At 50.5% G+C, this 139,574-nt stretch overlaps 5 protein-coding genes across 24 annotated transcripts; 4 read left to right on the top strand and 1 right to left on the bottom strand.

Annotated features, from left to right (window-relative positions):
• Nucleotides 1-12,063: 12,063 nt before the first annotated feature.
• On the bottom strand, nucleotides 12,064-25,813 carry MRPL14 (mitochondrial ribosomal protein L14). 4 transcript variants are annotated; one of them, XM_007972419.3, is made up of 3 exons: nucleotides 25,706-25,813; nucleotides 14,603-14,691; nucleotides 12,064-12,588 (listed from the first exon to the last, which is right to left on the bottom strand). In XM_007972419.3, exons 2-3 carry the CDS (start codon nucleotides 14,671-14,673, stop codon nucleotides 12,222-12,224), a joined length of 438 nt encoding a protein of 145 aa, XP_007970610.1. In that variant the 5' UTR covers nucleotides 14,674-14,691; nucleotides 25,706-25,813; the 3' UTR covers nucleotides 12,064-12,221. The 4 variants fall into 4 exon arrangements, with proteins under 4 accessions (XP_007970610.1, XP_007970609.1, XP_007970611.1 ...); XM_007972418.3 differs by having other exon boundaries at nucleotides 25,667-25,775; XM_007972420.3 differs by lacking the exon at nucleotides 25,706-25,813 and adding an exon at nucleotides 25,657-25,681.
• TMEM63B (transmembrane protein 63B) lies at nucleotides 25,277-54,094 on the top strand. Of its 5 annotated transcripts, none has more exons than XM_007972424.3 (24): nucleotides 25,277-25,435; nucleotides 32,849-33,031; nucleotides 33,302-33,381; nucleotides 33,609-33,647; nucleotides 34,687-34,777; nucleotides 37,148-37,185; nucleotides 38,163-38,305; nucleotides 38,404-38,455; nucleotides 38,947-39,055; nucleotides 39,711-39,781; nucleotides 45,395-45,475; nucleotides 45,930-46,053; nucleotides 46,807-46,940; nucleotides 47,068-47,205; nucleotides 47,346-47,499; nucleotides 48,413-48,519; nucleotides 48,771-48,857; nucleotides 49,112-49,177; nucleotides 50,381-50,543; nucleotides 51,128-51,233; nucleotides 52,209-52,376; nucleotides 52,626-52,741; nucleotides 52,914-52,994; nucleotides 53,241-54,094. In XM_007972424.3, the coding sequence occupies exons 2-24, from the start codon at nucleotides 32,873-32,875 to the stop codon at nucleotides 53,430-53,432; spliced, it is 2,499 nt and encodes an 832-aa protein (XP_007970615.1). In that variant the 5' UTR covers nucleotides 25,277-25,435; nucleotides 32,849-32,872; the 3' UTR covers nucleotides 53,433-54,094. The 5 variants fall into 5 exon arrangements, with proteins under 5 accessions (XP_007970615.1, XP_007970613.1, XP_037862055.1 ...); XM_007972422.3 differs by lacking the exon at nucleotides 25,277-25,435 and adding an exon at nucleotides 25,876-26,001; XM_007972423.3 differs by lacking the exon at nucleotides 25,277-25,435 and adding an exon at nucleotides 25,928-26,189.
• Nucleotides 54,095-57,594: 3,500 nt separating this feature from the next.
• CAPN11 (calpain 11) lies at nucleotides 57,595-82,807 on the top strand. The gene is made up of 23 exons (XM_007972415.3): nucleotides 57,595-57,610; nucleotides 66,228-66,296; nucleotides 68,382-68,632; nucleotides 69,000-69,069; nucleotides 71,781-71,899; nucleotides 72,410-72,543; nucleotides 72,678-72,846; nucleotides 75,501-75,584; nucleotides 75,686-75,771; nucleotides 76,014-76,088; nucleotides 76,274-76,434; nucleotides 76,679-76,857; nucleotides 79,223-79,234; nucleotides 79,556-79,767; nucleotides 80,065-80,104; nucleotides 80,202-80,267; nucleotides 80,353-80,410; nucleotides 80,539-80,603; nucleotides 80,859-80,927; nucleotides 81,719-81,797; nucleotides 81,893-82,009; nucleotides 82,475-82,533; nucleotides 82,676-82,807. Exons 1-23 carry the CDS (start codon nucleotides 57,595-57,597, stop codon nucleotides 82,700-82,702), a joined length of 2,217 nt encoding a protein of 738 aa, XP_007970606.2. The 3' UTR covers nucleotides 82,703-82,807.
• Nucleotides 82,808-111,658: 28,851 nt separating this feature from the next.
• Nucleotides 111,659-112,966, top strand: MYMX (myomixer, myoblast fusion factor). Its single transcript, XM_038005686.2, has 2 exons — nucleotides 111,659-111,701; nucleotides 112,182-112,966. The coding sequence occupies exon 2, from the start codon at nucleotides 112,204-112,206 to the stop codon at nucleotides 112,456-112,458; it is 255 nt and encodes an 84-aa protein (XP_037861614.2). The 5' UTR covers nucleotides 111,659-111,701; nucleotides 112,182-112,203; the 3' UTR covers nucleotides 112,459-112,966.
• A 1,316-nt stretch (nucleotides 112,967-114,282) lies between these two features.
• Nucleotides 114,283-128,825, top strand: SLC29A1 (solute carrier family 29 member 1 (Augustine blood group)). Of its 13 annotated transcripts, XM_038006131.2 has the most exons (15): nucleotides 114,304-114,511; nucleotides 116,058-116,151; nucleotides 120,731-120,837; nucleotides 121,940-122,022; nucleotides 124,055-124,136; nucleotides 124,254-124,456; nucleotides 124,572-124,711; nucleotides 125,012-125,146; nucleotides 125,233-125,330; nucleotides 125,462-125,540; nucleotides 126,025-126,122; nucleotides 126,668-126,776; nucleotides 127,013-127,098; nucleotides 127,479-127,678; nucleotides 128,090-128,825. In XM_038006131.2, exons 4-15 carry the CDS (start codon nucleotides 121,994-121,996, stop codon nucleotides 128,199-128,201), a joined length of 1,371 nt encoding a protein of 456 aa, XP_037862059.1. In that variant the 5' UTR covers nucleotides 114,304-114,511; nucleotides 116,058-116,151; nucleotides 120,731-120,837; nucleotides 121,940-121,993; the 3' UTR covers nucleotides 128,202-128,825. The 13 variants fall into 13 exon arrangements, with proteins under 13 accessions (XP_007970594.2, XP_007970591.2, XP_007970592.2 ...); XM_007972400.3 differs by lacking the exon at nucleotides 116,058-116,151 and having other exon boundaries at nucleotides 114,296-114,511; XM_007972401.3 differs by lacking the exon at nucleotides 116,058-116,151 and having other exon boundaries at nucleotides 114,296-114,511; nucleotides 121,943-122,022.
• Nucleotides 128,826-139,574: the final 10,749 nt, after the last annotated feature.

Here is a 139,574-nt window from a genome sequence, read left to right on the forward strand (position 1 = left end):
GCACTGCAGCCAGGTGAGGCAGTCCAGTGCCACCATTTCCCAGGCCTGGGACCTCAGACAAGTTATCCCACTTCTCTGAGCTTTGGTTCCCGTGCCTGTAGCACAGGACGAAACCCAGTGATGCCGACAGAACCTCCCTCACGAGGCCACTGGGAAGGTAAGATTACACTGGGCACATAAAATGCTTGGGACTGGGCTAGGGAGTGTTTAGTGAATGTGATCACTGCTGCTGTAAGCCCCTGAGAGCACCTGCAGTATCTGAAGGGTACAAAGCCTCTAGCAGATGGTCAGAAATAGAGTCCAGGGATGGCATCAAATAGTTGTTTACTTTCCCCATCAAATCATCCTTTGTCCAAGTTAGAAAAGCCCCAGACTTGGTCTCCCCAGGGGTCCCCATGCAGAGCCTAGGCTCTCCATCAGGCAGCCTGGTCCCAATTCCCTGGGTCTGGGCATCACCGGACAACTTCAGGGTAAAATGCAGACCATACTAGTGGGCCTTTTCTTGCTGATGATATGGGTCTCTTAGTAACTTACTATGCCAACATCTTCTTACCAAAGACCTCCTCGAAACAAGGGGAGAACCACCTGTCTACAAGAAGAGTTGCTCAGGTGTCTCCCATCCTAAAATCCTTATGTCAACCTCCAGCTACAGCCCATCTCTCTCCTTCCCTTCTCAGCCAAGCTTCTTGCAGAAGTCACCTGCACTTCCCCCTTCTCACCCCACCACAGGCTGCCTGACCCCACTACTCCACCAGTGACGGCCTGTGGCCACTCCACCTTTCCCTCCAAAGGCCTCACTTCATCTGCTGAGGCTGACCACTTCCTCTTGGAACATCACCTCCCTGGCTTCCAGGACTCCACTTCCCCAGTCCTCCTCCCATCTCCTTGACTGTCTTCTTGACTCCCTAACCAGCTTCATCCTGCCCACCAGCCTCCTAAACACTGGCTTCTCCAGCGCTCCACCCTGGCTTACTGCGCCTCTCTCCCCAGCCCCTTGTTGGGTGACCTCATGATTAGAAGCACTGTGCATTTCTGAAGCCTCTCGTCTCTCTCCCTCTGTTCTCACCCCTGACCTTGTCTGGTGCATCCCACTGTCAACAAAACACTTGCAACTAAACAAGCAGAAAAGAATTCCCTCCCTTCTCCTCTCTCCCCTCCTAAGAACTCCATAAAGAGCCCCATCCACTCCACCAAGTCAGAGCCCTAGAAGGTACCCTCACCTCCATCCACCTCCAAACTTTCACCAGATCCTGCCTATTCCACCTCAGGGGAAGTTGACCAATTAATTAGCCCAATAGGCTTAAGACTGCAGGTGCAGGGAGGTATGGATGTGCTTTATTTCTTGGACATGGCTCAGAGGAGGGGCAGCTCCTGAGCACAAGGGCAGGGCGAGGGGCAGCACAGGCCAGCAGGAGAGAAAGCCCTGTAGCCCAGATCACACACAGTCTCACCAGATCCCCAGCTGTGCCATGGCTGCTGCAGGCATCTCCCTTCCCTGCCTCAGCCCAGGCCTCCACTAGTCAGCAGCTGAGCTGCCCCAGCTCCCCTCCACAGGCACAGCCTGCAGCTTGCCCTGTGCTCACTCCCAACCCCCCACCCCATTCTCCTTCACTATGAAGCTCCTCTGAATACAAAGCCCACCTCTCAATAACCTATCCCAAGATAATTTGGTTGTGCTAACTTGAATTTCTGAACTCCCTGCCCTGTTTCCCAGCATGGTCCTTTCTCCATGCCAAGTTACCTCAACCTACTAAATACCTATTTTCCCTCAAATCTTTCCAAACTCCTGTCCTCCATCCCTGCCTTGCCCTACGAGTATTATGTTGTTTTGTTTTTTTCCTTTTTTTTTTTTTGAGACAAAGTCTTGCTCTGTCACCCAGGCTGCAGTGCAGTGGCACGATCTCAGCTTACTGCAACCTCCACCACCTCCCCAGTTTAAGCAATTCTCCTGCCTCAGCCTCCCAAGTAGGTGGGATTACAGGCACACACTACCATGCCCAGCTAATTTTTGCATTTTTGGTAGAGACAGGGTTTCGCCATGCTGGCCAGACTGGTCTCAAACTCCTGACCTCAGATGATCCACCTGCCTTGGCCTCCCAAACTGCTGGAATTATAGGCATAAGCCACAGTGCCCGGCCATCTCTTGAACTTACTGCTCCCTTCCTGGCCCCTTACACCATCCCTTTTAGAGGGGTTCTTTGCACAGCAGCTGGGCGATCTTAATAAATGTCCATCTGGGATGGGGAGTCACTGGCCAGTTAAAGCAGGACAGTGACGGGGTTAAAGTCCCAGCACCTAGTGCAACCCACATAGCCTTCCCTGGCCTGGCCTGTCAGCCGCCTCAGCCCCACTGCAACCCTCTGGGTACCTCAAGTGGCTGGCAGTTCCCGGCACATCCCACCCGGCATCACACCTCTGGTTCTGGCTGGAATGAAAGGGTATTCCCACTTCAGCCTGTCACTTGACTAACTCTGGCTGTCCAGTTTCCAGGCTCTGGGCATCTTCTCAGGAAGCCTTTCTGACCCATCCCGGGTCAGTGTTGCCACAGCACATGGGCTCCTGTCACCTGCTGCAGGAGGCAGAAACTATTCATGGATCTGTCTTCCTTCTGAGAGCTTCTCCAGGACAAGATCCCTATTTTGCCCATCTGGGTAAACACAGTAAATGTTTGCATCAGTCAGCGTCCAAGCAGGCAACAGGGAAACACTTGAATTGGGATAATTTGAGGACAGTTTAACACAGGGACTGTTAACAAAGGTGTGGACCAGTACAGTGGGTGCTGCAGTGCCCTGACGCCAAGGCCCCAAGAGTGTGGAGCACTGTCTGAGGGGCTGTGACATGTGACTGAGGAGTGTGGTCAGCCCTGCAGGAATGGGAGCCCACTGATGCAGTCCGTACAGGTCAACCTCCTGGGGCACAGGGCAGGGTGGAAAAGGGTGAGAGGGACCCTGAGGGACAGATTAAGATGTCCAACCCGGGGCTCAGTCAATGTCAATTGAACAGAACTTCACTGATGAGACATCTGAGCACGGTTCCACAGGATGACCGACCACTTCTCCAGGGAGAAAATGACATTCCAGGCCAAAAATGTGCCAAGGCTCACCTGTGGGGTCAGCATGGCTTATGCCTGTGTAAAGGCAGCAACAGTACTGACAGGGTTGGAGAAGCAATGAGCAAAGTCAAGGTCTCCAAGTGGGACAAACCCCCACCTCCAGGTTGAGAGCACCGAGTGGGCAGAGCTCCTCCGCCAGGCTGCAAGGGACTTCTTTGGCTTGGGTTTTCCAGATGAGAAATTGGCTTTGGAGAAGGTGAGTGGTGGCCCTTTGTGGGGATGGGGAAGAACCCACACTCTTCTTCCACTTGATAACTCACTGAGCAAACATTAGGAACCCACTTGGAAACGGGTGTTAAGAGCTCCAGGGTGAGCCAAGACCCAGGAAGCCCCCAGTCGGTCAAGTGCAGAGAATGAAGACTGGCCCATGTCCTTGGCCAGTGTAGATGACCAAGCTGTGGAGTGACAGGAAACAGTGGTGTTAAATAAGGCCAGGAGCCAACCTCCAGCAGGAAGCACTGACCTCAGCTTGGGCCGGAAGGTGCTGACCTAAGAGGCAACTGGAAGTAACTACAAGTATCCACAGTGGTCATCCAACGGATGCTTCCGGAAAGCTATTTTAATAGCTGAGGGAGGGCACATTACCAAGAAATATTTCCACCACAGGTCAGTGCAGCAGAAAGCAGAAATGAGGCCAGGCGGTCCTGACTTCAAATCTCAGCCTGTCACTTGACTACAAGTCCCTTAACTATTCTCAGCCTGGGTTTTCTCACTCATAAATCAGATACAATAATCACATGGCATCGTGAAGACTTGGAAGAGAATATGTAAAGTGTCCAGCACAAAACTGGCACAAAGCAAGCCCTCAATAAATTAGTTTCCTGTCTGTTCCTACTACCATGTGCTATAGACCAAGGCTGGAGAGATGTGGCTTCTACCTCCAAGAGCTGCCTCCAGTGGGCAGCTAGATTGTCACAACAAGTTGGCAGCATGCCAAGACCAGGTCAGAGCCCTGGGATGAAATGTGAAGTTCCAGAAGGAAAAGGAATGCTGCTGTAGGAGAATGGAGAGCACTTCATAAAAAACGAAAATGAGGCCAGGCGTGGTGGCTCACGCCTATAATCCCAGCACTTTGGGAGGCTGAGGTGGGTGGATCACCTGAGGTCCTGAGTTTGACACCAGCCTGACCAACATGGAGAAACCCCATCTCTACTAAAAATACAAAATTAGCCGGGTGTGGTGGCACATGCCTGTAATCCCAGCTACTCGGGAGGCTGAGGCAGGGGAATCACTTGAACCCGGGAGGCGGAGGTTGTGGTGAGCCGAGATTGCACCACTGCACTCAGCCTGGGCAACAAGAGCGAAACTCCATCTCCAAAAAAAAAAAAGAAAACGGAAAAGTAGGACAAACCCAAAAGTGACTCCAAAGTTGTAAGATTTGTAAGGCAGGACAGTTGCTGGTGCCACTGCTAAGAAAGTCCTGAGAGGTAAGGGCAGAGGCAGAAACCAAAGCTCTGAGAAATGTGACCAGCCAAAGTGACCTGACATGCGAGCCAGCGCTGAGCCCAAGCTAAAGCTTTGGCCTCAACCCCCAACCCAGAGCACTGCACATGCAATCATGATCCTCCGATGGCCTTGACTGCTGGCCTCAACCCTTCAGTAAGCTGCGGTCTTTCTAAATTTTCCAACACCTGCTCCGGCTGTAGGGCCCAAATCATGGCAATGGGCAGATAAACAGTGAGCAAGTGCATATCTCCATGGATGGCAATGTGGTTTCATTCCTGCAATTCCACACCACTATTTATGAACCATCGGCTCACTATGACTCCCAGATGCTCTCTATCCTCCTTACACACAACAGGTCCCACCTAGTCTCACCCTTAAGACTGTCAGCACTTGGGGCCAGGGAATTCTTTGTTGTGGGGGCAGTCCTGCACAATGTAGCATGGCCAGCAGCATCCCTGGACTCTGCCCACTAGATGCTGCCCCCAGTTGTGACAACTAACAGTCTCTCCAGGCACTGCCAAACGTCCTCAGCTGAGAACCACTGCCTTCTCTCTTGTACAGCTTTTCCCCCCCAAACATGAAGAGTAAAAACACACTCCAGCTTAAGGGGTTACAGACATCATAGGATACCTTAAACTGGAGTCATAAACTGGAGTTTAATGGGGAAACAGGAAACACTGGGCATCTGGCCAGCGTGGGTGAGGCCCTTGAGATAAGGATCTGTGTGGAGATAGGCAACTCTGGCCACCACGGGTCCTTGTAGACACTCCATAATGTCTTAATTTTTACCAACCCCTATACTAGATGTCTAGATATGACTCCTAAATTGAGAATACAGATTTTAACTTTTCAGCTCTCATATTTCTGTGCATCTACTACGCATCAGTGACGGAACTATGAACAAGACAGAGACTGCTCCTGAGCCACGGGCTTGCCCAATCTCAAAGTGCTGTAAGAAGTGCTATGCTGAGAAGCAACAGGGCTCAGCCGGGGCCCCACAGAGGAAAGAGAACACTGGCTCAACTCTACCACTTACTTCCTGTTTCCTATCTTTAAAACAGGGACACCAGTCCTACCTACTATTCAGAGTTGTCACCAGGCCTGGAGTCACAGAAGTTCTACGCTGGAAGAAACTTTCTAGGACTAAAAGGTGAAGGCACTCTGCAAACTGGGAAGTGCTACACAGAGGTACAGGTCTGCCAGGGGGGTTCAGAAATCACGTGGATCCCAGTGAGGAAGCGCCTACTCAGAAGAAAGAAAAAGCAGCAAGGTGGGCTCTGAAGCTCTCAGACCCAGTGAGGAATGAGGGGTCGGAGAGGTCTTAGACCACAGCTCACAAGCATCCTGCCTCCCTCCGACCCACCAGCACCACATACTCCAACCACCTGGTCTACATGCCTTGGGAAGTCCTGCTCCTCAGTGCAGCTGAGGTTCTCTCAACTCCTCACAAGCAATGATGCTTCCTGCCCCTGCAGGCTGGACAGGTATGGCCCCATTCAAAAGTATTTTTCAGGCCAGGTGTGGTGACTCACGCCTGTAATCCCAGCATTTTGGGAGGTCAAGGTGGGCAGATCACTTGAGGTCAGGAGTTCAAGACCATCCTGACCAACATGTTGAAATCCTATCTCTACTAATAATACAAAAATTAGCTGGGTGTGGTGGCAGGCGCCTGTAATCCCAGCTACTCGGGAGGCTGAGACAGGAGAATCGTTTGAACCCGGGAGGTGGAAGCTGCAGTGAGCCGAGATCACGCCATTGCACTCCAGCCTGGGCAACAGAGTGAAACTGTGTATTATATCACAGTCAGATGCAGTGAAAAGAGCTGGACTGGGCATGAGAAAACTCGAGTTCTGTTACTCTCACATGTGAAATGTGGGTGGCTCCTCAGTCCCCCAAGTCGACATGGTCATCATGAATGGTCCAAACCACAATGGTGGGAATCCACTTCAGCTTTGTTTTGAAATAAACTGTTCTGAGGCCATAGGTGAGTTAACTCCAACAAAGCCTTGCCCTCAATTATGGGGACCCAGCCCGGAGAAACAAAATCCAGAGATAACCTTGAAACCTAATTTCAGACAAGGATTTCATCCTTCTTTACCTGCAAACCTTTCACCAGACCTGGCAGCAAACTGGTAAGTTAATGCAGTTGGTTGACAGGACGCCAGTGAGACACATGGACAAATGAAAGCTCTGGCTCCCTGACCCATGTGTGCCTGCCTCTTTGCAGACATTAGCCATGGCCAGCCAAGAAGGGCACTGGGTTAGCCTGTGGGCATGGGGCAGCACAGCCCACTCCCTGCCTGGGAAACCCACTGGAGGCCAGGTGTAGTATCCCTTGAGAAGGCCAGCACCCAAAGGTCTCTCTTTCTCTCCTCTTCCTGTGCTGGGCAGCCCCCTGAGAACTGGTGCCAATCAACAGGGAGCTCAGCGGGGAGCAGGGAGAGCAGCTGTGATCACACACTGGATCATCAGTCCAGATTGGCCAAGAACTGTCTCTATTGAGTGTGTAAACACTTGGCCTCAAATCAGTTGCCAATCAAGGTTTCATAATATCCAAAGGTATCACAATTATTCAGGAGTTCTTATGAAACTCCCAAAATAAAATAAGTTTAATTTTCATTTTAAAAATGCCTGTGGTGTGTCTTATGAAACAGCCTGCCATAATACCAAGCAAATGACAACAAATTATTACTGTTCCCAAATCTAGCTGGGAATCACCATCTTTATATTGAAAGTTAAGAACAAACTCATCACCACTTTCAGCCCAGGAAGCCCAAATAATGCAGAAAATTACTAGTATTTGGCAAAATAATTCAGGAAGAAGGTGTTCAAAATGCTGGGAAGAACTGAATTGTGATCCGTTACCATCCTCCCGGTGGGAAAGAATAAAACAAAAGTCCCACCAATTTTAAGTCTGAATTACAAAATTAGAGGAAGAAAAGAAATGCAGCTGCTGGTACAGATTCGAATTTCAGTTAAGCATTTTAGTACAGTATTATACAATTTTTGTCAAAAACAAGTTTTCTCAGTCACCGAGAAAGAAAATCAGAGACTATGAGAAGAGGCCAAGAAAGGCAATGAGAGGCCTGAGCAAGGACACTGAGGCGGCTGCGCACAGGGAGGTTGGTGCGTAACGGCCTTGGGCTCCCACCTGCACAGTAGGATCTCACCCCCGGAGAGACCCCAGCCCTGGCCCTCCTCCTCACTCTGACACAGGAGGAGGCACACCTCCAGTGAATTCTGCCTCACAGTGGCCACTGCCCTCCTAAGTGCAAGGCTGGGCTTCAGAATTTCAGGAGAGAAACTCAGTGGAGAGTGCTTCTCCCCAACTGCAGCAGCTGGTACGTAGTGGCTCTTAATTTCCCAGCTTTCTGTGCTACTTCCCAAAGGCACACAGGAAGTGGACTGGACATCTGTGCCAGAGGTGACTAGCTTCAGGAGTGCTGATGGTGGCAAGGCCTCTCTGCACATGCTTTGGCCAGGTCCCCCCTCACCTCATCAGCAGCCAAGGGCATATCCCTCAATGTGGCTGGTCCTTAGGAGTCACACCCATTGGCCAGAGGTCCTGAGCACCAAGCCCTCCAGCAATAAGCTCCCAACTCGAGAGGCTGTGGCTAGTAAGCAGCAGGGTTCCATCTGGAACCCAGGTCTCTGACTACAATAACTAACCTAGAGCTCTTTTCTCACATTTCTTCAGCAGTGGTCTAGCAGAGGGAGCCAGCCACTTCAGCAAAGAAAGTGTGATGAAGTCCATGAACCCAGAGAATAAAGCCCTTTGGCCTGTCAGGGGCAGATTCTTAAGGGCACAGAAGGGGAAAAACAACAAAAGCAAGTTTATACTCATAGGGAAACATAATCTGTGATTATAAATATTTTATGGGCAAAGAAAGCAGCACTGGCTGAGACTGGGGTGGAGAGGATGGACGGCAAATTAGATCCCAGCCTGCAAAGTGATAGGGCAGCTGGAAAAGCAGCAAAGCCGAGGCTATTCTGGGCTGTGCTGCAAGGGCCTGCGTCACAGGCCCTGGCCACATACTTTGTTGAAACCACAGCCTTCCAGTGGTCAGCAGAGAACACCTTGGGAAGAGGGTTTAAGTCCATGAAGACCAGAGGAGGGGACAGTGAGGACAGAGGAGAGTCATCTGAATGACTCTGGCAAACCTCAACAGCAGGGAGGCGGGTGAGGGGAGGCAGCACCCTGCAAGCATGTGAAAGGAAGATACTTCCTGCTGACTAAGGGCAGAGGAAGAAGTGAGGCTGACCCCAGAAAGCAAGCAACCTGAGAAGCCAGAGGGCAGCTTGGGTCAAGCTGCCCCAGTGAGAGCAAAGGTCCAGCCCTTGAGCAAGTGGTGCCAGACTGAGAACAATTCCACCTTCCCTTTGCCTCAGGCCAGGGCTCTCTACCTCCCACAGCCTTTAGGAAGTAGCACAGAAAGCAGGGACATTAAGAACCTGCTGAGCACCAGCTGCTGCCACTGGAGAGAAACACTTACCACTGGCAAAGCAGGCCCTGGATTCAATGATTCCTCCTCCTTGACCACATCCAACCACTGCAGCAGAGCATGTCAGCCCTTCTAGAGGGCCAGAAGGAGAGGATATTAGCTCCTAAAATACCCAGAGTACCTTGAATCAGGCTTAGTCAGAGGAGCCCTGGGGAGCGATGTGCTCCTCCAATGGAAGATGTTAAATTAAGAGCCTCTGCCTCATTGCAGTCAAGGCTCAGTGGGCAACGGGCTCCAAGGTGTGCCCACAAAACTCAGGAAAATCAGAACATCAGCCTCTAGGTTCACAGCTAGTAAGAATCGGGTCAAGATGAAGTAGACTCATCAACTACGAAAGGAAGACCCAATGATGTTGTGGGAGGACCCTCGGTTAGAAGTCATAGGATCCAGCTCTGAGACCAGCTTTACCACTTACTAGCTGTAGAACCTTGAGAAATCACCTCTTACCTCTGAAACTCAGTGTCCTCAGTGTTATTCCAATTTAAGAGATTTATATCCAGCTACCTACTCGACATCTCTTCGATGTCTCAAAGGCACCTCCATTCAGCTTGCCCACAACTGCTCTTCCTCCCTAATCCTCCAGCCTAGCTCCATGTTCAACACAACCAACCATCCAGGTACAGAAGCCAGAAACCTCAGACCCATCCCTGGCCTTTCCCCATTACTATTCCCCATTACTAACCCATTACCAAGTCAACTCCACCTCCTAAAGATGCCCACTGCCCTCCACCACCACCCCGGTCCATATGATCACCTTGCGTATAGTCTATTGCAAAGCACACACTCATCCCTTCTGGCCTCCCGGAGGCTCTCTCTGCAGAGCAAATCTAACCATGTCTCCCTTCCCACCAGCCTTATTCCACTTGCTAAATTACTCTCCAACAGCATCCCAATGCCCTCAGCATGAGGAAAATCTTCCGAGGGCTCATAAGGCCCCACTCCTCTTTTGGCTTCAACCCACATCATGATCCCTCTTGTGGCTCCAGCCACAATGGCTTTTTCTTCTAGACCTGGCATTTATCCCATTCCCTCCTGTCACAGGGTTTGTGCACATGCCCTTCCCTCTAGCAACGTTTCCTCCTCTTCTCTCACCTAGCTAATGCCTATTCATTTATTTCACTATGAGTGAAGTGCACTAAAGTATACAGCTCAATAATTATTTACAGATGTCTATCCTCATGGAACTCCCACACAGATCTAGATTTAGAACATTCCTGAGACCCAGAAGATTCCCTCTTTCCCCTTTCCAGTCTACACCTTCCCTACCCCCCAGGTAACCACTACTGACTTCTATCACTGTACATATTCAGACTGCAGCTGATGCAATCCTTCCTCAGGGAAGCTGCCTCTGATCCCACTGAAAAACTCTAGCTCCTTTATCACTGACCCTTGCTACTCTTGGGACTTTGCACTTGTTTGAGGAATTGATTCATGTTGATTTCCCCTGGGACTCTATAAGCTCCAGGAAAGCAGGGGCCACACCTGCTTTTACTCACCTTTGTTTTCTCAGTGCTGACCCATGCAGTTGTGACAATAGGAAATAGCTAATTCCTATTTCTAAAAGTACCTATTGAGTGTTTTTGGGTTTTTTTCATGTTTTTTTAGCAACATGGTCTTGCCATGTTGCTAAGGCTGGATTCAACTCTTGAGCTCAAGTGCTCCTCCTACCTCAGCTTCCTGAGGAGCTGAGACTACAAGCATGGGCCACCATGCCCAGCCTGAGTTCTTATTATTGCCAGGATATTGTTCTAAGCACTTACAGGTACAAACTCATTTAATCTTCACAACAATTCTATCAAGTAGGTACCATTATTACATCCCCTTTTACAGATAAGGAAACTGAGCCACAGAAAAGTAAAATAATTTGCCCATAGTCATTAAGTGGTAGAGTCAGGCTTCAAACCCATACAGTCTGGTACAAGAGCCTGCGTTCCAAATTATTATCCTACTCTGACTCTCAGAAGCCACTGAGATTAGTTACTCATTTAATGAGTTAACTACCTAAGGTATTCTAAATGAATAAAACAAAAAAAAAAAAAAAAAAAAAAGGCTGGGCGCAGTGGCTCACATCTGTAATCCCAGCACTTTGGGAAGCCCAGGTGGGCAGATCACAAGGTCAGGAGTTCGAGAACAGCCTGACCAACATGGTGAAACCCCGTCTCCACTAAAAATACAAAAATCAGCTGGGTGTGGTGGCGCATGCCTGTAATCCCAGCTATTCATGAGGCTGAGGCAGGAGAATCGCTTAAATCCGGGAGGTGGAGGTTGCAGTGAGCCAAGATCGTGCCACTGCACTCCAGCCTGGGTGACAGAGAGAGACTCCGTCTCAAAAAAGAAAAAAAAAAAAAAAAAAAAGAATTTATAAATAAGTTGATGAGGTTCCACTAAAGAAACTAAGGGAGCCTCTAAATCTCCCCAAGCAGACCAACAGATGAAGGAAAGATAACTCACTGAATCACCTGCACAGGCCCAAGATTATGTCATCTGCAAAATGTAAGAATGTATCCATTTCTCCAGCAGTCCAGGAAGGAAGCTCTGCTATTGGGCACAGAGGAGTGTTCTGGCAGAATATCCAGAACAAAGAAAGAATTACTGTCTGGGCTTTACTACAGCCTAAAGGGAATGTTCACTAGATTAAATCAGCCTCTCTGCTCTTATTCCATGCTAACCTGGTCATCTTTATAACCATTTAAAGCCTCAAGCCCACTAATACAGGAAGAGGATATTTGGGATGAGAAAAACAAAAACAAATATCTTTTGGTTGGAAAGTGGCAGACTCCACGGTACATTTATAAATTGGCATTTGGTGTGTACCTCAGTTTTCCAGGGCCTGACAGTCCTGCGTGAACTCACAGGGTCCAAACCAGAAAAGCAAGGGCTCAGACCCTGGCACCAAGGCTGCTCCATGTAAAGAATGCTACCCCGTGTGGCCAGACTTGGGTAAGCCACCGTTCAACTGCTTCAGTGTCATTTATTTTCCCACCACATCCCAGAAGGCTCCGGAACACATAAATGAATATATTTATTCTCTCACAGGACATTACACTGTTACCCAGTGTGAAGGGAGCAGCCATGTGGCTCCCAAGCTCCCTTAGCAAAAGTGTGGTTCTCAGAACTGCTCCATTCACGAGCCCTCCTGCAACCAGAGGCCTGGGCTCAACTCACACAAAGTTCTGAGCAATGGCCAGCACCTTGGAATACTCGCCTTCCCGCTTGCGCAGGCTGCTGGGGATGGGTGTCTTAATTCGTGTCCCCACAGGGTTCCCATTGTCCTCAATGAGGACCACGTTGTTGGAGTCGAATCTGGGGGTCATTCGGGGGCCAGGCATGCAATGTCCCACAATAAGCGCCTTTTTCTTCTGTCCCTTGATGGCCAGTAGTATCTGGTCGCCCACCTTGCCCACTCCATTCTTGTTATAGACATGAATGCAGCGAGGAGCCCGATGGTATGCGCTGTTCCCCAGGGCACTGTTGTCCACCACTCGTACCCGCGTCATCTTCTGAATCGCACTCAGGCTCCCAGTGGTGCTGGTGGGAGAAAAAAAAGTCTGCAGTCTGTATCTCTCATGGTGAGGGTGCACAGGCCTCTGAAAGGTCAAGGCTAGGGAGAAAGTGCATGTCAGCAACACACACACAGCAGAGTGCTGTCCAGGAGCAGCAACAGAAAGTCAGGACTTTGTGAAGACTTATCTGTACCCACAACAGTTTCCTCACAATTGAGAGCTTCTGCTGTTGTGTCAAGATCTCAGTTTGGATGAGTTTTAAAGAGAACCCAATGTGACAATGAACTTCACAGCAGCCTAACTTAAAGCCTTTGCTTTCCAAAAGGACTCTGAGGACTTAAAGGAATCCCTTATGGGCTAGGCCTCATCCACTGCCTATCCTGAAAAACCTGCTTCCCCAGAATACACCATTCCCTAATTTTCTTATTTACACGTTGCTGGGAACTAGAAGATATGGGTAAGTTTGCAAAGGGAAGTCTTTGACACAACATAGCAGAAACTGGAAATAAGTCAAGGTAATAATCTTTTAATACATTTTTCCTCATTAGAAAAAAAAATTTTTAGAGAGTACTTATTAAAGACAGACAAGGTATTATTAAACAAGACGATTACAGTGGGATTCCTGTTTTCCTGATGCTAGCACCTGATGCTGGTGTTTCCACAGGGTAATCCTAGGACCTCTTCTCTTGTTTTTTATGCCTACTCTAGGCAGTCTTGCCCATTAGCATTGCTGCCAACCAGTAAATTCCATCTCCAGCCCCGCCTCTCTTCTATATTCTAGTTCCATACACTGCCACTCTCCTCAACTCCCTACTCTATAGATACTGCAAACTCAGTAGGTCCCAAACTGACCTCACTGCCTCCCCTTGCAAACCTCCTCCTGCTGCTACACTTCTTATCTAGATAATGGCTTCTCCAGCAGCACCAGAACCCAAGCCATAAACCTCTCTCCACCAACATCAACTGGCCACCAAGTCCTGTTAATATCACCCGCTAAGTACCTATGTCCTTTCTCTCCAATCCTGCCAACAACTTCCTTCATTGAGCAGCTCACTCTCCTGCACCAAGACCGTGACATTACTGTCCTAGTTGGTTCCCACCGCACTTCACTTTACAGACAAAGAGCTCTCTTTAGAATATAAAAGTGATGCTACTCCCCACCATCTACACTGTCAACAACTTTGTCCCAATTTACCTACCTTCTAAGGCCACACATCCTACCACTCTGGGCAGGAGCAACCAGGAACTACTGGAGTTCCCCAAGCACACCCTTCCTCCCAATTCTTCCTGAAGGCCTAGACAGGATCTGCCCCCACCTCCCTTTTGAGAAGACTGCCTCCACTCTTTCTCCTTCTCTTCCTCCACTAGCAGCTCCTATGAGAGACCATCCAAAGTACAATCCTCTATTAAAATATTCTATCACATTTTCTTAGAGTTACTTATTTTCAAGTTTGCTCCTATGGCTGACAGTGAGAATTCTTTCAGGACAGGAAGCAACTCTCATTCATCTCTGTATGGCCAACCCCAGGCGCGGTGCTCAGGAAACACCTGTGGGATGAGGGCATGACAGGGCCATGAGGCATGTCTGCCAATAGGCGTGCCTCCTGTGCTCTCCTGGCTTAGCATCTACAAGAAGAGGAGGGTGTCACACTTCTATCATGCTCAAGTTCTTGGTAATAAGCATGTATTATTTTTGTAATTTAAAAAATTTCATTTTTAAAAGAGAGGATTTTAATGCTCTAGGGGAATGACAGGGTTGAGAGATGTCAGATTCACTCTAAGAGTCTTGCAAGGACTGAAGAGTAAAAGCTTCCACCATATGCCATTCCCTGTCGCACTTCTAACAGCATCATCACCTCTTTACCTATCCCCCATCCTGTGACCAGACCAACCAAGCCAGCTCGGCCTGATCCCTTTAGCTTTTCCCAACCCCATGCTTACCTCCCTCAGTTTTTACTCCTGTTCTAGTCACCATAACACCCAGCCCTGATAGAAATCTTACACAAAGACAGTTTTAAGAACTTAATGGGAAAAGTTACCTGAAACAGCGATGGCTCAGTGCTCTGCGTACACAGGTGAAGGGGCCCCAGAGCCCAGTAAAGAAAGCCATGGGATCCCAAGATAGATCCTGCAGGAAAAACGAGAGGGGGGAAAAATTGGTTTCTAAGTCACAGCCCTTAGAGCCAGTTTTCTTTGGGGACTTGTGTGGGAGATGGCACTTCCAGCACAAGATCATTAGTCACAAAATATAAATCTTAGTGGTTAAAGGATACACAGATGATGAGACAGAGCTCTAGCTCCGATTTTGCTGATTCACGTTCTAACTCTGGGGTTGGAGAGGTGGCATGGCCCACAACAGCTTCTGCTATAAAAAAAATACAGCAGCACAGAGAATGCCTTCCTTATTACATCACTTCTACAGGCAGGAGGAAAATATGAACCCTTGGTTATAAATCCAGCCAGGGACTTCTCGAGTCCTCCATAGAGGAAAAACTGCACACTATTGCCCTTGTTGATACTCATGCGCCTTCTGAAACCAACACTTTAACTCCCTAAAAGAAAGTAAAGTATCTAAGCAGCCACTCAAGTTGTCTGTCACTACATCACCTTTCCCCCAAATGTAAAGGCCAGAACACCTGTACAGCTCAAGGCCAGCAAAGCAAAGCCAAAGGCTGCTCTTGCCAAGTCAAAGACCAAAGTCTCTATTTGGGTCAGTCTCCCAAACAACACTGTAAAATGGAAAACTGACCTACACCATACTACAGCTGAAAGTGGGCTTTGGGAAACCAAGTTGAAGAGTTAGTTGAAAGAGCAAACACCAACCCAAGACTTGTGGCTCCAGTTTTCAGAATCTCAACCCTGTTGCTCCCTAGCACTAACAAATATGGAGGCTGCCAGTGCCCTGAAACACCAGAACATCACTTCAGAGAGTGCTTCAGAAAGGCCTGTAGCCAGCTGCAAAACACACCTGTTTTTCCACCCAAATGTTTGGCTGCAGAGGTGCCCATTCAAGAGGTCTGCCGAGAAAAGCCTCTACACTGTAGTATTTACACACAGCTTTGCTTTGCACAAGTTCAAACCACCTCAGATAAGACTTTATTTAATAAGAATGTTGGGGTGGGGGGCAGAGGTATCCACTCTTCCCCAGGAATACCTAAATACTCCATAAATACTTTTTTTTTCTTTCCTTGAGACAGAGTCTTGCTCTGTCACCCATGCTGGAATGCAGTGGTACAATCGCAGCTCACTGCAGTCCTGAACTCCCCAAGCTCAGGTGATCCTCCCACCTCAGCCTCCCGAATAGTCAGGACCACAGACACGCAGCAGGATGCCAGGCTAATTTTTTGGTTTTTTTCCTCAGAGATGATGGTCTCACTTTGTTGCCCAGGTTGGCCTTGAACTCCTGAGTACTCCTGAGTTAATGTAATCCTCCCACCTCAGCCCCCCAAAGTGCTGGGATTATGGGTGTGAGTCACCCACCACAACTGGCCTTTAAATGCTTATTAACTACAATTTAGCCTCAAATCTCAAACTTACTCCCAAATGTTTTCCTTAAGACAATCCATGAAGCATTAGCCAAAATGTAATTATGATTAGAAAAATTAAATGCAAAAGAAGGCAGCTAATGTATGCAACTACTAGCATCTGACACACAGAGAATCACAGACTACCAAATAAGACCAGCTTTACTTTTACTGGTGAGGTAACCCTGGACAAGTAACCAAACTGCTGAGCTTTGGTTTCCCATTTGTAACACTAACAGTATCTTCCCCCAAGGGGAATACTGATAATACTAACAGTATCTTCCCCCAAGGTAGTTATAAGGATTCAATTAGATAAGCCATGCAAAGCACTTAGCATAGTGCCTGGCACTCTTTACCAGCTAATAAGCTATCATCATCATCATGTCATATATCATTTTAAAGATTAGAAAATTGATATACAGGCAGATTAAGTGACTTGTGTAGAATCCCACAATTAGTCAAGGGCAGAACCAGAACTGGATCCAGGTTCAGTCCAAGGGCATTCCAACCGCACTCCGCAGCCTTGCTCTGCTATACCAAAACTCATTTCACACGAAAGCCCTGGGTGTCAAGCAGCTTTAAGGGTCATTTGGTCTCTTTCTGTGTTCTTTGTTTATGAACACTTATCAAATGGTTACAATGTGTCAGGCAGCAGGCTAAGTGTCTTACATACCATCTCATTTAAACTTCATGGCCAGGCACAGTGGCTCACACCTGTAATCCCAGCCGAGGTGGGCAGATCACCTGAGGTCAGGAGTCCGAGATCAGCCTGACTAACATGGAGAAACCACATCTCTATTAAAAATACAAAATTAGCCAGCCATGGTGGCACAAGTCTGTAATCCCAGCTACTCAGGAAGTTGAGGCCAGAGAATCGCTGGAACCCTGGAGGTGGAAGTTGTGGCGAGCCGAGATTGCATCATTGCACTCCAGCCTGGGCGACAAGAGCAAAACTCTGTCTCAAAAAAATAAATAAATAAAATAACCCTCAAAAAACTCTATGAAATGGGTACAATTACTATTAGCCTCATTGTTATACACAAAGAAATAAAGCCCAGAGAGGTTAAATAACTTACCCAAGGTCACATGGCTAGGAGTGACCAGGCTGAAATATGAACCCCAGTTGTGGGCTTCCTAAACCCATGTTCTTACTCAACAGAGTAAACATGGCAACTTTAATTTAAATATTAATATTTTACAACTATTAAATCATTCTTGTTCCATCAAGAATACTGACGTCAGCTGGGCGCAGTGGTGCATGCCTATAATCCCAGCACTTTGGGAGGCCAAGGCAGGTGGATTACTTAAGGTCAGGAGTTCGAGACCAGCATGGCCAACATGGTGAAACCCCTTCTCTATTAAAAATACAAAAATAAGCCGGGCGTGGTGGCGGGCACCTGTAGTCCCAGCTTCTCAGGAGACTGAAGCAGGAGAATCGCTTGAACCTGGGAGGCAGAGGTTGCAGTAAGCCAAGGTTGGGCCACTGCACTCCAGCCTGGGCAATATAGTGAGACTCCATCTTAAAAAAAAAAAGAACACTGACGTCACATGCACATTTTACTCACAGCCAATTCAGTGCTAGCTGAATCAACTGAAATGGAGACACATACCAGGTGAAAATTATTCCCTTTAATCTCATTTAAGTTTTGAAGACAATTTGTAGTACAGGAGGCAAGAAGAGATCCATACTCAGAGCAATAGCTAAAAACTGGCAAAAAACCAAACAACAAAACAAAACTTCTGAAAAGTAGAGTCCTTCTGGTCCAGGCTGCATTAGCTCAAATCCCTGCCAAGCTGTTCCCATCTGATGCTGGCAGGCCTTTGGCTCCCTGGGGGAGAAGAGTCTCCTGAGCGACTCCACAGAACCCTCAAGATTCACCCAGCACCACCCACATTCCCTCTCCCGAGAAGTGCAACACCCTGCCTCTCAGCACCACACTGCTTCCTCAAGAACGCTGATATTAGTCCAAGAACTGCAGAAGTACTTAAGGGCTTCCCAGAACTTTCCTGACTCAGGTGTCATCACAAAGCACCTCCCTAAACTCTGTAAGGCTATCAGTGCACAAACACAAACTCAGGCCTCCTCTCTGCACCTTGCTCTCATGCCATCTCCACAACCAACACTCATCTCTGCCCAGTCAAATGTGATCCAGCTCCACAAGAATCTCCTCCACAAAGTCTTGTCTCAAACGGCAGCATCAATTGCTACCCCTCCTGAACACTGGGACATCCTTGTGCCAGTGCAACTCTCAGAGTCAATATTCACTATCCAAACACCGACACTGAGTAAATGTGGATACTTTGAGATAAGGCTGATGTCCTTTAACATTCTATTTCTTCCTACTCGCTATCCAAAATTCAGAAACCAGATATTCTGACAACATGGCATCTGAACATGCTACAGGAATTCAGGAGCCACACAGACTGATGGTAAGGATTACCTGTACTGCCCTCAAACACAAAAGTGATATATTCATGTCTCTAGGGAGCATTTCCCAATTCAGTGACTTTTCACTAGCTCTTTAGTGGATCTGATATTGACCTCTAGACCTAAACCCAAAGGACTCAGACATCAAATGGCCAGCAGTTAGCATTCCTATGAACTTGAAAGCACGAAAGAACCAAATACATTCACTTATTGTATATATGTCCTGTATCCCTCCAAAAAAACAAACTGTTGTACCCTCCTCTTCCACCCTAGCAAAAGACCCCACCCAGTCCTGATAGTAACAGTAGGAGTGCAATAAATACTTGTTGAATAAAATAAATGAGGTAGCCAAGAGAAAGACAGATCCCCCATGGCTCTGACGGAGGGAAATCCAGACACGGTAGAGCTCTTATCTGTATTTTCAGAATCAGGACATGTCAGGCAAACACCCTGCCTGGCTAAAGAGAATGATGGTGCTAATCATGGAGGATTAGCCCATGCTTTTTTTCCAGGCCCCCTGGACTCACCTCCTGGGCCTGGTGCCTATACTGTCCACTATGGAAAATGCCTCATCCCACCACTAAAATAACTGCTTCAGATCAGGGAAGAGCAATGGAGGCAGCAATTTACTTCAAAGCAACTTTGATGGACCCTGATATTATTTCCTAGCATAAATCTATCCTATGGACACAGATTCTGAATCACTTCAGACCTAGTCTATATACAATGGTTGTTTCACAAGGAATGTCACTCTGAGTCTTGTGCACAAGAGACTGGCTTCAACGATAGTTCCTTCTCTACGACACTCTCACTTAGAGGAGGCCAGGTATTTGGAAAACTTTGGTGCCAGAGATGGCTTTTCATGCCACTTCCTGATCAGCACTAAGTATTACCCTCCTGTTTTAGAAAATGAATCAACTTCTCCTTAAAAAGAGCTGGGGTCGGGGGTGGGAAGAGAGGGTGGGTGGAAGGAAAAGAAAAAAGAAATTAATACAATCCAAGCCATGCTCATTTTCCATCTTGCTTTAAGATCTCCCTTCAGTTGTAGAGGCAAGGGAGGACTAAGGATTTCAATGGAATATGGGGGAATTGGCATCGCCCTACAGATTCCATTGGAATGCATGCTCTGTGAGAGCAGGGACCAGCCCTTGCTCTGCTCGTTGCCAGACACTCAGTGCCCAGAACTGTGCCTAGCACACCTACAGCTGAGTAACTCTCTATTAAGTGGACAGAACTGATTTATGGCTGGGCACGGTGGCTCACGCCTGTAATCCAAACACTTTGGGAGGCCAAGGCGGGCGGATCACCTGAGGTCAGGAGTTTGAGACCAGACTGGCCAACAATACCAAATTTTTGGTCTCTACCAAAAATACAAAAATTAGTGGGGCATGGTGGCATGTGCCTGTAGTCCCAGCTACAGTCAGTTCCCGGATGAGGCAGGAGAATCTCTTGAACCTGGGAGGCGAAGGTTGCAGTGAGCCAAGATCACACCACTGCACTCCAGCCTAGGTGACAGAGTAAGACTCTGTCTCAGAAACAAAACAAAAAAAGAACTGATTTATAATTCAACCTCCAGCTCCAGAGAGGCTCCATGTCAGTGGGGTTTGTGGTTTTTCTTGTGCCCTTTACCCAGGCTCCCAGTGACTTGGGAAAGCCTCACAGGCACAGAGTGCTTTTTTCTTTCTTTCTTTTTTTTTGAGAAGGAATCTTGCTCGGTCGCCCAGGCTGGCCGCTCACTGCAAGCTCCACCTCCCGGGTTCACGCCATTCTCCTGCCTCAGCCTCCCGAGTAGCTGTGACTACAGGCGCTAATTTTTTGTATTTTTAGTAGAGACGGGGTTTCACCGTGTTAGCCAGGATGGTCTCGATCTCCCGACTTCGTGATCTGCCCGCCTCGGCCTCCCACAGTGCTAGGATTACAGGCGTGAGCCACCGTCCTCTGCCAGAGAGCTCATTTTTACCTACTCTGAGTTGGAAGGGCAGACACAAAGAGTCTGTACCTCTGATGCTTTGTGGAAAGCTGGAAAGTACCATTACTTTAAGTTTTGAGGATCAGCAAAATATATTTGTATCACAGATCTATATATAATTATACATTGTTTCTACCTAAACAATTTCAATCTTCAGGTACCTGGCAGGTTACATTTTAAAGACCTTTCAAGGGGAATGGCCTCTATAGAAAAAGGAGAAAACAAAAAGTTCAGCACAATCACAAATGAGCCTTTAAAGGAGGTTCTGCTAGTATGTAACGGACAGGAAAACAGACAGTGAAAAATCAAATGGAAAGCCCAGATGCAAAAAAGACAAACTCTGCCAGTGTGAGAGTATAAATGTCCTTCCTAATCAAAATAGGAAAAGCAAAGGCCTGGCAGCTCTGATAAATCAAAAACAAAAAGGAATTTTTGGGACCCTCTGTCCTGTCACACAGACACAACCCCTCGCATCTCAGGTTTCTCCTCAACCATTCTGGACCAATAAGTACTTTCATTTGTTGCTTACAGACTCATTACTGTTTTTGCTGCCCAACTACTTCCTTTTAGGAAGTGTGGTGTGTGCGTGGTTTGGTAACCTCACACAACAACATGTTATAATTCTCAAAGTACTTTCACACAGATCACTTTATTTGAAGATTTCAGTTTGAGCTCCCAATGGAAACAAAGACAAACAGGAAAGACCAACAGTCTGCAAGGGGGCTGAATCTGCTAATGATTCTGAACAGTTCTGCAGGCTCCACAGAGTTGGAGAAATGAAGACAGAAATGCAAAGCTTGTTGGTTGACTCACCCAAGGTTAGAAGGCAATAAGGCCCAGATCAGAGCCCAAGGCTGTTTTTATCAAACACTGCACAATACTTGCACAGTGATGCTGCTTTAGCCACTAATAAGCTTCACGGATACAAATAAATGTTCCACACACAGGGTAAGTACTCCTTCTCCTTTGGCAAGGCTGCCACATAATCTTAAAAAAACTCAGGAAACAAAAAGCCATCTCTTCATTAAATATCTGCACTACACGCAGGACAGCCTTGGACCAAAGCTAAAACTGATTTTGAGTGATCTGCCAAGGTGTGAGTTTTCACAGCAGCACTATCAATGTAAAGTATCCCTCAATAGGATGATCGGCTGTTTCCACCACAGCTACCACTGAGAAAACCCCATTTCTCAATCCCATTTCACAAAGGGAAAACATGTCTAGGGTTATTGTCCTATATTTGTTTATCTAACTTATGCCCCACCTTGTTGCAAAAGTATTTAAAGCAGGGCGTGGTGGTTCACACCTGTAATTACACCACTTTGGGAGGCTGAGGGAGGATCACTGGCGCTCAGGGGTTGGGGGTTGCAGTGAGCCATAATTTTGACACAACACTCCAGCCTGGGTGACAGAGTGAGACCCTGCCTCAAAAAAAAAAAAAGTAAGCAGTAGTACTTAAGACAGATCTGACAATTTTCAATTATTCAAGATGGTTTTTCAATGTGGAGATAATTGTACAGTTTATCTAGTTTTGCTCCCCCTCCCATCCCTACCTCACAAGTATACAAACATCTATAATCCAGACATAAATCTGTAATATTCTTCATCTGGTCAAACTCAGGAAAAACTGCACAAGGTAAAGTAAAATTCTACTGAATCATATGCATAATTCCCTTCCTATTAGTACTTACATTGGGCCAGGTTTAGGTGGGCTCCAGGTTTATGACGATGTCAGACTGGCAGGAGAGTAGTGTGGAAAAGTTAAAAAATGGGGATGGGAGGGTGCTGCTGATGGAAAGCATGTATCTCTTTCACTCCATCCTCCCCTTCTCTCACACCAAGTCTGTGACCCTGGAATCACCTGTCCAGGTCTCAACGACTCTCTGCCAAGCAGAGATTATATTGGGAAAAGCAAAGTGGTCTGGAAATGGAAGTGCTTTAGCTTCACTCATGTAAGGGATCATTTTAATACGGACAATCCTTCTCTGAATTATCCAGTAGGGACTAAATCTGCAGGATAAATTGTTTACCAGATCCTAGCCAGGAAGAGCAAGCTTGTTCCCTGATTCTTAGGGCAGCACCATGGATGTCTCTTTAAGATCACAGCCCTGAAAGTGTTTTCAGTGTAGAGTGGACATGATAAAGTGCTTCCTCTCTTTTCTAAAGCCATAAATGATTTTTTGAGTTTTTAACAGAGGGCTTTCCTACTCTGAGTTGTGTTTCACTGGTGAATGTAAGCTACTTTACTACGACCTTTTTAAATATTCAGCATATTACCTGACCCAGAACATTTCTGAGATCTGAACTGCAGTCTTCTCTTGAATACTAGTTGTCACTGTAAATACACATGTAAAATCATACCAAGGGTAAGCAACAAGCCAGAAAAACCATGAGCCTATAAAACAGAAGGCTAAACCATAACCTGCTTTTCGAGCCCCCACACAGCCCTAAGAACTAGCCAAGTGCTGGGCGCGGTGGCTCACGCCTGTAAATCCCAGCACTTTGAGAGGCCAAGATGGGCGGATCACGAGGTCAGGAGATCGAGACCATCCTGGCCAACATGGTGAAACCCCGTCTCTACTAAAATACAAAAAGAAATTGGCCGGGCGTAGTGGCAGGCGCCTGTAGTCCCAGCTAGCGGGAGGCTGAGGCAGCAGAACGGCGTGAACCCGGAGGGCGGAGCTTGCAGTGAGCCAAGATTGCGCCACTGCACTCCAGCCTGGGCGACAAAGCGAGACTCTGTTTCAAAAAAAAAAAAAAAGAACTAGCCAAGCAACCTGACAGTAGGAAAATCCGTCTTAGGTGGGCCCAGGTATCATAATCCCAAAGACATGAGTGGAGCAAAATAGGTTTTAAAGGATTCTTGCAACTGAAGACTCTAGGAGCTAAGGAGAGTCTAAATAACCATATTCAGTGCCCAATTACCTGAAAAGTGGACTCCGGAGAAATTTTGTTGTTGTTATTTCCTTCCCCCCCCCACCCCAGGAAACATTTTATCTTTAATATTCAGGAGCAATAATAAAATATTTTGGTCACTGTTCCTTCACGGATTCCACAAGGCACTTAATTCTCATGTCAGGCTTTCTGAAATGCTTGCCCTGGAAAGTGTCACTTGATGGCTCACACACTCCTTAAGGATTAGGTGCTGACCCTAATCAGGCACAGGCAGAAATAGCTCAGGAATCCACATGCTCAGACTCATAACTATACTATTTTGTAAAAAATAAAAACATATAAAAAATGCCTTCTGGCTGGACAAGGAGGCTCATGCCTGTAATCCCAGCACTTTGGGAGGCTGAGTTGGGTAGACTGATTGAGGCCAGGGGTTGGAGACCAGCCTGGGCAACATGTTGAAACCCCATCTCTACCAAAAATACAAAAATCAGCCAGGAGTGGTGGCGCGCGCCTGCAGCCCCAGCTACTCGGGAGGCTGAAGCATAAGAATTGCTAGATCCCAGGAGAGGCTGCAGTGAGCTGAGATTTCACTGCTGCACCCAGATCTCCCCAGCCTGGGCAAGACAGACTGAACCAAAAAAAAAAAAAAAAGCCTTCTAGTGATTCTCAGAAGTCCAAAAACGAGATAACTATGGCCTCCACTTCCATTTTTCAGATATCCATTACACAGCTATTTGACCTCAAAGTGAATTTTATTGTTCCACACATGCAACAGATTACACCAATTTCACAACTCCCAGAATCCAAACCTACAAAGACCCTTCCCACCAGGCACCTTACCAAAAACGGGCTTCGTCTCCATCTTCCTTTCTGTCACAGTCGAAAAACTGCCCTTCCTAATTAAGCCAACCAACTTCTTACCTCAATAAAATCCTTGTTTTTCAATAGCACATACAGTATTTCCAGTGATGAATAGTGAACTGTCTTTCATCTCACACAGTAACCTCCGTGAAGAAGATCCACTTTGTTCTTTACTGTATATTCCTGGCATGCTAACTGCATCCTCATGGACAATTTTAAGTGACTGAAAACTCAGGCAAAGAAAGGCAAGAGGGCAAATAGAAGGGCACAGGACACCAATGCTTTTCAAATTTTTCTCACTGCGACCTACAGAAACACACTGTAGAACACCTAATACACTCACACGTGTGTGTACACCTGAAGCAAGTGTCAAGAAACAATACCCTTACTAAGTGCAACACTGTCTGATATTTTGTTTCATGTTTTAAATGGCCGTGATCTACTAAACTGATTTACAACTCACCATAGGATTCAGTTTGAAAAACACTGTAATAAATCAAACCTTACAGTTGCATTCCACAAGCTACTAATGAACTCTTGAAAAGCCAGCGTACAGCAGAGACGCTGACCAACTACAAGATCCAAACCCCCAGGTGGGCAGTGTCGTCCTGTTCAGCAGTGGCAGTTCCCCACCACCACCAGCCCTGGGAGTTAAGTATCTCCCAAACTCCCAGAGTTTCCCAAGTAGCCCAAGGTGTCCGTCATATGCCCTTTTAACCTCTTTATAAATTCAGTCCCATCCATCTCTTATGGTGGCAAAGTTCATTCATCGTCCGCTGTGGAAAGCAAAACTTCCTTTTTGTCCCCTCCAGGAACCAAAAATTAAATGACCAGGTTGGTGCCCGTTGTGCCTTTGTGATCTATTTGTGTGGGTGACATATATATAGAAAAGAGTCTCAGTCTCTCCCTTCATCTTTCCAGTCTTAATCACTGATAGATGCAGTCTCTGGTGAAATGAGAAACCAGGGAACCCCCTTGCCTGGGGGAGGGCGCACTCATCAGCGTGACAGAGTGAAAGCAAAACCTCAATCCTCACACCACAGAGGCGTCTGGATAACTCATCTCCAGACCCAAGTTGGGAAAGGGGAGGGCGGCGCGGAGAGCGGAGAAGCCCGAGGAGACGCACTGGAGTGACCTGTGACAGCTGAACGCAGCCCGCCCTCCCCAAGTCGGCTCCGCAACCCGGGGAAAGCAGGTGAGAGCCTGCTACTGACTTGGAAGTCGCAGAAGCCGCCCACGGAGAGTCGGAGGGAGGAGGGTCCGGGTCAGGGGCCTCCCCTCCCCGTCGGGACCCCTCCCACTGACCCTCTGCCTCCCACTCTGGCCTCTCCTCACTCACCCCGGGGAGTGGGCCTCCCCTAGTGGAGAGAAAGGAAGAGAAGGAGAGAATTAGGGGCCTGACGCCCACCCACGCACCCCACCATACCGCTCTCGCCGCCCGGGAAAATCCCGCCGCGGGCCCTACCGACCAAGCGCCGCCTTCGCCCCACGCGGTCTCTCCCCAGCGCCTGCGCGCCAGGCCCAGCCCGGCGGACGCGATCTGAGAGTGCGCGCGCGCCTTGCGTGCGCCGGCGTAGGGGACGGGACATACGGGGCTCCGCCCCCTCCCTCTCCCTCCTCCCGCTCCCCCTCCCCCATACACTGCCGCGGCCGCCGCAGGAGCCCGGAGCTCGAGCCGCCCAGCGACTCCCCCTCCCCCTCCCCCAGCCCCGCCCCGCCCCAACCCGGGGCTCGGAGCCGGAGCCGAGTCTGCGCCTGGGGGTGAGTACGCGACCCCTCCCCAGCCCTCGCTCTTTTCTTCGAAGATCCCACCACCACCCAAAGAAAAAACCTGGACTCAGCTGCGCGTCCCCTCCCTTCAACCTCCTGCGGGACCCAGAGGTGCCCGGGCCCGCGGGACCCAGCGGTGGCGCGCGCTGCCCCCAACCCCGCACCATCCCGAGCCAAATGTGAGTCCTCCAACCCCTGCCGGAGGTCCACATACGCGCCGCCCGCTCTTCCCAGTCCCGGGGAGATCCCAAGGGGTGGGACCCCCGCCCCCGGCCCCCAAGTGCCACTCTTCTCCCACCTGCCTGGTGCAGGTGCGCGTCCCCTGCGCGCCCCTCGGGAGTGCCAGCTGCGCCCCGCCTGTCCGTCGCCGCTGTGGGGAACTAGCCGCCCCCGCCCCCGAGTTTTGGACCCCGGGGTCGCCAAGTCCGATGCCTTCGGTCCCTTTTATTTTTTCTGCTGCTCCCGGGGGCGAGTACACCAGAAGCTGGCCCAGGGTAACGGCTCGGGCTTGGGCAAGGGCAGGGTTCGCAGGCGCTGGCATGAGGCCGGCGGCTGCCCCCGACCCTTCTGGGGACTGACTGGTCTGCAGGCTGGGGAGGCGGCCGGCCCCGGGAGCGTGTCCTCTCCTTACGCCCCACACAGTGCAGTTCATTCATGAGCCGCCCGGGCCTGCGTTGGAGGGTGCGGTGGGGAAAAGATTCAGACGCGGAACCGAGAGTGGGGCAAAGGCCCTGTTGCGGGGAGGGGGCGCCGCTTTGTCCCTCCTGGCTGTCTTGAACGCCTAAGGCGGACAGTTTCAAAGCTTGGCTTCTTGTTCCCCAGAAAAGGAAAGGACGCTTGGGAAGTGAGGAGGAGAGGTCAGAGGCTGCCCTTGGGGCTCTGTGTTGCCACCTGCCTGGGTCCCCTGGGCAGAGGTCTGGCCGCTCAGGGCAAGCTTGAGCACTCCACTGCCCTGGGGGGCTGGGGCTTGCCTACCCAATACCGGTCTGCAGCAGCCTGGGAGCAATGAGGCTGTGCCCAACACCTGCTGAAGAGGGGTCCATCCTGCCTCCCAGGCCAGGATGAGGAGGGGAGTGGGAGTGTCAGCCAGGCTTCAAGTGGGGGTGTGCTGGCAGGATGATTGTCCTCCAGGGCACCAGAGGGTCCAGGCCCTGGCATGCCCCAGGTGGCACATGCTGGGGCCTGCTGTTGGCTCACTCAGTGCAGTCTTGGCCTGTAGGTGGGTGGGGACATGGTAAGGCAGAAGTCAGGCGGTGGGTAACTAAGAACCCCCTTGGGACATCATACAAGTTCCCTCCAAGTATAGCAGAGTCTTAGAGACCTGGGTTCAAATTCTAGCTCTACCATTCTTCAGCTGTGTGACCTTGACAAGTTACTTAACCTGTCTGAACCTCAGTTTTCATTAAAAAGTGTGTTTATGCCTATAATTCCAGCACTTTGGGAGACTGAGGCAGACAGATCACTTGAGGTCAGGAGTTTGAGACCAGCCTGGCCAACATGGTGAAACCCCATCGCTACTAAACATACAAAAATTAGCCAGGCATGGTGGCACACACCTGTAATCCCAGCTACTCGGGAGGCTGAGGCAGGAGAATGGCTTAAACCTGGGAGGCAGAGGTTGCAGTGAGCCGAGATCGTGGCACTTCACTCCAGCCTGGGTGAGGGAGCGAGACTGTCTCAAAAAAAAAAAAAAAAAAAAAAAGTGTGGTTACTACCACCTCCTTACAAGTTTTATCATGGGGATCAAACAAGGTAACAAGTAAAGAGCTTGACATCCTTCCTGGTAGTTGATCAATAATGGGTTATCATCTCTGAACTTCTGACCCATTACTCTCCCATGCCTCCACCTCCCAGGCTGCCACAGATGCATGGGGTATATTCAAAGAATGAGAATATTCCCTATCACTCACTGGCAGAATCCTTAACACAGTGTAAACCCTTAGGTCTGAATAAGAAGCCCAACCTGACTGAGGGGCTCTGTTATATTTCTATCATGTTAAATTCTGTGTTTTTATCTTATTTTTGTTTTCACCAGTTTTCTTTCTCTAAACCAATCCCTTTTATTCCATACCTTATTAATAACAATAGCTAATTCTTGGAGCCCGATATATGCCTTGAACTGTATTAAGAGCTTTTAATCCCCAGAACACCGACACAACTGGATTATTGTCCCATTTTACAGATGAAGAAACTGAGGCCCAGGGTGACTAAGTTATTTTCCCAGGTTAGAAGCCTGGTCTGTCACATCCTAGAGTCTGTGCTTTTAACCACCAGACTACGGTGCCTGTCCCCTACACCTGCCTCAGAACCTGAAATCACAAACCCAAGGCCTGAGTGGAGGGAAGCTATAAGCAAGAGGAAAGGCAAGCAGGTAGAAATAGAGTATGGCATTTCTCCAGAGTGGTAACTGGCTGCCTCCAGCTCCCTGGTGGAAGTGACTCTTGTTTGCAGATATCTCTGCAAAGTGCGGTGATTAAGAGCATACACTTGAGCCAGGGAGCCTGGGTCCTTATCTAGGTCTACCACAGACTGGCTATGTGACCTTGAGTATCTCATATACTCTCTCTGTACCTCAGTGTCCTCCTGGGGTTGTGATGGGGAGCGAATGAGTTACATTTGTAAAGTGCTTAGAACAGTGCTTGGCACAAAAGAAGAGTTAAATAAACATTTTTAATACATGTGTTATTTTACTACTTTTTTTTTCTGTTTTTTTCTTTCCTTTTTTTTTTTAGACAGGGTCTCTGTCTGTCACCCAGGATGGAGTGCAGTAGCATGATCTCGGCTCACTGCAGCCTGGAACTCCCTGGGCTCAGGTGATCCTCCCACCTCACCTTCCAGAGTAGCTGGGCCTACAGACGTGCACCACCATGCCTGGCTAAATTTTGGGGCGGTATCTTTTATAGAGACAGGGTTTTCCTATGTTTTCCAAGCTGGTCTCGGACTCTTGGTCTCAAGCGATTCTCCCACCACAGCCTCCCAAAGTGCTGGGATTATAGGTGTGAGCCACCATGCCTGGCTTTTTTTTTTTTTTTTTTTTTTTCCCTGAAGACAAGGTCTTGCTCTGTTGCCCAGTTTAGAGTGCAGTGGCATGATCATGGCTGACTACAGCCTCCAACTTCTAGGCTCAAGGGATCTTCCCCACTTGACTTCCAAAAGTGCTGAGATTACAGGGGTGAGCCACCCCACCCTGCCTACTACTACTTTTTTTTTGAGATGGAGTCTCACTCTGTCACCCAGTGGTGTGATCTAGGGTCACTGCAACCTCTGCCTCCTGGTTTCAAGCAATTCTCCTGCCTCAGCCTTCCGAGTAGCTGGGACTACAGGCTCGCGCCACCATACCCAGCTAATTTTTGTATGTTTTTAGTAGAGACGGGGTTTCACCATATTGGCCAGGCTGGTTTCGAACTCCTGACCTTGTGATCTGCACACCTCGGCCTCCCAAAATGCTAGGATTACAGGTGTGAGCCACCGTGCCTGGCACCTACTACTACTTTTATGCTCACTTGTGGATATATTATTTGCCTATCCCTCTGAAGTGGGTAGGGGGTAGAGTATTCATATCTCTTTGTTACAGATTGGAAGACTGAGACTTAGGTTTCATAGTAACAGAGCTAGCTTCCATCTTCACCTCCTCCCCTCAGACCACATGGCCTTGCTTTGATCCCAAGCCCTAACTTAAATCTTGTCCAGTAACTCCATTGAAAAAGTTTGTATCACGCCTGTAATCTCAGCACTTTGGGAGGTTGAGGCGGGCAGATCATGAGGTCAAGAGATTGAGACCATCCTGGCCAACATGGTGAAACCCTGTCTCTACTAAAAATACAAAAATTAGCTGGGCATGGTGGCATGCGCCTGTAGTCCCAGCTACTCGGGAGGCTGAGGCAGGAGAATCCCTTGAACCCAAGAGGCGGAGGTTGCAGTGAGCCAAGATCGCACCACTGCGCTCCAGCCTGGTGATAGAGCGAGACTCTGTCTCAAAAAAATACATAACAACCAAAAAAAAAAGGCGTATAAGTTATAGCTCTCCAACCCCCACCATGCACACACTCCTTAATGGTAAAATAAAAGCTTAAGTTAGCTAGAAATAAACTCCTCCATCACTCTTTGGACATACTTCTAGCTAAAGCCTCAATATCAGACTAGAGAAACTCTGGGATATAGCTGGTGCAGGAGCCTTGTGGAGTGGAAGAACTGCCACCTCCCGTCCTGCCTCAGTGTCTTCCCTCTATTTCTCAGCCCAGTGCTGGCTTTGAAAGCAGCTGCCCTTGATGAAACTCAGCCCAGCAACCCCGCCCCCACAATTAAAAGCTTGGAGCAGGCCTCTCAACCGGCAGAGCCGCCAGCCCAGGCTCCACCCCTTACCTGCCCTGTCATTGCAAGTTGCTTCCCCTACTGGGTTCCTGCTTCCTCCCTGTAAAATGGGGATAGTGATCTAAGTGCACCCTGCCTTCCTCCCATGCAGGTGGGAGAATTAATGCAGTTGTGGAGCTGAGAGTGCTTTGTGACCCTAAGGGGGCCGACAGCAGAGGAGCATGGTGATTTCAGTTACTAAGCATCTGGCTAGACCCTGTCCACCCTGCTGGGGCCAATTCATATAGAAGCTTCCAAAATGCTCTACCTTTCTTTGGTGTGGATAAGACAGGAGGTGATAGGAATGGTACTCTGGGGCTTGTTCTCATTTCATTCTGATCTGGTGGAGCCTTGGAATTCAGAGAAACCGGCAAGTGGTGGGAATGGAGTGTTGAGATTGCTGGAGTACATTGGAGTTGAGAATTGAGAAAGGGGGACTAGTTAGAGCCCCCTCAACCCAAGATACCTATACCTACCTTTAACCTCCCATAGTGCGCCAGGGTTCTGTGCATCTTATGTTTACATACCCGGGCTCCCAGACACACCCATGTTCACACCCCCACTTCGAAGCCAACAACTCCCTTCATTTCCGTGGACTGCCATGCAGTCACCTAGCTCCTCCTGGACACAGGTCCACACATCAACACACATTTACCTGGACACACATACCTGGACACACACATTTCCACAGCACCCTCAAGTTCTCTGGCCTGAGAACTTTTAATGAGCATTTATAAAGCTTCCATGGTCTGCCAAGTCCTGTTCTAGGTACATCAGAAAAGCATTGTGGTGCCCTGAAAGGCAGTCTAGCTTTAAAAAGAAGGTGAGCTAGGTTTGGGTCCTAGGTCCCTCATTTTATTAGCAGTGTGACCTTGGGAAAGTTGCCTAACCTCTGAGTCCCTGTGCCCCCACCCTAAAATGTCAATGACACTCAACTCAGGATCATTGAGGATTGAATGAAATCACGTATATATTATTCTTGAAACTGAGGGCACTGGACAAATGGTACCTGATACAATTACTAAATTGGTGTATTTTTAAAGGCAGCTTGAACTGGAAAAGGGGGAGGCATGACATACCAGCAGTTACTCCTTTAGTCTTCCTAATCCAGGCTTTGCAGAGACTCCCTGGGACCAAGTAAAACACATCAACAACTCCATCCTCCCCTCCATCTGAGGGCTTCTGCCTCTTGCCCTGTGGTTGAAGTGTTAGGAAGAGGCAGGAGAAACCCTCTGATTCCCCCTGGGGGCAAAGGGCCCCTGCTCCCGAAGTTGCGGTCACTGTTTCTAGTTTTGTTGTTCTCTTTGTCTGGTTTTCCTTTTCCTTCCCTGAGGACCTTCCCCCACCCCCCACCCCCAAGGCAGAGCTTCAGTGTTGTCAGCAGAAGGGTCCCCCAGGGACCCCTCAGTAAAATGGGTGGGGCAGTGTTGCACTGCTGAGGCCACACTTCTCCGCCATCCTGGGATTCTCCCCAGGGCCCCACTCTGTTCTGTCCCCAAACACTTTGAGAACCCAGGCACTCAGGCTGGCTGTCCCTTTCCTCCTCCTCCTGCCCACCCCCTCCACTCTGAGCATCAATGCAGCTGGCCAGCAGCAGGGAACCAGACAGCACCCTGGCTGCCCGGGCAGGCTAAGAGGCCCCCACCTACTCTCCCCTCCTTTGCCAGTGGAAAATCTCGCTGGAGGGCATAGCTTTCCCAGCCTTCCCTGCTTTAGAGGCAGGAGCATGGCACTGTGGGAGTTGTAGTACTCATAACACTCAGGTGATCCTGTGCAAATAACTGAAGAGAGGAGAACGGTATAGGGAAGAGAAATGAGAATAAGCAGGAGTGGCTGGAGCCAGGGAGGTAACTCGAACGCAGAAGTCCTGCTATTTACTTGACTTCCTACTCTGACCCATCGTCGAACCTAAGCCAGTTATATAGAGGTGATTAACAGAGTTCAAAACCCTAATCAAATGAAATAGTGCCATTTTTCTAGTAGGCATAGAAAGAAAAGATCAGGACGAGGCAGCTGGCTCCTGACCCATTTTCCCCTGATGTGGAGACCCCTCATCTTACCCTGAGTCCTCAAATCTGAGACCCCTCCCTGTCTTCCTAGGCTCAGCTCTGCCCCCTGCCCTAAGACTGAAAGAATGAGAGTGTGGGGGTGGTGGGGGCAGGGGGCATTTAGATAGATGTTAGAAAATCACAGACCCCTTCCTGAAAATGAAACCAGCCTCTTAATGAAACCAGCCTCCCCAGTCCAGGCCTGACATCTAGACTGAGTTCCCCATACCCAGGGTGGGGTGTCATAGCCAGATTGCCAGTGAAGGCAAATCCATGTGACTCAACTCTCCCCTCCCTAGGCCCTTATCTCCAGAGGCCAGAGCTTCCACCTACCCAGGCAGCCTGGTGATCTGCCCTCACTGCCCTCTCCCCACACCCACCCTACTGGGCCATGAAGGGGATGGGGGCAAACCCATCTGACTGTTCCACCCTCTGCCCAGGAGGACCATGCGGCAGTAGCAGCCATGCTGCCCTTTCTGCTGGCCACACTGGGCACCACGGCCCTCAACAACAGCAACCCCAAGGACTACTGCTACAGCGCCCGCATCCGCAGCACTGTCCTGCAGGGCCTGCCCTTTGGGGGCGTCCCCACCGTTCTGGCTCTCGACTTCATGTGCTTCCTTGTGAGTGCCTGCTGCCACCCCCTACCTTGGCATCCATGCCCTGTACACACCTGGCAAACACCTCCAGCTCTAACCACTCTGCCACTTGCCCCTGACTTCCCAGGCTTAAGCAGGAGGAGTCCCCATCATCCAGTCCAAGCCTCGACTTTGACCATTCACCCAAGCCAGGGTCATCCCCTTCTAAGACAAGATTTTGGACCCTCTGCTTCTGCCCCCTAGTCCAGCAGGTGGACAGCCTCTGCACTTGCCAACTGCCCCCTCTTCCCTCAGGCACTGCTGTTCTTATTCTCTATCCTCCGGAAGGTGGCCTGGGACTATGGGCGGCTGGCCTTGGTGACAGATGCAGACAGGTAAGGGTCTGGGACCCTCCCTCTAGCTCTCCACACACCTTGCTCCACACTCCTTAGGAATAGGAAGGAGCCAGCCCTCTCTCATTCCCCTTTGCTGGGGGGATGAAAAGGCACTAGCCCCAATGTGGGCATGGGGGCATGAGGGCCCTCAGTTGGACCCCTGTTCCTCACCTGTCCCCAGGGACTCTCCCCCACCTCTGCTAACCCTGTCTGTTCTCTGTCCCCAGGCTTCGGCGGCAGGAGAGGGACCGAGTGGAACAGGAATAGTATGTGGGGCACCAGCCCCCTCATTCCCACTAAACCAGCTTTCCCTTTTCTTCTCTCACGCTTCTCTTCTCTTCCTGCCAAGTTGCTGGTTTCTTTTTGCAGTTTTCTCCTCTGCAGGCTCATGTTTCGGATTAACGCAGGCGGTGTGCTTTGCAGAGCAGGGGGCTCCCCAGCTTGTCTCTGCCTCACCTCCCCTTCATCTCTCCCTCTGGCTCCCTGCCTGGGAGAAGTCCCTCCCTGTGAGAAGTCCCTCTCTGTGTGCCCCTGCCTATGCGGCCCTTGTTGGCTGGAGGGGAGGAGTTGTCCTCCAGGAAATCCTCAGCACAATCACGTAGAGACAAGATTGGGTGTCACCAGCAGCTTTTTGTCACCTAACAGCTAGCTCTTTATATTCCAGGGTTCTCTGCTCACCTCTTCTGGAGGCCTGGGAGGGGGACTGCCCAAGGAGCCCCCCAGACTGGGCTTTTTTGTCACTTTGTCATCTCTGTCTATAGGATTGGAGTTGGAGTTGTAACAGCTGTTGGAGTCAGGGAAGCGGGAGGGTAGGGGAAGGGAGGAGAGGGGAGGGGAGGAGAGGGGAGGGGAGGGGAGGGGAGGGCTCCACCCAGGAGACCTTCCAGTCTTCCCAGCCCTTCCAGGTTTTCCTGGTCCATCCTTTCCTCCACCTCCTCATTGCTCTTTGCATAATATTGGCTCTGTTGCCTGTCCCCAGCCCCCGCCAGTCAACTCTGGAACTGCAGGGCCCTCTGGCGTTCTCACTTCAGCCTCCTTAGGGAGATGATGAAGATTACCTCCTCCCTCAAGGCCCTACTGCCCAGCATCAGTGCCCACCTCCACTCCCACCCTGAGTCACCCTGAAAGGAAGAGGCATATTTGAGGGAAGCCGGGTAGAGGGCAGCCATTCCTCTCTGCTTCAGCCTCTGCGCTTCCTGTGCCTTCTGTGCCTTCTATAGCCCTGGAGCTCTGGAGCACTCAGCCCAGCTCCCCGGGGACTCAGACTCAACAGGCTCTCTGATCTCTCATCTCCCTCACCCCCAGTGTGGCTTCAGCTATGCACGGGGACAGTCATGACCGGTATGAGCGTCTCACCTCTGTATCCAGCTCCGTTGACTTTGACCAAAGGGACAATGTGAGTGCCCTTCCCCAAACTTCTTAGTCCCCCACCCCACCCCCAGGGCATATGGGCTGAGAAGTCCCTCACTTTCAGTGATGTGTAGTCAGGGATGCTGGTTTGGCCTCCTCCTCAGCAAGGAAAGTGATTCATCCAGGGAACCACAGGATGACCCCCCCAGGCCCAGAACTCCTGGCTCCTTCCTCTATGTCACAGCCTCCAAACTAGCACAGCCCTAACATTCGTGAATTCCCAACTTTGTTTGCCACAAAGAGTTCTGTGCCCATTTCTGCTGATTAATCCTAAGGCCACCTTTTTTCCGTAGTCATGGCTTTAGAAGTAATAATAAGCCCTTGGCTCACACCTGTAATCCCAGCACTTTGGGAGGCCGAGGTGGGAGGATCACAAGGTCAGGAGATCAAGACCACCCGGGCCAACATGGTGAAATCCCGTCTTTACTAAAAATACAAAAAATTAGCCAGGCATGGTGGCTGGCGCCTATAATCCTAGCTACTTGGAAGGCTGAGGCAAGAGAATGGCATGAACTCAGGAGGCGGAGCTTGCAGTGAGCTGGGACCACCCCACTGCACTCCAGCCTGGGCGACAGAGCAAGACTCCGTCTCAAAACAAACAAAAGAAATAATAAGCCCTCCAGCCCTGCCTAGCAAAGCCAACAGAATCCGTCATGTTGCTCGGAGGTTGCAGGTGGGTGACCCCTGGCCGTGTGGGCCAGTTGACCTGCTTGTGGATTGGAGCTGAGTGGCAGTGGTCCCTTTCAAAAAGGCGTATGAATGGCAGTTCATAACAGACTCCAGACCCCCTTTCATATCAGACCTAACACACAGGTGTTACCTGCCTGGCTCTCCGTCATTAATTCCATGAGGGTGAGGAGCCTAGTCAGAACTCTAATCCTCAGACATGGGCTGGCCCTGGTCAGTCCCTCTTGGGCTGCAAGTCCTAGGGGTGGCAGCTCTTCCAGCAGTCCCAGCAGAAGATGGCCTTCAGCTTCCTGAGTTGGACTCATACTGGTAGGTGGCAAAGTTGTCACACCTGCTAGCCAGAAGTATCCATATGGTCCTCAGACTCAGGTGATGTTGGCAACAGGTAGCATGGTCCTGAATCATGGCTGAAAGGCACCTTTCTACCCCATCCTGTGTTATGTCTGGACCTTCTCCTGGATGGAGTTAGGGGTAGGGTGCCGTCTGCCCAGCCCTCCCCTGAATATCCCCACTCTCTGCCTTTACAGGCCTAGAGGCTAGAGCGGGGAGATCTCTTTTTTTTTTTTTTTTTTTTTTTCAATTTTTCCCTGAGGTGGAGTCTTGCTCTGTCACCCAGGCTGGAGTGCAGTGGTGTGATTTCGGCTCACTGCAACCTCCACCTCCTGGGTTCAAGCAATTCTCCAGCCTCAGCCTCCCAAGTAACTGGGATTACAAGTGCGCATCATCACACCCAGCTAATTTTTGTATTTTTAGTAGAGATGGGGTGTCACCATGTTGGCCAGGCTGATCTTGAACTCCTGACCTCAGGCGATCTGCCCACCTTGGCCTCCCAAAGTGCTGGGATTACAGGTGTGAGCCACCACATCTGGCTGGAGGTGGGGAGAGATCTTGTAGCTCACAGTGACCCTGGGCTTTAGTCCTTCCAGGGTAGACTAGAGGGTTAATAGCTGGAATTCAGGCAACAAGGCCCTCCTCTCTGCTTTTGGCAGCCATGTTGCAAACTCTTATTAGCTGGAGGTCTGGAGGCCCTGCTAACCTTAGAACCCCAAGCCCCACCCGTCCCACCCTGGCCTACATAGCCACAGGGTATTTGCAGAAATCTGTAGATCTGGACATGAGGATTCACAGATAACCCTTTTTAATGTTGGTCTTTTTTCTTTGAGGGCTGAGACCTTCCCTCTCTCCCTTTTTGGGGATAAGCTAGTTCCTAGGATATAAGGATTTTTTTTTTTAGTGAGGGGTGTGGAAGCTGTGCCTGGAGGTAATTATGAGAATGGGTGGGACTTGGCCGGGCGTGGTGGCTCAAGCCTGTAATCCCAGCACTTTGGGAGGCCGAGACGGACGGATCACGAGGTCAGGAGATCGAGACCATCGTGGCGAACACGGTGAAACCCCGTCTCTACTAAAAAATACAAAAAAACTAGCCGGGCGAGGTGGCGGGCGCCTGTAGTCCCAGCTACTCCGGAGGCTGAGGCAGGAGAATGGCGTAAACCCGGGAGGCAGAGCTTGCAGTGAGCTGAGATCCGGCCACTGCACTCTAGCCTGGGCGACAGAGCCAGACTCCATCTCAAAAAAAAAAAAAAAAAAGAGAATGGGTGGGACTTGAGGGAGAAGAGAGGTTCGGGTTGGTGGGCTGGGGACTCCCGCTGACAGCCCTCTGTTCCCCCAGGGTTTCTGTTCCTGGCTGACAGCCATCTTCAGGATAAAGTAAGTGGACCATCTTCAAGCTCTAAAGAAAGAGAGAAACTTCAGAACCTGGCATCTCCCTACAAAATTGAGAAGCCAGCAGCTTTCAGGGCCTTAGCACTCCTTGCCAGCCCAGCACCCTCCTCCCTGCTCTGGAAGGCCAAGCCCTGGGGACCTGAGCCTCTGCTGTTCCCTGGACACTCACTTGACCCCACAATCTCCTCTGTGACCCCCCTGCCTGGGGGGCCCGCTCTGCCCTCTTCTCTCCCTGCCCTGCCCCACGTAGAGAGAAGGGGTGGAGCCCCTGCCTCAGCCTCTGTGCAGCCAGCGGGTGGGGGCAGCAGTAGGCTGGGAGCAGCCAGCCAGCGGCAGGCAGAGTCTGTGTCCAGCAGGCAGAACTCAGGAGATCCAGCCAGAGTCCAGCAGGCAGGCAGTGGGCACTGAAAAAGGCAGGAAGCCGGGACAGGTCAGCACTGCCGCCACCCACTCCCCTAAGCCTCCTGTATGGGTACCTCACTTCACTACACCAGGCTCAGCCACACCCATGAGGTGCTGCTGCCCCTCCTCCCATCCTTCCTTCACTTCTGCCTCTTTTACCACTCCTCCTGCTGGTCCTCCTTCTTTCTCCTCTTCCTCCCTCCACAGATATTTCTCTTTTTTCTTCCCTTTTCTCTGCATTCCCATTTTTCTTCTTCCCCTTCCTCTCTCTGCAGTCTCTTTTTCCTTTTACTTCTTTCTTTCCTTCTAGCCCTCTGCCTTCATCCCTCCCCTTCTCCATGCATTTCTCCTTTTTCTCCCTCCCCCTCTCTTCTGCCTTGCCCCCCTCTCCCCTCACAGGAAATAGGGGACCAAGAAGTCCCGTTTCAGCCCTGTAGTACTGCCAGATCAGCTGGAGCTAGGGTGGGTTTGGGGTGGGGGTGGGTCAGGGCAGGCAAGTTGCAGCCCCTTTCTTGCCCTGGTCCTAACCTAATTCCTCTGTCCACCCCGTACGGCTGCAGGGATGATGAGATCCGGGACAAATGTGGGGGCGACGCCGTGCACTACCTGTCCTTTCAGCGGCACATCATCGGGCTGCTGGTGGTTGTGGGCGTCCTCTCCGTAGGCATCGTGCTGCCTGTCAACTTCTCAGGGGACCTGCTGGGTCAGTGAGGGCCAGGACGGCTAGGGTGGAGAGAGGATGGGGCTGGAGGGGATGTGCCCTGACCCCACCATCATCCTCTCCCTCTTCTCACCCCCTAGAGAACAATGCCTACAGCTTTGGGAGAACCACCATTGCCAACTTGAAATCAGGGTAAGATGTGAAGCTGGTCGGCCAGGCCAAGGTCTGTGACCACAGTCTGGGCCATGATGTGGGACAGAGAGGAAAGGCAGCTGCATTGATGGGAGCAAAGGCTACAGGGATGGCTGAGGGTCCCTGAGGGCTTGAGTTGGAGACACAAGAGGGGGGTGCCTGCTGAGGATCCCCCAAGGATGACCAGATACAGAAGAGGAGGGTGAAATCTCAGGAACCAGGGAGGGCCAGCTGGGGCAGTTGGAGACACTGTAACCAGCGGGTAGGGTGTAGAGAGGTGGCCTATCAGGGACATTTTCATTGGAATGGGAGAATCTTGGGGTCTAGGGGATGTGGGATGTGGGCCTGATTTGTGAGGAGTCAGTGCCAGAAGGCTGGTGGCAGTAGAGGGCCCTGTCTGTATCAAGGGTTTAACACTGACAGGCTGAGGCATCTCATCTGAGTGTGTCCTAGCCCCAGTGGCTCCCATGTATCCTCTCTGCTCCTCCCAGGAACAACCTGCTATGGCTGCACACCTCCTTCGCCTTCCTGTATCTGCTGCTCACCGTCTACAGCATGCGTAGACACACCTCCAAGATGCGCTACAAGGAGGATGATCTGGTGCGTGGAGCAGAGCCCAGGTCCTGCCCCGCCCCCAGCCTCTTCCCTTCCCTTCCCTGCAGGCCTCTCTTGTCTCAGCCCTAAGAGGTGTCAGCTGGGTTTGAATGCTGGCACAGCATCCTGCAAGTTACATAACCTCCCAAGCCACGATTTTCTCATCTGTGAAATGGGATAACAACAGTACCTCCCCCAAGGTTGTGGGGAATACGCGGAAACAGCCATGCTGTGCCCAGCACTTGGGGAAGTAGCTGTGGCTGACATTAGGATAGTAATATTCCTTCCCCTTCTACATGCACTCACCAAGCCAGAACCAGACACTTACTCCATGCCAACCACTGTACTGGGTCCTCGGGGTCTAAGGAGCTGAAAGTAGTACCCCCTTCATCTGCCTCTATAACCCCTCAAGAGCATAGGATGGCGTGGCTCTTTTGTTAGGCTCACTGCCTGATTTCTGTTAGAAACACTCCCCTGCTTTCCCTGGGACCTGGCTTATCCATAACTAAGGCCTCCTGTCACCCCATCTGCTCCCCTCTGCTCACCTACTTCTCTACCCCCTCAAAACAAAACATCCTTCTCTAGTGCCCCCCACCCCCCACATCCTCTGGCTCCGCTGGGGTCAGGCCTCAGAAGGCAAACCCACTACCCTGTCACCCAGGTGAAGCGGACCCTCTTCATCAATGGAATCTCCAAATATGCAGAGTCAGAAAAGATCAAGAAGCATTTTGAGTGAGTAAGCCATACTTCGCCCTAGCCTCAAGCCCTGCTGCTGAGCCTTGTCTGCCTTTGAACTCCAAGAACATCCTTATACCCTAACCTGGAGCTCTGCCATGGGTGGGATAGAGATTAGATCCAGGAAGCAATGTCCGATTCCAGGGTGGTTTAGCACTTGGGCTGGGTGATAGGCCCCTTTAAAACAGGAAAACGAGGACAAAAACTTGAAGAGCGAGTCACTCAAACCCCCTACCCACAAGCCTCCTCCTGGCTCAGACTGGGTCTAGGTCGTTGACCCAGGGTCCACTGGAGTACATACCTTCTTTAAAATTAAAAGCAGTATTCTGGAGTTTGTGTGCAGATATGACAGGGAGAAGCTCCTTGGTTTCCAGTGGATTCCAAGGAGTCCAGGAGAATTTGAACTGTGTATTCTCTGAGACTTTTTCAGCTCTGGAATTATGTCTTGGGGTGGGTAGAGCAGACCTCCAGGACTGTCCGGTGGCCAGAAACTAGAGAAAAGAGAGGTGATGTAATGAGGCAAAGTGGGAACTCACCTGGTCACCCCATGGCTAGGGATGCATCTTGGGGCGCAGCTCATAGGGTGGGGAATGAGAGTGAAGGGCCCCTCCATGGGGGTGTGTAGGGACGGTCTCTATACCACAGGATTAGGGCTCCTCTCACATATGCATCTGTTCACTCAGCAAACTTTCTCAAGTGCTGTTAGTCATAAGTTACCATAGTGGGCTTTGGGACTGTAAAAAATGAATAAGGCCAGGCATGGTAGCTCATGCCTGTAATCCCAGCACTTTGGGAGACCAAGGTGGGCAGATCCCTTGAGCCTAGGAGTTGAAGACCAGCCTGGGCAACATAGCAAGGCCCCATCTCTACCAAAAAAACAAACTTAGCCAGGTGTGGTGGCATGTACCTGTAGTCCCAGCTACTTGGGAGGCTGAGGTGGGAGGATCACTTGAACCCAGGAAGTCGAGGCTGCAGTGAGCCATGTTTGCACCACTGCACTCTAGCCTGGGTGACAGAGCAAGACCCTGTTTCAAATGTTTCAAAAAATAAAAAATAGAAGAGGCCAGGCACAGTGGCTTACGCCTGTAATCCCAACACTTTGGGAGGCCAAGATGGGAGGATTACTTGAGGCCAGGAATTCAAGACCAGCCTGGTCAGCATAGTGATACCCCATGTCTTAAAAACAATAATAAAAGATCATTGAGGGACGGGAGTTTGAGACCAGCCTGGCCAATATGGCAAAACCCTGTCTCTACTGAAAATACAAAAATTAGCCGGGCATGGTGGCGTGCACCAGTAGTCCCAGCTACTCGAGAGGCTGAGGCAGAAGAATCGCTTGAACCTGGGAGGCAGAGGTTGCAGTGAGCCGAGATTGTGCCACTGCATTCCAGCCTGGGTGACAGAGCGAGACTCTGTCTCAAAGAAAGAAAAACGATTGAGTTCTCAGGGGGTTCATCGTATGGTGATCGGCTTTAGGAGCTAATCCAGGGTCTGATCAGAGATTGCTCTGAGGTCAGTCTGTGGTCAGAATCAGGAGCTGACCAGTGGTCATGATAAGGGACGTTGGTCTGGATCATGGCCCAGACTGAGGTTGAGATTTGGGCTCAGTCTACTGTCAAAATCAGGGTTTAGGCCAGGTGTGGTGGCTCACACCTGTAATCCCCTTGAGAAGATTGCTTGAGCCCGGGAGTTCAAGACCAGCCTGGACAACATGTTGAAACCCATCTCTACAAAAAAATATAAAAATTAGCCAGACATGGTAGCATGCACCAATAGTCCCAACTACTCAGGCAACTGAGGTGGGAGGATGTCTTGAGCCCAAGAGGCTGATGCTGTAGAGAACTGTGGTTGCGCCACTGTACTGCAGCCTGGGTAATAGGGCAAGACCCTGTCTCAAAAAAGAAAGTAAAGAATCAAGGTTGAATCCGAGGCCCAGATCTGTCAGTTGGCCAGAATCAGAGTTCACTCACTGTCCTGAGTCAGGCCTGTGTGTGATCCAATCAGAGATCGTGTTTGGGCAGGATTGAGAGTGAACATCTATCTGGTCAGGGTCAGATACCAGAGCCTGTGTTAGAAGATTAAGGACTGATTTGTGATCAGCATTAGTAGATGGATACTCTTTCACACTACATGCAATTATTGACAACCTTCTATGTGCCAGGCACAAATAAATTAGAAACAAGCCCAGTCCTTATACAGGCTATAAAACAGCAGTCAAAATTAGATCATTCTTGTCAGTATGAGAGAACTGTTCGGGGTCCTGTCTGAGGTTCAAGCTGTCATCAGCATTACAGGGCACTCTGGGTCAGGATTAAGGACAGTGTGTACTCAGAATTAAGTGACATCTTTTTTTTTTTTCCTCATACCATCTTTGGTAGCAATGAATTAGGTGACATCTTAATATTACCATCCAGTTGGAATCAGCTATCAGTTTGTATTGAAATCTGGTGTTGGGTTTTTTTCTTGTTGTTTGTTGTTGTTGTTGTTTGGATACAAATATCTAGTGAGCACCTACCATGTGACTGCATGGGGAGGAGCTGGGGTATAGCAGTAAACAACAGAAGGCCTGCCCTCATTTGCTTACATTTTGGTGGGGAGGGGTGGACAGGGAACAGATGAACTAGTAATAGAGACTGTGTCAAGAAGGGGTAGGTGCTAAGAAAACCACAGCAGGGAAGTGGGCAGGGTAAGAGGGGTTGGGAAGGGTTGCTATTTCTGATGGGGTGGACAGGGAGGGACTCTGACAGGGTGGCATTTGAACAGAGACCTGAGTGAACCCTACTAGTCAACCGTCTGTTCATTAAGCCCACATTTATTGTACATCTACTATGTGCTTCATGCCTGGGAGACAGAGTAGAACCAAACCTGATCCGTGCCCTTGGGAAGCTCAAGATCCTAGTTGTGTTTCAGGGGTGGGTCTATAGTTTCGTTTAGGAGAGGTCAGCCTATAAGCAGGGCTAAGGGAGACCATAGTCCTAATTGGAGTTTTTTGGATCACTGGGATGAGCATGATGGAGTAGCCATTTCATTGATCTGCTCATTTGCCACATGTGTATTGAACACCAAGTATTGAATGCATGAGTTACTGTTCTAAAGTATTAACATAGACCTCATAAACCCATGAGAATTTAGAAACTTAAATCTGGGATAGGGTCCTTGAAATGTACTTCCCAGGAGGTTAAAGATCTTTCCTCTGATACTGTCCCTCAAACCATTTTAGGTTTCCCCTTTGGAAGGGTCCACTCTCATTCATTAAAAAAAAAATTTTTTTTGAGACCGAGTCTCACTCTGTCTCCCTGGCTGGAGTGCTGCAATACGGGGGTGTGGTCACAGCTCACTGCAGCCTTGACCTCCTGGGCTGAATCGATCCTCCTGCCTCAGACTCCTGAGTAGCTGGGACTACAGGCACTCACCACCACACCTGGCTCAAAAATTTTTTTCTTTTTTTAGAGATAGGGTCTCACTCTGTTGCCCAGGCTGATCATGAACTCCTGGCCTCAAGCAGTCCTCCTGTCTCGGCCTCTCAAAGTGTTAGGATTACAGGCATGAGCCAGTGTGTTCAATTGTAAAAAAATATATAAATTGTAATAAAATATAAAATTTTATATTTTATATATTGTAATAAAATATAAAAATTGTAATAAAATATAAAATTGTAATTTGTAAAATTGTAAAAAAATATATAAAATTGTAATAAAATATAAAAAGATGGGGACTCAGTCTAGATTAAGGATTAGGATCAAAGAACAGTGCGTGATCAGATTTAAAAACGAATTACTGGCCAGGCATGGTGGCTCACACCTGTAATCCCAACACTTTGGGGGGCCAAGGCGGGTGAATCACAAGGTCAGGAATTCAAGACCAGCCTGGCCAAGATGGTGAAACCCCATCTCTACTAAAAACATAAAAATTAGCCAGGCATGGTGGCACATGCCTATAATCCCAGCTACTGAGGAGGCTGAGACAGGAGAATCGCTGGAACCCAGGAGGTGGAGGTTACAGTGAACTGAGATTGCACACTGCATTCCAGCCTGGGCGACAGAGCAAGACTCCACCTCAAAAAAAAAAAAATCTATTAGGCTGGGTGCGGTGGCTCATGCCTGTAATCCCAGCACTTTGGGAGGCCAAGGCGGGCCAATCACCTGAGGTCAGGAGTTTGAGACCAGCCTGGCCAACATGGTGAAATCCCATCTCTACTAAAAATACAAAAAAAAAAAAAGGTTAGCTGGGTATAACCTGTAGTCCCAGCTAGTCGGAAGGCTGAAGCACGAGAATCACTTGAACCCGGGAAGCAAAGGTTGCAGTGAGCCAAGATCACATCACTGCATCTTAGCCTGGGTGACAGAGTAAGACTCTGTCTCAAAAAAAAAAAGAAAAAGAAAAAGAAAAAAAAAAAAAAGAAACTATTCCCGCCAGCCATGGTGGCTCACTAGTGTAATGCCAGCACTTTGGGAAGCTGAGGCAGGAGGATCACTTGAACCCAGGAGTTCAAGACCAGCCTGGGCAATACAACGAGACCCCATCTCAAAATATTTCAAACAAACAGACAAACAAATGAACTATTCCTTCACTCAGCAAGCATTCTTCAAGTCCTGCCCAGTACCAGGTACCAGTGAGTCAGTGACAGTTTCTCTCTGGTCAGTCTTAAGTCAAGGTAGGGATGAATCTGGGGTCAGGGTTAGGAGGTCAGTCTTGGGTCTGGGTGACAAGTCTAGGGTCAGTCTTTGGCCAGGGTGGGCTTAAGATTCAGTCTTTGGCCACTGTTAGAGGTCACCCTCAGCCTGGTCAGGGGTCAGGATCAATCTCTTGTCTATCTTGGGCCAAAGTTAGAGATCATTTGGTAGACTGGGTTATGGGTTGGTTGAGGTCCATCTGTGGTCAAGGCTAAGTGCTGGGCTGTGACCGGGTCTTCTGGGAACAGAGTTAAGGAAGTATATAGCCTATGACTAGATGCAGTTTCTCTCAACCTAAAGGTCACAGCCCTGGACAGGAATCAGACCATAGCCCAGGCTTTCCCAGCTGCATGCAGTGTGTCCCTACACATCCTGGTTCGTCAGCCCAGCCTGCACTCACACAGTGCTCAGCCTTCTGCTCCCACTTCCCCACTCAGATAAGCATGAGGAGGAACTGCAAAGCTTTATTCTTGGGGAACTCTCAGTTTTGTAGACTAAGAAAAAGGCAGCTTGAATTGGAGCTGTGGGGTTTTTTTGTCTTTTTTTTTTTTTTTTTTTTTTGAGACAGTCTCGCTCTGTCGCCCAGGCTGGAGTGCAGTGGTGTGATCTTGGCTCACTGCAACCTTTGCCTCCCGGGTTCAAGCGATTCTCCTGCCTCAGCCTCCTGAGTAGCTGGGACTACAGGCATGTGCCACCACGCCCGGCTAATTTTTGTATTTTTAGTAGAGACAGGGTTTCACCATGTTGGCCAGGCTGGTTTCAAACTCCTGACCTCAGGTGATCCTCCTGCCTCGGCCCCCCAAAGTGCTGGGATTACAGACGTGAGCCACCACATCCAGCCGGAGATGTGTTTCTTGAAGGTGATGGGGTCTTGGATGAAAGTCAGGGGCAGGTGGGTGGGGTCCCTGCACAAGATGATACATGGACTGTGTTTCAGGGAAGCCTACCCCAACTGCACAGTTCTCGAAGCCCGCCCGTGTTACAACGTGGCTCGCCTCATGTTCCTCGATGCAGAGAGGTAAGGGACTGCGGGCAGGGAAGGGAAACACCAAGGGCCCCCTGCCATTGTGGAGGACATATTGGCTACCACACAGGCTCCCCTGCTAGATTTTTTCCTAGGGCATTTGATTTTAATTCAACTCTTTGGAAGGCCTGTTAATTCAGCTCTGGAAAGAGCAAGGCCTGGAGGTTAGAGTTTGTTGTGAGGGGAAGGGGGCCCATGGTCCTCACTGCATCTGAGGACATGCCCTTCTTTGACTACAGTATGAGAAATTTAGGTCAGCCTGCAGGAAGAACTTCTGGCCCTCTGGGGATGGGTGGGGAGACCTTAGGGTGTGGCCACATCTGAAGCGTGTATCCTAAACAAATTCAAGAACAAGACAGCTCCTGTCCTTGGGGCGTAAGCTAGATGACCCCCAAGCTGAGCCAGCCCCAGCCCCAGATGTAGGTGACCAGACATCTGGGTCCCACAGGAAGAAGGCCGAGCGGGGAAAGCTGTACTTCACAAACCTCCAGAGCAAGGAGAACGTGCCCACCATGATCAACCCCAAGCCCTGCGGCCACCTCTGCTGCTGCGTGGTGCGAGGCTGTGAGCAGGTATGACGCAGGCTGGCTGTTGAGTCTGGGGAGGGGTTGGACTGGTCCTGGGGAGGCAAGGCTAGGGCCCTGCCCTCAGTGAGTCCCCAACTGGCCCTGGAATCCTTGAAGCCTCAGTTCCCACTGTTGGGTTTGTCTGATGTCCCTACAGCGACCAGGTTTTCAAACCTCAAATTAGAAGATGTCAGCCAAAAGGGCGATGTTGTGCTGTACCCACTGACTCTGGGGACTTGAGCAAGTTGCTTACTGCTCAGTGCCTCAGTTTCCTCATGGGGTTAATGTACCCACTTTATGAGAGTGTTGTGAGGGTAAAGTGAGTAATACATGTAAAAAAGCTTAGAGGTGCTGGGTGCAGTGGCACATGCCTGTAATCCCAGCACTGTGTGAGGCTGAGGTGGGTGGATCACTCGAGCCAGGAGTTGAGACCAGCCTAGGCAACATGGCAAAACCTGATCTCTACAAAAAATACAAAAATTAGCCAGGCATGGTGCTGCACACATGTAGTCCCAGCTACTCAGGAGGCTGAGGTGGGAGGGTCACTTTAGCCTGGGAGGTTGAGGCTCCAGTGAGCTGAGATCCTACCACTACACTCACGCCTGGGCATCAGAGCGAGACCCTGTTTCAAAAAAAAACAAAAATGCTTAGTGGAGCAGTGCCTGGCTTGTAGAAAGCCCCGAGTCAGTGTGGGCTGGATGCTGCAGGCCCCGGCCTGGCTTTCCAACTGGAGGCCCTGGCCCTAACCCTCCCACAAAGGTGGAGGCCATTGAGTACTACACAAAGCTGGAGCAGAAGCTGAAGGAAGACTACAAGCGGGAGAAGGAGAAGGTGAATGAGAAGCCTCTTGGCATGGCCTTTGTCACCTTCCACAATGAGACCATCACCGCCATGTGAGTCCCCAGCTTGGCCCTCGGCCCTGAGCAGCCCGCCAGGGCTCCCTGACCCCTGTGCTCAGGGCCTTCTGCCAGCAGTGTGGCCTCCGGGTGGGCCTGTGGTTACCAGTGCCCATCTTTCTAGCATCCTGAAGGACTTCAACGTGTGTAAATGCCAGGGCTGCACCTGCCGCGGGGAGCCACGCCCCTCATCCTGCAGCGAGTCCCTGCACATCTCCAACTGGACCGTGTCCTACGCCCCCGACCCCCAGAACATCTACTGGTGAGCACACAGGTGGCAGGGCAGGCTTTCCAAGGCCTGGGGGGCGCTCAGTAGGTAGGGGGAGAAGAGGGAGTGTCTTGGTGTCACTGGGGGCCAATCCTGCCCTTGGTCCCTGGAGTGACTGCCCCCTACCTTTCCAGGGAGCACCTCTCCATCCGAGGCTTCATCTGGTGGCTGCGCTGCCTGGTCATCAATGTCGTCCTCTTCATCCTCCTCTTCTTCCTCACCACTCCAGCCATCATCATCACCACCATGGACAAGTTCAACGTCACCAAGCCTGTGGAGTACCTCAACGTGAGGCCCCATGCCCCTTTCACTTTCCACGCTGGGTCACAACACACAGATACCAGGCCCTGATCCCTCTTCCCCCAGCCCAGCCCGTTCTGCTTCTTCCAGCCCCCTGCCACCAACCAGCTCCCAAAAACCCCTGTGTGCACTTCCCTTGGGCTCCCTGCCACCTTCCCCCTCAGAGAGGTCACCCTTAGGTTTGCAACACCTGGAGAAACACCCAGGGAAGAGAGAGAGCCTGCGTTTAGTCCTGATCTCAGAGAAGTCCCCTTCCCTCACCCCTCAGTATTTCTAACTGAAAAAATGGAAGGGTTCGACTAGATCAGTGGCTTTTAGACTTAGATTCTGATCTCTTTATCAGCATGAAACCCAATGTGGAAAAGCAGGGCTGCTCCGATGACAGTAGGGTGGCATGCACGTCTGCCTAGCCTCCCCTCACCCCTCCTGCCACGTACAGAGCATACCTCTTTAGAACCTCAGAGTTTGAAGAAGGACAGTTTGCAAATCACAAGCAGTGATAATAGCGTAATAGATAAGACCCAGACTGCATGGATTCAAATCCCTACCTCATGGCTTGCTAGCTAGGGAAGCTATTGAATATTTTTTTTGCCTCAGTTTACTCGTCTGTCAAATGGGGTAACAGCATTATTGTGAGGATGAAAACATGGAAAGTACATCAACAGTGCTTAGCACATAGTAGGTGTTCAGCAAATGCTGACTCTCAGTATTATTCACCCTGGGGTTATACATATGGCCCTGGCCCCCACCCTCACCCCAAACCTGCAGATGTTCTGGACTTCCAACATGGGAGCCTTGAGAGTTGTGAGGCCCAGGGCCCAGCTGGGGAGGAGACACGTAAGCAAAGCCACCTGGGTCCCCTAGACTGCCCTGCCTGACACCCCCCTGTGCCCTGCTGCAGAACCCCATCATCACCCAGTTCTTCCCCACCCTGCTGCTGTGGTGCTTCTCGGCCCTGCTTCCCACCATCGTCTACTACTCAGCCTTCTTTGAAGCCCACTGGACACGGTAAGGTGCCTCTACTCCCACCACACCTCACTGTGGCCTGCCCTCAATGACCCATCCTCACGGGGCAGCACTTTGCCCTTCAGGCTCCTGGCAGTCGCACAGCTGGCAGGGAAGGGGTAGTGCCCAGCACCTCCACCTTGGGAGGCCCACTCTTCCTGGGGGACACTCCTTGGACATTGTCATTGTTGGGGGAGCACGTCTGGGGCCTGGACTCCCTTGACCTGTACCATTCCCTGCTCCCCTCCCTCCAGCTCTGGGGAGAACAGGACCACCATGCACAAGTGCTACACCTTCCTCATCTTCATGGTGCTGCTCCTGCCCTCGCTGGGACTGAGCAGGTGAGTTGAGGAGGATGGGAGAGGAGCCAGGGTAGGGGGATTGCAGGACAGGGAGAGGAGAGCAGTTCAGGCTCCCTACCTCCCTTACAAGGCAAGGGGCCCAAGATGGGAAGCCTGGCCACCCCCAGGCCTCCTGAGCTACCCACCCCATGTCCAGGAGTCTCCCCAGTGGCTCACAGCGGAGGGACTCCCCCTTCCCTGGTGTTTCTGCACCACTCCAGCCCCCACCCCCTCTCTCCTGTGCTTCCCTCCAGCCTGGACCTCTTCTTCCGCTGGCTCTTTGATAAGAAATTCTTGGCGGAGGCAGCTATTCGGTTTGAGTGAGTGACTGGGGCCCCTGGGGAAGGAGACCAGCCGGCAGGGATGGGTATGCTTGAGAGACATTGCCAGTGCCATGGGAGGGTGCAACAAAGCTTCCAACCCCTGGAGGGGGAAGAAGAGAGAGGATCTGGTGGGGTTACCCCAAAGGCACCCACAAGGTGTCTCGGGTGTGTATACATGGTAGAAGTCCCTGGGGTCTGTGTTGGTGTTCACTCTCTGTTAACTGTCTGGATGCTAAGATCACCCTCAAGGTAGATTTGGGGCTTGGGGGTCCACATTCTGGTAGTTTCTGTGGGGGTATCTTGTACCCATATTCTGGGACTAACATTGGGCATCTCTGGAGTTCCACTTTGGAGGTTTGGGGAGCCATCTCTAGTGAGATCTTGGTCATACTTAGGGAGTGACTTGGAGGCTACCAGGGGTATCCCTGAAGGTCTCTAGAGCCCATATTTTTGGGTATCTGTGGAAGGCTGTTGGCCTTATAACTCTGGGGGTGTCTGTGGCAGGGGTGCTAAAGGACTTACACTTCGGGGTGTTTAGCGGTACAAGTTCTGGGAACATCTCTAACATTTCAGGCTTTTATTCAGAGGGGTGCCTATGGAGTTCTGTATGGGCATCTTCTCTGGGAATCATGTGAGGATATGTTGGGGGTCATGCATCATGGCTGTGGGCACAGACTCTAGGGGTTTTGCTCTAGGCCATCTGTGGTGATCTTTGACTCACACTTGGGGCATCTCAGGCACTGACAAAGGTTCCTGGGCTCCCCCAGAGATGTCGGGGGAAGGGTCTCAAAGCTTGTTTGTGGAGGTATCTGAGGTTCACGTCACACTCTGGGAGTAACTGGAGTTATGGTCATAGTGGGGGAATCTTCTGGGTGTTCCTGGGGCTCAGCCTTTGGGTTGAGGGTCTCACTGGGTTGTCTTTGGGGATCCTGGACAGTTCTCTCCTGAACCATCTGGTAGCCTTAGGTGGTCTTGAGCACTCTCTCCATGGCTCTTTATGAGGCACAAGTTCTTGGAGCTGTCTGTTGCCACTCTGTCTCTGGGGGGAACGGGCACAGGTGCTTGGGGGGCTAAGCTGGGGGTGTCCACATGGAAGAAGCATGTTGGTGGTGGAGGTGTGGGGTGCTGTAGTTCTGGCAGTGGGCGGGCCGCCACCGGGTCACCCCAAGGGTGCAGTGCTGGAGCACCTGGTGCCCGCAGGTGTGTGTTCCTGCCCGACAACGGCGCCTTCTTCGTGAACTACGTCATTGCCTCAGCCTTTATCGGCAACGCCATGGACCTGCTGCGCATCCCAGGCCTGCTCATGTACATGATCCGGCTCTGCCTGGCGCGCTCGGCCGCCGAGAGGCGCAACGTGAAGCGGGTACGGCCGCCTGGGGAGCAGCGGCCCGCACAGCGCCCCCTGGTGGCCCAACAAGAAACAGCAGCCATCGCGCTAGGGTTGAGGGGCACAGGAGGGCTGAGACTTGGGGAGTCCAGTTGACTCACAGTGGCTCCGGGCCATCCCCTTCCCATATCTGGGGCCTTCGTATTCCACCATGGGTGGACATAGGTAACCCTGAAGGCCCCTGCCAGTTCTGACAGTAGCATTCTATGATGGGAGTTGGGGAGATCTGGGTCCCTAGCACTAGGGTCCCTCTGTCTTAATAAGAGGGCTCTGGGCATCCCACTCCCAAGTCCACCCAACTCTTACCCCCTACCTGCCAGGCCCCGACCCCTTGAAGGCCCCTCTCCATGCCCCATCACTGCAACCGCCGTGAGCCTCCTCTCAGCCATAGCCCCTCTCTCCATCTGCTCTGCCCTACCCAACCCTAGACATTAGGTCCTGTTCCCCATGGCTTCTTTTCTGGCCCCAGAGGTCCTGGCTCCCTTCCCCCTCCCTCCTTCCCTGCCCCTCTGGTCAGTCCCTGCCTCCCTGAGCCATCCTCCTGCCCATCTCCCCCCCAGCATCAGGCCTACGAGTTCCAGTTTGGCGCAGCCTACGCCTGGATGATGTGCGTCTTCACGGTGGTCATGACCTACAGTATCACCTGCCCCATCATCGTGCCCTTCGGTAGGCACCGCCGCGCCGGGACCTGGGCCCTGCTCGGGGGGACCCAGGACCTCACCCTCTCCACTCTAGGAAGGCAGGCCACCCCGAGTGGACAGGGCCCGGCTGGGAGACCGGCCCCTCGGGGCTCCCGCCCGGTCCCTGGCTCAGTCTGGGGCCTGGCCTGTGGGGAGGAGGGGGAGAGCCATCAGCTCAGGCCAGACCCAGCTGGCATGTGGTCCCCAGGGCAAAGTCACCCCAACATGGCCATACTCACCCACACCTGTGCCTTCCCTCAGTGGGATGTGCTTGGACACAGATCACATATGTGCTGACATGTTCACACACACACTCCCACACAGGCATCCATGTGCACACTTGTACACCATCCTGTAAACTCAGGAAAGACCTGGATTCCAGGGTGGGACGAGTCCTTGCCACTCATGGAGATAGTCTGCTGTATCTGAACTATGTGACTTGGCCAGGTCTCTCCTCCTTTTTGAAGTTTAGCAGTTTCTCTTTAACCATCACCCCCACTGGTAGCCTCTACTTTCCTCCCCAATAACATCCTAACTCCTTAACCAACCCTCCCTGGTTATTGAAGGCTCCAAGTTCCCAAACTAACTTCCTTGTCCTCATTAGAAACTCCCTATCCCTCAACCTGTAGGGAAATAGAACTTGTCCCTTAATTTATACTTACCTGTTTAGGGACAGGGATAGAGAAAAATGATACGGGTTTTAAAAAGATGCTTGTTGATCCAGATAACTAGATTTCCAGTAGTAGAATTCCCAATGAGGAGTGCAGAATGAAGGGGTGGAAGCGGAGGAAGCTGAAGTTCTGTGATCAGGCTGGGGCATGGGGCACTATCCCGTCCTGGGGCCCGGGCAGGAGGAGGGGGCCAACCCTTCGGCCCTCTCAGGACCAGGACAACCTGTGACAGACACACAAAGGTTCGGCGGCACTGGTTCCGAGGTCAGGGCCCATGTGGCTTCCCTTAGGGCTCATGTACATGCTGCTGAAGCACCTGGTAGACAGGTACAATCTCTACTACGCCTACCTGCCGGCCAAGCTGGACAAGAAGATCCACTCGGGGGCTGTGAACCAGGTGGTAGCCGCGCCCATCCTCTGCCTCTTCTGGCTGCTCTTCTTTTCCACCATGCGCACGGGTGAGGGATCCCTACCCAGGGAACGGGGGCGCGAACAGAGGGGATTCCAGCCAGAGTCCAGGCAGAGCAGGCCACAGGAGAAGCCGCATGGCTGGGGGTGGCAGGCAAGGGGCCTGGGAGAGGCTGGGACCAGGCTGTAGCACCTGGGAGAGTGAGGACTGCATTCAGAGGGTATCAGAAGCTGGGGTGGGGAGGCCCTGGGGGTACCCACAGGAGATAGCAACCCCATTCTTTGCCCCCTAACACCAGGGTTCCTAGCTCCCACATCTATGTTCACATTCGTGGTCCTGGTCATCACCATCGTCATCTGTCTCTGCCACGTCTGCTTTGGACACTTCAAATACCTCAGTGCCCACAACTACAAGGTGTGGGGCGAGGGTGGCAGGGGGGTGGCTGCGGGCAGGAGCTCAAGGGGATACAGAGGGTCCCAGGGTTGGCGAGGGCTGAGGGCAGTACCAACAGGGCCAAGTGGGCATGGGGCCATGAGCAGGGATGAGGACACGCCCCCACTTCCTGACTCATTCTGGGCTCCTCAAGATTGAGCACACGGAGACAGATACTGTGGACCCCAGAAGCAATGGACGGCCCTCCACTGCTGCTGCTGTCCCCAAATCTGCGGTGAGTGCCCTCAAGAGTTGGGAGGGGCCTCTGACAGACTCAGCCTCAAAGCCCAGTGTTCCCTTAGTCTTGCAGAAAGGGGAACCTGTTCCAGACCCCATGGGGGCAGGGAGAGAGCTGGTCTCCCTGGAGGGCTGCCCCCGCCTCCCAGGGCTCTGCCCACTCTGCTGTCCTACAGGCCCTGGTGTTCCCCCCATCCATGAGGGGTAGCTGTTCACCTTGCCCCTATTTCTTCTCCCCCTTCAGAAATACATCGCTCAGGTGCTGCAGGACTCAGAGGTGGACGGGGATGGGGATGGGGCTCCTGGGAGCTCAGGGGATGAGCCCCCATCGTCCTCATCCCAAGATGAGGAGTTGCTGATGCCGCCCGACGGCCTCACGGACACAGACTTCCAGTCTTGCGAGGACAGCCTCATAGAGAATGAGATTCACCAGTAAGGGGAGGGAAGGGCCCTGGAGGCCACATCCTGCCCCACCCCACCCCTACTCCCACGGACACTAAAACGCTAATAATTTATTAGATCTAAAGCCCCTTTCTCCCCAGCCCCTGCTTTCATTAAGGTATTTAAACTTGGGGATTTCACCGCTCTCCCCCATGATGGAGGGAGGCAGGGAGCCCCCCAACCTCAGTGAGGAGAGCCCCGAGCCGGCCCCGGGGCAAAGAGGGGTGCAGAGGGAGTTCCCCCAGATCAGTACCCCCCACCCCTCCCCAGCTAGTAGCATGACCAGGAAAGGGTTAATGAGAGCCGAGAGGAGTACCCGGTGCGCCTGGTGCTGGTGGCTGGAGACCTGGGGGACAGGTGGATCTGGGGCTGTCCCCCCCGCCCGCCGCCCTGGTTTTTTCCACCCCACAGTTCCTCCTGGGATCCAGCCCTCCAGGGAAGTGGAGCCTCCAGCCCCTAGGGGATGCATGAGAGGGGAGGGGGTGCTGAGTGGGAGGAAGAGTCAGGCTCAGAGCTGGGGTGGCCTGGGGGTGGGGGTGGGCAAGGCTGACACTGGAAAATGGGTTTTTGCACTGTTTTTTTGTTGTTGTTGTTGTTTTGGGGTTTTTTTTTGTTTGTTTTTTTCCTTTAAAATAAAAACAAAGAGAAAAGCTCTGAGGCAGGTGTCTGACTTGAGCTGCCCTGGGTACCTGGACTGGGTCCCCACCCTCCTATCTGGAGGTATCTGTGTGACCCTAGGCAAGTTGCATCATACCTCTGGACCTCACTTTCCTTATCTATAAAATGGGAATAGCAATGTCATGGCCTCTAGCTGTTTTAAGGATTAAATAAATAGGAAGTTCTTAGCCCAGTGTTTGGCACATAATAACAAACCATAATTAATATTCTCATAGATGAGGAGATTGAGTCCCAGAAAGGAGAGGTCCCTGCATGACGCTGGGCAAGGGACTTGTTCAGTGTCTCATTTCTGTGTCAGGGAGAGGAGAGAGAGGGGCCGGGGAGAGAATTCAGGTGTATCTCAGAGGCAGGAAGGGCCCCTGTGCCCAGGTGGCCACCACACCAGCCCTGCCCACTCTGATCCTTCCCCTGAGTCCCTGAGCAACACACATGGGACAGAGATTCAGGGAGAAAAGGTCATGCAAAGCCACAGGGTCCATGCTGGGCCAGGATGAAGGCCCGTCTGAGCACCTCAAAGTAAGCCTGGTCCCAGCCCATCTCCCTTCCCCAGGAGGGCATGATCTCCTCAGTGAGAAGCCCCCTCCCATCCTCCAGTCAAATCTTAGCCATTCTCCAAGACCCAACTCAAATTCACATTCTCATCAGGCACGGTGGCTCACACCTATAATCCCAGTACTTTGGGAGGCCAAGGTGAGTGGATCACCTGAGTTCAGGAGTTCGAGACCAGCCTGGCCAACATGATGAAACCCCATCTCTACAAAAAATACAGAAATTAGCTGGACATGGTGATACACCCCTGTAATCCCAGCTACTTGGGAGGCTGAGACATGAGAATCACTTGAACCTGGGAGGTGGAGGCTGCAGTGAGCCGAGATCATGCCACTGCACTCCAGCCTGGGTGACAGGGCAAGACCCTGTCTCGAACAAACAAACAAATTCACCTTCTTGAAGAAAGGTCCTGTGACTGCTGTAAGCCACGCTGCAAAGGCCCACAGAGCCATGGTCCATACCCACACACATGCATACACGGCATGTACTGTAGGAGGCCTGCATTCCTGTCCCTATTCTTCACTAAATCGCTTTGCAACCCTGAAGAAAAGGAAGAAAAAGGAACTCCTAGAGTGAAGAAAAGAGACCTCAGAGGAGGAGGAGAACCAGGTTCCACAAAAGTCAACAAGAAACCAACAGCAGGAACAGCAAACACAGCAACCCTGATAAAGATTGCCCAGGCGCCAGCAAGGAGCAGGAGCAAAGAGTGCCCAAGTTCCAGCCCCAGGCTGCAGAGAGCTGCGGCAAACACAGCTTGGAGGGCCAGTGTTTATGACAGCGAGCTGTGGGTGGAGGATGGGCCGGTGACAGTGGAGGTGAAAGTTGAGGCCTTAGTCCTGGCCTCAGCCTCCATATGTATGTCAGATCTGCAGTGTTGTGAAACATGAACTCCCAGATAGAGTCCCCAAAGTCTTGGGGCCAAGGGAGTGCCTGCTGGTGGTTGGGCAAAAACTGGCATGGCTTTTTTTTGGCATGAAGGCTTCCCGGTGTTCCCGAAGCCTGTTTTCTGTATGGATGGGCAGGCACGCCACTGCCATCTGCCTGGCAAGCCCCCTTGTCTGCAAAGCATGACCTGGACAGACCTCTGCCCCCACCTCTGGTTAGCCGAGACCCACTCATTCCCCATCTGCCCAGCATGCCTTCCCTTTCCTGCACGGCCTGAAGTTCAAAACCAGGTTCCAGCATTTCCAGATGTGAAACTCCAGATAATGCCCAAGCAGCACCCACAGCAAGAGTCCTGAGGACAGCCCTTCCCCAGGGTGGGAGGCTGTAATAGAAAGGAACACCCGTGCCTGCCTGCACCGAGCCCCTGGCACCTTGTCACAGAGTTCATGTCCAGGTAGATCACATTAGAGACATCCAGGAGGTGCAATAGTGGAATCAGGAGTGGGCAGGGGAGACCACAGGATCCCTAAAGTCCGCTTCCTCCTTTCACAGCTGGGGACAGCAGAAGACACAGATAAGAGCTGAAGTTACGGCCGGGTGCCGTGGCTCATGCCTGTACAGAATCCTAGCGCTTTGAGAGGCTGAAGCTGGTGGATCACCTGAGGTCAGGAGTTCGAGACCAGCCTGCCAAACATGGCGAAACCCCATCTTTACTAAAAATACAAAAGTTAGCCGGGCGTGGTGGTGGCCACCTGTAATCCCAGCTACTTGGGAGGCTGAGGCAGGAGAATCGCTTGAACCCAGGGGGCAGAGGTTGCAGTGAGCTGAGAGTACGCCACTTCACTCCAGCCTGGGCAAAAGAGCGAGACTCCATCTCAAAAAAAAGAAAAAAAGAAAAAAAAAGCTGAAGTTATTGGTTTAAATCCTGGCTCGACGGCTTAACAGCTGTGTGACCCTGGGCAAGTTGTATCATACCTCTGGACCTCACTTTCCTCATTTATAAAATGGGAATAGCAATGTCATGGCCTCTAGCTGTTTTAAGGATTAAATAAGCAGGAAGTTCTTAGCCCAGTGTTTGGCACATAATAACAAACCATAATTAATATTCTCATAGATGAGGAGATTGAGTCCCAGAAAGGAGAAAGGGGGAGGGTTCGACCGAGGTCGGCTCCTGTATCGGAGCTTGGAACAAGGTTCTCTGATCCCACTGGGTGCTCTCACACCTGTTCTGTGCCTGATTAGTACCAGGCAGGGCTGAGGGGCACTGGGATGACCTGAAAGTCCCTGTCCTCAGCCATCATACACTCCAGAGAAGACTGTACTCCGGAGCAGAGTCTTAGCTCAAAGCATTCCCTGTTTCCGGTGCAGAGGTGGGACATGTGGTCAGACCAGTGGCCTAACCATGCCAGACTGGGGCCAGGCAAGGAGAGTGTTGTAGGTGGAATCATGTCCCCCAAAAAGGCATGTTGAAGTCCTGGTCCCCAGTACTTCAGAATGTGACCTCATGTGGAAACAGGGTGGTTGCAGATATAATTCGTTCAGTTAAGATGAGGTCATACTGAAATGCATGGGACCCTGCCCCCATATGACTGGTGTCCTTAGAAGAAGAAGAGACACAGAGGAGGGTGCCATGTGAAGACAGCAACACAGGAAAAATGCCATGTCAGTGAGAAAGGGGGTTTTGGGAATGAGAAGACTTTCTGGATGTAAAGGTCAGGTTGGTGTGTCAGGGACAACCCCTCCTGGAAACCTGGGGCTGAAAGAAAGGGACTGGGACCCACCCTGATGGGATGACCATGATACAGTGAGGACAGCCAGGCTGGTGGCCTCTGCACGAGGCGGGGGTGCTGGGTCATCTGTCCCTAAAGCGGGTAGCCCTCAGCTGGGTAAGGGGCTAGGTTACTGAGAAGGAGAAAAGGGAAGGCAGCTGTTAAACGGGCTGCTGACCTAGGAATCCCACTGCAGTGAGAGAGTTCTAGGGGGAGGGCCTCTTCTCCCCCTCCCACCAGAACCTTCAACTGTCAAGCACCGAGCTAGCCACCAGCATGCTGTCCTCCCCAGGTAGGCACTCATGGGGCCTTACCCCACTCCTGTACCTCCTGCAGGCTAGTCTCCCCCCAGGGAAGGAGTTGTGTCTCCCATCAGACTGGGTGCCCCTTTAGGGTACAGACAGTGACTCTTCCATCATACTGGATGCTCCCTAAGGACAGGACCTGGGCCTCTTCCTCAGACTGTTTGGGGAAGGATAGGCCACTGGTGGTCAGACTGGGTGGTAGGCCGGGCAGGAGCTCTTTCTCCTCTCCACTTTAGAGTTGGGGAGAGGAGAGGGACTGGCCGTCCCGCTGTCATGGCTGCTGCGGAAAAGGGTTTGTGTGAAAAAGCCCAAGTAGAGAAGAAAACTTTAGGGAACAGAGAAAACCTCTCCTAAGCCTAGAAAAGCAGGTCCCTCAGCCCAGGAAGATGAGATCCTCAGGGTGGCAGGGGCAGGACTACTTGAGGCAAGCCTGGGACCAGACTCCAGGAGATGGGGAAGAGTGAGCTGAGGGGAAGCGGGTGGCTGGGCAGAACTGAGTTGTTCCTATGGGGCTGGGGTGCACAGAGGGCAGCCAGCCTTGGCCAGCAGAAGGTCAGCCCTGTACCTCACCCTCAGCCTAGGGCACCGTGAGACCATAGGCCCCTAGACCCAGCCTCCCAGCTTCTCAGGTCCTCCCTGTTTACCTGACCCTAGGAAGTTTAGGCCTAGCAGGTGACCCCAAACCCAGTCCTTGTTCTTCAGAAGTGCCCTGAGCTTAAGCCCAGGAGTTCAAGACCAGCCTGGTCAGCATAGCAAGACCTCATCTCAAAATATAATTAATTAATTAATTAGTTATTTTTTTAAAAGTTCACTGAGACAACATCTTAGTTTTTTCCCAGCACCGGAAATCAAACTGTCCTTAAATCTACAGTTCTAATAACAATGTATTGCACTTAGAAAATCACTGAGAGAGGCCAGGCACAGTGGTTCACACCTGTAATCCTGGCACTTTGGGAGGCCAAGGCAGGTGGATCATCTGAGGTCAGGAGTTCAAGACCAGCCTGGTCCACATGGTGAAACCCTGTCTCTACTAAAATACAAAAATTAGCCAGGTGTGGTGGTGGGCGCCTATGATCCCAGCTACTCAGGAGGCTGAGGCAGGAAAATCTCTTGAACCCGGTAAGTGGAGATTGCAGTGAGCCAAGATCGTGCCACTGTACCCCAGCCTGGACAACAGAGTGAGACTCCATCTCAAATAAAAAAAAAGAAAATCACTGACAGTAGATTGTAAGTGTTCTCACCACAAACAAATAACAAGTGTGTACAGTAATCCTGATATTAATTAGCTCAACTGAGCCATTCCACAATGAATAAATATTTTAAAACACCATGTCGTACACAACAGATACATACTTTTTTGGTCAGCAAAATAAAATAGATTTAGTTAAAACCGATCTACAGGTTCTCAGTCTGTTGGAGGAGACAGGATGTGCAGCTGCAGCAGAAAGCTTCCTGTCCGTTCGTGCCTTATGCGGCAGCCCCTACATTCCACGCTTCGCAGTTTCAGTTACCCACTGTCAACTGCAATCTGAAAACATTAAGATATTTTGAGAGAGACCACATTCACATTACTGATATTATATTGTTGTATTTGTTCTATTTTATTACTTGTTATGGCTAACTGCTTGTGTTAACTATGCCTAATTTATAAACTAAACTTTATCATAGGTATGTACATAAAGGAAAGACATAGTATTGATATATACAGGGTTTTGGGACCGGGTGCGGTGGCTCATGCCTGTAATCCCAGCACTTTGGGAGGCCGAGGGGGGCGGATCACAAGCTCAGGAGATCAAGACCATCCTGGCTAATACAGTGCAACCCTGTCTCTACTAAAAATACAAAAAAAAAAAATTAGCCAGGCGAGGTGATGGGTGCCTGTAGTCCCAGCTACTTGGGAGGCTGAGGCAGGAGAATGGCGTGAACCCAGGAGGCGGAGCTTGCAGTGAGCCGAGATCGCGCCACTGAACTCCAGCCTGGGCGACAGAGTGAGACTCCGTCTCAAAAAATTAAAAAAATAAAGAAATAAAAAAGATATATACAGGATTTGGTACCACCCACAGTTTCAGGTGTCCACTGGGGGTGTTGGAAGCTACCCCTAGGGATAAGGGGAGCTACTGTGTTGCTCTGGCCATCTGTCTGCTTCCCACAGGCAGTCTTGGTCAGTCTGTCTCAGCCTGCTCATGCTCCTAGCCCATGTGACAGCTTGGATCTTTTGCCCTCTCTAAAAAGATGTTTTCTTTTGTTTTTGTTGTTGTTGTTTTGTTTTGTTTTTAGATAGAGTCTCACTCTATTGCCCAGGCTGGAGTGCAGTGGCCCAACGTTGGCTCATTGCAACCTCCACCTCCCAGGTTCAAGCGATTCTCCAATCTCAGCCTCCTGAGTAACTGGGACTACAGGCACGTGCCACCACACCCAGCTGATTTTTATGTTTTTAGTAGAGACGGCGTTTCACCATGTTGGCCAGGCTGGTCTTGAATGCCTGACTTCAGGTGATCCACCCACCTTGGCCTCCCAAAGTGCTGGGATTACAGGTGTGAGCCACAGTGCCCAGCCTAAAGACATTTTCCATGACAACTGTGGTGGTGTGGATAGGTGTGTCAGTCTTTCCTCCAAGTCAGAGCTGAGTAATGACCTCACACCCTGGGGACTGGGTATGCAGCTTCGAAGCAGGGTTTGGGGGCCAGACAGTGAGAAATGGTTTGTTGGGCTGGGTGGTGACTAGGGGACAGAGGGCTCTGGGGAAATGAGACAAGGGAGGTGAGATGGAACCTGAAGTGCCTTGGCCTGCCCTCTGATGTTCTTTCAGTCTTCTCAAACAACAGCATCTTCCCTGGTCCTTCCAGGCCCCCAGGAGAGCTCAACACCCTCAGTCCTCGGAGCAGCCAGGGTAGCGGCTGCCTGGAGTGACTGCACAGTGGAAGGGCATGGAGTGGTTTGCCTTATCGTGTGAATGGCCTTAGATGATTGGCTCAACCCAGGTTTGTCAACCCCAGCTCTCTTGACATTTTGAACTGGAAAATTCTTTATTGTGGAGGCTTTCCTCTACACTGAGGGGTGCCCAGCAGCATCCCTGGCCTCGACTTACTAGATGCCAGTAGCTCCCCGAGACCTGCCCCAGTTATGACAACCAACACTGCCTCTAGACATTGCCACCTGTTCCCTGGGGGCCATCATCTCCCCGGGTTGAGAACCTCTGACTCAAACTCTCTGGGAGGCCCTGGCTTCCACCCAGGTCAGATGGGAATAGTCATCCTGATCTGCCAGCTTCACAAATATGGATTGGGGCTGAAACAGAAGTGTTCAGCTCTCCCCTCTCAGGACTGCTTTCCACCCTTCCCTCGGAACCCTCTTCATCTGAAGGGGGCTCCACTGTTTATCCCCCTCAGCCCCCCTCACGGTCTCTTTGAATAAAGACATACACACACACACACACACACACACACACACACACACACACCTGTAATCATAGCCTGAGGGGATGAGGGGGCTTCCGTTATCATTTCTAAGATAATCCCCGAGAGCTTGGGTTAGAAGAGACGGTTTGAGGAAAATGGAGGGAGAAAAGAATGGGGAGAACTCCCAGACTCTGGCTCTACTCACCTGCTTCCCTGCTTCCCAGCCCTGATACTTCCAGAACCAGGAAGTCAAAGTGCACCCCACCCTCAGGAGAACGGGATGTGCTTAGAGCAGGGAAAGGGGGATAGTCACTCTCCCGCAGAACCTCCTTGATGATCCTCTCAACCTGGTGGCCTCTTTTCCTGCCCCTTCTTCTGTCTCCGTGGCCCTTGGAGCTGAACCTATGGAGGAATCGCATGGGAGGGTCTTCTCCACGCTCCATGTTGGGGGTGCATTCACCTTGACCCCTCAGTGCCAGCCCAGAATAAATGCTCCATAAAACATGCCTAACATGAGTTAGGGTTTGCTCTCAGGAGCTCAACCCAGTGGCAAAGACAGACAAGCACACACATGACTCCAATATTGGAGTAATCTCACTAGTATCATTAAATCCTATGATGGAGGGACACATATGTGACACAGAGCACAGGCCATGTGATCCTAGAAGGAGCTCAGCAAACACCAGTTGACCAGCCAGGTCAGTGGGGAGAAGGTGACTAATGTTTACTGAGCATCTACTAACCCCCAGTCTTTCTCACACATGTCGCATTCTTCAACCCTGAAACACCCTCCCATGTAGAATGTAGCAGCCTCTATACACAGGTGAGGAAACCAAGGCTCAGGGAGGTCAAACAACTCGCCTAAGGTCACACAGCTGACACTCTGGCTCCAGTGCAGCCCAAGGCATTAGCTCTGCTAAAAAGGGACAAGCCACCCCTTTTCCAACACCTTTATCCATCCTCAACACCCCCTTTCAGCTGCGCCACACAGGGGAGGTGACTTCACAAAGACCACACACAAGTTGCAGTACAGTGGACAAAGGGGACGCACCGAGGCCAGCTGACTCACTCATCCTTCTCCAGCACAGCCGTGGCCCCTCACTGTGGCAACCTCCCAGCAAGGCAGCTGGGAGGTTGAGAGCATAGAGCAGCCTGCCCTGACTGTAATGCCCACCGAGTCTGAGGAAGTTCAGCCTCTCTCTATCTCAGTTTCTCTGTCTACAGCAGGGAAGTTATAATAGTAAGCCTAACCAGTGGGGTTGTTGTGAGGATTCAATCAGCTAATGCATGTAGGGTGTTTAGAATAGTGCCAGGCATGTAGTGAGCCCTCAAGCGCTGTTAACTATTATTTTTAGAAATGCTATATAAGGGCTCACTACTCATAACTGAGGCAGGATTCCTAATATCTTCTCATCACAAGCCAAAGGCTCTATTGTAATGAGCCCTCAAACGCTGCTAGCTATTATTATTTTTAGAAATGCTATATAAGTGCTCACTACTCATAACTGAGGCAGGATTCCTAATATCTTCTCATCACAAGTTACAGGCTCTATGGAGAAGCAAAATTCAGGATCCTGAGTCTCCTCAACCTTATTATTTTTTTGTTTGTTTGTTTTTGAGACAGGGGTCTCACTTTGTCACCCAGGCTGGAGCACAATGGAAGTGAAGGGGTGGCCTGCCCCTCCACACCTGTTGTTGTTTCTCGATAGGTGGAACGAGAGACGAGAAAAGAAATGAGACACAGAGACAAAGTATAGAGAAAGAAAAAGTGGGCCCAGGGGACCGGTGCTCAGCATACAGAGGACCCACGCTGGCACTGGTCTCTGAGTTCCCTTAGTATTTATTGATAATTATTTTTACCATCTTAAAGATAAGGGAGTGGCAGGACAATAGGATCATTGTAGGGAGGAAATCAGCAGTAAGACCTATGAACAAAAACCTCTGTGACATGAATAAGTTTAAAGGAAAACGCTGTGCCTTGAGATGCATATGCAAACATCTCCATAAACCTTTTAGCAGCATTGTTTCAGCCTACCACATGGGGAGAAACCTTGGACAATACCTGGCTTTCCTAGGCAGAGGTCTCTGCAACCTTTGGCCATGTACCTGTCCCTGGGTAGTTGAAATTAAGAGAATGGTGATGACTTTTAACCAGCAAGCTGCCTTCAGGCACTTGTTTAACAAAGACACATCCTGCACAGCCCAAAATCCATTCAACCTTGAGTCACCGCACCACATGTCTCTTGCAAGGACAAGGTTGGGGGTAGGGTCACAGATTAACAGCATCTCAAATAGAGAACAAAATGGAGTCTCTTATGTCTACTTCTTTCTATATAGACACAGTAACAGGCTGATCTCTCTTTTCCCCACAGGAAGAATTAGGGCTCACTGCAGCTTCCAACTCCCAGCCTCAAGCGATCCTCCCACCTCGGCCTCCCGAGGAGCTGGGACCACAGGCACATGCTACCATGCCCAGTTAATTTTTTTTAATTTTTATTTTGTAGGCACAGGAGTCTCACTATGTTCCCCTTGCTGGTCTTGTGAGGCTGAGGAGGGAGGATTGCTTGAGCTCAGGAGTTTGAGGTTGCAGTGAGCCGTAACTGCCACTGCCCTGCAGCCTGGGGAACAGAGTGAGACTCTGTCTCAAAAAAGTATATCTATATTGAACACTTACTATATACTCAATACAGCAGCAGGGATACAGCAGCAAACAAAACAGACAAAAATCCCTGCCCTCACAGGCTTTCACTCATGAGGGAGGTAAACAATAAACAAAATATATTGTATATTGGGGTTGCTGCAGGATAGGGAGTAGGGGAGGGGTGGGAGAGAGAAAACATCTATGAAAAATTAACCACAATACTAAGCAAGGCATCCATTCATTCATTGCAAACATTTTTGAGCCAGCATTTTGAAACTGAGTAGTATACAAGGTGGCCTCACCCTCTCCTCTTGAGAGCTCACAGCCTCACAGAGGAGGCAGACAAGTCAACTCAGGGAAGGCAGGTAGTGATGGGTGTCCTAACAAAAGTGTAGGAAGATAGCGCAGCTCCAAGTTCTGTGCGGACACCACCGGGGAGGCTTCACAGAGGAGGCAGCATCAAGCAGGCACTGGGAGGCTGGACAGGACTTTTTCCCAGTGGACCCATTGTGAGCATGGGATCAGGAATGATTGCAGGCAGAGGCACAAGGACGGCAAGAGGAATGAGGGTAGCCTGTGCAGAAAGGCATGGGGCCAGATGGCAGGTGGCAGCCTGGTTTGGGTTTGTCATGCTAACAAGGGAAACACATCTAAAGTATTGGGCAGGGGGTGCAGTATCTATAATCAGGTTTGCATTTTATTTTATTTTATTTTTATTTTTTGAGACAGTCTCACTCTGCCACCCAGGCTGGACTGCAGTGGCGCTCCCTCAACTCACTGCAACCTCCACCTCCCAGGTTCAAGCCACCTCCTACCTCAGCCACAGGAGTAGCTGGGACCACAGGTGTGCACCACCACACCCAGCTAATAATTTTGTATTTTTAGTAGACATGAGGTTTCACCATGTTGGCCAGGCTGGTCTTGAACTCCTAGCCTTAAGTGATCCATCTGCCTCAGCCTCCCAAAGTGCTGGGATTACAGGGGTGAGCCACCGTGCCGCCCCAGGTTCGCATTTTCAAAATCTTAGCTAACACTGTGGAGAACTAGTTGGGGAGGAGGATGTTAGAAGAAAGGGGCCAGTTAGGGAATCATTCTTCTGGCCTAGATTTTTGCTATTTAAGGTTAACTTCTTGAGTGAGCTTTGTGTCAGAAACAAATGCAAACACTTTAGAATATCATCCATCCCCCAGGTGGAGAAGCCGAGGCATGAGGAGATAAAGTGATGTTTTGGGAGGCCTCCCTGTGAGGGGATGCTTGACTTCCAGTCCTCACTTACTGCACTGGATGTGGCTCTGCACAGGGGCAGCCCCTATCACGGGCTGTGCGGGGGAGGACAGGAGAGATGCTAAGAGGGTGCAGTAGATAAGGGGCATAGTGACAGGGTCTGGGAAGATCCCCAGGTCTCTGGCTAGGTGGAGGGAAGGGGAGGACTAGGTTGAGGAGACTGCTGGAGGGACTGTCTCTCCTGGGATGCAGAGCTCAGGAGAGCTGGTTGGCCAGGCAGGATCTCCCCAAGTCTGGAACACTCAAGAGGGGTCAAAGGGATGGGTCTGTACTGGGAGTGGTGGGCCCAGGGTTGGAGAGGGCTCTGGGGGCTGGCCTTATTCTGCTGGCAAAGCGATATCCTGAAAGTTTCCGGAGGAAGTAAAGGGTTCAAAACCTCATTCAAAGCGAGTTGGTGTGGTGTGTGGTGGGGGCAACATATGTGATGAATTGGAGAAGGTCTTTAGGAGACAAGAGGCCATTTGAGGTCTGGGGGTTGTCTGAAGGCCCTGGCCTCGGCCAGTGATGGTAGCAATGAGAAATTAGGGTCCTAGGAGGGGATTCCTAGTCATTGAAGGACTCAATGACTGTTTTGATGTGGGATGCAGTGTGTTGAGATCTTGGGGAACCAGAACAGGGGGGTCATCATAGGACCTGAGGAAATTTTAAGGAGGTACTCGTGTGGAACAGGAGAAGGGGTTTGCTTGGGGCAGTGGCAAGAGGAAGGGGGATAAGTTCAGCAACAAATCGTCCGTGGATGCCTTTGTAACAGAGATGGGGAGGGTTCTGCCAGCTTTCAACTGAGGAGAAACACTTCCCCTCAGGGGGCTCAGCATAGGGTGAAGGTTGCAAGCTCGGTCCAGGGTCTGCAGTACGGACTTCATCCCACGCCCAACCCTCACTGTGACCTTGGGCAAGCTGCTTAGGCTCTGGGCCTCTGCTCCCTTTTCCAGTAATCAGGGTATTGCATGTACCCCCTTGTAGGGCTGGTGTGCCTGGCACAGAGAAGGTGCTCAGTGCTGTCAGCTCTGCTGTTATAACTAGTCTCCTGGTTCTGTTACTCAGGGGAGGAGGAATAACTGAGACCTCCTGCTCTTGCCTCTGGGGTCTCGCCCTTCTGTGGGTTCAATCAGGGTCTTACCTGTAAACAACCCCAGAACCCTGCTGCCCTCCCTGTAGCTGCACCCCAACCTAGTTCTTTTCCTCATTCTAAAATCTTCCTATACCCCAGCCCCAGCTGGGCTCTGTTTAACTTTAGGCCACAGCCTTCCTCCCCTCCTCCCACTCTCTTTCTTATTCTAGGGCCGGGTCTTCCAGAGTCAGCAGAGAGCCTGGATGGATCACAGGAGAAGCCTCGGAGCTCATATGCGGGTAGGACTGTAGACTCAGTCGTGGCTCTGTGGCCTCCCTTTGTCTTCCTCCTCCTTCACTCTCTTCTCTTCCCTTGGGCCTGCTGATGGGGGAAGTCAGTTGTGTTGTGTGGGGAGGGCGGTGCGGGGAGGGGAGGCTACCCTCAGGAAGGGATGTTGGCGGTTCGCAGTCCCCCTGGGGTAGGAGGTGTGGGCAGGGTGTCCAGAGTCCCAAGCCACCTGGCAGGCCCGGGATCTATCAGCCAGCCTGACTCAACTCTTACCCTGACACTCACCCAGTGCCACCCACTCAGCCATTACCTGACCCAGCCCACCCCCAGCAGCCCCTTCCCTCTGCCCTCTACCCTCTATACTCCATTATTTCCACTCTCCTTAAAAGAGCGGAGTCTAGGCCGGGCGTGGTGGCTCATGACTGTAATCCCAGCACTTTGGGAAGCTGAGGCGGGTGGATCACCTGAGTTCAGGAGTTCGAGGCCAGCCTGGCTAACATGGTGAAATCCTATCTCTACTAAAAATACAAAATTAGCCAGATGTAGTGGTGGGCGCCTGTAATCCCAGCTACTCAGGAGGCTGAGGCAGAAGAATCACTTGAACCTGGGAGGCGGAGGTTGCAGTGAGCCAAGATCGTGCCACTGAACTCCAGCCTGAGCAACAGACTGAGACTCCGTCTCAAAAAAAAATAAAAATAAAAATAAAAGCAGCATCTGTTTAGATGGTCTGGAGGCCATTTTTTTTAAAAAACAGCTTTATTGAGAGACAATTCAAATACCCTACAGTTCACCCATTTAAAGTGTACCATTTGGCTGGGTGCAGTGGCTCATGCCGGTAATCCTAGCACTTTGGGAGGCCAAGACTGGAAGATTGCTTGAGCCCAGGAGTCCAAGACTGGTCTGGGCAACATAGTGAGATCCTGTCTCTACAAAAATTAGAAGTTAAAAAATTAGACAGGCATGGTCCCAGCTACTCAGGAGGCTGAGATGAGAAGATAATTTGAGCCCGGGAGGTCAAGGCTGCAGTGAGCTGTGATCAAGCCCCTGTACTCCAGCCAGGCCTACAGAGTGAGACTCTGTTTAAAAAAAAAAAAACACCAAAGGGTAATTCCAAAGTACAATTCCAGTTGGGTGTGGTGGGAGTACAAGACCAGCCAACATGGCAAGACTCTGCCTCTTAAAAAAAAAAAAATGGAAAAAAAAAAGTGTGTAATTCAGTGCCTTTTAGTATATTCACAGAGTTATGCATCCAGCACCACAACAAATTTTAGATTGTTTTCATTATTCTCCCAAAGAAATCCCATACCCTTTAGCCATCAACTTCTAATCCCCCATCTCCTTAAGCAACAGGCAACCCCTAATCTACGTTCTGTCTCTCTCTATAGACATTTTATATAAATAGAATCACACAATATGGGTTTTTTGTTTGTTTTGTTTTGTTTTGTTTTGTTTTGTTTTTTGAGATGGAGCCTCACTCTGTATCCCATATTGGAATTCAGTGGCACCATCTTGGCTCACTGCAACCTCCACCTCCTGGGTTCAAGCAATTCTCCTGCCTCAGCCTCCCGAGTAGCTGGGATTACAGGCGCCTGCCACCACGCCCAGCTAATTCTTGTATTTTTAGTAGACATGGGGTTTCACTATGTTGGCCAGGCTGGTCTCAAACTCCTGACCTTGTGATCCGCCCACCTTGGCCTCCCAAAGTGCGGGGATTACAGGCGTGAGCCACCGCGCCCAGCCTATTTATTTATTTTTTTTAGAGACAAGGTCTTGCTCTGTCACCCAGACTGGAGCGCCATCACGTCTTGTTGCAGCCTCAAACTCCCGCAGCCTCGAACTTCAGGGCTCAGGTGATCCTCCATCTCAGCTTCTTGAGTAGCTGGGACTACAGGCACACACCACCATGCCCAGCTAATTAAAAAACATTTTTTTGTAGAGATGAGATCTTACCGTGTCGCCCAGGCTGGTCTCAAACTCCTGGGCTCAAGGTATCCTCCCACCTCAGCCTCCCAAAGTGCTGAGATTACAGGCATGAACCACTGTGCCCAGCTTATTACATTTTTTAATTGCGTTATTTGTCATTTTTTCTTACACAGAGCCCACTTATACTGATACAGGAATGGTGGCTCACATAAACTACAGCCGGCTCAAGGCCAGAGGCGTGGGCCAGCATCACAATGCCCACAACTTTGGTAACCAGAGCTTTGAGGAGCTGCGAGCAGCCTGTCTAAGAAAGGGGGAACTCTTTGAGGACCCCTTATTCCCTGCTGAACCCAGCTCACTGGGCTTCAAGGACCTGGGCCCCAACTCCAAAAATGTGCAGAACATCTGCTGGCAGCGGCCCAAGGTGGGCACTGGAAGGGAGGCATGGACTCATGGACGGAGGGGAGTTTGTAGTGATCCCTCTATCACTTTTAGAATCTTCAACCCCCCACCACCCTATTCGGAGCCTGGCACTAGGCCCCACCTTCATCAGAGCTGGGGACAGTTCTAAATATGCTTAAGCCAAACCTCCCAGGTAACCCTAAGGAAATCACCCACCAGCCTCTGTTATCACAGGCTGCAGCTATGCCAAGTTGGTCCTGTACCCTCTCCCCTCCCCTCATATCTGCTCCCCTGGAACTTCAAGGTGGGCATCATTCCCCAGCAAAGGTGGGAGAAAGGTGGGGAGGGGGCGTCCTGGGCCCCCTGAAACCTTTATTCCTTCACTGCAGGATATCATAAGCAACCCTCTGTTCATCATGGATGGGATTTCTCCAACAGACATCTGCCAGGGGATCCTCGGTGAGTGGGGCACAGGGAGCTGGTCTCCACTTGGGGAAGGGGATTGGGGGAGGGGTGCCAGGATGTCTTTTGAAGCTGGAAAACAGGGAGCCCTGAGGTTCAGACAGCCTGCTTCTGTTTCCCTGTCCCTCCCCTTCTGAGGAGATGACAGTGAGAACACCGTGCATTCTGCCCCTCCTGAGTCTGGACGCCACTCCCTGCCTGCTGCAGCCTGGGTCCTGGGGGGATATTAGTTATTTATGGCTACATAATAAATTACCTAGGACTTAGCAACTTAAAAAAACAAACAACCGGGCGCAGTGGTTCACGCCTGTAATCCCAGCACTTTGGGAGGCCTAGGCGGGCGGATCACGAGGTCAGGAGATCGAGACCATCCTGGCTAACACGGTGAAACCCCGTCTCTACTAAAAATACAAAAAATTAGCTGGGCCTGGTGGCAGGCGCCTGTAGTCCCAGCTACTCGGGAGGCGGAGGCAGGAGAATGGCGTGAACCCGGGAGGCGGAGCTTGCAGTGAGCCGAGATCGCACCACTGCACTCCAGCCTGAGCGACAGAGCAAGACTCCGTCTCAAAACAAAAAACAAAAAAACAAATTTTCTTATCTCACGGTTTCTGGGGGTCAGAAATTCAGAAGCAGAATCACTGGATGGGTCTGGTTCAGGGTTTACCAGGAGGCTGCAGTCAAGACATCTGCAACCTGTGATCATCTGAAGGCTTACCTGGGGCTGGAGGGTCTGCTCCTAGGAGGGTGCACTTACATGGCAGGAGCTCTCAGGTCCTTGCTGGCTGTTGGCAGGAGGCCCCAGTTCCTCGCCATATAGGCTTCTCCATAGGGCTGCTTGAGTGTCCACAAAAAGTGGTAGCTTGCTCTTCCAAAGCGAGTTATCTAAGGGAGAGGACAAGGAGGAAGCCATAATGCCTTTTCTGACCTAGTCTTAGGAGTTGCACATCATCACTTCCACCATACTCTATTTGTCAGAAGCAAACACTGAATCTGGTCCACACTCGAGAGGAGAGGTATTAGGCTCTACCTTTGGAAGGGACGATGGTCGAAGAATTTGTGGAAACCACTACAGGTGCTAGAACCTGATCAATCTGGGGTATCAAATAGGATGGCAACGGGGTCCACTCAACCCACTCTCACAGGGCTCCCATAGAGCCTGGCACTAGGCCCCACCTTCATCAGAGCTGGGGACAGTTCTGAATATGCTTAAGCCAAACCTCCCAGGTAACCGTAAGGAAAGGGTAGATCTTCCTCCTTAAGCCTGGTCCTGTTCAAGGATTTCCTCCAGATCCCTCGTTGCGTCTTTAGGGATAAAGCCAGGGTGGGCTTTCTCTGAGACCGAATTCTGTGCCCTTGGGGCAGAAAAAACTGGCAAGGTGTGGGCAGAGCAGAGACCAAGGAGACCTTAGACCCCAGGGCCGCTGCTGTGGCTGCTGTGGCTCAGTAGGCTGGAGGGACAATGTGCTGGAGGAGGGAATTCACTTCTCCCAGGCACTCCAACGGTGAGGGGGATTGGAGCGTCCTTGATATTCCTCTCTCCAGGCAGCCAGGAGGCCATTGGTAGTCATAGAAACTTTCTGGTCCCTCAACCTCAGCCTGGCCTAGGATGCCCAGTACCCTGCCCCTGGACCCCACCCAACAAGGGCTGAGATGCCCAGGAGACAGGTGGCAATGGAGGTCTGTAGTGCTCATCTCCCATAGGATTCCCTTTAGCTGAACTTCAGGCCAGGGACACTGCCCCACACCCACTTCAATGCCTAGCTCCAGGGGTCCTGCTGGGGTACATACTAAGCCCTGGGTCCCCAATATAATGTGGGTGACATGAGGGAGAGGCCTCTTGGGACCTTTGTGGCCACACCAGTGTACTCACAGGGTGCAGGAAGGTGACTGGATCTGTTGGAAGAATGTGGAGAGTATTGGCTCTGTCTCAAATAAAGCAGGTTACTGGTCAGGTGCAGTGGCTCATACCTGTAATCCCAGCACCTTGGGAGGCCAAGGCAGAAGGATTACTTGAGCTCAGGAGTTCAAGACCAGCCTGGGCAGCATAGTGAGACTCTGTCTCTACTTACATATAAAAATTTACTTTAAAAAAATAGGTTCCTAGAGCCTGAGGCCAAAAGTACCTCTTTCCCAAACTCAAGAAAACAAAAGCATGTGGCTCTCACATAATAGAAAAGGTACAGTCAGGCACTGTGGCTCACGCCTGTAATCCCAACACTTTGGGAGGCCAAGGCCAGCAGACTTGCCGGGAGTTCTTGAGGCCAGGAGTTCAAGACCAGCCTGGCCAACATGGTGAAACCCCATCTCTACTAAATATGCAAAAATTAGCCAGGTGTGGTGGCAGGTGCCTGTGGTCCCAGCTACTCAGGAGGCTGAGACAGCAGAGTCGCTCAAACTCGGGAGGCAGAGGTTGCAGTGAGCTGAGATCGTGCTACTGCACTCCAGCCTGGGTGACACAGCAAGACACTGTCTCAGAAAAGAAAATGTACAGAAACTCACCTCGCCAGGGTCTCTCTGATTTCAGTTTCTCCCTGTTTGCCTTCTTCCTGAATGCTCTTTAGTGGGAGGGTTGAGGGAGGGTGCGTCTCTGCCAGGGGGTGAGAATGGGGTACAGGGTCAAGTTCCTGCTCCCCTAGGCCTTGGATTCTGAGGCCCACCCACACATAAGGGGTTGCTCAGGGGTGGCAAAGCCCTGCCTGTCTTTCCAGGGGACTGCTGGCTGCTGGCTGCCATCGGCTCCCTTACCACCTGCCCCAAACTGCTGTACCGTGTGGTGCCCAGGGGGCAGAGCTTCAAGAAAAACTATGCTGGCATCTTCCATTTTCAGGTGAAGGACAGTGTGAGAGCCACCATGGCTTTGTGGGGAGCGGGGGGAAAAAAGTTTACTTTTTTTCCATTTGAAAAATAGCATTTATTAGGGTGGGTTTTGGGCTAATCATCAGAGAAATATCTGCCCACCAAAGAAACCATGTAAGCTGATTTTTTAAGTCCCAAAAGAAAATAGTTGTTAGCAATTTGTGGCTCTCTTTCTCCCTTCTCCTTCTCTTCCTCTCTATTGTGGGTGTGGGTGTGTGTGACACTGGTAGTCTTTGTCACATAATTTTTGTAATCTGCCCCTTTAACTTAGCTACATGTAGACAAATTCCCCTCGTGGCAGAAGCTGGAGAGGAGGCGGAGCCAGGTCCAGGCTTTGGGTTGCCTTTCCCTCACTATCCAGTGATTTATTCAGTGATTCTGGAGAGTGGAGCCTCTGACACTGGCGTGTCATCAGGTCTGGCCACTAGGAGGCGCTTGATGATAGGGTTCCCACGCAAGGGGTGTGTGTTGCTACCCGCAGATTTGGCAGTTTGGGCAGTGGGTGAACGTGGTAGTGGATGACCGGCTGCCCACAAAGAATGACAAGCTGGTGTTCGTGCACTCAACCGAACGCAGTGAGTTCTGGAGCGCCCTGCTGGAGAAGGCGTATGCCAAGTGAGTGCTGGGAGCCGAGGAAGCTGCCTCTGTCTGGGCAGCTGGAATCAGGGGGAGGGGAGGAGGTGGCAGGACATCCCTCCCTTCCCTCACCTCCATCCTAGAGCCCAACAGTGCCTTCTCTGTGCCCACAGGCTGAGTGGGTCCTATGAAGCACTGTCAGGGGGCAGTACCATAGAGGGCTTTGAGGACTTCACGGGAGGCGTGGCCCAGAGCTTCCAACTCCAGAGGCCCCCTCGGAACCTGCTCAGGCTCCTTAGGAAGGCGATGGAGCGATCCTCCCTCATGGGTTGCTCCATTGAAGTAAGCAAAGCATGGTCCCACCTCAGGGCCTTTGCACCTGCTGTTGCTGTCACCCAAAAGGCTCTTCCCCCAGTATCTGCATGGCCAGCACCTTCTCATTCAGTTCAACTGCCTTTTCCCCAGACTAGCCTTCCCTGCCTCCCTGTCTAAAGTCGCTGTCCCCACCCTATTTACTTTCTTTTTCTTTTCTTTTTTTGTTTTTCTTCTTTTTTTTTTTTTTTTGAGACAGGGTCTCATTCTGTCTCCCAGGCTGGAGTGCAGTGGCAAGATCTTGGCTCACTGCAACCTCCACCTCCTGGGTTCAAGTGATTCTCCTGCCTCAGCCTCCCAAGTAGCTGGGATTACAGGCCCATGCCACCAAGCCTGCCTAATTTTTCATATTTTTAGTAGAGAAGGGGTTTCGTCATGTTAGCCAGGCTGGTCCTGAACTCCTGACCTCAAGTGATCCACCCACCTCGGCCTCCCAGAGTGCTGGGATTACAGGCGGGAGCCACGGTGCCCGGCCAGCCCTTTTTACTTTCTATCTGGTTTTTACCTTCTCCCCAACATTTATTGTGACCTGAAATTATCTTGCTTATCTATGTTTTCACTCATAGCCCATCTTCTCTGGATAGTACTCACATTCCATGAGGGCAGTGACCTTCTTTGTCTCATTCACTGCTGGACCCTGGAACTTAGGAAGGAGCCCAGCATGCAATAGGCACCCAACCAACATTTGCTCGACAAAATACATGAACACAGGGTGCAACATATGACCCTGCATTCTTGGCATTTATCCCAGAGAAATGAAGACATGTCTCCAAAAATGTTTGTACACAAATGTTTGCAGCAACCTTATTCATCATAGCCCCCAAACAGGAAACAACCTAGATGTCCTTCAATGAGTAAATGATTAAACAAACTGTGTTGATTACACACCATGGAATACTACTCAGCAATAAAAAGGAACAAACTACTGATACTCAGAGAAACTAGGACAGATCTCAGGGGAATTATGCTGAATGAAAAACGCCAAACCCAGCCAGGTGCAGTGGCTCACGCCTGTAATTCCAACACTTTGGGAGGCTGAGGTGGGAGAATTGCTTGAGCCCAGGAGTTCGAGACCAGTCTAAGGAATATAGTGAGACCTTATCTCTACCAAAAACAATAATAATAATAATTACCTGAGAGAAAAGAAAAAAAAAAAAGACAACCCCCAACGGTTACACACTGCATGATTCCATTTAAATGACATTCTTTTTTTTTTTTTTTTTTTTTTTTTGAGACAGATTCTCACTCTGTTGCCCAGGCTGGAGAGCAGCAGTGTGGTCTCGTCTCACTGCAACATCTACCTCCTGGGTTCAAGCGATTTTCCTCCCTCACCCTCCCATGTAGCTGGGATTATAGGAGCCTGCCACCACACCTGGCTAATTTTTGTATTTTTAGTAGAGCCAGGGTTTCACCATGTTGGCCAGACTGGTCTTGAACTCCCCACCTCAGGTGATCTGCCCGCCTTGGCCTCCCAAAGTGCTGGGATTATAGGCGTGAGCCACTGCACCTGGCCTTAAATGACATTCTTGAAATGACAAAATAATAGAAATTAAGAAGAGACAAGTGGTTGCCAGGGTTTAGGGAAGGGGAATCGTGAGAAGAGATGGGTTTGGTTATAGAAGGGTGACTCAAGGGATGCTTGTGGTGATAGAAATGTTCTATATCTTGACTGTGGTGGTGGCTACACGAAACTACACGTAATGGAATTGCATAGAGCACACAAAAGTGAGCACTTGTAAAACTGGGGAAATCTGTATCAGGTTTATGGATTGCATCCATATCAGCATTCTGGGCTGGGCACAGTGGCTCACACCTGTAAGCCCAGCACTTTGGGAGGCTGAGGTGGGCAGATTGCTTGAGCCCAGAATTTTGAGACAAGCCTGGGCAACATGGCAAGACCCAATCTCTACTAAAAATACAAAAATTAGCTGTAGTCTCAGCTACTCAGGAGGCTGACATGAGAGGCTTGCTTGAGGCTAGGAGGTCAAGGCTTCAGTGAACCGAGATCACACCACTGCACTCCAGCCTGGGTGACACAGTGAGACCCTGTCTCAAAAATAATAATAAAGTTGGGTGCAGTGGCTCACACTTGTAATCCCAGCACTTTGGGAAGCCGAGGTGGGTGGATCACCTGAGGTCAGGAGTTCGAGACCAGCCTGGCCAACATGGTGAAACACCATCCTTACTAAAAACTCAAAAAATTAGCCAGGCATGTTGGCAGGCGCCTGTAATCCCAGCTACTTGGGAGGCTGAGGCAGGAGAATCACTTGAACCTACGAGGCAGACGTTGCAGTGAGTCGAGATCTCGCCACTGCACTCCAAGAGCAACAAGAGCGAAGCTCTGTCTCAAATAATAATAAATAATAATAATAACAATTTTTAAAACATTCTGGTTTGATATTTCACTGTAGTTTTGCCAGATGTTACCACTGGGGGAACCTGAGAATGGGATACATGGGATTTCTCTGTATGATTTCTTACAATTGCATGTGAATCTACAATTACCTCAAAATAATGATAATAATTTAAAAGATTAGTTTAAAAAAATTAACCTGGAGAGCTCTCCCTTCCTTTGGGTGCCCAGTCCAGGTCCTCCGTACCTTCCCTTCCTCTCTGTTCTGTAGGTCACCAGCGACAGTGAACTGGAGTCCATGACCGACAAGATGCTGGTGAGAGGGCACGCTTACTCAGTGACTGGCCTTCAGGATGTGAGTCCTGAGAAATGTGCCCTACCCCAAGGACCCTGAGAAGGAGGAGAACGTCTCCCTGTCCCCATAACTCTGACCTTTAACCACCCCTGCCTACCCAGGTCCACTACAGAGGCAAAATGGAAACACTGATTCGGGTCCGGAATCCCTGGGGCCGGATTGAGTGGAATGGAGCTTGGAGTGACAGGTAGGTGCCCCCAACCCAGGTCAGGGGTGGTCAGAGGATACAGCAGGCAGTGCTAGGTGGACCGACTGGTATCCCATCTGGGAGAAAAACCTGTACAACAGGGCAAAGCCCCTCCCTCTAGATTCTCCATCTAGCTCCGCACCCCAGCAGGCAGGCATTCAGGGAAGAGGGAGTCCCTTGGAGAGGAAGGAGGTGTCACGTGACTTCCGCCCCTCTCCTTCCACCGCCCACCTCTGCTCCAGGTCCAGCGAGTGGGAAGAGGTGGCCCCAGACATCCAGATGCAGCTGCTGCACAAGATGGAGGACGGGGAGTTCTGGTCAGTGTGGCTTGGGGTGGGCTTCCTACCACTGCCCCAGGCCCTGGTCCTTCATCTCCCTGCTCCGCTCCTCTCTGCGCCTTGGATGCAGAGGCTCGGGTGGTTGTTGAGGGGTTGCGGTTCAGGGAGAGGGAACTGAGGATGCAAGTGTGCTGCTGATGGGCTCCACCCCCACCCCACCACAGGATGTCCTACCAAGATTTCCTGAACAACTTCACGCTCCTGGAGATCTGCAACCTCACGCCTGATGCACTCTCTGGGGACTACAAGAGCTACTGGCACACCACCTTCTATGAGGGCAGCTGGCGCAGAGGCAGCTCCGCAGGGGGCTGCAGGAACCACCCTGGTGGGTGAGGGGGTTCAGGGGGAGGGGGTGTGCAGGGAGTGAAGGATGGGCCATGGCTCACCATGAAACCAGACCTGGGGCACAAGTCACCGGAGTCAGGGTCCACGAGGTCAGGGGTTAGTCAGATTTCACAGCCCCTGTGCAGGAGACAACTCCTGTGTGGCTGGGGAAGCTCGGTCCACCCTGGAAAGGGCGTGGCCAAGGGAAGCCCCCATATAACCATGCTGACCTGCTTCCACCACAGGCACGTTCTGGACCAACCCCCAGTTTAAGATCTCTCTCCCTGAGGGAGATGACCCAGAGGATGACGCAGAGAACAATGCTGTGGTCTGCACCTGCCTGGTGGCCCTGATGCAGAAGAACTGGCGGCATGCACGGCAGCAGGGAACCCAGCTGCAGACCATTGGCTTTGTCCTGTATTCGGTGGGTGCCTGGCTGGTCCCCCCGGCCACTCACTCTCTCTCACCTGGCCTCACTCCTTTCTTGCTTGCTTGCTTTCTTGCTTTCTTTCTTTCTTTCTTTCTTTCTTGCTTCCTTTCTTTCCTTTCTTTCTTTCCTTTCTTTTCTTTCTTTCTTTCTCTCTTTCCCTCTCTCCCTCTTTCTCTCTTTCTTTCTTTTTTTTTTTTTTTTTGACAGAGTCTCACTCTGTTGCCCAGGTGAGGGCAGGGAAAGAAAGATTGCAGTGGCACAATCTCCATTCACTGCAAACTCCGCCTCCCCAGTTCAAGTGATTCTCGTGCCTCAGCCTTCCCAGTAGCTGGATTACAGGCATGTACCACCACGCCCAGATAATTTTTGTATTTTTAGTAGAGATGGGGTTTCACCATGTTGGCTAGCCTGGTCTGGAACTCGTGACCTCAGGTACTCTGCCTGTCTCGGCCTCCCAAAGTGTTGGAATTACAAGTGTGAGCCACCACGCCCAGCCGCCTGGCCTCACTCCTTTCTCCCCAGGGCCACTTCCTGCCTGGGAGAGGAACAGGCTCCAACAGGCTTCACAGCCCTGATTTCTTTTTTTTTTTTTTTTTTTAGACAGAGTCTCAATCTGTTGCCCAGGTTGGAATGCAGTGGTGTGATTACAGCTCACAGCAGCCCTGACCTCCCAGGCTTAAGCAATCCTCCTACCTCAGCCTCCTGACTAGCTAGGACTGCAGGCAATTGTCCTGCTAGTTTTTTTTTTTTTTTTAATTTTTTGTAAGATAGGGTCTCACTATGTTGCCCAGGCTGAGCCCTGACTCTTGAATGGTGCTTTGTGCTTTTCAAGCCAGAGCCAGCAGTTTTCTCTTCATGGATTTTATCCTTTGTGCCAGGCATTGTTCCAAAGGTCTCAGGAATACTAACTACTAATACCTTTAAGGAAGCAGAAGGAGCCTGTGGACCAGCGATATGAAGTCACTTGCCCAAGCTCACACATCCAAGGGTCAGAGGCCAAGCCTGTGTCCTGATTCCCAGGCACTCTGAGACTTTTCCACATGCCGCCCCCTGCGGACAATCCATGCCCCCCGCCGACAATCCATCCCCCTTGTCTGCTCCACCAGCCGCACTCATTCCAGGAGCCAAGAGAAAGCCCTGAGAAGCATTTCCCAAGCCAAACCATGCTTTTCAAAATTCTCCAAATCTCCAAAAGAATGTTGTTCGTTCACTTGCTTTCCCTTCTATAAGCAAGTTATATGGAGCATCTACTGTATGCCAGGCCCCAGTTCAGTCTCCAGGGGTTCAATAGTGAGCAAAACAGACACAAGCCTTGCCCTACTCTTAGGGCCATTAGTCCACCAGGTTAACAGACTGGTGCCTCAGGATAACATTTTTGCTGGGGGTGGTGGCTCATGCCTGTTATCCCAGCACTTTGGGAGGCCGAGGTGGGAGGATCACTCGGAGGATGCCCAAGGAATTTAACACCAGCATGGGCAACACAGCAAGAGCCTGTCTCAACAACAACAAAAAATTAGCCGGGCATGGTAGCACACACCTGTGATCCCAGCTACTCGAGAAGCTGGGGTGAGAGGATCATTTGAGCCCAGGAGGTCAAAGCTGCAGTGAGCCATGATCGCACCACTGCACTTCAGCCTGGGCACAGAGCGAGACCCTGTCCCAAAGACATCCTCAAGGTTAGAAAAGCTCAGGAAAGACGACTCCAGCCTGAGCCCTCCGGTGCACACAAGCACACTGAGGTTCGGATAAGCCACCTCTGCAATAGAGCAACCTCTTTAACTTGGTTTAACTCACATTTGTACAAACTTATTTGTCCTCGATCCTCAATTTTAGCAATCTTCTATTCACTTCCTGCAGGATATGAGTGTTCCACGGAAAAGCAAAACACTGTCCTAGATTTTTATCCCAGCTCTTTCACTTTTCAGCCGTCTGAGGTTGGACAAATCACCTCATATCTGTTTCCTTCCCTTAACCTGGAATGATAAAAATCTATCATATATAAACTGTACTTTACGACCCGAAGCTGAAGGATTTTTTTTTTTTTTTTTTTTTTGAGACAGGGTCTCACTCTGTTGCCCAGGCTGGAGGGCAGTTACATGATCATGACTCACTGCAGCCTTGACCTCCAGCTCAAGCAATCCTCCCACCTCTACAGCAGAGGGATTGTTAATGCCAGGACCTTTGAACTGTCAGAGCCCGTGCCCCACTCCACCACCCGTGTCCCAGGGCTCTTAATACCCCTCCAAAAACACACACACACAGACACAGACACACACTATACACATCCCATTTGGCTTCCGAAGGCCTGAGGCCCTTCACCACCCTAGAGATCTGACTCTCCTCTTTCTTCCCTTCCCAGGTCCCAAAGGAGGTACAGAAGATAAAGATGTGGGGCTTGTTCCTGGACACACACCCACCCCACCCCTGGCTGCAAGTGGATTGGCAAAGGGTGGAATTTGGCGAGAGGCTCTGGGGGTCACTGGGTTAGGATTCCAGCCCTCTTGGGGACTGGTAGGGGTCGGGAAAGGAAGAGACCCTATTGGAGTTGCGGGCCACTTAGGTGGTGTCCAGGCCAGGTCAGTTGGTGGTAGCACCTACCTCCAACCCTGCCCGGCCAGGCTGTTCACCTTGGGGGGCCCCCCCTCCCTAACCTCCCATGCCAGTCCTGTACCCACCTCCAGGGTGCATATAGTTTCAGAACATCCAGGATGTCCCCTTGAAGAAGGAATTCTTCGTGAAGTATCAGGACCATGGCTTCTCAGAGATCTTCGCCAACTCACGGGAGGTGAGCAGCCAACTCCGGCTGCCTCCGGGGGAATATATCATTATTCCCTCCACCTTTGAGCCACATAGAGATGCCGACTTCCTACTTCGGGTCTTCACCGAGAAGCACAGCGAGTCATGGTAAGGGACTGCACCTCACTGCTCCAAGGCCTGTCACCCAAGAGCTGCAGGATATCAAGCTCAGGGAGCTGCTGTCGGGTCCTCCCTCACTTTGTCCCTATTTTACAGTCAGGGAAACTGAGGCATGAAAAGGTGAAGTCCCAGTTAGTGGCAGAACCAGACCTAGAACTAGAACCCAGATTTCCATGGAGCTGCCCTATATTGCTTCAAAGACATGACATGACCCCCAGAGCACCCTGCTGAAATCCCCATCTCCCTCCCCCTGGTAACTCTTGAGCTTTCAATGATTTTGCCCAGGGAACTGGATGAAGTCAACTATGCTGAGCAACTCCAAGAGGTGAGGGGAGGCTGTAGGGCTGGGGGTTGGAAGGAAGCTCCCAGGCCTGTGAAGGAAGTTTTCTGACCAGGTCCCTTTCCCGCTCCCTTGTCCCTAGGAAAAGGTCTCTGAGGATGACATGGACCAGGACTTCCTACATTTGTTTAAGATAGTGGCAGGAGAGGTGAGCAGGCCACAGGCGGAGGGCTGACGGGAGGGGCATGAGGGGCTGGAGGGACCCAAGTGGGGTTCACTGTCCCCCTTCCTAGGGCAAGGAGATAGGGGCGCACGAGCTCCAGAGGCTGCTCAACAGGATGGCCATCAAATGTGAGTCTTCTACTCCTGCTGCACGCGACCCCTCCCCCATATTTTGTGCCCCTCTTGATCACTCCCAGTGCCCCCCACGATACCTCATTTACCCTGTCTCTCCTTTCTACCCCCTCCCTTCCTCACAGTCAAAAGCTTCAAGACCAAGGGCTTTGGCCTGGATGCTTGCCACTGCATGATCAACCTCATGGATGTATCCTCCTGTCCAGTGCTCTCTTGGCCCTGTCCCCTGCCTACAAGCCTGGCCCAGAGATGGCCACCCTGGGCCAGCCATGCCCTCCTCCCTGATGGGGATTAGGCTCTGGGGTAGCAGAAGATGCCAGTTCTTCTGGCTGCTACAGTACCGGAACCCCAGGGCTTGTGTGTCCCCTCGGGAAGCCCTGCTGCTTCCCTGTCCCCTGGGATGCCTTCTCCACTCCCTTCTCTGCTGTCCTTGACCACCTTCCAGAAAGATGACTCTGGCAAGCTGGGGCTTCTAGAGTTCAAGATCCTGTGGAAAAAACTCAAGAAATGGACGGTAAAGGGCACTAAAGGGGCAGCCTCCAGGGGTAAGGAAAAGAGGGTCTTAGGAGAGATGGAACTAATGAGGGGAAGCTAGAACCGGAGCCCTAACCACACACACACACCCCCACACCACACTCACACACGCACATACACAGACACAGACACAACACCCCACACACACACACACACACACACACACACTAGAAAAGGGTCTGTTGGAGTGTGGCATATTACCCAGTCAAAATATTTTATAACAAGTATAGCTCAGGTATCAACTAGTCATGAAGGATGCACACAGAGAGCGCCGGGCAGGGCACCAGTGCCTCCGACAACCCATGCTTGGCATTAACCCTTAGGTCACCAGATGATAGGAATATCAGGAGTGGGCCAGGGTTGGAGTGGGGCATGGTGTCTCAGGCCACTGCTATGAGCCGACTGTCCTAAAGTATTTATTTTTCTTTTCTTTTCTTTTCTTTTTTTGAGACGGAATCTCACTCTGTCGCCCAGGCTGGAGTGCAGTGGTGTGATCTCTGCTCACTGTAACCTCCACCTCCTGCCTCCTGACTAGCTGGGATTATAGGCACGCACCACCACACCCAGCTTATTTTTGTATCTTTAGTAGAGACGGGGTTTCGTCATGTTGGCCAGGCTGGTCTCGACCTCCTGACCTCAGATGATCCACCTGCCTCGGCCTCTCAAAGTGCTGGGATTACAGGCGTGAGCCACTGCACCTGGCCTCAGTATTTCATTATTTCAACCACCATGCCATGCAGGTGGCCCTACCACATCTGTCTGTCTATTCAGGACATCTTCAGAGAGTGTGACCAGGACCATTCAGGCACCTTGAACTCCTATGAGATGCGGTTGGCTATTGAGAAAGCAGGTGGCCAAGGGTCAGGTGCGGGCCTTGGGGCAGGGAAGAGGATGGCAGCATCCAGAGGCCTGGACTTTTCCCCTCCCCACTTCTCTCTCTCTCAGGCATCAAGCTGAACAACAAGGTAATGCAGGTCCTGGTGGCCAGGTATGCAGACGATGACTTGATCATAGACTTTGACAGCTTCATCAGCTGTTTCCTGAGGCTAAAGACCATGTTCAGTGAGTTAGGCATCTACCCACACCCCAGCCTAGGCCAGGGGCTGTGGGCCCTCTCCCATACGCCCTGATGGGTGCTGCTCCAGAGCCCCTCCCCCTTACAAGGCACACGTGAAATGGGTTCAAAGCCCAGCTCCGCCACTTGCTGGCAGCTGTGACTTGAGCAAGTCACTTAATCTTTCTGTGCCTCCATTCCCTCCTCTTTAGAATGTGGATAATAATAGTGCTGCCCTCAAAGGACTGAGGTGCAGGTTAAACCAGTTAGTCTATGGAAGGCACTCAGAACTGGGCCTGGTTCCTGGTGAGGCTATGTGAGTTGCTCTCATTCATTCTCCACTGGGCTAGGGGATTTATGTGGGGAACAGCCAGGAACAGCTGGTGTTGCCCCTTCCTACCTAGTTGGGAGTGGTTCTTTCAGAACACTGACTTAGCACTCAGCCCCTCTCCCCCGCTTCCTCTGTAACACAGCATTCTTTCTAACCATGGACCCCAAGAATACTGGCCATATTTGCTTGAACCTGGAACAGGTACTTGGAGAGGGGTGGGAAGGAATCTGCAGGATTGCGCCTGCCTGCCTCGAAACCCCACCCCCGCCCAGCTCTGCTGTCCTCTGGCCAGCATCCTGCCCCCACCTCTTCCCACGCTGGGATCTGCTTCCTGTCTCCACAGTGGCTGCAGATGACCATGTGGGGCTAGAGGTCTGCAGGAGCCTGGCCATCTCTACCAGCAGCAGCGAGATTCTAGCCCAGGAGGGTGCGGTGCTTCTTGTAGCCCTCAGCTCTCCGGTCTCTGCTGATGAAATGGGCTCCAGTTGGCAGGGCCCAGGTCCCAGGTGCCATGTTTACTGCAGCAGTGGGACCTCCGTGCCCACTCCCCGAGCTCAGAGCCTTTCTCTTTTTTCCCAAACCAGGCTTCTGATGGCTGGCTTTCCCCCACCATCGCTCGCTCTCAGAGTATATTTTACTAAAGAGTAGGTGATGCTTCCCCAGGATCCCCCTGGCTGGAGAGGTCAAGAATAGGGAAGGGACTTATAGCTCATTTCTCACGCTCCATGCTTGCTGTCCTGCTCACACCTCCCTGCTGACCACCCATCCTGGCACAGCCTCTCTCTTTTCCTCCCCACCTGTGGACACTATTCTAATAAATAGCACATGCCATTGGCTTCCCTGTCTCTGTGTTTTTATCCCATGAAAAGACTGGCAAGGGTGGAAGTCACTTCCCCAGGACCAAAGGATTGGGTAGCTCTCAGCCAAAGGTGATAGAGAGCATGTAGAAATGTGCAGTTGTCACAATAACTGGAGGCCAAGTTGGTGTTTATGGGCAGTGCCGGATGCTAAGCACACAAGTCTCTCCCTGTAAAGAACTGTGTGGTGTGCCCTATGGTGGAGCGCCTCTAGAGGGGCTGAGCAAGAGCTGGCAGGAGTCCCATCAGCTGCTTCAAACTGGGGTGCCCAAAGGTGGCACTGCAGGGGCCTCAAATGTTAAAAATCTGACACCTGCAGCAACCAACAGGTCACATAAATGAACGAACCTGCCGGGCGCGGTGGCTCACGCCTGTAATCCTAGCACTCTGGGGGGCCAAGGCAGGTAGATCACCTGAGGTCAGGAGTTGGAGACCACCCTGGCCAACATGGCAAAACTCCATCTCTGCTAAAAATACAAAAATTAGCTGGGCTTAGTGGTACGCGCCTATAATCCCAGCTACTTGGGAGGCTGAGGCAGGAGAACTGCTTGAACCTGGGGGATGGAGGTTGCAGTGAGTCAAGATCATACCACTTCACTCCAGTTTAGGCAACAGAGCAAGACTCTGTCTCAGAAACAAATTAAACAAACAAACAAACCAACCCTCCTGGTGTGGGACTGGGAGGGATGAGGACTGTGGCAATAGGTGAACTCATTCCTGCCTTAAAGGTGTTCAGATTCAGATCGTTATTACTATTGTTAGAAATTTGTTGCCTGTTCACTTACTAAAACCTCCCTTAACTATCCTCCACCTTATCCAGATAAGCTGCTTCTTTTAGAAAATCAAGCAAAACTAAGTCAAGACATGTTAAAAAAAAAAAAAAAAAAAAAAAAGTTTGAAAAGGAACCTGTAAGGAAATACAAGGGGAGGGATTGTTAGATATGAGTTCTAAATTTCTTTTCAAAGAATTAATATGACAGTATGTTCAATTCTTTGCCTTCTACTTTTAAACTTCTTCATAAAGCAATCTTTTCAATTACCTACTCCACTCTTATTCCAATTGCCTGCTACCTGTTCTGCCCTGACTCCTACCAAAGTACTCACGCCGTCATTCTCTTTAAATTAGTCAATCAGAATTAGTTTATCCTGTGCAGTCTAACCCTAGCCAATAGGGGAACAACACAGCATCAGGAATAAGAACACCTTCCCCTCCCTTGTCCAAATGTGCGCCCCCCATTGTTCCATCTAGGCTCACCCTTCTATATAGAAGTAACTTGCCTTGCTGAGAATTTAAAAGAAAATTTAAAAAAAGAAAGAAATTTGTTGCCTGTCAAGCTACTGCTCTTGCAGGAGGCATGGAAGAAACACTTATTTCTGGGTCCACCTGTTTTTGACCTTGGGGTCTCTGCCTTAGGTGCCCACACCCCAACCCCAGCCCCAGCCCCCTGCAGTAGTGAGAAGATCCAGGCCACTCACAGCAGTCTCTAAACTGCACTTCTCCCCCTGTCCTTTGAGAGCTCTCCACGGCATCCCTTTCTGGTTTCTGGCAGGGACACTGGAGCCCAAGCACATGCGCTTCTCAGCCTCTCAGGTAGAGACAGCGCCCCCAACTTCCCCTAGATTAGAGATCTGTCATCCCCAACGAAGCTAAACCCTTCCTGTCTCTGTGTACCTGTGCAGCTTCCTGGGATCGCTAACTTCCTGCCACGCGCTCTAAACCCAGCCCGTGTGTGCTTAGTGGAGCAGGTGGGATTCTGATCTTCCTTAATCTGGTGACTGATTCTCTGCACGAGCGCTGGCCCCTGCCTTCTTTGTGACTTCAAAGACTAAAGCTAGTCTGCCTGGATATAAAGCCGCCTTCCCTCCATTATCACCACCCCGCACAGCCTTCAAAGGAATCGTTTCCTGTCCTGCCAGCCCTCCCTGCTTCCTCTCCGTCTCCAGTCCACTCTGAAAGAATAGGTCACACTCTCTTTGGAGCCTCTTGAAAAACTGTTCTCCCACTCGTCATTCTCCCTCTCTCTCTAAGAGATGGCAGCCACCACCTGCTCTCCACAGAGCTTCTCTGGGTGATGAGCAAAAGTCCCCAGGGAGAGCAGGAGAGGTCAGTGGGAGCCTCAAACTAACAGGTCCATGATGGGCATGGTGGCACATGCTTGTAATCCCAGCTACTTGGGAGGCTGAGGAGTTTGAGATCAGCCCTGGTCAATATAGGGAGACTCCATCTTTTAAAAACAAAAACCTAGCAGGTCCTTTGAGACTCTGAGAGGTCCTGGACAGTCCCAGTTGGTTCTGGGGACCCTAGGAAGATGCTAACGCCACCCCTTGTTCCATGGCCTAGGGTGAGATGCTGCCAACTTCAAGCCAGGATGGAGAGGAAGCAGAAAACTCTCAAATCAGGATTATCCCTTCCGGTTTGTAACAAAGCTGGTTACTCATGAACACTCTGTAAACATAAAACGAAGCAAGCTTCATATGAGTAGAGAGTTTGTTTGGACCAAACTCAAGGATTGTAACCCTGGAAAATAGATTCAAATTGTTCTGAACATACATTCCGATTAGCAGCAGTTACAAGTGGATTTTTAGGCTGGGTACAGTGGTTCACACCTATAACCCCAGCACTTTGGAAGCTTGGGATGGGCAGATTACTTGAGGCCAGAAATTCAAGACCAGCCTGGCCATCATGGTGAAACCCCATCTCTACTAAAAATACAAAAAATAGCCAGGCGTGGTGGCACACGCCTCTAGTCCCAGCTACTCAGGAGGCTGAGGCGTGAGAATCGCTTGAACCCGGGAAGCGGAGGTTGCAGTGAGCCGAGATAGCACCACTGCACTCCAACCTGGATGACAGAGTGAGACTGTCTCAAAAAAAGAAAAGAAAGAGTTAGCCAGGACTGGTGGCACACACCTGTGGTCCCAGCTGTGTGGGGAGCTGAAGTGGGAGGATGACTTGAATCCAGGAGGTCGAGGCTGCAGTGAAATGCCACTGCACTCCCTGCACTCCAGCCTAGGTGACGGAGTGAGGCCTTGTCTCAAAAAAAAAAAAAAAAAAAAGTTTTTGTTTTGTTTTGTTTTGGGGTGTGTGTGTGTGTGTGTGTCAGGGTCTCTCTTTGTCACCTGGCTGGAGTGCAGTGGCACAGTTTTGGCTTATGGTAACCTCTGCCTCCTGGGCTCAGGTGATCCTCCTGCCTCAGCCTCCCTAGTAGCTGGGATTACAGACACCTGCCGCTACCACACCCGGCTAATTTTTGTATTTTTAGTAGACACAGGGTTTCACCATGTTGGCCAGGCTAGCCTCAAACTACTGACCTCAAGTGATCTGCCCCACCCCACCCCCCCCCAGCCTCCCAAAGTGCTGAGATTAAAGGCATGAGCCACTGTGCCCGACCCAAAATGCATTTTTAAAGGTAAAAAAGGGCCGAGCATAGTGGTTCATGCCTGTGATCCCAGCAATTTGGGAGGCCAAGGCGGGAGGATCACGAGGTCAGGAGGTCGGGCCTGCCGAACATGGCAAAAACCCGTCTCTAGTAAAAATACAAAAAATTAGCCAGGTGTGGTGGCGGGCACCTGTAATCCCAGCTACTTGGGAAGCTGAGGCAGGAGAATTGCTTGAACCCGGGAGGTGGAGGTTGCGGTGAGCCGAGATTGCGCCATTGCATTCCAGCCAGGGCAACAGTGAGAGACTCCATCTCAAAAAAGAAAAAAGAAAGAAGAAAAAGAAAAGAAAAAAAGAAAAGTAAAAAAGGAGGACAGTGAGTGGAATGGTACAAAGTTGTTTGTCAGGAATTCTGGTTTTCAGAAATAACGTTGATTAGTTATTGGCTATAGTGTCTGGTGTCGCATTATTAGGATAATTTATAGCTACTTGTCGCAATAGCAAACAGTTTCAAGAGATGAATACATAGCTTGAAGGGGAGAGCAGGGTATAGGGTGCAATTGTGTGTCATATTAATGTCTCTCTGGGCTTGATAGTTAAAAGGACTTGCCTTCCTCAGATAAAAGTTATTTTTATTTTATTTTTAGTTTTTATTTTCTTGAGACAGAGTCTTTCTCTGCCGCCCAGGATGGAGTTCAGTGGCGCAGTCTCAGCTCACTGCAACCTCTGCGTCCCGGGTTCAAGCGATTATCAGGCCTCAGTCTCCCAAGAAGCTGGATTACAGGCACCTGCCGCCTCGCCAAATAAAAGTTATTTTCTTTTCCCAACACTTCGCACAGTGGCTCAAGGTGAGGATTCATGAGCTGTGTGTCTTTGGGCAAATGATTTTACCTTTCTAACAGAGTGTCCTTCTGAATCTGTCAATTAGAGGTGACAATTCCTATCTCAGAGGGGTGTTGGATGGACAACTGCAATAATGCGATAATGAAAGTGAAGCACTTAGGCACATCATTCTTTAAAAAAAAAAAAAAAAACTTTGATATTATCTATAATAGTAAAAAAAATTTTTTAAATGAATTTTCAGTTGTGAACACATTATAGCCAAGAGTGGTGGGTCATGCTTACAGTCCTAGTTACTCGGGAGGCTGAGGCAGGAAAATCGCTTGAGCCTAGGAGTTCAAGGCTGCAGTGAGCTCTGATCAAACCACTGCATTCCAGCCTGGGCAACAGAGGGAGACTCTGTCTCACAAATAAATACATAAATACATGCACATTAGATGTTACACACAATAAAATATCAAGCCATTGAACTAAATAACACAAATAGCATGAGGGTTATGACATAGAGTTGAATAAGCAAGATGCATATTAGATTTACAATAGTCCTTGACATTAGTGTTTACCACTTGTCTGCATTAAATATTATTAGCAATGGCTATTTACAATATTATTTAAAATTTGGAAAATGAGGTATGCCATTCTTCTAGTCCCTTTGGGCTCCATTCCCGTCTAGCTTCACTGGAACTCCATCCCAGCTCAGCCTGAATGCCCTGGGAGGCCATTCCCACTATGTCCTTGCTGTCACTGAGGGACCTGTAACCACAGGCAGGCAGCCCCACACTTTCTATTCCCTTTTAGTCCTCTGCTCATAAAACCAGGTGGCTGGGTTTTGCTGGGAAAGGGCACTAACCATGCTGCCTGCATCCTCCCAATCCATGCTGGTTGACTTCGATGGAGGCCACATGGCAAGCTAGATTTGTTCTCCTGATGACTGACTGCCATTCTCCACACCCACTGCCCTCATTTCCCCCAGACCTCTCACTACAGCCTCCACTTTTACTGCAAAGAATGAGGCTACGTCAGAGAAACAGCCTCAACCCCACTCCTCCGTCAGAATATCTTCGCAGCTTCATCCTCTGGTCTCGAGAAAGCTGGGTCCCAAATGTGCTTGAAAACCATGGAATGCCATGCAACAGAAGCAGCACACTAGATGCCACCCAGCCACAGCTGTAGAGCCTGAGAAGATGCTGAGTGAAGAAAAAGTAAAGCAGGATGAGCTCATTAGCTTCTTTTGTTTTTGGTGGTTGGTTTTTTTTTTTGTTGGTTGGTATTTTGCTTATTTTAGGCACAGGGTCTCCCTCTGTCGCCCAGGCTGCAGTGCAGTGGTACAATCATGGCTCACTGCAGCCTCGAACTCTTGTGCTCAGATGATCTTTCTGCCTCATTCCCATGTAGCTGGGACTATGGGTGCACACCAGCTATTTTTTTTTATTTTTTGTAGAGACAGTCTCACTATGTTGCCCAGGCTGGTCTCGAACATCTGGGCTCAAGTGATCTTCTTGCCTTGGCCTCCCAAAGTATTGAGATTACAGGCATGAGCAACTGTGCCTAGCCCAATAACTAGCTTATTTTTAAAAGCAATTTTAAAATATGTATCTTGGAGATATTTTTCTATTAATATATATAGAGTTTTCCTTTTTTTTTTTTTTGAATCTGAGTTTTGCTCTTGTTGCCCAGGCTGGAGTGCAGTGGCACCATCTCGGTTCACTGCAACCTCCACTTCCCAGGTTCAAGCAATTCTCGTGCCTCAGCCTCCCAGGTAGCTGGGATTACAGGCACCCGCCACCATGCCCAGCCAATTTTTTTTTTTTGAGACGAGGTTTCACCATGTTGGCCAGGCTGGTTTTGAACTCCTGACCTCAAGTGATCTGCCCGCCTCGGCCTCCCAAAGTGCTAGGATTACAGGCATAAGCAACCGTGCCTGGCTGAGAGCTTCCTTTTTTTTTTTTATAACTGCATAGTACTGCACTGGATTAAAGTCTCACTATTTAGCAGTTCTTTGTTGACAGTTTTTTCCAATCTTTCATTATTATAAATAATGCTGCAATAAATAACACTATACATATGTCATTTTATCCCAGTAAAATATTTTTATACAATAAATTTCTAAATGTGGGATTATTGGGCTAAAGAATATGTATATCAGTAATTCTGAAAAAAAGGAAATTCCCCTCTGCAAGGGTAATACTAATTTGTACTCCCACAAGCAAGATAAGAGACTGCCGTTTTCCCCTACAGACTCATAAACACCGTGTGTGGGCAACTTTTTACATATTTCTAATCTGGTAGAAGAAAAATGGTATCTCAGCATAGCCATAATTTGCATTTCTCTTATGGCAAATGAGATTGAGCAACTCTTCATTTTTTGCTTTTGCTTGCATTTTATTTTCTATGAACTATCTCTATATTCTTTGGGAACATATAAAATATATAATATATGTTACACATATAATATATAATATGTTACATATATGTTACACATATAATATATATGTTATATATATGTTACATATATAATATATAATATATGTTACATATATAATATATGTTGCATATATAATATACAATATATGTAACACATAAGCTATACTTGTACACATAACATATATGTTATATATGAAATATATATTATATTATATATAACATATATGTTATATGTCATATACAACATATAAATAACAACATCTATAACATAAATCTATTTTATACTATATATGTTATAATATATAATGTATAGTATAATATATAACATTTTTAATATAGCATAATATATTTCATATATAACATATATGTAATATATACACAAATATATGTAACATATACAACATATATGTTATGTGTATGTTATACACGATAATATATAACATGTTATATACGTTCCCAAAGAATATATAGTTATATATTACATATACACACACACACACACACACACACACATTTTTTTTAAAGTTCTCACTATGTTGGCCAGGCTGGAGTGGCTGCTATTTACAGGTGGGATCATCAGGCACTACAGCCTGGAATGCCTGGGCTCAAGTGATCCTCCTGCCTGAGCCTCTTGTCCTTGCCCATTTTTGTACTGGACATTTTTTTTCTTTTTCTTTTTCTTTTCTTTCTTTTTTTTTGAGACAAAGTTTTGCTCCTGTTGCCCAGGCTGGAGTGCAATGGTGTGATCTCGGCTCACTGCAACCTCCACCTCCCATGTTCCAGCGATTCTCCTACCTCAGCCTCCCAAGTAGCTGGGATTACGGGTGCTCGCCGCCACCATCACCAGTGCCTGGCTGTTTTTTATATTTTTAGTAGAGACGGGGTTTCACCACCTTGGTCAGCCTGGTCTTGAACTCCTGACCTCAGGTGATCTGCCCGCCCCGGCCTCCCAAAGTGCTGGTATTACAGGCGTGAGCCACTGTGCCTGGCCTATTTTTGCTTTTCCTTATAAAATTCATTTTTTAGGCTGGAGGGTAGTGGCGGGATCTCGGCTCACTGCAGCCTTCATCTCCCGGGTTTAAGCGATTCTCTTGCCTCAGCCTCCCAAGTAGCTGGGATTACAGGTGTGCACCACCAAGCCCAGCTAATTTTTGTAATTTTAGTAGAGATGGGGTTTTGCCACGTTGGCCAGGCTGGTCTCCAACCCTTGACCTCCAGTGATCCGCCCACCTCTGCCTCCCAAAGTGCTGGGATTACAGGCACGAGCTACCACGCCTGGTCACTTTCTTTATTTTTTGAAGGAATAACACATTACTGAAACAGCTATAGTCCCCTCCTCTCCCTGTGGAACATCGCCGTCTCTGCCCCTTCTCCCTGAGAAGGAGCCACTCTCCTGAAGTTGTCTTTCCCGTCTATGCTGTAATTTTTTTTCTTTCTTTCTTTTTTTTTTAATGTGTGTGAGAGACAGGGTCTCGCTCTGTCACCCAGACTGAAGTGCAATGGCATGACTGGCTCACTACAGCCTCAACTTTCTGGGCTCAAGTGATCCTCAGCCTCCCAAAATGCTGGGATTACAGGCGTGAGCTACTACACCTAGCTATGTTTCTACTTTTACTAAATGGATATGCACCCACAAAAATAGATATTATTGCTCATGTATCATAAATTCTTACAAATATGATGTAATTTGGCCCATATCATTTTGCCATTTGGTTTTATTTTACTCACATCATGTATCATGTTTTTGATACTTATCCCCTTTGATACATGAGATAGTACTTTCATTTTATCTGCTGTATAGTATTCTGTTTTATGAATACATCTAAATTTACTTTTCTGTTCTCCTATTCATGGACATTTAAGTTGTTTCTACTTTTTTTGTTATTATAAAGAACATGAATGGATAACTTCTTTTTTTTTGTTTGTTTGTTTTTTTCTTTTTTGAGACAGAGTCTCACTCTGTTGCCCAGGCTGGAGTGCAGTGGCATGACCTCAGCTCACTGCAACCTCTGCCTCCCAGGTTCAAGCAATTCCCCTGCCTCAGCCTCCCGAGTAGCTGGAATTACAGGCGCCTGCCACCACATCCACATCCAGCTAATTTTAGTATTTTTAGTAGAGACAGGGTTTCACTATGTTGGCCAGGCTAGTCGCAAACTCCTGACCTCAAATGACCCTCCTGCCTCGGCCTCCCAGAGTGCTGGCGAGAGCCATCAGTCCCAGCCTGGACATCCTTGTACATGTCTCCGCATCACATCTATGGGAGTTTCTCTAGAGCCACCCCTACAGCTTAGAATTGCTGGGTTCCAGGGAAATAATAAACATGCAGTTCCAGGTTTATCAGATATTGCCACATTGCCCTCTGAAATGATTGTGTTATAAACTGTTTCTCCAGGCCGGGAGCAGTGACTCACACCTGTAATGCCAGCACTTTGGGAGGCAGAGGCTGGCGGATCACCTGAGGTCAGGAGTTTGAGACCAGCCTGGCCAACAGGGTGAAAGCCCATCTCTATTAAAATTACAAAAATTAGCTGGGCATGGTGGTGCATGCCTGTAATCCCAGTTACTCAGAAGACTGAGGCACGAGAAACACTTGCACCTGGGAGGTGGAGTTTGTGTCACTGCACTCCAGCCTGGGCTACAGAGTGAGACTCGGTCTCAAAGCAAACAAACAGGACAGGCGCAGTGGTTCATGCCTGTAATCCCAACACTTTGGGAGGCTGAGGTGGATGGATCATTTGAGGTCGGGAGTTCGAGACCAGACTGACCAACATGAAGGAACCCTATCTCTACTAAAAATGCAAAATTAGCCGGATGTGGTGGCATGCCTGTAATCCCAACTGCTCAGGAGGCTGAGGCAGGAGAATCGCTTGAACCTGGGAGGCGGAGGTTGCAGTGAGCTGAGATGGTGCCGTTGCACTCCAACCTGGGCAACAAGAGTGAAACTCTGTCTCAAAACAAACAAACAGGCTGGGCATGGTGGCTCATGCCTGTAACCCCAGCATGTTGGGAGGCCGAGGCAAGCAAATCACCTGAGGTCAGGAGTTCAAGACCAGCCTGGCCAACATGGCAAAACCCTGTCTCTACTAAAAATACAAAAATTAGCCAGTAATCCCAGTTACTCCAGAGGCTGAGGCAGGAGAATCACTTGAACCCAGGAAACAGAGGGTGCAGTGAGCTGAGATCGAGCTACTGTACTCCAGCCTGGGGGACAGAGTGAGCCTTCATCTCAAAAACAAATGAACAGGCCAGTCACAGTGGCTCATGTCTGTAATTCCAGCACTTTGGGAGGCCAAGGCAGGCAGATCATTTGAGGTCAGGAGTTCGAGACCAGCCTGACCAACATGGTGAAACCCCATCTCTACTAAAACTACAAAAATTAGCTGGGTGTGGTGGCAGATGCCTGTAGTCCCAGCTACTCCGGAGGCTGAGGCAGAAGATTCGCTTGAACCCAGGAGGCGGAGGTTGCAGTGAGCTGAGATCGTACCACTGCACTCCAACCTGGGGGACAGATTGAGACTCTGTCTCAAAAAAACAAACAACAAAACAACACCACCTCTCCTTCCAGTACCCTATGACTTGCCACTTCTCAGGAGCATGAGGTGGTAACTCTTTCTGGGTATAGTTTGCAGTTCTCCATTTGCTGACAGGGATAACTAGCTTTTCACAGTTATGGATTACTTACTCATGTTTCAGGAAATTGCCACCTCTGATCCTTTGTTTCTTTTTCTGTCATTTTCTTATTGATTCTATTATATTTTAATAAAGACAGGGCCTGACTATGTTGCCCATTTTGGCCTTGAACTCCTGGGATCAAGTGATCCTCCTGCATCAGCCTCCCAAAACGCTGGGATTAAGGTGTGAACTACCACTCCTGGCCCTATTGATTATAAAAGCATGTTGCTTGTAATTGATACTAAATCTTTTTCAATTATATGGACTGCAGATATCTCCTTCCAGCCTGTGGGGGATCGTCTTTTCACTTTGTAGTATCTCTTGTAGTATCAAAAGTTTTCAACTTACTATTGAAGCTAGGTGGCTCATGCATAGGAGTTTATTATATTATTCTCATAATTTAAAAAATTACCATAACAAAAAGTTTGTAAAATTTGTTTTATACAACACATAATTCTCTACTATCCCAAATTCCCTTTTTTTTTGAGACGGAGTCTCGCTCTGTCACCCAGGCTCGAGTGCAGTGGCACGAACTCGGCTCATTGCGGCTCACTGCAACCTCCGCCTCCCAGGTTCACGCCATTCTCCTGCCTCAGCCTCCCAAGTAACTGGGACTACAGGCGCCCACCACCACGCCTGGCTAATTTTTTTTGTATTTTTAGTAGAGACGGGGTTACACTGTGTTAGCCAGGATGGTCTCGATCTCCTGACCTCATGATCCACCTGCCTTGGCCTCCCAAAGTGCTAGGATTACAGGTGTGAGCTGCTGTGCCTGGCCTATCCCAAATTCCTAAAGATCTGTGCCTATATTTAATTTAATTTATTTACTTATTTATTTTTTTGAGAGTCTTGCTCTGGCGTGATCTCAGCTCACTGCAAACTCCGCCTCCCAGGTTCAAGCAATTCTCCCACCTCGGCCTCCCCAGTAGCTGGGATTATAGGCACCAGTACCTATATTTTATTTTATTTTATTTTATTTTATTTTATTTTATTTTATTTTATTTTATTTTTTTTGAGACGGAGTCTCGCCGTGTCGCCCAGCCTGGAGTGCAGTGGCCGGATCTCAGCTCACTGCAAGCTCCGCCTCCCGGGTTTACGCCATTCTCCTGCCTCAGCCTCCCCAGTAGCTGGGACTACAGGCGCCCACCACCACGCCTGGCTAGTTTTTTGTACTTTTTAGTAGAGACGGGGTTTCACCGTGTTAGCCAGGATGGTCTCGATCTCCTGACCTCGTGATTCGCCCGTCTCGGCCTCCCAAAGTGCTGGGATTACAGGCTTGAGCCACCGCGCCCGGCCTACCAGTGCCTATATTTTATAGTTTGACTTTATACATTTAGATCTCTAATGCCACCAGAATTTTTTTTTTTTTTTAGAGTTTTAGTCTGTGGCTCAGGCTGGATTACAGGCGTGTACCACCATGCTCAGCTAGTTTTTGTATTTTTAGGAGAGACAGGGTTTCACCACGTTAGTCAAGCTGGTCTCAAACTCCTGACCTCAAGTGATCTGCCCTCCTTGGCCTCCAGACATACTGGGATTACAGGCATCAGTAACCATGCCCGGCCCAGAATTTATTTTTGTAATTGATGTGCCAGAGGATCAAATCTTATTTTTTCCTTTAGTGATGACCATTTATGTCCCTTCTCCACTGACCAGCAATTCCCCCTCTCCCCTACATGTTCTTGGATCTGTTTCTAATCTCTCTATTCTGTTTCTTAGTCACTATGTCTATTCTTGCATTTTGCCACACTGTTTTCATTCCCATATTACCAGATTAGCCAGATTGGTATCCGTAGGGCTAGTGCCCTCTTATTTTTATTACCTTTCTTTCATTAGATATTTTTGAGACAGGATCTCACTCCTGTTGCCCAGGCTGGAGTATAGTGGTGCTATCATGGTTCCCTAACAGCCTTGACTTCCCAGGCTCAGGTGATCCTCCCACCTCAGCCTCCCGAGTAACTGGGACTACAGGTGTGTGCCACTGTGCCCCCTAATTTTCTTTTGTATTTTTAGTAGAGACAGTTTCATCATGTTGCCCAGGCTGATCTCGAACTCCTCGCCTCAAGTGAACTGCCTGCCTCGGCCTTCCAAAGTGCTGGAATTACAGGTGTGAGCCCCCATGCCTGGCCCCCTCTTCTTTTTCTTCTCCAGCATTAACTTGGTTATTCTTGGTCTTTTTTTCCCCATATAAATTTTATTTATTTATTTTTTGAGACTCCCATATACATTTTATAATCAGTTTCCAGAAAGAAAGACAAAAAACACAGATTGGTGGATTCTTGGTCAGAGTTGCATTGAATTTCTAGATTAATTTGGGGGAGAACTAATTTATTTTATTTTATTTTTATTTATTTATTTATTTTTTTGAGACACGGTCTCTCTCTGCCACCCAGGCTGGAGTCCAGTGGCATGATCACTGTTCACTGCAGCCTCAATTTCCCGGGCTCAAGCCATCCTCCCACCTCAGCCTCCCAAGTAGCTGAGACTGTAGGCATGCGCCATCATGCCTGGCTAATTTTTGTATTTTTTGGTAGAGACTGGGTTTTGCCATGTTACCCAGGCTGGTCTCAAACTCCTGGGCTCAAGCAATCCAAGCGTCTTGACCTGCTGAAGTGTTGGGATTACAGGCATGAGACACCGTGCCTGGTCAGAACTAACATCTTTATAACAATTATAGCCAGGCACAGTGGCTCACGGTAGCCTGTTCCTGTAGTCCCGGTTACTCAGGAGCTTGATGTGGGAGGATTGCTTGAACTTAGGAGGTCAAGGCTACAGTGAGCTATGATTGTGCCACTGCACTCCAGGCCTGGGAGACAGAGGAAGAACCTTCCTCTTGAAAACAAAAATTATAACATGATACTTTACTGATCATTACCTTGCTTCATTCATTCAAATATTCAAATATTTAGGTCTTCTTTTTTGGTTTCTCTGTAAAAGGTGTTTCTCCACTGGGGTCTTGCCCAGTTTTTTTTTCTTTTTTTTTTCAGACAGAGTCTCGCTCTGTCATCCAGGTTGGAGTGCAGTGGCGCCATCTGGGCTCACTGCAACCTCTGCCTCCCAGGTTCAAGCAATTCTCCTGTCTCAGCCTCCTGGGTAGCTGGGACTACAGGCGGCTGCCACCACACCTGGCTAATTTTTATATTTTTAGTAGAGATGGTGTTTCACCTTGTTGGTCAGGCTGGTCTCAAGCTCCTGACCTCAGGTGATCCACCTGCCTCAGCCTCCCAAAGTGCTGGGATTACAGGCGGAAGCTATCCAGCTGCCCAGTCTTTATTAGATTTTTTTTCCCTCCGGCTTTGTGGTTTTTTCTGCTCTCCCTCCCCACATCAGATATGCTAGGCATGTCCTTCCTTACCTTCTCCTGAAGGTCCTCTGTCCACCCTCATCCCTCTCACTGTCCAGGGAACAGCTGTCTTCTGCCTCAACAGCTGACTGTTCCCTCTGAGGCCTTGCCAGAGAGGGCAGGGCCCCCGCCTCCCACCCTCAGGGTCCTGTCAGCTGAGTGAGGGGTGGGGGGCAGTGGGCAACAGCTGTTTCAGTGGGGACAATGGCTGCATTCTACACAAGCTCTTCTCCTGGACCACCTCCTCCTCCCTGGCCAGAACAACTGTTTTTGTGGATTGGGAAGTCCCACCTGTCACTCTCCCTGGTCCATTTTGCTCATGTCTTACAGGCATACCCAGTGTGTGCCCCACTGCCCGGTCGCCTGTGCATAGGTCTATCATTGCCTGGGATTGGTAGGCAGAGGAATGATGGTCATGGATAAGGGACCATCTCTCCGAAGTGCATCACCTCCTCTTTCAGTGGTCACATTTAGGCCCTAGCTCCTCACTCAGGTAGATGGTTTCTGGTCTGTTGTCCCAGGCAGAAAGGCACTGTGATAATGACAGGGTTGAGCTCCCACTTCCTGGGCTAGAACGCTGCCCTTTCCCCTCCCACACTGCCTATACCTGGCTGGCTGTGGTTCCTGGCCCCAAGGTCTCCCCACCTTCTCCTTGGCAACATCACCCCTTGACACTCCCTTCCCATGATGAGGCCTCCGTGGCTCCTTGTCAGAACTCCTTGTTTAGGCATCAGAGCTGTCCTCAACCTCCTACAAATAGGAAGGGCCCCACACCAGTGCTGATTTCCCAGAGAGGAAAACAGGCCAGTGGAACATGACTGAGTGAGGGGCCACAGCCTCTGCAGGCCTCCCTTGATTCTTCAAGCATTAACAGAGCTCCAGCCTCTGATCTAAGTGCTGCCCATGAGCAGCAGGTTGCCTTGTATCAGGCCTCCAAGGAGCAGCCAGTTCTCCACTGGCCTCTGACATAAGGGTGAAAGGAAGCAAACTAATATTTATGAGACACCTTCCTAGTAGCCAAACTCTGAGCCTCACATTCTCCTCATCTCTTTATCTGGTCAGCTGTAGGTATTATTATAAGTCCCATTTTAGGGAGGAGGGCCATCCCATAGCACAGCTCCGGAAGGTGCCACTCTCAACCCCTGCTGTGCAATATACAGACTGCTCTGGCATCCAGAGGGGCCCTGAGAGAGGGTCCCAGAGCCAGTATGTGGTTCCACAGCGACCAACTCAGAAGCACCTCCAGCCAACTTCACGAGCTGGGACTCAGACGTGTTTTTAATGCAAGTCATGCAGAGTCAGTGGCCTTTGGCAGCATGCTCCTGAGCGCCTGGGTGGAGACATGCAGAAAGGGGTGGGAAGAGCAGGACTCTCGGTGCCAGACCCGACTCTAGTGCAACTCTTGCTACCATTCCCGCTTTCCCCGTCTGCTGTCTGTCACTCTGGTGGCTCTTGGTGTGTCTGTCCTCTTCACCACTGTCCCAGAGCCTCGCATGGGCCTTCACACAGTCGGCACGCAATGTATGTTGTCATGTCTGGCTCGATTAACTGAAGCCTGTGTATGGGCATCATCCAGAATGTTTCTGGATGGCCCTGGGCATCTGGGGAGTGGACCACGAAGGCAGACCCCAGGGGCCACTTAGTGCCAGCCCACAGTCCTCACCTTCACAAGTTGTATCCAGATACTCTTTTTTTTTTTAATTGACCTTAAGGAAACACGAGATTTGGTCAGTTTCCTCAAAGTTGCCTGCAGAGCATGGGAGGCAGAGGTCTGGGAAGTACAGGAAGGATCCATGACACAAGGCTAAACTGGGAACTGGAAGAAACCACTCCCTGGCAGCTTTGTTGCTGACGAGGATGGTTATTTTTCCAGGAATGCTGAGGAAATCCACAACAGATTTAGTGTTCCTGCCTTGGAGAAAATGTCTGGGGCAGGCCAAGGGAGGTGGAGTGGAGCTAATGGAGGATGAGAAGGTGGTGGAGAGGGCAGTTAATCCCAGGAGGGATCGGGGGGTTACAGAGTAAACTAAGACTAGATCCATTCCTTGGAGCCAGCCACTACACCTCCCCCACCTCACTGCCCAAACCCCTCTGGAGTTCCCCATTGTTCCCAGACACAATAGCCAGTTTCCTTTACCTGCCTCACTATCCCAGGCCCCAGGAATCCCTCACTCTGTTTACAAGAGGCAGCGGTGGGGTAGGAGTATTTTTGGGCCTCATCCCAGGGTCCAAGGATCTCACCGCTGGAAGATCCCACAGCTATGGAAACTGAGGCTGGGAGGAGCGAGATGTGACTTAGCCAAGGTCACAGCAACCACAGATGTGGGCCAGTGCTTGGTGGGGCCTCCACGGTTCCCCACGGAGTATGCACTTTGGTAGTTCTTAGAGGGAGCCATCAGGGCCTGTCGTTCCTCCCCTCGAGACTCTCTCCAGCTGTCTGTGCAGCCCAGGGGTTCTCACACACATCCTAGGAGTGTGCCCCAGCTGCACAGATTCTGGGGCAAGCAAACCTGGGTTTGGATCTTGCCACAGAACCTTCATTTTTCTGTTCCATAAACCCAAAAAAAGTGTGTGAGACAGATCTCCGTCAACTTAGCGGTTTATTTTGCCAAGGTTGAGGATGAGCCTGGGAAAAAGAGACAAAAATTACAGGAGGCTCTGTGGCCTGTCCTTTTTCCAAAGACAGTTTCAGGATTTCCATACTTAAAGGGGAAAGAGCCGCAGGAGGGAAAACAGTCCATTACGCCTTCACCTTGGCTCAGTAAATCTGCATTTTATGTAAGATAAAGCGAACACAGAGTAGAGGAAGAAGTCAAACATGCGTTGGTCTTGGGGTGGGCAAAGGGATGATTTCTAGTCTTGTCTTTATCCCATACCTCTGAAGACAAGCTGTGAATTTGCACTATTAGGGTGAGATTCAACAGAACTTGGCCTTAGGGTGAGGACTTTGGAGCCCACAAGGAATTCCTCCTGAGCAATTTGTGAGAAAGGTCACCTGGAAAATATGAGGCCTTCCATTGCTGTAGCTGTCTGTTTAGGAACCAAAATAAGGCAGTTTTTGTGTGACTCAGTTCCCAAGCTTAACTTTCCCCTTTGTGAGTTTGGGGTCTCTTTTCCTTTCACATTTCTTACAACATTTTAAACAAGTGTTTATTGCCAAGAACTGGGCCGCGACAACAGACAAAATAGTTCCTACTCTCAAGTCCCTTCTCTCACAGAACTTACGTTTTATTTTATTTATTTATTTATTTATTTATTTATTTGAGATGGAGTTTCTCTCTGTCGCCCAGGCTGGAGTGCAGTGGCATGATCTCAGCACAATGCAACCTCTGCCTCCCAGGTTCAAGCGATTCTTCTGCCTCAGCCTCCTGAGTAGCTGGGATTACAGGCGCCCACCACCATGCCTGGCTAATTTTTTGCATTTTTAGTGGAGACGGGGTTTCCATGTTGGCCCAGCTGGTGTCTCAAACTCCTGACCTCAGGTGATCCACCCGCCTTGGTCTCCCAAAGTGCTGGGATTACAGGAGTGAGTCACTGTGCCTGGTAGATCTTAGGTTTAGCAAGGGAGGCAGATAACCAACAAGATAAGGAAGTAAAATATATAGCATGTCTGACAGTGATTTAGCAGAGAGGTAAAGAAAGTAGAGGAAAGGATGGCAGGGCAGCTGCAGGTGGGGTGGAAGGAGTGTACATTTAAATAGGATGGTAGAGTAATATTTGAGCAAAGATTTGAAGGAGGTCAGAGATGAAGCCACGTAGATTTCTGGATAAAGACCCTTTTAGTAGGTGCTTTAGGGACTCAGGACACACCACTCCAAAACAGAACTGCCAGTGACTAGACTATGCCACCCCAAAATATATCTCTTTGGGATATTGATTATTTCAAGCTGGTTATTTTGAGAAACTGCAGACCTGGGAGTTGCTCTGTTCTTTTATCAAGGAAATCTACATCTAACAAGGAAATTTTCATTAGAGAGGGCATCTATATCAGGAAGAGATTTACTCCAGACAATTGTTATCACCTGAGAGGCTTGTAGCTGCATAACAAGGCACCCTTTATTTTTACCACCCATTTCCTCCCCTCACCATCCTGTGTCTCCATCACCTCTAGAAGCCCCAATTCCCTATTCTGTAGCTCAGGAGAGTACATAAGCTTTAATTTTTGGGCTGTTTCTTGGAGTCTTATATTTTTGTGGGACTCCTGTGCATACATATGAAATTAAACATGTTTTTCTCTTGTAAATCTGTCTATGTCAATTTAATTCATAGACCTGCCAAAGAACTTAGAAAGGTACCAAGAAGCAATATTTTTTTCTCTCCTATACTTGTAGAACCCCAAAAGCTCAGTTTGAGTACCGGATGTGCAGGAAGCCAAACAGTGACACATCAGTGCTTTGGAACAGAAAATGGTTGATTTGATTTGGCCAACCTGTGAGCATGGGAGAGACAAACTTTCTCTTTTTTGAAACAGAGTCCCTGGGCGCGGTGGCTCACGCCTGTAATCCCAGCACTTTGGGAGGCCGAGGTGGGCAGATCACGAGGTCAGGAGATCGAGACCATCCTGGCTCACACGGTGAAACCCCGTCTCTACTAAAAAATACCAAAAATTAGCTGGGCAAGGTGGAGGGAGCCTGTAGTCCCAGCTACTCAGGAGGCTGAGGCAGGAGAATGGTGTGAACCTGGGAGGCGGAGCTTACAGTGAGCCGAGATCACGCCACTGTACTCCAGCCTGGGTGACAGAGCGAGACTCCGTCTCAAAAAAAAAAAAAAAAAAAAAAGACATACAGAGTCTCGCTTTATCGCCCAGGCTGGAGTGCAGTGGTGCGATCTCGGTTCGCTGCATCCTCCGCCTCCCAGGTTCAAGTGATTCTCCTGTCTCAGCCTTCCCAGTAGCTGGGACTACAGGCACCCGCCACCACACCCGGCTAATTTTTGTATTTTTAGTAGAGACGGGGTTTCGCCATGTTGGCCAGGCTGGTCTCGAACTCCTGACCTCAGGTAATCCACACGCCTCGGCCTCCCAAAGTTCTGGGATTACAGGCGTGAGCCACTGCGCCCGACCGGGAGAGACAAACTTTCAAATCTGACCTGCCTTTGGACGTAACTGGGGCTTTTATGAGTAAGGTGGGTTGTGGGCGGTAAGATTCCCCAGTGATCAAAGCTGCTAACAGCCCTAGGTCGATCAAACTTTCTGGATGCCATCAAGGAGATCTGCATGACCTAGAGACCATCGTTCTTTGAAAAAAAAAAAAAAATTCGTTAGTCTTGTGGGCAACCCCCCAGGGTCAGGGTATGAAGTTAATCAATTATTAGTGACTAACCTCTACCAAAATGACTATGTATAAACAATTATCCATTGGAAGAGGAAAAGGACACAGAAAAAGGAAAATAGCAGTGGTTCATATCTATAATCCCAGCACTTTGGGAGGCTGAGGCTGGTGGATCGCTTGAACCGAAGAGTTTGAGACCAGCCTGGGCAACATGGAGAAACCCTATCTCTACCAAATAAATAAATAAATAAATTAGTGGCTGGGCGTGGTGGTTCATGCCTGTAATCACAGCACTTTGAGAGGCCAAGGTGGGCAGATCATGAGGTTGGGAGTTCAAGACCAACATGGTGAAATCCCATCTCTACTAAAAATACAGAAATTAGCTGGGCATGGTGGCGGGCGCCAATAATCCCAGCTACTGGGGAGGCTGAGGCAGGAGAATTGCTTAAACCCAGGAGGCAGAGGTTGCAGTGAGCCGAGATCATGCCACTGCACTCCAGCCTGGGCAACAGAGCAAGACTTCCTCTCAAAAAAAAAAAAGAAAAGAAAAAATTTAGCCAGGTGTACTGGTGCATTCCTGTAGTCTCAGCTACTTGGGAAGTTGAGGTGGGAGGATCACTTGAGCCTGGGAGGCAGAGGTTGCAATGAGCTAAGATCACACCACTGCACTCCAGCCTGAGAGACAGAGCCAGACCCTTTCTCAAAAAAAAAAAAAGAATACCTCGTTTGTTGTTGTTGTTTCTTTTTTAGTAACATAGGCTCTGTTACAAAGGGACCTTACTGTCTGGGACCTGCTAGCTCCAATACTCCACAATGTAGGATTCCAGGTAAGATTCCTACCATGTTAGGCTACTAGATCTTTGCCTGCAGGATATGGTCAAAGTGAGAATGGTAAACGTCTCTTTGGTTTTGTTTCTTCTCTTTATTTATTTATGTTATATTTTATTTTATTTTTTGAGATCGAGTCTCACTCTGTCGCCCAGGCTAGAGTGCAGTGGCACGATCTTGGCTCACTGCAACCGCCACCTCCTGGGTTCAGGTGATTCTCGTGTCTCAGCCTCAGGTAGCTGGGATTACAGGTGCCCGCCACAACATCCGGCTAATTTTTGTATTTTTTTAGTAGAGACGGGGTTTTGCCATGTTGGCCAGGCTGGTCTAAAACTCCTGGCCTCAAATGATCCGCCCGCCTTGGCCTCCCAAAGTGTTGGGGTTATAGGCGTGAGCCACTGCACCTGGCCTGTTTTTCCCCTTTCTGAATTTAGATTAGCAAGATAAAATATTTGTTTGTTCTTGTGTGGCACACTAGGGTCTGGGGTTTTTTGTTTTGTTTATTGGTCTAGTGCTTGTTTCTGATCCCTTCCCTCCCAGGGATAGTCATTTTTTGTTTGTTTTTTGCCTCTATCTTTTGTGTCCTTTGTCATAAGGAGCAGAATCATGGAATGAAGGTCTCCTTTTGTCTTGTTTATGTCTTGATGGCTTTTGTGACAGTGAGGTATTCTCTCTGGTCTCTGCCAGCCAAGGGTGCAAGTGCTGGCTTGCATCAGGCAGGCAGTCTAACAGGCTGGGAGCCCGAGACATGAAGTGACAAGCAGCATTCCCTCCGTGTGGCCTTGCCAGCTCTCGAGGTGTTTGTCTTAATAAGAGGTCTCAGTCTTTAAGGGGTCTATGACTTCTCAACCTCCATTGCTTGGTTAGTGCTGGGAAAGTTCCCTCCAATTAATGCCTGCCCAGAGAGAGGACAACTGCTGTCACAGATGAGCAGATTAGCAGGTTTATGACTAGATGACTAGAGCTGTCCCACATTCCTTGGCAAACCAAGATTTCATTTTCACAAACACTATGCTTAACTGCCTGTGACAGGGAAGGTCTTTGCTTTCTTAGGCTGTCTCTGGGAGTGAACTTTTTGGATTATAGGGCTGCAACTTCTGCATTCACATTGGGAATGCCATTTGCACCCACAGCAAAGATTTTTTATTTATTTATTTATTTATTTATTTTTTTAAGGAGTTTCGCTCTTGTTGCTCAGGCTGGAGTGCAATGGCACAATCTCGGCTTACTGTAACCTCCACCTCCCGGGTTCAAGCGATTCTCCTGCTTCAGCCCCCTGAGTACCTGGGATTACAGGCATGCACCACCACGCCCAGCTAATTTTGTATTTTTCGTAGAGACGAGGTTTCTCCATGTTGGTCAGGCTGGTCTCTAACTCCCGACCTCAGGTGATCTGCCCACCTCAGCCTCTCAAAGTGCTGGGATTACAGGCATGAGCCACTGCACCAGGCCAGTAAAGATTTATTCCAAGCCTGGAACGTTTCCTCCGGGGCTTTAAATGAAAAAGCTTATTGGTTTGAGTCACTTCTGGAATAAACAAATTGGTACTATTTGAGAAAAATAAAACTGATCAAGCGCAGTGGCTCACACCTGTAATCCCAGCGCTTTGGGAGGCTGAGGTAGGAGGATGGCTTGAGCCTGGGAGGATCGCTGGAGCCCAGGAGGTCAAGGCTGCAGTGAGCTTTGATCACACCACTGCATGTCAGCTTGGGCGACAGAGTGAGATCTTGTCTCAAAAAAAAAAAAAAAAAGAGAGAAAGAAAAGAAAAAAAATTTACAACTTATTAATTCCCATGGGAAGATCAAATTGAAAAGTGGTATAAAGGTTAACCTTGGGGACTCCCTTAATGAGATCACAAAACAAGAACACAGAAATCAGAACAAAATTGAAATCCAAATCCACCATAAATCCCCTTATCTACCTTCTTATACTCCTGTTTACCCCCAACTCCCTGGCCCTGGCCCTCTAGAAGATCTCTTGGATCTCTAGACCCCCTAAACTGCCCTCCTCAAAATCTGGCCTCACTTCCTCAGCAAATTCCTTAAACTCCCCAAGCTCCTCCAGCTTCCCCAGAAAATCCCTTAAACACCAGATGCCTGTTTTAACTTCTCTTTCCCTGAAAGAATTACAGAGAGCACTGGTCTCCAGGCCTGGGACATATAGGTTGAGTTACTTTGGCAGAAGCACCTAGGATGGGTGGCAAGGATCACTTTGGTGTTCCTTAAGGCTCCCATTGCCAGGGCTCTGCAGTCAAGCTCTGCCTGATTCAGAGGGCTCCCCACTCACCTTTATGCTCCCCACGCTGTGTCTGCCCTTTCACAAGTTCAGAAGACACAGTACCCTCTACACAGTGGCAGATCACCTAGGAATAGGCCCTATGAACTAATCCCTCTTCCCACTCAGTCATTAAACTTTAGGCTCTCCTGCTCTCTCTCACTCTCTTTTTTTGAGACAGGGTCTCACTCTGTCGCCCAGGCAGGAGTGCAGAGGCATGATCTCAGCTCACTGCAACTTCCACCTCCAGGGCTCAGGTGATCCTCCTGTCTCAGCCTCCTGAGTAGTTGGGACTATAGGCGTATGCCGCCACACCCAGTTAATTTTTGTATTTTTGGTAGAGAGAGGGTTTGGTTATGTTGCTCAGGCTGGTCTTGAACTCCTGAGCTCAAGCCATCTTCCTGCCTCAGCCTCCCAAAGTGCTGGGATTATAGGTGTGAGCCACCGTGCCCGGCTTCCTGCTCTTAAGGGACTCAGGGACCTCCAGAAGATTGATCCCTGATAACAGGCAAATAGTCCCCAGATTGATTTTTGGAGCCATGGATAGCTATTGATCCACTGGCCTCAGCCTCCCAAAGTGCTGGGATGACAGGCACCGCGCCCAGCCAAAATCCCATGTATTTAACTTGCAGGTTTTCGCTTTCATGATATTTGCTCAACATTCATGTGCTATAAAACAGTTATCAGGGAAATAACTTGATAATGGCTAGCTTTGTCTAATGTTTCATAAGATTTTCATGCATAATTGTTGCCCAAGCATAATTGTTAAGAACAAGTGACTTAAATATATGTAAGTAGGATAAAAGTTTTAAAATATACCTTTTGGCAGGCCGAGGTGGCTCACGCCTGTAATCCCATCACTTTGGGAGGCCAAGGCAGGCGGATCACGAGGTCAAGAGATTGAGACCATCCTGGCCAACATGGTGAAACCCCATGTCTACTAAAAATACAAAAACTAGCTTGGTGTGGTGGCAGGTGCCTGTAATCCCAGCTACTCAGGAGGCCGAAGCAGGAGAATTGCTTGAACCTGGGAGGTGGAGGTTGCAGTGAGCCAAGATCGCACCATTGCACTCCAGCCTGGGTGACAGAGCAAGACTCTGTGTCAAAAAAAAAGAAAATGTGTGTGTGTGTGTATATATATATATATATATCTTTTATTATTTATTTATTTGAGACAGAGTGTTGCTCTGTCGCCCAGGCTGGAGTGCAGTGGCGTGATCTCGGCTCACTGCAGGCTCCCCCTCCTGGGTTCATGCCATTCTCCTCACTCAGCCTCCTAAGCAGCTGGGACTACAGGCACCAGCCACCATGCTCGACTAATTTTTTGTATTTTTAGTAGAGGCAGAGTTTCACCGTGTTAGCCAGGATGGTCTCGATCTCCTGACCTCGTGATCTGCCCACCTCGGCCTCCCAAAGGGCTGGGATTACAGGCGTGAGCTGCCATGTCCAGCAGATATATATACCTTTTAACAGTAATCATGTTTTGTTTTGTTGTGTTTCATTTTGGAGACAGGATCTCCTCTATCACCCACGCTGCAGTGCAGTGGCTTGATCATTGCTCACTGCAGTCTCGAACTTCCAGGCTGAAGCAATCCTCCTGTCTCAGCCTCCTGAGTAACAGATGTGCACCACCACTCCCGGCTGATGGTTTTATATTTATTTTTATTTTTGTAGAGAGAGTCTCCCTATGTTGCCCAGGGTGGTCTCCAACTGCAGGCCTCAAGGGATCTTCCTACCTTGGCCTCCCAAAATGCTGGAATTACAGGTAAGCCACCATGCCTGGCCAATAATTACGTTTTATAATATGTCTGTTTAAAAATTGTTTCCCAAATCTCTTCAGTAACTTACTCTCCTAAAGTTATACTACATTAAATTAAGTGATGGCTATTCATTGTATATCTAGATCATTTCCCAACAAGATAAAATACTGAAACACATAATTGCTGAACATAAGTTTACCTACTTTTGTCTTCTTATTACAAAGGAACTAGAGATATCTGGATCTGTTAGTAAATACATCCTTTGCCACTTCAAAATTGTACTCTGGGGCAGGGTACAGTGGCTCAGGCCTGCAATCCCAGCACTTTGGGAGACTGTAGCAGGAAGATCACTTGAGGCCAGGAGTTTGAGGCTCCAGTAAGCTATAATCATGTCACTGCACTCCAGCCTGGGCGACAGAGCAAGACCCCGTAGTATTGAGAGATGACAATGTGCTAGCAGCCCTCATTCTCAGCGCCTCCTCGGCCTCTGGCCTCAGCGTCCACTGTGGTGGCGCTTGAGGAGCCCTTCAGCCCGCCACGGCACCGTGGGAGCCCCTCTCTGGGCTGGCTGAGGCCGGAGCCTCCTCTCTCTGCTTCCGGGGAGGTGTGGAGGGAGAGGCGCCGGCGGGAACCGGGACTGCGCTCGCGGGCCGGTGTGAGTTCCGGCGGGCGCGGGCTTGGCGAGCCCGGCACACGGAGCGGCCTGCCAGCACCGCCGGCCCAGGGCAGTGAGGGGCTTAGCACCCGGGCCAGCAGCTGCGAGGTACAGCCGGGTCCCCCAGCAGTGCCGGGCCGCTGGCGCCGCACTCAAATTCTCGTAGGGCCTTAGCTGCCTCCCCGCGGGGCAGGGCTCAGGACCTGCAGCCTGCCATGTCTGAGCTCCTCTCCCTGCGGTGGATTCCCGCGCGCGGCCTGAGCCTCCCCGACGGGCGCCGGCCCCTGCTCCGTGGCGCCCGGTCCCCTCGACAGGCCAAGGGCTGAGGAGTGCAGGCGCGGCTCGTGACTAGCAGGCAGCTCCGCCTGCAGCCCTAGTGCAAAATCACCACTGGGTGAAGCCGGTTGGGCTCCTGAAGTGGATGGGGACTTGGGGAACTTTTATATTTAGCCAGAGGATAGTATGTGCACCAATCAGCACTCTGTACCTAGCTAACCCAGCGGGGACTTGGAGAACATTTCCATCTAGCGCTCTGTGTCTAGCTCAAGGATTGTAAACGCACCAATCAGCACTCTGTGTCTACCTCAGGGTTTGTAAATACACCAATCAGTACTCTGTGTTTAGCTCAAGGTTTGTAAATACACCAACTGGCATGCTGTATCTAGCTAACCTAGTGGAGACTTGGAGGGCTAGCTAGCACTCTGTGACTCTGTGTCTAGCTCAAGGAGCTAGATGTAAATGCACCAATCAGCACTCTGTGGCTAGCTCAGGGTTTGTGAATACACCAGTTGGTACTCTGTATCTAGCTAACTCTGCATCTAGCTAACTAGCACTCTGTGACTCTGTGTCTAGCTCAAGGATTGTAAATGCACCAATCAGCACTCTGTCAAAACGGACCAATCAGCTCTCTGTAAAGTGAACCAATCAGCTCTCTGTAAAATGGGCCAATCAGCAGGATGTGGGTGGGGCCAGGTAAGACAATAAAAGCAGGTTACCCGGGCTAGCCTGCGGCAATCTGGTGGGATCCTTGTAGTTGCATTAATTTTCCACTTTTTACAGCAAATGTTGTTGGTAGCTCTTTGGGTTCACACTGCATTTATGAGCTGTAACACTATCAAGGTTTGTAGCTTCACTCGTAAAGCCAACCAGACCACGAACCCATTGGGAAGAATAAACAAACAACTCCAGCCCTTGGGTCTTTAAGAGCTATAACAGTCACCACGAAGGTCTGTAGCTTTACTCCTGGTGAGAGCAGGAATCTGCCACAACGAAGAAGCTCCAGACACATTTGAACGTCTGAAGGAACAAAGTTGGGACACACCATCTTTAAGAACTTAACACTCACCAGGAGGGTCCACGGCTTCATTCTTGAAGTCAGTGAGACCAAGAACCCACCATTTCCAGACACAGTAGTACTAGTTACTGATGAGGTCAAGGTGGGGAGGATCACTTGGGCCTAGGAGTTTGAGGTTGTGGTGAGCTATGATGGCTCCACTGGGCAGTACACCAAGACCCTGTCCAAATAAAATTATACTATGAGAAAGCACATATTTTTAGAAGTAAAATGATGCATTTATGGATTTATCAATCTGCAGAACGCTGCTGTAACAGTTTGTGACTGCTTACTTCCTACTTTTCACTAGAAATTAAGGTTACTAAGGGTTAAGAATTTTAAGTATATGTAGTTAAAACTAGAAATTATAAGGGAAACTTTGTATGCAAAATACAAAAGAAAACGCATACTTTTGGTTAAGAAACTTACAAAGCATAAGAATTTTTTGGGGGTAAAGGAAGATACTAATTTTGTCTAGTTTGGAGGTTATTTAAGGTTGTTTCAGAATGAAAGAAGGAAATGGGAGGTGCAAGAGGAAAAGGAAGGCATTGCTTAGTGAGAGCAAAGCTATACCTAGATAGGAGAAATAAGTTCTGGTGTTCTGCACATCAAGGTGACTATAGTTAATACAATGTATTATATATTTCAAGACAACTAAAAAACGCTTTTTTTTTTTTTTTTTTTTTTTTTTGACGTGAAGTCTCACTCTGTTGACCAGGCTAGAGTGCAGTGGTGTGGTCTGTGCTCACTGCAACTTCTGCCTCCCAGGTTCAAGCGATTTTTGTGTCTAAGCCTCCTGCATAGCTGGGATTTCAGGCACACACCACCATGTCCAGGGAGGTAGGGGTGTGTGTGTGTGTGTGTGTGTGTGTGTGTAGTAGAGAAGGGGTTTTGCCATGTTAGCCAGACTGGTCTTGAACTCCTGACCTCAAGTGATCCAGCCCACCACCTCCTCCCAAAATACTGGGATTACCCATGCGAGCCATCGTGCCTAGTCTAGAATTTCTTTTTAGAGACAGGGTTTTGCTATGTTGGTCGGGCTAGATTTGAACTTCTGGGTTTAGGCAATCCTCCTGCCTCAGTTTCCCAAGTAACTGAGACTATAGGCATGTAGCACTATGCCTGGCTAGAAGAGAGGATTTAAAATATCTACTGGGTACGGTGGATCATGCCTGTAATTCCAGCACTTTGAGAGGCCAAGGCGGGAGGATCACTTAGGCTCAGGAGTTCAAGACCAGCCTGGGCAACATGACCAAACATGTCTCTACTGAAAATACAAAAATTAGCTGGGCGTAGTGGCATGCACCTGTAATGGCTACTAGGGAGGCTGAGGTGGGAGGATCAGCTGAACCCAGGAGGCTGAGGCTGTAGTGAGCCATGATCATGCCACTGCACTCCAGCCTGGGTGACAGAGTGAGACCGTGTCTCAATAAATAAATAAAAATTTTAAAAAGTAAATACTGTCACTACAAAAAAATAAATATTTGAGGAGATATATAAGCCAATTATTCTGATCTGATTATTCCATAATGTATACATGTATTGAAATATTATTTTGTATCCCATAAATATAAACAATTATCAATGAAAATAAAAAAACCTGAATGGATATAGAACATTGGGAGAGAGAATTTTGTATAGTCAAGTTGACTAAAATTGAATGAATTTATTTAAAAGGTTTTACAAATTAGCCTTAATATAAAAAAATACACTTATGCAAAACTAGAATTTGGGTTTGGTGGCTCATGCCTGTAATCTCATCCATTTGGGAAGCTGAGGCAGGAGGATCAACTGAGGCCAGAAGTTCAAGACTAGCCCTGAGCAACATAGTGAGAACTTGTCTCTACAAAAAAAAAAAAAAAAAAAAAATTGACTGGGCATGTATGCACCTGTAGTTCCAGCTACTGGGGAGACTGAAATGGAAGGATGGCTTGGGTCCTAGTCTCCCTGTCCCGGCCACTCTGAGCATGCCTGGTGTTCAGGTGTGTGTGTGGGCTGTAGACTTATTGCTTCTGAGGTTTAGGCAAGCGGGTCTCATATATTGTCCTGTTCCAGTTACTCCTTCCAGTTACTCCCACTTACTGAGGCTACAGCGGAGAGGACTGGAGCACAAAAGAGTCAACATTCTTAAGGAAACACAATTAGAAAGTGCAGCCTGGGCTGGGCGTGGTGGCTCAGGCCTATAATCCCAGCACTTTGAGAGATCGAGGCAGGTGGATCACTTGAGCTCAGGTGTTCGAGACCAGCCTGACCAACATGGTGAAACTCCGTCTCTACTAAAAATACAAAAAAATTAGCCTGGCATGATGGCACACTCCTATAATCCCAGCTACTTGGGAGGCTGAGGTAGAAGAATGGCTTGAACCCAGGAGGCAGAGGTTGCACTGAGCCGAGATCCCGCCATTGCACTCTAGCCTGAGCAAAAAGAGTAAAACTCCCATCTCAAAAAAAAAAAAAAAAAAAAAAGTGCAATCTGGGTTCCAACTCCGCAGGAAATCCTGCATATGTTCCCTGCCCTCTCCTCCCCCTAGACTGGAAGTGGGGGCCAGCCCAGCTGCCCGCTCCCCTCAATATACCAGGTGCTAGAACACAGCTGTTTCTTCCTTGTTCCCCAACCCAGGCAGGCTGTAATTGGTGGGGCAGAGCAGGGCGGGGCTACCCCCGTGTTGAATCCACTGGGGCTATCTCCACTCCAGGCAAATCCAGCCAGAGACTGATTCTGAGCAGCAGTTCTGCCTGGTGAGAGCTGCCATGGATTGGTGGGGATAGGGGACTGGGAGGTCAGGAAGTGTCAGGTCAGGGTGGATCAGGAGCCCCAAAAGAAAAATTAGAATTGCCTGGAGAAGAACTCCTGCTAGACTGAGGGAGAAGGGTTAGGGAATTCCAGGGGCATGGAGGCTGTGGAAGAGGAGGGGGTGACTAGAGGAAGGGAGAGGCCAGGGAGCAGTAGGAATGCCTGGAGCTGGAAATGGCAAGCTGTACGTCTTGGTTTACTCTTTCCTTGGTGCAGTCTCCCTGTCTGTGCTATGGTGAGAACTTTCCTGCTTTAGCTGCCTTGCCAAGAGAAAGGGCTTCATGAAAGCAAAAACGACCTGCAAATTGAGGTCAGGAGCAGGAAGGTGTAAACTGAAGGGAGAGGGACCTCCTGCCCACCCCATGTCCTTGCCAGGTGAGGTGGAAGCAGGACATGCAAGCCTAAAGTCTGTGTTGTCTTCCCAGGCACTGACTCACTGGCCCTGCCATGCCCGCGCCACTGTTCCCACTGCTGCTTCGATTGCTGCTGTCCCGTCTGCTGCTGCCTGTCGCCCGCCTGGCCCGCCAGTACCTCCTGCCCCTGCTGCGCCGATTGGCCCGCCGCCTGGGCTCCCAGGACATGCGAGAGGCTTTGCTGGGCTGTCTGCTGTTCATTCTCAGCCAGCGACACTCGCCAGACGCTGGGGAGGCCTCAAGAGTGGACCGCCTGGAGAGGAGGGAGAGGTTAGGCCCCCAGAAGTGAGGCCACGAGTCCTGGCAGCAGCTGAATCCACAAAATGCTTTCTTCTGGAGTAGGATAATCCTGGCACCAGCACTGACCGAAGCCTGCCCAGTGGACAGAAGATATAGTGAGGGTTGTGCATGAGATGGATCTGCCACAGACATGCCTCTCCACTCCCAACAGAAATGTCTTTCTGGAAGAATGCCTTGCATCTAGCATGAAATCGATCATTGCCCCTCTGTCCTCCAGGAGTTCCTCCCAAAGACCACTCCTAATCACCTCTGGCCTCAGGTGGGAGGGGAACTAACACCCACCCACCCCTGCTGTCCCTGCAAATGAGAACATCAAGGTTCCCAATGCTTAACTGAGGGACAAGTGACAATTTAGCAGAGAGGAAAGATTTGAATCCAGACTGTCTTCCAGACTCAGGACCTACCTTAAAATAATATCTGAGTTCCCTATGGAGGCAGACCTGCCTGCACAGCCCAGCACTCAGCAAGTGCTCAATAAATATTTGATTTGAATTATTTCCATGCCTTTGAAAGTCTAATCACCCAGACTGTTGCCCTGCAAAACAGTTTAACCTGGCCTGGCAGCTGGTGGGTGTGGGGGAGAGGAGAGATGGACAATTGTACAAGGGTTTATTTTGCTACCTATTCTATTGTGGTTTCAGTCCTCACAGCCTGGAAGTTGTTTCCCCCTGCTTAGTTTCCGTCAGTATGTCACACTGTGACCCAGAAATGGCTTGAGCCTAGGAGGAAGTTTGCCTGGCTAGCGACCGGTAGGGAGGAAAATGTCCTCCAGCGAGTTTGAGGACTTCTCAGCTAGTGGTGGTGAGAAGAGGGGTGATACGTTTGCTAAGAGACTGAGTGGGAGGCCAGCCAGGGAGGCAGTGCAGAAATCCATCCCCTTGAGGGTCATCCCACACTTGAAGAGACTAGGGGTGGGTGACTGGCCTTAAGAACTGACTTCATCATTTCCTTCTCCCTAGTGGGAGGCCCCTGAGGGGTCAAATAAGAGTTAGACCCAGAAGAGTCAATCAACATGCTTAAGGAAACAGAAAGTACAGTCTGGGCTGGGCGCTGTGGCTCATGCCTGTAATCCCAGCACTTTGGGAGGCTGAGGCAGGCAGATCACCTGAGGAGTTGGAGACCTGCCTGACCACCATGGAGAAACCCCGTCTCTAGTAAAAATACAAAATTAGCTGGGCGTAGTGGCGTATGCCTGTAATCCCAGCTCCTCCAGAGGCTGAGGCAGGAGAATCGCTTGAATCTGGGAGGCGGAGGTTGCAGTGAGCCGAGATCGCGCCATTGCACTCCAGCCTGGACAACAAGAGCGAAACTCCGTCTTAAGGAAAAAAAAAAAAAAAAAAAAAAAGATACATTTGCATCCCAGCCTCCGGATAATTTGTTTATTGTTTCCAGGCAATAATCCTCTCTCTCTGGGTGAATTTTGGGCTCTATCTAGGTTCAGAGGATAGTGAGGAGTACAGGACCCTGTCGGGATTCCAGTCGCCTCTCCACACCTGTCAGAAGGCTTGGTTGGGGAAGAAGTGAGGCCTGAGCTGTGTGCCCCACTCCCAGCCTTGCGGGGCTTTCTGCCAGCCGCACGCCGTCTCTCCCCACCACCCCATCGGCTTCCTTCGGGAGTCTTCAAAGCCAGTGCACGTGCTCCCAGGTCTCAGGGAGGCGACCTAGGGGGAGGGGTAGAGAGAAGGGAGTCCGAGACCCTGGGCCCCTAACCCCGTCCCTTTCCGAAGCCTCAGGTGCCCAAAGGCGCCGGCCGCCAGTCAGGCCCGACGGGCCCCTCCCACTGAGTCGGCTCTGCTTTCCCCGCCCCCGAGCCGTGAGGACTGGACAGAGCCGGCTGCGGAGCTCTGGGCGGGCGCTGGGGTCGCCTGTTGCAGCCTCTCTTCCGCCCGGCGGCCCGCACCGGTCAAGCCCGGCGCGGGCTGCGCTCTCCAGCCGTGGCTATGGCCCCAGCCCCGAGATGAGGAGGGAGAGAACTAGGGGCCCGCAGGCCTGGGAATTTCCGTCCCCCGCAAGTCCGGATGCCCGCTCCACAGTCTCAGCAGGTGCGCCGGGCGGGGCCGGGGGATCTGGGGGTGGGGGCGAGGTCTGCGCTGTTCCCACACTGCCCGGTGGGACAGGGGGCCAGTAGGGGAACCTGCTGGGCTACAGCGTCTCAGGGGAGTCTGAATCTTTGGTTTCTGGATGCGGGGCCACTTTTCTGGGACTTCAAAGGCCGTTATTAGATGACTGCCTCCCCAAACTCCCCAACCACTTACAGATGCCCCAGGAACGTAGCGTAGGGGGAAGAGATGTGGAAAATTAGGCTAGAAGACCAGCCCAGACCTAGCTGAACCAAGAATTAAGTCTTCTTGAACCCCGAGCCAGTACCCACACGTGTCTTTACTTAAAAATTTTTGATGTTTTATTCACCATGGAGTCTTTAAAAACAAAACAAAAACAAAAACCGAGTCTCTGTTGTTCAGGCTGGAGGGCAGTGGTGTGATCATAGCTTACTGCAGCCTCGACCTCATGGACTCAAGTCATCCTCCAGACACCTCAGCCTCCCAAAGTGCCGGGACCACAGGCATGTGTCAACATGCTTGGCTAAGTTTTTTTTGTTTTTTTGTTTTTTTTTTTAAGACATAGAGTCTCCCTACTATGCCCAGGCTGGTCTTGAACTCCTAAGCTCAAGTGATTCTTCTACCTTGGCCTCCCAAAGTGCTGGGATGACAGTGTGAGCCACTGCACTTGGCAACATGGAATCTTGATTTGTAGACATTGCATTAAAACTTATTTTGGTAAAGGCCGGGCGTGGTGGCTCATGCCTGTAATCCCAGTGCTTTGGGAGGCTGAGGCGGGCGGATCACAAGGTCAGGAGTTCGAGACCAGCCTGACCAATGTGGTGAAACCCTGTCTCTATTTAAAAAAAAAAAAAAAAAAATTAGCTGGGCATGGTGGCACACGCCTGTAATCCCAGCTACTGAGGAGGCTGAGGCAGGAGAATCTCTTGAACCCAGGAGGTGGAGGTTGCAGTGAGCTGAGATCACACCACTGCACTCCAGCCTGGGTGACAGAGTGAGACTCTGTCTCAAAGGAAAAAAAAAAAAAAAAACTTATTTTGGTTACATTAAAATTTATCTTTTTTTTTTTTTTTGACAAGGTCTTGCTCTGTTGCCCAGGCTGGAGTGCAATGGCAGGATGATGGCTCACTGCAGCCTCGACCTCCTGGGCTCTAGTGAACCTCCCGCCTCAGCCTCTGGAGTAGCTGGAACCACAGGCTCGAGCCACCATGCCTGGCTAATTTATTTTAATTTTTTTGTAGAGATGGGGTCTCACTATGTTGCCCAGGCTGGTCTTGAACTCCTGGGCTCAAGTGATCCACCTTGGCCTCCCAGAGTGCTGAGATTTCAGGCATGAGCCACTGCTCTTGGCCTAAAATTTATCTTGATTAATGAGGTTTTTGGCTCCCCCTTACATTTTACACCCCTGGCAAGTGCCTCACTGGCCTCTCCCTAGTCCCAGCCCTGTCACAAGGCCATGGAGATATAGTCACAAACACAACTGAGAACATAGACAGTCATGAGACATGTGCTGGTTACCAACCCCCAGGCCAAACAAACACACTTCCAGCAAACACAGATGACTTGTTGGTGACAGCTGAGAGGACACAGGCCTGGGGAGAGAGAGGACTGTGTGTGAGGTGGTAAGTCATGCTTGGGGCCTGCCAAGTGGGGGAGGGAGTCTGGGGCAAGCCACCGTCCCATATAGGGTGGTGGATAAGGTGGAGAGTAGGGGTGCAGCAGGACCAACCCTTCCCACCCCACCCCTTCGACAGGGACCTGAGGGAGCTCAGGGAGGGAGAGAGGCCAGAAGACCAGGCAGAGACTGAAGAGAGCTGGCAAGGCTTGGCTAGAAAAACTCCAGGCAAGGCCTGTGTGACTTGGGGCTCCCCAGGCTGTCCAGCAGGGGGCCCTGGCACCCAGCAACCTCCTCTGCTTGGGAGGTGGCTACAGAGGGGTGTGGGTGCTGGCTAGGGGCCCAGCAGGATGGATGCCAGATGGACTTCTCTCCAACAATAACAGCACTGGCTGTTGCCGTCCGCCTAGCCAGCAGGGCCCCAGCGCGGGTGGGGAGAGGAACCAGCCTTCCCCAGTCTGGCCTGAGACCCTCACCACTTCCCTCCAGTTTTCTTCCACCTCCAGTCCCCTTTGTACACAATTGCAGCCACTGGCCACCAGCCTTGCCATGCCTGGCAGATCTTCTGACCACTAGCCCTGCCACCCCCACAGACCCAGAGACCAGGAAAGGAGGGTGGGGAGCGAGGAAGGGGGCCAAGGCAGAGGGGAGAGGAGGACTAGGAGAGGAAGAGAGAGAGACTGGACAAACATGAGGGTGGGAATTAGGGGGTTGTGGACAGACATGAAGCCACTCTCAAGTCACGGAGCAGTGCCTAGAAAAATACCACCCAAACCCATCTTCCTGCCCTCTGGTTAGGGCTGGCGGGGATGTGGGGGATGGGTGGGGTAGGTGAGGGTTGGGAAGGGATATGTGTGTCATCTCTGTGGGGCATGGAAACACAAGGCTGGGGACACCCATTCTGGAGTAGCTTGGGGAGAGCCACTGACCCTAAGTAGAAAAGCCACCTCTCTCCTTAGGGCTCTGTTTCTCTGGGGACAGGATAGGACTACCTTATCCCTATGATGTGAGGTACTGCCAATTGTTAATCAGTGTCTGTGGCTTCTCCAGGGGACAAGCCCTTCGGGTCAGTGGGCATGGGGTGAGCAGTGTGGATTGGATTTTCTCCTCAGGACCTTTCCAGCCTTAGGATCACGCTCTAGCACTGAGTGCTGCTGGAAGGGCAGGGAGTGCACCCCACCCCACCCCATTTATTGCTCAACCAAAGAGAGGGCCTCCCTCCCCCTCCCTTGGAGGGACTTGCTGGACCACCCCTCAGCACGCCCACACCTTCCTCCTCAGCTAGTGGAGGACGTGATCAGCAAGGCTTCCGCCTCTCAGGACGGCTGGGACAATAGGATTCGCTCAGGATGTAAAGCTGTTCCTGGCTTTTTCTCTTCCCATTCCCAGCTGTGCCTCAGTTTTCCAAAGTGCTGGATTTAGAAAGGGTGAATTATGAGGGAGTTGGAGGGTTGTGCCCCTGTCCCCCTCCGCGCGCACACACAAGCACAGGCAGAGGCACATACCCCCTCCAAGTCAAAGTTGTGGGTGGTGTGGTGTTTGCGCGTCTGTGGCTGGGACTGGATGTGTCAGGGATGGGGAAACCATCATGCTGGTCACAGAAAATGGGAGGTGGGGACAGAAGCAGTTTTGAAGGAAAATAAGAGGGGGACTGAAAGAAAGAAGGGGGCGTTGAAAGGGAGGGCGCTGGGAGGAAAAAGGTGCAGTGTGGAGGAAGCGCGGCGTGGGCGGGGCTTGGGAAGAGATAACGGAACATCTGAGGTGGAGTGGGCCGTAGGCCGTCGGGGCCGTTCTGAGTAGCGGGTGTGTAAATGGAACAGTCCCGAGATAGATTTTATGGGAGTCTGCTCAGGTTCTTAATGTGTGGCTGTACCCTCCAGCCCCATGTGCCCCACACGAAGGACAGCCTTGGTGTGGCAGGGCCCAAAGAGGTCCTGTCTACCGAAATAACACCACCAGGCGGCCCTGGGGGCGCAGGGGCTCGGGGTGGGGACCGCAGAGCGCGCGGAGTCGCCGTGGGGTGGCGGGGCGGGCCGGGGGCGGGGCCGCGGGCTCGCGGGTGTAGGGAGGGAGGTGGCAGTGGGCTCAGGGCGGGGCGGGCCCAGCGGAGGGCGGGTTTGAATGTGCCCCGGCGGACGCGGGAAGCTGCAGGAAGAGCGCGCGGATCTCAGCGCGGGAGCACTGCTTCTCCGGCAGGTGCTGCCCGGGGCCGGGGACTGGGGACCGCCAGGGCAGAAGACGCCGCTGCCCGCTTGCCACGGAGGGCAGGGAGGCCGGGTCTGACGGCTCCGCCGCCCGGAGAAGGATCGCCGGGTGGGGCCCCAGTGCGGAGCGTGCGGAGACGCGCAGCACGTGGCGCGCACGGGCCAGGGAGCCAGAGGCCCCTGCGGGGACCGGGACCCGAGCTGGGCTGGACAGCTTGTCTCCCGGGCCTGAAACAGACTGCGGTCACGTTGACCTCCTCAAGGGGCAGGCGAGTGGACGGGTGACCCCGATCGATCTGGTCGGTAACAGGGAGGGGCCGTGCCGCCGACTGCGCTGGCGGAGGGGAATGGGGATGGGGATGGAGGCTCGCGAGCGGAGGTGCGGGGCTGTCTCTTTAACCTGGGTCTTTTACTGGCTAAAGTCGTATCCCTGGCGTCTCCTTCCAGCGCACGTCCTCATTTACTGATTTACTGTGTGAGTATATGAGAGGGCGAAGACACACACTCCTTGGCTTTGCTTACCAGGAGAGAGCAGTCGTAGGTCAAGGCTGGCTCCAACCCTGCCCTCACACCTCTAGGGATCTCTCTCCAGCCCCGTTGTCGTCCTTTTGCTTACTCCTCTCCGTGGCCTCCAGACCCTTCAACTTTCCTCCTGCTTGTGTTAGCTCCGCATGCCAGGATGTGTGTGATGGGGCGGGGCTGAGGTGCCTGACACTCAAGTCAGGCTGGGAATGATCTTGGTCTCCACCTCATTTTTCCCTTTAGTTGGATCAGAGTTCCCCCCGACCTCCCAGTCTACAGGGCTAGCTGAGAAGCAGATTTTATACCTCTCTCCATTCCAAAAGGAGCTTGAACATTTAATTTGGATTCTAGCTCCTCCACTCACCAGCTCTGTGACCTCAGGCAAGTTACTCAACCTCTCTGAACTTCAGCTGGCCCAATCTATTCAGTGCTAGTACTAGCTTATGGGTGGTTGTGAGGAAAAGACGAGAGATCTGCAGATAGTGGCTGGCCCCATATGAGATCCTGGGAGTGGAGAATTGCAGGAGAGGTGTTGGGAGTCTGGAGGCAGGGAGGTACTCAATTTGGTGGCTGCTTTCAGGGGCCCACCTCAGCAGGCCAAGGCATAGTTGGAGGGACACCGGATGCTCTGAGCTGGTATCAGATCCCTGTTTGCTGCTGGGCAAAGGCAGACGAGCAAAACACGAAGGCTGGCCAGCTGAATGTTAGGATATGGGCAGGAGGAGAGGGCTGCCCGTGGTGGAGTTGAATTGTGCCCAAGACTGGAATGGGAACTCCTGAGAACAGAGAGAGCAGGGGTGTGGCTGGGGGATAGGGAAGAAATAAATACTTCTTCTCTAAGCCCAAGCCAGTTTTACCCAGGAGAACAGGAGCTATTCTCCCCACCCCAGGCCTCCATCTGCTTTGAAGTTGCACCTGCCCTTTACTTCCAGGAATCTTGCCTGTGGGGTGGAGTACAGGGTATGCGGGTATGAGGTAAGAACCTAAAGGAAGAGTCCTTACTACCTAATAGAAAACCTGAGACCTAGGCAGGGTGCGGTGGCTCATGCCTGTAATCCCAGCCACTTTGGGAAGCCAAGGTGGGTGGATCACCTGAGGTCGGGAGTTCCAAACCAGCCTGGTCAACATGGTGAAACCCCGTCTCTACTAAAAATACAGAAATCAGCCAGGCATGGTGGCAGGAGCCTGTATTCCCAGCTACTCAGGAGGCTGAGGCAGGAGAATCACTTGAACCTGGGAGGCAGAATTTGCAGTGAGCCAAGATTGTGCCATTGCACTCCAACCTGGGCAACAGGAGCAAAAACTCCATCTCAAAAAAAGGAAAAAGAAAACCTGAGACCTGAGCCTTTCCCCCACCCCCACCTCAGTAATGCCCTCTTGCCTTCATCTCTCTAGAAAATGTAAATATGGTTATTCACCACTCTGGTGCCTAGGACAGTGCCTGGCTAGCATGCAGAGGTCCTCAGTAAATATTTGTTGAAGGGGTGATTGCAGGAATCCTTCTGCCTCCATATGGAGGTGTGGGCTGAGGGGCCGAGGAGGACCTCTGAGAGCTTGGAGTTTCCCCAGCGAGGGTTGAGAGGAACTACAGGGAAGTGGGAGAGCCCATAGAATGTCTCATGGTGCCCAGCTGCTTCTGTTTGTCTGAGTGAGCCCTGGAGCAATGCTGCACCTGTGAGAGCTCCCCTGCTGAGACTCCCTGTTCTCTTATCTCCCAAGCGACAGGGGTGGCTTTTTATCTCCTGGGTGTGCTTCTGCTTCTTTGCTTGCAAGCCTTCTCAGAATGGGGCCCCAGGAAGCCTGAGGGACTCTCTCCTGATATGCCCTGTGCCACCTTTTTCATTCTGGATCCGCACCCAGGAGCCCGTGGACAAGGCCCATTGCCTGAGCCTGAACTAGGAGCACCTCCTAGGGACTGCCCAGGCTCGCTCTGCTCTGACCCTTCCGCTGGCCAGTCTGGGCACCTGGTAAGTGCCCAGAAAGGGAGGGAGGGGAAGCTGTCCTTTCACCCCAAACAGCAAGGCCTGGGCCCAGCTAGGCCTGAGTGTGGGGGATGTGTCAGTGCACATCTGCCTGGCTTAACATGCCATCCAATGGGAAAACTGTTGAATCGGGTAGTGCCAGGAGGTCTTCCCCTACACAAATAGGGAGCAGGAGAGGGACGCTGAGGGAGAAGGATAGGAGCTTTGGGATCCACCCCTCCAATCTTCTTTACAAGGTCACTCTCAGAAAGGGGAAGAGGACAGGAGCCTGTGACAGAGGAACTAAGGGAGGACTAGGTGACCCTAGGGTCAGGAGGTGGGAGGAGGAAGGGCTGTACCCCCACATCCATTATGAAATATTTTCCTGGAAAACCAGCCAGCAACTAGGAAGCTCCCGGGCAGTGGCTGGAAAGAAAGGTTAAGGTGCCAACAGCAGAGAAGCTGGAATCTGGGGTGCCTCCAGGAGAGGACAGCCCCACTCTAGCTGTGAATCCAGGGGCTTCCAAAGGAGGGTGGAGAGACCAGACTTGTGGAGAGGGGCCTGGGGAGCCTCTGGTTTGGCCTCAGCCATCATCGCCGTTGTCTCAGTTGTCTCAGCTGCTGCAGATCTGCCTGCTCTGTGTCCTTCCTCCTCCTCCTCCCCCGACCTCTTTGCTGTGTCTCCTCCATTTGTCTCCCTCCTTCCCTTGTCATCACTGTCCCTGACCCCTCTCGTCCTCTTCCCTGCCTTCTTTGACTGTCTTTCCCTCCCTCCCATCATCTTTCCTCCTCCTTCCCTCCTGCTCTCCACCCTCCTGTTTCCCAGCTTATAAACTGCTTCGGCTGCTGGATAAAAATAGCGGTGGCAGCGGCCAGGCTGGGAGCCAGGTAGAGTCTGAGCAGGCAGGGGGGCCGTGCAGGACTGGCCTGCTGGGCCAGGGGGCTGGGTGGGGGTCAAGTTGAGTGATCCTGAGGGCAGGGTACAGGGGGGGTCTTAGTGGACCTCCTCGACTGGCCTGTTCTGTCAGCCCTGCCCCCTCTCCCCCTAAGAGCCTGAGGAGGCCTGTGGCAGGGCCAAGACAGGGCCTTACACTGTTCCTGCCCCCAGCAGGCCCCTGAGGGAGGGAGCTGTCAGCCAGGCAAAACCGAGAACATCATCGCCATGACAACCAGTCACCAGCCTCAGGACAGGTAAGGGGTAGGGGGCTGGGCTGTGGATCCAGGGAATGGGTTTTCAGGGATCTGGGTGCGGTGTCCTTTGGAATTGGGGGTTGCCACTGCTGGCTGGCCTTCTAGCCAGGTAGCTATGAGTCAGGTCTGCATCAGGGGCGGAGACCCCTTGTGCCTTGGCTGGGTGCTGGCTGGGGGGTCTGCGGCAAGGGCAGGGTGCGTGGGCAGCAGTCCCTCCCTGGTGTGTCTGTGTTTCCACTGTTGCTCTCCAGCCAGTTAGCGGCTTCTGGCTCCTCCCGCCACCACTGTGGGGAGATACTTGCCTCACCCCTCCTTCCAATGCACATCTGGCAGAACTGCCCTTGGGCCTCTGCCTTAGATGACCTGGCCCACCCTAGTTCTTGATCTGATCTTCTCAATTCCCCGCCTCTGGAGCCTGTGAATTCCCAATCAAGTTAGACTTGCAGTTATGACTGTGAATATGTATTTTGGAAGAGGAGGCTGTAGCTTAATTCAATTTCTTAAAGGGATCTGGGACCCAAGAAGGCTGAGGAAGTGATGCCTGAGATCCAAAGCTCCTTCAAAGCATCAGGCTCTGTCCTTCCCTCCAGCTGAGGCCCCAGAAACCCATCAGGTCTACCCTACCCATCTCATCTCCCTCCTGTGCCAAAGGCTATGAAACTAGGCCACTTGTGCCTGTGGGGGCTTTGAGCATGTAGCTTAATCTCTCTGGGACTGTTTTCCAACCTGTAAAATAGAACTAAAAGTATCTACTTCCCAGGAAGTGGATCTAGAAGTAAGGGAATTTAAGGAGGCATGGCAGTAAGTCCAGGCCCCAGGGTGCTTCCCTGCCTCCTGTGTTTCATTCCCAGGCTGCCTGCCCAGTCTATCCCCACCTCTGCTCTCCTGTGGGCAGTTTCCTGAAACCCTGGCTGTCTCCATTTGCCTTATTGCACAGCTCAGTCATTTCACAGCGCCCCCCGCCCCGATCCTCTCTCCTTTGTGACTTCGGGAGTTTTTCCCTCCACTCTGAGCCTCCGAACCAAGCCTTTAGCTTCTCCAAGGGAAGCGTGTATATGAGGGGGTTGGGGGACTGCAGTTGCATTAACTTAGACGTGCTCACGTGGGGCACTCACCACTCCATCCCTGTGTGAGGCCTGCCAGCCATCCAGGCTCCTGCACTCTGGCCAGGCCTGTCTTCTCACTGCCTTGGGCTTTATCCCTGCCATCTCTGAAAAGAGCTGGTGTTGGCTCTGGGGAGGGTGTGCAGACCCAACAGGAGCTCTACATGGGCTGGGCTGGGGTTACTCAACTTTCAGGCAAGGCCTACCTGGGAGAAGCTGGCCTGACCTGGAAGGGCCTTGAAGTATAGGGCCTGGGGCATTTCCCTGGCCAAAGGAGGGCAGCCCTTATTTATACCCTGAGGCCCAGATGATCTCCAGTGGCCCCATACCTCCTGGCCTGCCCTGGGTGGTATGAACTACAAAGTTCAGTTTGGCCAGGAAGAAAACAGCTCTAAGGCCCTCTCTTCACCGCGGCCCTGAGGCACCCTGCCCGCCTGCCCCTGTAGGTTCAGAATAGTATGGGAGTTTCTCAACCTCAGAATCCTCTCTGGGGAGCAACACAGTCCCTGACCAGACAGCATAATTACTTCCAGCTTGCCTGGTGGGGGTGGAAGACACTTGCTGCTTGCTTTCTCACTCATCCACCCGCCCTCAGCCCTTCGGCAGGATTTCCAAAACCATCTCCGGATGTGTGGGTCACACTGGTTCCCAGCCTGCAGAGTCCCCCAGGCCTTCCGGGACTGATAACTATGGTTCTGTCAGCCATGCCATTCAGTCCTATGACCCTGACCCCCTCCCCACCCTGAATTCCAACAAGCCGTGTACCCTTTTCTCCCCCCACACCCATAAGAAGACACATGCAAATGGACACAAACACAGATGCCCTGGGACCTAGAGAGACTGAGGATGGACAGGGGCTTCCCTGGGGCTCATCGTGGAATGGGGCAGGATGGTGTGTCACTTGGCCCCTCTTTCCTCCTCCATTGCAGATACAAAGCTGTCTGGCTTATCTTCTTCATGCTGGGTCTGGGAACGCTGCTCCCATGGAATTTTTTCATGACGGCCACTCAGGTGAGGCCAGAGGGACTGGGCTCCATGGGGCATTGCCCACTGTGCCTACAGGATCTGACTCTGTGCTGGTAGGCACAGGGAGAGAGATTTCAACACTCCTCTGTGCAACTCCTGCAGTATTTCACAAACCGCCTGGATATGTCCCAGAATGTGTCCTTGGTCACTGCTGAACTGAGCAAAGACGCCCAGGCGTCAGCCGCCCCTGCAGCACCCTTGCCTGAGCGGAACTCTCTCAGTGTCATCTTCAACAATGTCATGACCCTATGTGCCATGCTGCCCCTGCTGTTATTCACCTACCTCAACTCCTTCCTGCATCAGAGGTGAGTGCCCACCCCCTCCCCAGCCCCCAGCCTGACCCTCACTGTGTCTTGCACCCCCTTGGCTGAGCCCCAGCTTTGCCCACTTGTTTCTGCCACCCTTGGCCTCTCCCGGCAGGATCCCTCAGTCCATACGGATCCTGGGCAGCCTGGTGGCCATCCTGCTGGTGTTTCTGATCACTGCCATCCTGGTGAAGGTGCAGCTGGATGCTCTGCCCTTCTTTGTCATCACCATGATCAAGATCGTACTCATTAACTGTAAGCTGGGCCAGGAGGGGGCCTGTGGGAGGAGGTGTGCCCAACTACCCCCACTCTTTTTTCAGACCCACTGTTAGCCAGAGAGAAGCCCAGCCTCTGCCTGAAGGGAGTGGATGCTGTGAGCAGTTGGGATTCAGAGGCCTGAGTGGGCCTGGACCAGGGCTGGGAGGGGGCAGAGAGAAGGGCAGCTCAGCCTCAAGGCCCACCGAGAGTAAAGTAGGAATCACAGGGACCTGTCTTCTTGGGCACCCCCAACCGCCAACCCTAGCTCCCCTGCTCATGCCCACCCTGTTTCCCCAGCGTTTGGTGCCATCCTGCAGGGCAGCCTGTTTGGTCTGGCTGGCCTCCTGCCTGCCAGCTACACGGCCCCCATCATGAGTGGCCAGGGCCTGGCAGGCTTCTTTGCCTCCGTGGCCATGATCTGCGCTATTGCCAGTAAGTCCGGCTGTCTACTTGCCCAGTGCCCTGGTGTGGTGGGGAGAAGGGATGGGGCCTATCTCTGATCACTGACACCACCCCAGGTGGCTCGGAGCTATCAGAAAGTGCCTTTGGCTACTTTATCACAGCCTGTGCTGTTATCATTTTGACCATCATCTGTTACCTGGGCCTGCCCCGCCTGGTGAGTAAATGGAGGGAGCTGGGGTTTGGGGTATACAGGTCTGGGGTGTTCTAAGGACAAAACCTGAAGGAGGCTGGGATTCTGGAGATTCTGCCTGTGAATCCACCTCCCCCGTCTCCCTTACTTGATAGGAATTCTACCGCTACTACCAGCAGCTCAAGCTCGAAGGACCCGGGGAGCAGGAGACCAAGTTGGACCTCATTAGCAAAGGTCTGAAGAGCCTGAGGAAGCTGGGGTGGAGGATGGTATACCAGGCAGGGGAGAGCATGAGCAAAGAGAACAAAGATGAGTGCACTGTGTTAGCTAGCAGCCCTGAGCCAGAGGAGGACCGAAGGACTGGGGTGGGGAGAGGAAGACAATAGGAAATAAGGGCCGGCAATGATAAAATGGGGGCAGATCCTGGATGACCTTGAACGCCTGAGGTGTTTGGACTAAAGGCAGTGGGAAGCAATTTCAGATTCCTCAGTGAGGAATAACATGACCTGAGGCTCGTGGGAGAGGCCAGGCCCCGGGGACTTGAGCTGTAGGGATTTGGAGGCAAGGTCTGGTTTAGGGTTAGGGTGCGGCTGGGACTGGTTTGGGACTGGTTAAGGAGGCGTCTACTTTCAAGTGATCCCAGCCCTTTTGGGGAATGTTTGTGTTGTCTTCTGTTGCTCTGTCCTCCCCACAACTTGGAGATTCTTCCACCCTGCAGGAGAGGAGCCAAGAGCAGGCAAAGAGGAGTCTGGAGTTTCAGTTTCCAACTCTCAGCCCACCAACGAAAGCCACTCTATCAAAGCCATCCTGAAAAATGTATGTAGGGAAGATTATCCTACCTTCTACCTCTTGTCCTCTCTCTCCTCCTTTTGCTCCCTCTCTCTGCCACCCATCTCCTCCCTTTCTGACCTGAGAGTGGTCACTCCTGGATTCTTTTGTGTGTGCGTGTGTGCCCCCCATGTGTGCATGCCAGGGGTGGTGTTCGTGGTTCCTTTTTTTTTTTTTTTTTGAGACAGAGTTTCATTCTTGTTGCCCAGGCAGGAGTGCAATGGCACAATCTCCACTCACTGCAACCTCTATCTCCCAAGTTCAAGTGATTCTCCTGCCTCAGCCTCCCAAGTCGCTGAGATTACAGACATATGCCACCATACCTGGCTAATTTTTTGTATTTAGTAGAGACGGGGTTTCACCAGGTCAAGCTGGTGTCAAACTCCTGACCTCAGGTGATCTACCCACCTTGGCCTCCCAAAGTGCTGGGATTACAGGCGTAAGCCACCGTGTCCGGCCCGGATCCGTGGTTCTTTAATGCACAGCCACCATGAAGACACAGGCACCTGGGTGACTCTACCCCTTCTATCTAGATCTCAGTCCTGGCTTTCTCCGTCTGCTTCATCTTCACTATCACCATTGGGATGTTTCCAGCCGTGACTGTTGAGGTCAAGTCCAGCATTGCAGGCAGCAGCACCTGGGGTGAGGAGGCCACAGGTTCCCAGGATGGGAACAGACAGGATCTTGAGCTGGGCTGGAAGTAGGGAAGAGAGGGAGCCTGGGTCACCTTCTCCCCATTTCCTGGGTCCATTTGCCCTTCCCTGGGCTGGAAGCATCTTCTCCATTTTACTGTTGGGGAAGCTGAGGCCCAGTGAAGGTTAGGCTTGCTATACCTGCCTCTGTGAGCCTGATAACCACCCATTCATCTCCTCTTCCAGAACGTTACTTCATTCCTGTGTCCTGTTTCTTGACTTTCAATATCTTTGACTGGTTGGGCCGGAGCCTCACAGCTGTATTCATGTGGGTAAGTGGAGGAAGAGGGCCCCAGGCCCCTGTGGGAAGTAAGAGTCCAGCCTGGACCCAGAGAGGGAACCCAAGAAAGTATGGTAGTAAGGGGACCATTGGTTTTAAAGTCGAGGCATAATTTATGTATAGTTAAGTATAAGTCTTAAGTGTACAACTTAATGAATATATATATATATATGCATACCTGCCCAGATCGAGATATAGAATATTTCCAGCATTCCAGAAGGTTCCACCATGCCCCTTTCAAGAGTAACCCCCTAAGGCAAACCAGGCTTTGAGGTTTCAGTTCAGGTCCTGAGAGGCCCCAGATGGATCCTTGGGGGCCTAGTTGTGCCCTGGGGTGGTGGCCTGGGCTGAGGCCCTGCCTGGTGCCCACAGCCCGGGAAGGACAGCCGCTGGCTGCCAAGCCTGGTGCTGGCCCGGCTGGTGTTTGTGCCGCTGCTGCTGCTGTGCAACATCAAGCCCCGCCACTACCTGACTGTGGTCTTCGAGCACGATGCCTGGTTCATCTTCTTCATGGCCGCCTTTGCCTTCTCCAATGGCTACCTCGCCAGCCTCTGCATGTGCTTCGGGCCCAAGTGAGTAGGGCTGGCAGGGAACTTGGTGGCATCAGACAGGATCTAGAGTTCCAGTAGGGGACACTCAGTAGAGGGAGGGCAAAAGGAGAGTCCCTGCTCCCAGAGCTGAAAGGAGAGATGGCTCAGGAGGGGCTCCTAGGCTGAGGGGATAGTGACTGTAGTGGAGGTGGGTGTCCAGGCTTACTTGGGTGTAGGTGGAGACGGGCTCGCAGGAAAGAGTGAAAGACAACCCCACCATACACATTCCCTCAAGGAGGAGAAGCCAGGTTGGGGTTAGGCAGCTAGGATGGGTTGATCAGCAGAATGAGGTTCGACAGTCAAGTCACCCCACCCCACCCCTCCTTCCAGCCAGAGGCTCTGGGCTGGGGTACAGCCATTCTGAGGTAGCCGTGCCCTTCCCTCCCCACTTAGGAAAGTGAAGCCGGCTGAGGCGGAGACCGCAGGAGCCATCATGGCCTTCTTCCTGTGTCTGGGTCTGGCACTGGGGGCTGTTTTCTCCTTCTTGTTCCGGGCAATTGTGTGACAAAGGATGGATGGACAGAAGGACTGCCTGCCTCCCTCCCTGTCTGCCTTCTGCCCTTCCTTCTGCCGGGGGTGAGCCTCACTGGTCTGGAGGTTTTTCTTCTAACTGACTTCTGCTTTCCAAGGCGTGTGCTGGGCCCAGATCTCCAGGCCCTGGGGAGGGAGCCTTTGGACGGACAGTGGGGACATTGTGGGCTTGGGGCTCAGAATGGAGGGACGGGGTGTAGCCTCGGCATCTGCTTGAGTTTCTCCACTCTTGGCTCTGACTGATCCCTGCTCGTGCAGGCCAGCGGAGGCTCTTGGGCTTGGAGAACACGTGTGTCTCTGTGTGAGTGTCTGTGTGTCTGTGTCAGTGTCTGCCAGACTGTCCACCTGTCCCGGGGTGGCTAGGAGCTAGGTCTGACCGTTGTATGGTTTGACCTGATATACCCCCTCCCTCCGTTCTCCCCTGCGCCTCCTCCTCTGTGTTCTCTCCATGTCCCCCTCCCAGCTCCCCATGCCCAGTTCCTACCCATCATGTACCCTGTACAGTTGCCACGTTACTGCCTTTTTTAAAAATATATTTGACAGAAACTAGGTGCCTTCAAAGGCTCTCTGATTCAAATAAAGCTTTCTTGTTTTTTTCTCCTTGGCTCCCTGTGTCCTCCAGCCGTGGCTTCATGCCCTGGAGTGGGTAGAGGGCTGGCAGCCTGAGTCCGGGAGATGAGCATGACCCAGCTGGGCCCTGGCCAGGACTAGACCTGCGTCCAAGGGCCCGGGGGTGGGGAGGCGGGGGTGGGTAGTCCTCCTGGCCTCAGAGGGGCTGCAATGCCCCCTGCTGGGGCCATAGGGGAGGGACAGGCCTAGAACCAGAACACCAAGACTATTAGCCAAGACAGAGAGAACAGGTTTTTCTTTGCTTCATAGGACAGAGGATGGAGATAGCTCCCCATCTTTCCTTTGTCTTCACTGCCACCCCCTCCACTCTGTCCCCAGCCCCAGCAATGAACTCTACAAAACTGGCCAGCTCCTGGCCGCACTCCCACACCACCAGGCAGGAAGAGGCAGAGGCCTGAGGGTTCTCCCCTACCTGGCAACCAGCCCTGACATCAAAGCTCAGCCTGCCAGACTTCCTGGGGAACAAGGGGCCTGTGTGTCCACACAGTGAAACCAACCCTCCCCTTCTCAACCCAAACTCTGGCCTAGGGAGGAGTGGGTTGATATGGAACTATGAGAGTGTCTCAGTGGAGAGGGCCCTACCACTGGGACTCCCATCTCAAGAATGACCTCCTGACTGGAAGTGGGACCAGAGCTCTGGCCACAGTGCAGCACCCCTCCAATTTGCACCCCCTACCCTCCCACAAGTCTCAGACTCCTCCCAGAAAGCAGAAGACATTCCTAAATTCTCAGTGCAGGCTGCTCACTCAGCCCTGGCCAGCGGATGGCTACAGAGTTGGCACCTTTGTCAGTCCTTCCTTTCTCACTGGAGTTTAATGTAATTGAGAACTTCAGGCCTCATTAAGGGCTGTTAGCGCATTTTTAAGGCTCTTTGATGAGCTCTGAAGCCCTAATGGAGTAGCTAAGTATACTAGGGCACTGGGAACTGAAGTTCATATGCTATTAATCATTTGTCAGACCAGAGTATTTATCTGAGGTGCTGGAAAACAAGGCAATCCTTTTGGATCAGGTTCAAAAGCTGAGGGGTTCCCTGAGTATCCTTCCCCCAGTCTGCAGTGCTGTTTGGCAGTAAGTCAAGCTGAACATACAAACCTGAGGTCTTTCTTGTCCTCAGTCCTCTCACCGTACCCAAGCCCCAAAGAGCCCTATGGGTTTCCTTCCTCAGCACCAGCAGTGCCTCAGAATTCTGTATTTCTTCCTAAGGTTGCTTTACCACCTCCTGCCTGACCCATTGGGACTTCCAGGTCTCTTCCAGTCCGTTCCACACATGGCCACAAGAATAATCTGAAAGCGAATCTAGCAGGTGCTGCTTGCTCTCTGGAGTATGTGTCTGTGTCCTGAGCGTTTTCTGATCCTCCACCACCGACAGCCAGTTTGTGCAATTTCTTTGCACCTCAGAGCTTTCATAATGTTGTGACTTCTATCTTGTTCTTATCTTACTCCAGCTACCACTGTCATGTTTTTGAGGTTAGGGTGTACTTTTTACTCCTATTTTGGCTTTTCAGGCTATGTCATACCTGCCTCCCAGAGGTACTTGGAAAATGTTGGCTTGATGGCATGTGTCTTATCCCAAGGCAGAATTCATCTCCCCAGTCTTCACATGCTCCACTCCAGCCATGTGGTAGCAGGCCTTGCTTGTGACCCTGGGATAGAGGTGGGGATGCTAAGTAGGTTCCTCTCAACCCCAGCACCGATTTGAAAGGAAAAACTAGGATACAGTTTCTTTCTCCCTTCCTGTACTTAAATTGATGTTGAAGGAAATTACTAGAGTATTTTCTCCCCAAAATTTTAAAACACAAATGCTAAAAAATGTCAGTCTCTTCCATTCTCCTGACCTCAGTGTTTTCACAGGTAAACCTGGAGGGGGTGAGGAGGTTAGGAAAAGCAGCTCCTAGGCCTCCTGCCCACTCAGCTGCAGGGATGGCTCCCGACCTCAAGTGGGTGCTCGCAGGCCCTACCCTTTGGGGAGCAGGGGTCCCTTCTGGGTCCTCCACCTTCCTGCTAGCACCTTGCTGCCTGTAAAGTAGAGAGGGCTGAGCATGAAAATCCACCAGATATCTCTGGCTGCCCTGACTTGCTGCTGGTCAACACCTTCCTTCCATGTCACGTTTCTGCTCAAAACAGTCAATATTTCAACTGCTGTCCCTGGAGTGGCTGCCATTGCAACACAGGAATGTCCCTCTTATTTAATCTTTTATGATGAAATGTTGGGGCTTTAAACAGTTGAAAAGCTAAGAGCCGTAGTAATCAACCATCCTGGAAAATAGAAATGAAGCCTTAGGTATAATCTATGAGTCAGAATGTATCTGTTTATCTATTCTTTGAGGTGAATATGGAAATACCATGGTGGAGGCAATATAAAGCCAGGACTGGGAAAGCGTTTGACAAAAGAACCCCAGTTAAGTTTTTGTTTTTACTTTTTTTGGTGGTGGGGGGTAGGATGGCGTTTCACTCTTGTTGCCCAGACTGGAGTGCAATGGCACAATCTCAGCTCACCGCAACCTCCGCCTCCTGGGTTCAAGCAATTCTCCTGCCTCAGCCTCCCAAGTAGCTGGGATTACAGGCATGCATTAGCATGCCTGGCTAATTTTGTATTTTTAGTAGAGATGGGGTTGTATACCATGTTGGTCAGCCTTGTCTCAAACTGCCGACCTCAGGTAATCCTCCTGCCTTGGCCTCCGAAAGTGCTGGGATTACAGGCATGAGCCATCGTGCCTGGCTAAAGTGTTTTTGGTTTTTTTTGAGATGGAGTATTGTTCTGTCACCCAGGCTGGAGTGCAGTGGCATGATCTTGTCCTCGCCAAGATCTACTACAGGCTCCACCTCCTGAGTAGCTGGGATTACAGACACGTACCACCATGTCTGGCTATGTTTTGTATTTTTAGTAGAGGCGGGGTTTCACCATCTTGGCCAAGCTGGTCTCGAACTCCTGACCTCGTGATCTGCCCACCTCTGCCTCCCAAAGTGCTGGGGTTACAGGTGTGACCGCACCCGGCCCCCAGTTAAAGTTTAACTAGAGTTAAACTATGACAGTAATTCAAAATGGATGTAAATAGAAAAATGCAGTCACCTTAAGGAAACAGGCCTGTTTGTCCAGCAAGCCCTGCCTGGAAGCCAAGTCTTCACACACAGGAAGAGTGGCAGTCCGCAGGTCAGCCAGCAGATCTGACTCAGAGGCCAGGTTGGTAGTGTCCCCCCAAACCCTTGGGGACCAACTGTTTCCTGGGCAGGTTGGCACTAAGGGTGGAAATGGGCAGAGCCCAACTCCCCCTGCCCCAACCTCATCAGTGGCCCTGTGTCCGGCCTGGACTCCTCTGGCTCATCTCAGTATGACCTGGCTTCCTGTGTAGATGCTCCCAGGGAGAGGACGTGCCCACTCAGAGTCTTCTGCATCCTTGGCAGTCCTGGTGCTCGCTGGAAGTAGCAAGTTGACGTTCTGGCACCAGACTGCAGGGTGACTGCTAAATGTGAGTCAGCAGGGCCCCACGAAGGCCTCTGTCCTCTCCTGGGCTTGCCCCGTACCAGCTGTGATCCCGGATTAGTCACTCCTCCCCTAGGCCCCGCCTCCTCGTCCTTACAAGGATATGACACATGTGTTGACTTAAGTAAATTAAGTGTGCGGGAGAGCACGGATGCAGGAGGTGAGGTCCCCAGAGCTACGTGGTGCCATCACTTACCAGGATGAGCCTAAGGACGGCCCTCCCCGCACCGCACGTTCCCCCACCTAGCCTATTCCAGGCTGCTTCCCACCTGCGTTCATTCCCCTCCCCCGTATCTCCAGTCCCCGGAAGCTTCGAGACCCAAGCCTCACTTCCCCTACTCCAGATATTTCCAGCGTGAACCACCACGCGGGTCCCTAAGCCCCGCGGACAGCGGAGAACCATGGGGCTGGGGACGGGGAGAGGGGCGACGGGGACCAGGCCCCTGCCCCATCCCGCCGCGAGAAGCGGAGCCGGTGAGGTCACCCGGTCCGCGCGCCCCCTGGCGGGCGCACAGCCCCACTGCTCTGCGCTTCTGCGTCCTGGCGGGTGGGTGACCAGACTGCGTGTCAGATCCACGCCACTGCCCCGTGTCCGGGTGACCTTGAGCCAGGCTCGTTCCGTCGCAGTGCCACTCATCTGTAAGGCAGGGATAGTCACACTTGCCCTGACAACCGCGTGGGTCGTGAAACTTGTTATTCACTGAACTAGTGAATAACAGCGTTACTTGGGCCAGCCACCCCTGTACTCACTGTCTTACATGGCCTTATCTGATTTCCCAATAACCCTGTAAAGTGATGACTATTGCTATGCTCATTTTACTCCAGAAAACTGAATCTGAAAGGTTAAAGGATGGAAAAATATTCTGTAAGCTGCAAAGCACTAGGTAAATATATTTCTCTCTCTTCTCTCTCTCTCTTCTCCCCTTACGAGAGTTCCCAGTCAGTGAAGGGAACAGAAAAATACAAGGCATCATGTGGCACCATAATGCAAATGTGGTCCACCTTCCTCCCTTATTTTGGACACAAGACAACTCTTGTCTTCTCTTTTCACGTCCTCGGGGAATCCCAAGAATCCTGAGACATTGACCTCTCATATAATCTCACCCAGGTGAAACCAGCAAAGTCCCTCCTGATGTCTAACCTCAGCCCCTCCTGGGTGTGAGCTCCTCTCCACCCAGCAGCACTATCACAGTCCTACCATTCCATCAGCTGGGTGGGGTGGCAGTGAGGCCAGTGAATGGCCCAGAAATCCAGCCCATTGAAACCTACATGCTGAAAAGGAATGACTTCATTTTGGGACAGGCCAGGTGGCAGGCAAAACAGTTAAGTAAATCAGGGTTGTTTGTGGTGCCACCTGCCCCCTGCACTTTCCACTGGCTATAATCTGCTCTGGGATGAACTGATTTGGGGTTAAGTTTTACCTTCTTAGTCAAAAGGGGCCTGGGACACTGAACAATGCCCAAGACAAAAAGGGATACCTGGTGGGCATGATGACAGGAGGAGGACAGACATTTTGGAATAGGCTGACAATGGTAGCAAGGTAGGACTTAGTCACACCCCTTAGGCCACTGATAAATCCTTAAAAAGTGAGACATAGTCGTATGTGTATTAATAGAGCAGGTTACTAAATGTCTGATTTACAATTCAGGAGTGTCTTAGACCACAATTTCTGGCCCTTTTCTCACTGCACTCCCTTAAGTGATTTTTGTCCTTGCACATGATTTCGCCCATCAGCATGATGCCTAGATCTAAGACTGCAACCCAGGCCTCTCCTACATACCGTTCTGCCTACTAGACATCTTTCCTTGGTGCCCTGCAACATGCTTAAAGCAGACCTCCAACCTAGAGTAGTCCTCTATCCCTGCTTTCCCCCTAAGCCCCTATGTTCTAGCATTCTTCCTCAGACAAGGCTTATACTCCTCCTCTTCCCCACCCCTGACTGGTCTAGAGAGACCTTCAGCCTCTCTCTTCTCCAAGCTATGTCCTGTGCAGCCTTCAAATAGGTTATATTTTTCTTGAATAAAGGGCTGCACTCCAGCCTGGGCAACAGAGTGAGACACTGTCTCAAAAAAGGAAAGAGAAAAAAGTCTCAAATACAAAAGCATGCAAGCAGTTTTTTGTGTGTTTGTTTTGAACAACACAATTAACAGGTTTGATTTAATAGATTTAACCTGGCTGGGCACAATGGCTCACGCCTGTAATCCCAGCACTTTGGGAGGCCAAGGCGGATGGATCACCTGAGGCCAGGAGTTTGAGACCAGCCTGACCAACATGGAGAAACCCTGTCTCTACTAAAAATACAAAATTAGCTGGGTGTGGTGGCGCATGGCTGTAATCCCAGCTACTCGGGAAGCTGAGGCAGGAGAATCGCTTGAACCTGGAAGGTGGAGGTTGTGGTGAGCCGAGATTGCGCTATTGCACTCCAGCCTGGGCAACAAGAGCAAAACTCCGTCTCGAAAAAAAGAAAAAAGATTTAACCTAACAACTAGGTTTTTTTTGTTTGTTTGTTTTTTCTCAAGCACATATGGAGCATTTAGAGATATTAACCACCTTCTAAAGTTACAAACGGAGTCTCGAATACAGGCCCGGCACGGTGGCTCATGCCTGTGATCACAGCACTTTGGGAGGCTGACGCTGGCAGATCACTTGAACCCAGGCATTTGAGACCAGTCTAGGCAACATGGCAAAATCCCATCTCTACAAAAAAATATTAAACAATCAGCCAGGGCCAGTGACACATGCCTGTAGTTCCAGCTACTTGGGAGGCTGAGGTGGGAGGATCGCTTGAGCCCAGGAGGTTGAGGCTGCAGTGGGCCATCAGCTGGCCACTGCACTCCAGCCTGGGCGACAGAGTGAGACTCTGCCTCAAAAAAAAAAGAGAGAGAGAAAAAAGTCTCAAATACAAAAGAGCCAGTAACATACATACCACATTGTATGTCTACAACATAATTAAAGGGTATATAAAAAATTCTTGAAAATGCCGGGCGCGGTGGCTCACGCCTGTAATCCCAGCACTTTGGGAGGCCGAGCGGGTGGATCACGAGGTCAGGAGATGGAGACCATCCTGGTTAACACGATGAAACCCCGTCTCTACTAAAAAAACAAAAAATTGGCCGGGCGCGGTGGCTCACGCCTGTAATCCCAGCACTTTGGGAGGCCGAGGCGGGCGGATCACAAGGTCAGGAGATCGAGACCATGGTGAAACCCCGTCTCTACTGAAAAATAGAAAAAAATTAGCCGGGTGCAGTGGCGGGCGCCTGTAGTCCCAGCTACTCGGGAGGCTGAGGTAGGAGAATGGCGTGAACCCGGGAGGCGGAGCTTGCAGTGAGCCGAGATTGCGCCACTGCACTCCAGCCTGGGCGACAGAGCGAGACTCCGTCTCAAAAAAAAAAAAAATTAAAAAAAAAAAAACAAAAACAACAACAACAAAAAAAAAAATTAGCCAGGCGTGGTGGTGGGCGCCTGTAGTCCCAGCTACTGGGGAGGCTGAGGCAGGAGAATGGCGTGAACCCGGGAGGCGGAGCTTGCAGTGAGCTGAGATCGTGCCACTGCACTCCAGCCCAGGCAACAGAGCAAGACTCCGCCTCAAAAAAAAAAAAAAAAAATTGAAAATGTAAAACACTTTTAAATTAGTTAAAGAAGATACCATAAGAAATCAGAAAATCCTTAAAATTGAATTGTAATAAAAATATTGAATATCATTTGAAATTTGTAATATATGGAAATTTGTGGACTATAGTAAACATAGTACATAAGGAGAAATTTGTAGCCTTAAATCCTTATGTTGGAAAAACAGAAAGGCTGAAATTAATGTGTTAAGTACTAAAGTTAAGAAAATAGAACAAGAACAACAGAACTAGGCAAGGCACTGTGGCTTACACTTATAATCCCAGCACTTTGGGAGGCTGAGGCAGGCGGATCACTTGAGGTCAGGAGTTCCAGACCCCACTGGCCAACATGGTGGAACCCCGTCTCTACTAAAAATACAAAAAAATTAGCCAGGCGTGGTGGCGTGCAGGCACACCTGTTGTCCCAGCTACTAGTGAGGCTGAGGCAGGAGAATCACTTGAACCTGGGAGGCGGAGGTTGCAGTGAGCCAAGATCGCATCACTGCACTCCAGCCTGGGTGACAGAACGAGACTCTGTCTATTAAAAAAAAAAAAAAAAATTAAACAGAAATTAAAGAAGTCGAAAACAAATATATAAATAAGACAAGCAAACCTTTGGTGAAATTGTACAAGAAAAAAGAGATAAGACATGAAAAACAATTTTAGAAATGAAGACATACTTTATTTTTAAATTTTATTTATTTATTTATTTGAGACAGAGTCTCATCCAGGCTGGAGTGCAGTGGCGTGATCTTGGCTCACTGCAAACTCCGCCTCCTGGGTCAAGTGATTCTCCTGCCTCAGCCTCTCGAGTAGCTGGTATTACAGGTGCCTGCCACCATGCCTGGCTAATTTTTGTATTTTTAGTAGAGAAGGGGTTTCACCATTTTGGCCAGGCTTGTCTCAAACTCCTGGCCCCCGCCCACCTCGACCTCCCAAAGTGCTGGGATTACAGGTGTGAGCCACCTTGCCTGGCAGAAGACATACTTTAGATAGAAGAGAAATTGAAAAGACAAAGTCTTTTGTCTTTTGCTGGCTCACACCTGTAATTCCAGCACTTTGGGAACCCAAGGCAGAAGGACTGCTTCAGCCCAGGAGTTTGAGACCAACTTGGGCAACAGCACAAGACTCGGTCTCCACAGATACTTTTAAAAATTAGGTGGACATGGTGGTTTTTTTATTATTATTATTTTTAATTTATAGCAAGTTAGGAATAGAAAGAGTAAATATGTTCAGCTGGGTGCAGGTGGCTCATGCCTGTAATCCCAGCACTTTGGGAGGCCAAGGTGGGAGGATCACTTGAGCCCAGGAGTTTGAGACCAGTCTGGGCAACATAGGGAGACCCCGTCTCTACAAAATAAAAAAATTAGCCAGGCATGGTGGTCCCAGTTACTTGGGGGGTTGAAGTGGCAGGATCGCCTGAGCCTGGGAAGTTGAGGCTGTAGTAAGCTATGTACCACTGTACTTCAGCCCCTACAACAGAGCAAGACCCTGGACCTTGTCTCAAAAAAAAAAAAAAAGTTCAATGGTGAAGTGTTAGAAGCTTTCATTTTCTGATTAGGAATCAGATGGGGATGCCCAGAATCACTATTTCCAGTCATCTTGTTCTGCAGGTCCTAGCTGGTGCATTAAAACAAGAAATAAGAGATACAAGAATCAGAAAAGGATAAACCAAACTGTCATTGTTTTCACATGATACGGTTGTACCTATAAAATATCATCAAAACATTTATAGACAAATTAAGAATTAACAAGCTAGCTTACCAACTTGCTGGATCAATAAACAAAAATTCAATTGCTCAATTGCTTTTTGAACTCTCTGGGAAACAGGAAATGAACAGAAATTTCCATTTTCTATGACATCAAAAAAATAACAATACTAACAATACAGTGAGCAAAAATTGTGCAAGAGACTTCTCTTGTGTTCTAGTGGAATGTGAAAATGGAGGCAAAGAGGTGGAGTCCACGCTGGCTGTGCAGACCTGCCCAATTGTCCAATGCATCTGAATGTCAGGTTCACCAGTATTGGAGGGTGTCAGTTCAGGGTATTCCCTCAGGAATTCAGAGAGCTAAGCCTCATGGAACTGGGAAGGCCCAGAAAGTAACGGGACACACCTGGCAGGCACTGAGCTTAAGAGGCTGCTTGTTGTAGGGGTTCGGGGTCCACAGCTACTCTCCATGCTCATATCTCTGACGTCCTGTTGCCCTGAGTTGTTTTATTCATCCACTGAGCTTTATCTAACTCCCCTCAGTGGCCTCTCTGAACCCCAGAGACTCTGTCCAGGCTGAATCTCTGTGCTCCCTGCAAGACTTTACTGAGCTTTATGGAGCTTAGGGGTCTGCAAACGTTTTCTGTAAAAGGCAAGAGAGTAAATGTTTTACGGTTTGCAAGCATTATGGTTTCTGTCACAACTATTGACTTTGACTTTATAGCACAGAAGCAGTCAAAGACAAGGGCTGTGTTTCAACAAAACTTAGTTAAAATTGGCCAGGCGCGATGGCTCACGCCTGTAATCTCAGCACTTTGGGAGGCTGAGGCAGGCAGATCACCTGAGGTCAGGAGTTCGAAACCAGCCTGGCCAACATGGTGAAACCCCGTCTCTACTAAAAATGCAAAAATTAGCCGGGTGTGGTGGTGGGTGCCTGTAATCCCAGCTACTTGGGAGGCTCAGGCAGGAGAATCGTTTGAACCTGGGAAGTGGAGGTCACAGTAAGCTGAGATCCTGCCACTGCACTCCAGCCTGGGTGATAAGAGTGAGACTCTGTCTCAAAAACCAAAAAACAACAATAAAAAAAACTTCATGAAAACAGAAATTCAAATTTCATGTAATTTTCCCATGTCAAAATAATAACTTTCTTTTGTTTTTTTTTTTTCAACCATTAAAAAGTGTAAAACCGGCCGGGTGCGGTGGCTCACGCCTGTAATTCCAGCACTTTGGGAGGCCGAGACGGGTGGATCACGAGGTCAGGAGATCGAGACCATCCTGGCTAACATGGTGAAACCCTGTCTTTACTAAAAATACAAAAAAAAATTAGCTGGGCGAGGTGGCGGGCACCTGTAGTCCCAGCTACTCGGGAGGCTGAGGCAGGAAAATGGCGTGAACCTGGGAGGCAGAGCTTGCAGTGAGCTGAGATCGCGCCACTGCATTCCAGCCTGGGCGACTGAGCAAGACTCCGTCTCAAAAAAAAAAAAAAAAAAAGTGTAAAAACCATTCTTGGCCCACAGGCCATTCAAAAAACAAACAGCAGGCCCACCAGCTGCAGGCCTTGGGTTGTTAATTCCTGCTTTAGCTGGCCACCCTCCAACAGTAGAAGGTTCGGCTGGGCCTAGGAGGTTTCATGGAGGAATAAAAGGGATCTTGGGAACCTTGGTAGTTCCAAGTGCTGCTGGGAATAAGGCTTCGGAAGACATAGTTTTTTTTTTGTTTTTTATTTTTTTGAGACAGAGTCTCCCTCTTGTTGCCCAGGCTGGAGTGCAATGGCGCAATCATGGCTCACTGCAATCTCCGCCTCCTGGGTTCAAGCGATTCTCCTGCCTCAGCCTACTGAGTAGCTGGGATTACAGGCGTGTGCCACCATACCCAGCTAATTTTGTATTTTTAGTAGAGACGGGGTTTCTCCATGTTAG

The sequence above is a fragment of the Chlorocebus sabaeus genome, chromosome 17 (genome assembly GCF_047675955.1).
Source record: "Chlorocebus sabaeus isolate Y175 chromosome 17, mChlSab1.0.hap1, whole genome shotgun sequence".
NCBI classification, from domain to species: Eukaryota; Metazoa; Chordata; class Mammalia; order Primates; family Cercopithecidae; genus Chlorocebus; species Chlorocebus sabaeus.

Coding starts and splice junctions, on each gene's coding strand:
- CAPN11 (XM_007972415.3), top strand. Junction 75,585..75,685: donor CAGTGACTGGCCTTCAGGAT/GTGAGTCCTGAG, acceptor CTGCCTACCCAG/GTCCACTACAGAGGCAAAAT. Junction 79,768..80,064: donor GAGAAGCACAGCGAGTCATG/GTAAGGGACTGC, acceptor GATTTTGCCCAG/GGAACTGGATGAAGTCAACT.
- SLC29A1 (XM_007972400.3), top strand. CDS start 114,427: ATGAGGAGGGAGAGAACTAGGGGCCCGCAGGCCTGGGAATTTCCGTCC. Junction 125,541..126,024: donor GTTGGACCTCATTAGCAAAG/GTCTGAAGAGCC, acceptor TCCACCCTGCAG/GAGAGGAGCCAAGAGCAGGC. Junction 126,123..126,667: donor TCAAAGCCATCCTGAAAAAT/GTATGTAGGGAA, acceptor CCTTCTATCTAG/ATCTCAGTCCTGGCTTTCTC.
- TMEM63B (XM_007972424.3), top strand. CDS start 32,873: ATGCTGCCCTTTCTGCTGGCCACACTGGGCACCACGGCCCTCAACAAC. Junction 33,648..34,686: donor GACCGAGTGGAACAGGAATA/GTATGTGGGGCA, acceptor CCTCACCCCCAG/TGTGGCTTCAGCTATGCACG. Junction 38,306..38,403: donor CTTCTCAGGGGACCTGCTGG/GTCAGTGAGGGC, acceptor CTCACCCCCTAG/AGAACAATGCCTACAGCTTT.
- MRPL14 (XM_007972419.3), bottom strand. CDS start 14,673: ATGGCTTTCTTTACTGGGCTCTGGGGCCCCTTCACCTGTGTACGCAGA. Junction 12,589..14,602: donor CTGAGCCATCGCTGTTTCAG/GTAACTTTTCCC, acceptor TTCTCCCACCAG/CACCACTGGGAGCCTGAGTG.
- MYMX (XM_038005686.2), top strand. CDS start 112,204: ATGCCCGCGCCACTGTTCCCACTGCTGCTTCGATTGCTGCTGTCCCGT.